Below are 133,552 nucleotides of genomic sequence, written 5' to 3'. Positions count from 1 at the left end.
TACTTGCATTTATTTACTTAAAAATTTTTTAATGTATTTTTAAATTACAGTTGACATGCAATATTACATTAGTTTTAGGTATACAACAGTGACTAGACAGTTATATACCTTGCTAAGTGACCACCCCGTTAATTCTAGTATCTGCCTGACACCATACAGTTATTACAATATTATTGACTGTATTTCCTGTACTGTATTTCATATTCCCATGACTATTTTTATAACTGGAAATTTATGTTTCTTACTCCTTTTCACCTTTTAAAACTATCCCCTTAACGCCCTTCCCATCTGGCAGCCATCAATTTGTTCTCTGTATCTATGAATTTGTTTTTTTCATTTATTTTGTTTTTTAGATTCTGCATATAAGTAAAATCATATGATATTTGGTAGACATGGACTGCTTCCATATCTTGGCTACTGTAAATAACACTGCAATGAACTGAGGGGTGCATATATTTTTTAGATTAGTGTTTTGGTTTTTTTTCATACATACCCAGAGATAGAATTGCTGGGTAATGTAGTAGTTCTATTTTTAATTTTAAAATTTTTATTGTATTTTTAAAAATTTACACCTTTATTATTGTATTTTTTACTGTTTATCCTCCTTACACCTTCTTCCACCTCCACGCACCTCCCCCCCCCCTATTTTTAATTTTTTGAAGAACCTCAGTATTTTCCATAGTGGCTGCACCAGTTACAAACCCACCAACAATATACAAGGTTTCCCTTTTCTCCACATCCTTGCCAACACTTGGTTTTTGTTGATTTATTGGTGATAGGCACTCTGACAGGTGTGAGGTGGTATCTCATTGTGGTAGTATGACATCTTTAACCTAAATTTCGTCCTGGTGGCCTAGGATCAGAGAAAAGGATGCGTCTTCAGAACTTCTCTTTGGGGGATGGGGAAATAGGAGGGGGACTCTGTACTCATAATTACACACCAATTTCTCTCTTCCTCTCGTGGTGCTCCCCACCTCCATTCCAGTGTTTCTGAGTCTCTCTCACCTCGCTGCCTTCCCAGATACCACCATATCTCAGAAATGATGCATGCAACACTGACCTAAGACAAGAGAACAGAGAGAAAAGGTTCAGGAAAGTGGCCCTGAGGAGGAGCTATGAAGGAGACAGGTCAGCTGGGGCTCCAGGTCCCATCGCACACAGGGCCTGTAAGAGGTGATGTCTGCCAGTTCTCACTGCATTGTGGCCCTTCTCCAGGCTCATGTGAAGTGCAGTTACCATAGAAGCCCAGGGCTCCAGGTCACCCTTTATTTCCCAGATTCTGATTCTCACGCAGCCTTTTCTGACCCCATTTTGCATTCTTCCCCATGTCCTTAAACCCTTTCATGGCTCTATGGAATTTAGGGTTCATCAACAGTAAACCCTCCCCCACCAACTTCAACCTTCTCATTTGCTTTAAAGAAAAACCGGTTCTCTCCAAAGGACCCTTGACCAGTAACTGAAACCCCTCCGTATTTTCAATTTTAAATATTTTGTTTCTTTTTTAGAGAGGAAGTAAGAGAGGGAGAGAAACATCGATGTGCGAGAGATACACTGATCGGCTGCCTCTCACATATCCCCAGCCAGGGACCTGGCCCACACTCCAGGCACGTGCCTGGACCGGGAGTCGAACCGGCAACCTTCCGGTCAGCAGGCTCGCACTCAATCCACTGAACTATACCAGCCAGGGCCGTATTTTCAATTTTAAACATCCCATTCTGTGACCTCATATTTTTTACCAGCTCTACTGTCCTAACCCCAACCAGAACTTGAATTTACTGATCATACCCTCCCCGTGGACCTTACTGTCCCAATGTCCTATCTTTCCTCCTTATCCTTAACTTCCATGGCCAGTCATTATAATCTCCCCCTCTCACTTTAGTGTACTCATTTGGTGAACCCACAGGTTTGGTCAAATCCAATTCTCTATCTACTTGGATCTGTACCTATACAACTAAGTAGTATTTCATCATGCCAACTGATCTCACTTTAAATTCCCGCCCTCTAACTTCCAGCGCTGATAGGCAATCACACTACACCAGACCACACTCCCTTTCCACTCTCCCAGATATCCATTCTGCCCTTTTTTTCTCTTCAAACATTTCCAACTCCCTCTCCCTGTATCCTTATTTTCAGCTGATTACCTTTCCTCCTTCTTCCCTGAGAAATAGAAGTAGCAAACAAGCTACTTGCTTTTGGACTATAGATTCCACCTCTCCTCCTGTAATTGTGGATAAACTGTTCGTGCTCCTACCCAAGGCCAACCTTTCCACTTGTGCCCTGGACTCCATCCCTTCTTGTCTGTTCAAGGACATGGCTTTCTTTCTCCTACATCGACTGTTCTCTATTTCTCCCGGTTTTCTCACACTCAAGCAAATGTGCTGCTATTTCTACCATTTTATGAAATCCCCCACTTCTTCCTCCAGCCATTGCCATATTTCCCTCCTTCCTTTTAAATTGGCAAAACTCCTTGGAAAAGAGATCTCCGATGTTCTCATCTCATTGTCTCTTTTTACAATTAGTATCATATTTAATAACAACATATAAACACCCTCTGTCCCATTCTCTTTTGAACCCACTCTGATCATACTTTTAACGCCACCACTCCACTGAAACTTCTTGTCAAGGTTGCCAATAACTCTATATTGCTAAAGCTAGTAGTTATTTCTCAATCCTTATTTGACCTATTAGCAGCAGTTGGCACAGTTGATCATTTGCTCCTGCTTGAATTCTAGGACACCTACTATGCTATTAAAATTTATTCCCAGAACTCACCCCAAACACTTTGAATCATGCTTTTGGGGGTTATGGCTTAGCACTTTGCATTTTATTCAAATGGTAGAGTGGATTCCTATTCACTCAAAGGAAATTACTTCACTAATCCCTGACTTTTCCATAGGCTGAGCATATTTATATACCCACAAATGTGGAGCACCTGCTGGATGTCAGGCACTATCACTGACCATCTAGATACTGTCCCCGAGTTCATGAGTGTACAGCTCAGGAGACATTTCCCAGGGACACATGCGGGATGATTTTTTGAAGTATCATTTTTCATGATAAAAATCATTTTGGTAATAAAAAAACAATAAACAAAAAATTTTTATTTTTCTTTTGAGAGAATCATCAATTTGTTGTTCCACTTACATATTCATTGGTTGATTCTTATATATGTCCTGTCCAGGGATCAACCCTTCAGCCTTGGCATATCAGGGACACTCCGCTTGGCCAGGCCAATAAAACATTTTTTTTAAATTGATTTATTTTTTAAAAGATTTTATTTACTTATTTTTAGAGAGAGGGGAATGGAGAAAAACATCATTGTGAGGAACATCAATTGGTTGCCTTGACTGGGAACCTAACGTGCAACCCAGGCTTGTGCCCTGACTAGGAATAAAACTCATAAACTTCCACTTTGTGGGATGACACCCAACCAACTGAAACACACCAGTAGGCCAACGCTTTAAGTTTAAAAGCTATGTCGTTTTTTTCTAAGTTCTCTTCTATTTATGGCAAGACTTACTAGTTTCCCACTTAGAATACTGATACAATTTCCTTTGCTACAAGTATATGTAAAAAGTCCATTTAAAGATTATAGTATAGATATGGCAGAAATACCAAGGAGGTAAACCTCTCCCTTCCTCTAAAACCTATTAAAATTAAAAAATCAAAACAGCTCTGAAAAGTCAAGATTTTCTGAAATCATATGGCAAAAACTGACATGAAACTCGTTAGGTAATTTATTGTCTTCATTTCTCCCACTTACTGACTCTTCTTATATTTTGCTGCAGAAATATTGTGTTTGATCCTGAGTGCTATTCTAGATCCCCTTGAGAATGTTATATATTAAATAGTACACAGGGTGGGGCAAAAGAAGGTTTACAGTTGTTCATATAGAAAATAAAATAATTAATTATAATACAAGAATAAACTGTATTGGCCCTGGCTGGATAGCTCAGTTGATTAGGGCATTGTCCCAATATGCCAAGGTTGTGCGTTTGTACCCACGTCAGGGCACGTACAAAAACCAACCAGTGAACGTATAGATGGGTAAAACAGCAAATTGTTTTTTCTCTAAAAACCAGTAAATTAAAAAATAAATTTTGTGTACTCACAACTGTAAACCTACTTTTGCCTCTCCTTGTATGCTCTGGATTACTGTGCAAGAAGCAGTTCTATATCAAATAAGTCTCAAGGACTGTACACTGAACCACTTTCCCTGGGCTCACTTGAACTTAGCCATTGCCTGCCTTGTTTTTTTTGTGTGATATGCCAGGCACACTTGTGCCATAGGGCATTTGCACTTGCTATTCCTTCTGCTGGAAAGCTTTCTCCATTTATCCAAACAGCTTGCTCCTTCACTTGCTTTAATTTTCTAATCAAATGTTCTCTATCAACCTTAGCTATAAGACCCTTATGTAACACATAAAACTGCAGTCCTTCCTCATGCCAGATCACCCCCTCACACTGCTCCCCCACTAAAATATAAAGCTGAGACTAGGGTCTTGGTCACTGTTAATGTCATCAACACTTAAGAGATGTCTGGCGCACAGTAGATACTCAGTAAATATTTCTGGAATGATTGTTTTATATCACTTAAGTCTCACCAAAGTACTATGAAATAGAAATGACGATCCTAAAGATTAAAAAATTGACAACAGAGAGGTTAGGTAATCACCCAAGGTCACACAGCTCCAAATATCAGAGGTAAGATTTATACCTAGGAGTCAACTCTCTTAGTTCTTAACCAAAAGTCTGTTTAAAGTGCAAAGCAGATGGGCAGTATTTATTGAACAAATAAAATCTAGATTCTAGCCTGTTCTCTCATCTATTGGCTATTTCCTTTAACGTTACTAGCTTAACACACGAGGTAGACACGCCTCTATACCGTATAGTACTGAATAAAGGTGTAAAGAAGCACGACATTAACTTAAGTGATTAAGTGGTGAGTAATTTTTCCCATGCATGCTGAAAGGTGGGCAAAGAAAAACAAAAATCTAGGGTTTGGGTTTGAGGGAATGGGTGGCCCAGGACCTCACTGAATCCAGGCTACCAGAGAGAACTGACTTGAAATCCAATAACCTCACTGGTGTACACTGGAGCCTCTACGGGTCTTGAATACTCTACAAGTATTCAAATGAGTCTGGAGAACACATCAGAAGTGTTCTGGAGGTGCTGAAACTGCATTCATTTCCCTCTAAATAACTGGGCAGGAGGGGGTGGGGCTCAGAAGTCTGTACTACCTTGTGACCAACTACAACTTCAGTTCACATAGCTTAAGCTGAGCAGACTAATTTTGTTGTCTAAATCTGGAGAACCTCAAGCTGACGTGGGGCATGGTATGAGGTTTTCTTTTACGGTAGGAGATAGATTAGTACATAGCAGCCAATTTTTCCATAGAAATTGGATATTCTGGTCACCCATCCAAGTTGGAGTTATAGGCGACTGGTACTGGGTTGGCAGGTAGGATGGGGCTACTTTAGAGCCTGAAGCACACCGAAAGCTCCTTTGTGAGTTATGTTTTATCTGTCACTCCAAGAACCAATTAGCTTGGAATTATCTTTAAGTAAAAAACATGCTAAACCAGTACTTAGCAGTATTAGCTCCAAAATGTAGGGTTTCTAGAGACAGGATTATACTTTGCATCCAGAATGCATAAATCAATTCTTAAAACTCAAGGGAGAGCCAATTAAGTCCTACCCTGAGTAAAGGATAGGATGTGCTTACAGGTAATTCGAAAGAAATCTTGGGGCAGTTACATGGTCCTAATTTACTACTTGAATCTAGTTTATTGAACAAGCTAGGATTTGGGACTATCGGGTTTAGCATTTTAACCCTGGACCTCTGATTTTCTTCTATCCGTCTGCCCCTGGAGTGAAGTTTACAATGTAAAGGAATGAAGGAGGGACAGGTATCTTATCCTCCCCAAAGGGCAGACATTCTTGCCTACATTTAGTGCTGACAAATTCAGGATTTACCACAGCTGTTTCAGCACATGCATTGGTATGCTGAGTAAATCATGGTCAGCGGCTTCCAGCTGGATTTTCTTTTTTTTTTTAGTTAAAGGATTCTCCAATTAACAGGACCACTCTATGCTCTGAAATACTCCACCCCTTCCTTGTTATTGCATCCTTATATATACCCTCAATTCCTAACTTTCTAATTTCTGAATTGTAGGGCAGTGAACCACTGTCACACCAATGAACTAATTTTACGTAGTTAAAAAATCCTCTTAAAAGCTATCCAAGTCATGTACTTTCTGTAGACTTTTTGACTCCCACCAGGGTATAGACACTCCAGTCTTAAGTCTCTTCCTAGTTGCTTCTCACTCAACACCTTTTCCTTATGCTCCTAGTTCCTCTCCCCCAGTTTTAAAACACCAATTAGCCATGTTAAACTGAATACTCACAGATGCTTTAACCCCTCCCCCCCACCAAGCTATGCAAACTGGGCAAGTTAAGGATACAAATACAAAAGAAACCTGAGTTCAGGTACAGAGATAAGCTCCACCCACCCCATGAAAAGCTATGTGCAGCAGCACTCACTCCACACCTGTATACTTCGTAAAAGCAATTATAGTCCCCATGACATACATAACTCCCACTTTATCTAGCAACAAAAACACTCAACATACTAATATAAAGTACAACTTCCATTTTATTTATTTTCCAGAGAACTGTTCTTCAGTCCTTAAGAACTTAGCTCCTTACATGGGCTTTGGTGGAGGACGTGGGGCAGCACCCTGAAAAACAAAGGAATGAAAGCGTAAGTTACATACCACTAACTAAAGACCCCCTCAAAGAACCTGACCACTACCCTCCCATCACTGAAAACATATTTGGGTCATAAATGCAAGGAAAACTGGTAGATGTGAAAGGAGACCACACTACCCATTCCAAAACAAAATTCTAACAATTCTCTTATAACTAACTGCCCAGACTTAGTTGATCTCACCATAGGCAAGCCTTGGGTCCTCACATATTTTCTGTCACCCCTCACATATTTTCTGTCACCCCTCTAGCGTCCACATTTTTTAAAGATACCTACCGCAGGTCTGAATCGGGGTGGAGGTGTTCGGTCCTTCCGGGCTTCACGAGAGCGATTCCTGACTACCTTGCTGTGAATGGCACAACTCACACAGTAATGCAGTTTCACATACAGCTTGGGAAGCACATAGGCTAAGATAGAAAACAAATATATAATATTAAATGTACTTAAACGTCTATCAGGCATGCCTACAAAATCTTACTCTCAAAGCAAATGTTCAGTTTCTGATGCTTAAACACATATGCAGCTTCACAAATGAGCGATACTCTTCTACTAACTCATTCTTTCACCAAGAGGGCCAAATCCACGTCCTCGATAAAATCAAACATCCCGTTCTGTCAGCAGTTGCACCAGCCCTAATGCCTACTACTGGGCCCATTCTTGTTTCCCAAGAAAACCAATCTATCTTATAAAAAGGAAATGATCAAAACATTGTATTGCTCCAAAAACACTTTTTGTCGACCAAACTAGACCTCATACTTTTACATAAACGTTCTTCCAGCCATGGTCTGCACATTTCATATCCACAACAGGTACTCAAATACCCAAGAGTTCAAAGGAATTCTATGTTACGGCAAACACAATAAAGACAAAGTTCTCTTTCACCGGCAAGAACCTCAAAGGCGCACAGAAATTGCAGGGGACGCTCCAATGCACAAAAACTGCGGGGGTCGGTATTAGGATACTTGCACAGATCAGGCCGGAGCTTACTCACCGTCGAAGACACTCGCTTCTGAAATGTCCCTCACGGCTGCGGCCTCAACTATGTTTCGAATGACAAACTTTTTAATGGCCTTATCCTTGGGCACGCATCGGGCGCAGTTGGTGCAGCGAATAGGCTGCACATGGCCGCGGCCTTTCTTGGCACGACCGTTGTTCCTTCTTTTCTTGGTCTGCGTGAGTGTAAAGATCACGTTAGGAAAGAGGCACAAATCACCCAGCCTTAGCCCCTGCCGGATACGTTTCACACCGGCAACACCCAGAAAAGCGCCAGTGAGATATTCAGTCCCTCGCAAATCTCTCCAAGCCCGGAACAAACATAGATTCCGCCCACTCCCCAAATCCCCCACAATCCCGGAATCTGCCTCTCTCGAACTCCAGCCTAACCCCAGGATCACCATCCGCCACAACTCACCATCTTGGAAGCGAGGACCCGCGAAAAGACTTGCCTTCCGCTCTGGCACTCTTATATAGCGCGAGATCCCTACGCTCACACCGGAAGAATCCTTAGTTGACGAACACCAAGAATGGCAATCCACTTCACTTAAATCTTCTTTATTATTCAGCGTTTTCGCTGAAATTCTGGTAAGAAAAGTGTTTCTCGAGTTTAGTCATCGGAGGAACAAGGTGACCAGGGGACTATTTTTCCTGATGGCGGAAGAAAACTAAAGACCTACATTTTCCAACAAGCGTCGCGAAACCCTACCCGGACGTAATTCCGGCCGTTATAATTATTCGACTTTTGCGACTGTAGGAGCGGAAGTTACGTGCTCAAGATCACAAATCACGCTCCCAATTAGAGGCCACAGGAGAAGAGATGCATGGTGGGAGTCGTAGTGCGAAGCTGACAGGCCCTTGGCCCCGAGCGCTTAGACCCGTGGTGGTGCTATGCCACCGGGGGACGTTCTCGGCTTGTTTCTCTGAGTCCTGCTACTTGGTGTAGGCTTGAGAAACGGAAGACCTGGGATAAATAAAACATTTTATTAATTCCTCTTTCCAGTTTGGAGAAAAACCCACAATGAAGGGCCAGGGACAAGTGTATTGGTGTTGGGTCTGTTTCTCTTTCGCCTTTTTATCCCAGGAGCCTATTAGCACAGTACCAGGCACTGTAGTAAATGCTTTATAAATATTAATTCATGCCATTAACCCTTCGCAAGTCTATAATATAGGTACTGTTATTATCCTCACTTTACAGATTGAAAAACTGCGGAGTACTGTAGAGAGCTTAAAACTAACGTTGCCCAAAATCGCACAGAGCTAGTAAGAGGTATTCTGGCTCCACTATACTGTGCCACCCCTCATCCAACAATCAAATGGGTGGAGGTATAACCTGGACAAGTGAAAAATAATTTTGACTCTGACTTATAGTAGAAATATATTGTACATGGTACTAAATACTTCCACAAACACAAAAACACACACACACAACTGAAACTTAATGAAACAATACTTAGCTGTATGATGAAAGGTGCGTTGGTATGTTCAATTTTCTATTTTATTTTAATAAATGCTGATCAAGCCCCGCTAAAGTGACTTCACCACTCATTGATGGCCCCCACTAAAACGCACTTTCTTATACATACACTTCATTTTCCTCTGAAGAGCCTTGAGAAACTTTTTTAGGCTTGAGCAGGAGTGGCCATCCATGGGCACCCAAACACCCAGTTGTCTCCAAAACTGAAGAAACTTGGGTGTCAAGCAGACCTCCCAACATTCAGAACCAAGATGATATCATTGAAGACCAACTGTTCATTCATGAAATATTCTGGAGTCCGAATACACCAGATTTGCTTTCCCTCTAACAACCCATCATGGCTTCTCCTAACTTCTAACCCACTTTATTAGGGTTAAAATTTATTTTCTAACTTTTCATTCGGCTTCAAACTACTATATTCACATTTTGAATTTTCAATGTGGAATGGAAAGGCCCTGACCAAGTACCTCGGTTAGAGTGTCATCCATATACACTAAGGTTGCAGGTTCAACCCTGGATCAGGGCACATACAAGAATCAATCAATGAATTTATAAGTAAGTGAAACAACAAATCAATGTTTCTCTCTCTCTATAAAATCAATCAATCAAAAATACTTTTATAATGGGGAATAGAAAATGAGACTCTAGATGGAAGTGTCTCCAATTTTCACTTGTACAGGGTGTCCTCAAAAAATGTATACACACCTTAAATAACTATGAAGTCGGTGTTTATTAAAATACATTTCATTTTCAAAATGTAATAGAATCTACAGACATTATTTAATTGTTTCGTCAACGCCTGTTTTCAAACTGACATCCATTCTGGTCCAGACATTGCTGACAACGCAAAGCAGTGGAATCGCAAACATCATGAAACAGCAAGATGGGGCATCTCCACACTACCATCATGATGTTAGATCCTTCCTTGATGAAGTCTTGCCAAACAGGTGGATTGGATGAAGGGGTTTCATAGAATACTCTGTGCATTCACCAGACCTCACACCACTAGACTTTTTTTTTATGGGGATACTTAAAAGACAAAGTCTCGGCTATGAAACCTGCAACAGTCGCTGAATTGAGAGCAGCCATTGAACGAGAATGCACACAAATACCAAACAAAATGTTTTGTGATGTTTGCGATTCCATTACTTCGCGTTGTCAGCAGTGCCTGGACCAGAACGGATGTCAGTTTGAAAACAGGCGTTGACAAAACAATTAAATAATGTCTGTAGATTCTATTACATTTTGAAAATGAAATGTATTTTAATAAACACCGACTTTATAATTATTTAAAGTGTGTATACATTTTTTGGGGACACCCTGTATATAGTCTCATGAAAAAAGGAAGGCAGACATTACCATATGAAATGACAGTGAGGTAGATAGGAGAACAGAATAAAGTTCAGAGTAAAAAGGACAGAAAATAGTTAATAGGTATTTAAGACAGAACCAAATTAATGTGGCTATCCTGGCTTTTCTTGGGATTTTTAGAGCCTTAGGGTTTCACTGGTTGCATTCCCTGGCATAAAGGTATGGGCACAAACTTTGGAGTCACACACCTTTGGGTTCAAATCCAGGTTCCGTCACTTATTGGCTGGTAAATCTTGGACTTCTATTTCTTCACTAGTAAAGATGATAATTTCTTTGTAGGTTGCTCCTACAATTAAATGAACATTTAGCATAATGCATGGCATTTATGAGTGATCGAGAAGAGGTAGACCTTGTTATTATCATCATTCAAGTTGTAACTTCAGTCCCCTGGGTATGTAATATGTTTTGCATGTAGTAGGCTCTCAACAAGAAATGTTTCAAAAATTTCTGCTTTGGATGGATAGGCGCATTAGGCTTTCTCTCCTATCTTGCAGGCATTCCTGGGAGGAAAATCTCTTCCACTTCCCATTTTAGGTTGAAAATTCTTCTGTTCTTCTGCAGCAACGGTCTTGAGTACTCTTGTTTGGTTTCCTCTCAATCTTAGACTTGTTCACCTTCAAAATGTTTAGTAGTTAGTAAAACATGCTGCAAGTAGCCCCCCCTTCCTCCCAGTAGAAAAGCAAGGCAAAGGAAATCTGCAAAAACAACCAGGGGTGTTAAATTACTCATGTTTATTTATAACAGACCTTCAGCCAGTACAGTACAAAACTTACAGTAGTATATCTCCGTTACACAAATATTTACTTACAATATATTACAGATACAAAATGTTTGCAATAAGTCTCCAAAGCTAGTTTAACTCCCCCATGAGAAAGGAGAAAACCTTAAAAATAAAAGGGGAGAGGGAATTAGAGGAAGAGAAGGAGGTGAAGGGATAAGGTCCAAGGACACACCAAGCGTAAGCTACAAATGAAACCCTGGGAGAGAAAGAGAAGAGAGGTGGTATTGCACTTGTGTCTGTAATATTTTTTTTTTGTTCTTCATAACTTCTGATTAAAAATATATATAATATATATATTATTTACACAAGGACAGAAGCCGCTAGAAGTGTTACAAAATCTCTCCTGCAGCTCGGACACTGACACAAAAAAACAAAGGTCTGGAAAAGTGTTTCTTTAGAAATTTTTTCTGTGTGGTGTTGATTTTGAGTATCAATACAAAAGGAAAACACCTCTTTTCTCCATGTGGGTTTCAATGCATTTTTTCTTTAAAAAACATTTTTTTTAATGCAAAAGGAGTTGGGAGAGAGAGCATGAGGGTGTTCGAGGTTCCAGAGCTGAAAGGCTCTAGAAAGTAGGATTTTGTACCTAAGACCCTGGTTAAAGTGCAGTGATGGTCTGGAGAGAGAGAGAGAGAGCCCTTCTCTCCCCTTCTTAGCACCTGGTCTTGCCTTCCAGTCTCTGCTCTCATGGGCTCAGAGTGCAGCCTCAGAGCATAGTCCTTCATGTTCCGGGAGGTTACAGGTGCCAAAGCTGACTGAGGGAGGGGTTGGTGGCACCCTAAGGCTCTGATACCTCAGAAAGGACTAGTCCTTATGAGGTGTCACCAAATAAATACACAGCAGACACAGAAGAGATGGTAGGGGGTAGGTCTAACAGGAAGGGATTCAATAATCAGAACAATTGAGGAGAATCCCAGATACTAAGCTCTGCTGCCAGGTCCCCAGGCTGCTGTTGAGAAAACTCTTCACTTCTCTAGAGACTGCTCTCCTCCCAGCTAACTCCCCCATCCTTTGCCCTTGGCAGCATCTGTTTATTGCTACATTGTCAAGGAGGAAAAATCAACCCATAATGTCCCGCCCTGACAATCTGGTTCTCTTAGGGAGACCACGTAATGGGGGAGAAAAGGGAGTAAGAAGAGAAGTTTTTTTAGGGTCTCCCTTTCCATCAGAGGGTAGACTCTTCTTAGAGCCCTTAAGAGCTCCAATCCCAGGGTCTGTTCCTTAGCCAACCTTTGACCATCCCCTTAAACTATCCCTGATAGGGAGTGAGAAAAGTAGGAGCCAAAAGAGCCAATAAGGAAACGACATGGGGAAAGAAAGATGGAAAGGAAGAGAAAGGGAGAGAGAGAGAAGGACCAAGTGTTACAACTTGTGAGGTGTTATGTTTGGTTTTTACTTTTTTTTTCTTTAAATATAGAAAAACAGCCTTTGGTTTGAATCTCAAGAAAGCAGAGAATGGGATGGCTGTGGCCTTGGGCAGAGAACTCTTGTAGAAAGAGACCACCATGTGCAGTGGAGCCATCTCCTCTGCCCTCTTCTCACTAACTAGGTTACCCAAATAGCCAAGGGTCTCTGCAGTAGCCAGGAGGAGAGCGCCCCCTCCTGCTCTACATCTGGGAGCTGAGTGTAGAAGGGGGGCATTAACGGATGAGCCCCCCCCCCCCCTTTCAGTTGTGCCCATCCCATTCTTGCTGGGACAAGAGTGGAACAGGGTGAGGGGCCCATGCTCCTGTTTATCCTGGGAGGGTTTTTGGTTACACTGAAAATTAGAAGAGAGAAAAGAGACACCCTTTTCTTCCTAAGAAGGTGAATCCTGCTTAGGGGGAAGAAGAAGAAGGCAGCATGACTGAGGGGGAGATACCACCTTGTTATCAGGCAGCAACCCAGTAGTTTCTCCTCGGAAGGGGACTGCAGGAGACCCTGAGCGCCTAGGAAGGTCACTAGAGTGAAGAAGTTTGAGAGGTTGGAAGAGTATGAGAAGAATTTTGACTCATCCCTTCTCATGCCCTGGTTCCCAATTAGGCACCTGTGGCTCCCAATGTGTCAGAGGACTGCAGACCTAGCCTTGGCCCCTGAGAATATAAAATTGGGGCACTCCAAGGAGAGAAAAGCTACCACTAAGTAGACTGGCAGGTTGAAGAGAGTAGAGCAGTATTGGGGGTTGTTCAAGAAGCGGAAAGAGACATATCATCACATCCTAGAGGGAGATCCTGAATATGGGCTTTGGGGAACTCATGTTACTAGGGGGATGTCAGTCCCACAGTGACTGGGGAGAATTTCTTCAGCCTCTTTTACTTCCAAGTGAGGGAATTCTTCATTTGTTCAAGAAAAGTGCAAGCTGCCTAATATGAGAGGGCACAAGAGGTATGGAGTCCCAGGTTGAAGGGTCCCAGAGAGGAGATATAATGCCACAGAGCTAAGGTAGGGCCAGGCCAGAGGAAGCTATCAGCATCAAAACTGAAGAATCATGTAATGCAAAAGGTCAGGACTTAAAGCAAGAAGCTCAAGGTCTCTTAGTATTAAGAGGAGCTTCCCACCTAGAGTGGAAAGGGACTGTGGGCTGGAGGGTGGGGGAGTGGCAAGTGACTGATACAAGTTAAAAAGAAAAAGAAAAATCAACTAATTATATTAATAAATAACTCAGTGGGTATGATAGGATAAGAGGTTAAGAGAAAGAGGAGAAACTTAAGAAAAGACCTGTTTAATCACAATGCTTAAATCAGTCAGGCTAGGTAGGAGAGGAGAATAGGAGAGAAGGATACAGGGCCAAGTGTAAAGTCAGGTAGCCAGTGGTGGGAGGTACACAGCAAAACTCCTTGGGATGTGGTGGGGACAGGGCTGGACTCCTGTGGGTGGGGCAGTGGAGTGGTGGACTGAGGTGAGGGCAGTGGGTCGCTAGCCCACCTTGTGCTCCCCCCGGACAATGTGGGAAGAGAATTCGTACCGGTCCTGGCTGTGGTAACCACAGATGTTGCACTCAAAAGGGTCTCTGAAGCCATGGCAGCCCATGTGGATAGTGAACATGACATGGTCCAGGAAGAGGATGCGGCAGTGCTCACACTTGAAGGCCTTCACGGGCTCACCGCTCTCGCCCACCACCCGAAGCACTTCCTTGGAGGGGCCTGGGGTACCCCGCAGTAACCCCTCCTGGGGCTTGGGGTCCTCTTTGGCGTAGGCAGGACTGGGCCGGCCCACCACAATGGTGGGAGGTGGCTGGGGCGGGGGGCCCTGAGGGAGGGATACCACTCCCCCAACCCGGTCTTCATGGTTGCTCTCTGTATCTGTGGAGTCTTGGCAGCCATTGCTGGGGGATGCCCCAGGGTCAGTAAGGGGGCCTCGGGCCCGGTAGAGGAGGGGACCTCCATCAGCCAGGTCCTCGGGTCCCTCACCTGCTTCTCGGGATCCTGGAAGCTCCAGTCGACCAGGGAGGGGCTGCATCTGGGTGTAGACAGAGCTGATGACGGGCGTAAGTTCTGAGATGCAGTTGGTAGGTGGAAGGCGGAGGGGACGCAGATGCTCTGCCCCTACAAAGGCCAGAGAACCTCCAAAGCCAGGCTCCAGGCCATGGTGTGCCACCAACTCCACATCCTTCTCGTAGCCACTCGAATTCACATCATAGGGGAGGTCTGAGAGGCTGAAGCGCATCTGCTTCTCACCTGCAGAGAAGAGGCTCTCAGCAGACCTGGGTCTGGAGAATGTCTAAGCTCCCCAGGATTTCTTTATTTTCTTACCCTTGAGGATGGTGGTAACATTATTTACCACTCTTCATTTACTTCCCTCAAAGTTAGGTCCTTTGTGGGGCCACTCCCCAAGTCTAGGCTGTAATCTCAGAGAGGGACTCAATCCCTGGCCACTGATCTTCACTACCTTCATGATTCTCTATAAGGCTCCAGATCCTTACAGAGCTAATGACCAGGGCCAGGTGGGATCCCCATACTTGCCTCCTTACTTGGACTCTAGGGGCCCTTATCTCAGCCCCCCGAGACTGAGATAAAACTAGGACAGCCAGAGCCCCCTGACACCCTCTTCTTAGAACCACCACATGAGCCCTCAATACTGACCCCTCTCCACCCTCTCAAGGTACTTTCTTCCTTTTCACTTTGCTCCTGTTCTGGGGACAGATTCTGAGGACCAGACCACTTTCTTTCCTTCCATCAAATCTCTAGACCCAACTGGTCTAATGGCTACCAGAGCTCAGATATAGATGAGCTGTGGCTTAAAGCTAATGTCTCCTCTACAACTGGACTCTTACCTACAAACTTCTGGGGGGTGGAACGCTTGCGTTTGGTGAGGCTGTTGGCCAGACGATCAATGAAAGTTGGCCTCTCAGAGGATGAGTGCAGCATAGAGTCTGGCACCATCTCCAGGTCACGTATCTCATCACCTGGTTGGGGGGGGGGGGTGGATAGGTGGTAGCCGCTGAGTAGGGGCAGCACTGACCCAGCAGCCTTTGCCTGGAGAAAACCAGCCAAGGGCGGTCATACCCGACGTTTGGGAAAGTAGGTTCTGCTTACTTCGCCCTGTCTAGAGCTCATCCCAGCAACACGTCAGATGATTTGGGGACAATTATGCATCTGACCCTGAATTTTACACTTCCTTGTGTTCTCTCTCTCCCACTAGACTAAGGACATAGATCAAATCCTCCCCTACCTCTGGGTCTCCCTGCAGCACCTGCCAGGGGGCTCTGCACTAATTGGGCTGCTCGGTGGATTTACTGAGTTAAGGGTCCCTTTTCCATGGAGCGCTCCCCTTTGTGCAGGGAATCCCCCTTACCCTGTACTCCCTCTGGCCGTGCCCTGGGCTCCCTCACAGCCCTGCCTACAGCCCACCTGGTTGGCCAGCCAGAGCTTGGGCTTCAGTGCTGAGACTCTGCAGGTAGTTGTGACACCGTTCCTTGTGCTCCTCCAGGGTACTCTGCTGTTTGTAGCTGCGGCCGCAGTAGTTACACTTGTAGGGCTTGCCTACCGTGGGAGAGGAGACTGTGGAGGAGAGAGGAGAGAGGAGAGAAATAGCATCGAAGTGACTTCTCCCTGTGCCCTGGCTCTACAATCATCCAGGAGCAAAGGTCCTCTGGCCTGAGGAGGAAGGGATGTTGCTCAGTTGGGTTCTTCTACTTGTCTTCCCCTCCCCAACTTCAGCTGCAAACGTGGACAGGTGACCGAACCTTGGAGAAGGGACACATTGGGTAGCTATGGGAGGAGAGAGGGAACCCAGGGCATATAGTTGGATGCTGGTAGGACTCAAACTGGCCAAATTGCTGCTGAAAGGAAAGAAGGACCCAGGGACTTCGTGGGGGGATCATCCCTGGCAGACAGGCTGGCCCCACCTCAGGATCTTACAGTCTGAGGCCCACACTGTGGTTTAACCTTTCCATGTGGCAGGCGGCGGCGTCACTGCTGTTTATCAGACAAGGGGATTTTTTTGCTTACGAACTATCTGCTTTGGTTTGGGGGAAACTGGTGGGCTGGGGTGACAGAAATGAGAGCCCTTAGATCTGCCGATGCGGGGAGGGGCACTTTTTACTGACCTTTACTTGTACTTTTTTACCTCCACTGCTAGCCCAGTTTAACTGTTTATTATTCTTTCTGTCTTTCTACACTGAGATATGAAGAGAGCCCCAGAAAAACCATCAACTGATAGAGAAATTTTGAGAAGAGAAAAAGAATAAAAGAACAGAGAGGAAAATAGTGAAGAAGAATATAAAAGGAAGAGAACCACTTCGGAGATTTTTTATTTTTAAGAACAGATTATAAAGATTTTGTTTCTAGTGAAGAGAAGAGGTTGGGAAAACTGAGATTGATACTGCCTTTAAAGACAACTTTTGAGAGATGATATTTGTGAGGAGAGAAAAAAGTGAAAAAAGGTATTGTATATTTTAATTTATATATCTTGCTACTCAGTAGAGAGACAGGAGAAGCTATCACCAGGAAGCTCTCTCTCACCCCATGCCTAAACTGGACCTTGATTCAATCAGCCTACTGCCATCTGGCTCTTGCTCAGTACTTGAGGGATGAGATTAAAGCCACGGTCCCCCTCAACCCAGGACTCTTGGGGAAATGTCTAACATCTGAGAGGAACCCCTTTTTTCTTAGAATGTAGGTTGTAATAGAAAGCATTTCACAGAGAGGGGACCCAATAGTGTATCTGTGTCTTCTTTTGGCTCTAATATCCTCCTAGAGAACACCCATCCTGCCTTGGTATTGTTGGTAAAAATTGAAGGGGCCAAGCCATCTTTATTTCAAACCAGCAGGGGAAGCTGCCCCTTTTCCTGGGAAAGGAACATGGATCTCTGGCAGTGGGCCTAGATGGGGTTTCAGTAAGGCTACAGGAAGAAAACTCCGTGACCGGCAAATCTTTTTTTTCTTTTTCCAAAGCTTCTGTGGATGGCAACATCTATCTTGGAATTGTTATGAGGATCACTTAAGGAGACACAAGTGAAATGCTTCGTAGATTATAAAGCATGAATCAACAATGATCTTTCTCCTTGTTGTTTCTCCACATACATAAAGATAAAGAGGTCCCAGCTCTAAGGTGAGAGAACCTAGAGCAAGGTAGGTGGCTGAAAAACATAGAAGGTGGGGAGGTGATTGCTCTGTCCCTTTAAATCCTGGCCCATGAGAGTTTAGGAAAATAGCAAGGAAAGTTTCTAAAGACAGACCCTACTAATTCTTTCCCCTCTGCCCTCCTTCCCCTTTTTCCAATCTTGAGCTCCCTCCTTCCTGTCAGCTCAGCCCCTGGCCTTTCCCGAAGTCCAAGCTTAAAGTTTAAAACTTAGTAAAATGCTTCAAAAGTGCTATCTGACCAGCTGATGGAGGCAGATGTTGATTTAGTCTTGGCTGGGCTAGAAAATCGGGTTAGTCCAGTTCCCTGGTGCTATCACACCTACTGAGCTCCAGGCACTTGCTCTTGCTCCTGGTAAGGTGACAACCTCTTGGAATTAAGACTAGAAATGGGATAATCCCTTCCCAGGCTTCATTTCTTGCAGTTTGCGAGGCCTATGGATATTCGCAGGAACCAGTAGAGAGCTGAGGACAGACCTCTGATGCTGGGGGCAGGGAGTGAAGATGGCGGCAGGTGTGGGGCCTGGTGCTCAGAAGTGAGGGGTTGTGAGGCACAGGGAGGGGAAGGTGACTGTTAAGAGCCAAGAGCATAGCTTGTGCTCCTTTTGCTCATGTTACAGAGTGTGGAAGATGGAAGCTACTTCATTGAAGAGTCCCCTAAGTTTTCTATGGGGCCTGCTGCCCAGAGGAGGGGTCAGAGAGGCAGGGCCCCATCTGCTCTGGGAGTGCTCTGCCCTCCTCAGTGAGGACACTGAAACCCCCCAGATACGAGAGAAGTCGCTGGGCTCTATATATTGGGTGTACTGGGGACCTACTTCCTCCTCTCCCACTGAAAAGGTCACTGACCCGAGTGTGTTCGGAGGTGACCAGTGAGTGCATCACGCCGGCGGCAGGCGTAGTTGCAGAAGGGACACTTGAAGGGCTTCTCTCCAGAGTGCAGCTTGATGTGACGCAGCAGGTTCCCCTTCTGAGTGAAGGAGGCACCACACTGGTTGCAGTGGAAGGGCCTTTCACCTGCAAGTGAAAGAAGCGATTCCAGAGGGCTGGGTATGGGGAACTTCAAGGGCCGAACCTAGTCCCCTGTCCTCTCTGCCCCACACCGCCTTCTGGAACACATCTCTGAGAGGCAGGGCTGTGCCACTCAAACAAATCCTGCTTAATCCAGGTCCCCTGGGAAGGTGTGGATTAGGGGTGTGTGGCAGGGAGGAGGGCACTAGGCCTGGAACAGTGGGCCAAAAGACCATATTCAAAAACCAAGCCCCATAGGGCTGTCTCTGCCCCAGGCACCCAAAGCCCAAGGATGCTGAGAAGAGACTTCTGTATTCCATATTTTTAATTCTCATTTTTATTCATGAGATGGTAGGGCCCAAATAATACCCAAGAGTCCTAACCCTGTTGGGTATAGGATCCTTCTTGAGGCTACATCACCTTCCCCTCCCTCACTTCTCAAGAAAAATACCAGTGTTTCTTTATTTTAACAGCTGAGGGAAGTGCCAGGGAAGTACAGGTGTTTGGGGAGTCTAAATTCCAACCCCCATTTTTTCCCCTCAGCTAGAAAACGTACCGGGAGAGACCCTCCCTTCTGAAGTTACCCCACTCCAGGCATGGCCTCCTAGCACTGCCTCCACCTCTCCAGCCCGACCAGGAGTTCCCCACTGGTCCCCTGGCTTACTCACCTGTGTGACTGCGTTTATGCACCATGAGCACATTGGGTCCAATGCAGACCATGCCACAGACATCACATTTGAGCTTGCCATTGGGCAGCCGGATGCCACCGGGGGAGTGAGGCTCTGGCCCACTTCCATCACAGTAGCCCAAGGGCTCCGACAATGAGTCTTCCACGATCACACTATCCTCCTTTTCCAGGAGCCGCTCATCTGGCCCCAGTAGTCTGCTCGACTCCTCATCGCTGTACATCTCCACCTTGATGGAGTTGGCTGGAGGGTGGGATGGTGTTTAGGGTAGAGACAGGCAGAGGGGAGAGCCTGCCCCCAGGCTGGAATGGCCCTCCTGAAGTCCAAAAGGAGTCTCCATGCCCTGAGACATTCAGGTCCCCACTCAGGTCCCCTGAGTGGTGATATCAGGGTCCTGCCGGGACCTGAAACAACCTTTTCCTCCTATCCCACCAATCAGGCAAATAGGCTTCAAGAGAAAAAAGTTGGGGTACAAAGGATGTCTTCTGTCTCTGGGGAGGAGAAGAAGCAGCTAAGGGGAGCCTATTTCTCCACTCTCTTGTCATTAAGAAAGATGTCTGACTTGGCTCTGGGCAGAAGGCCAGCAAGTAACAGTGGCAGGAAAACGGTCCTAGGAAGACCGAAGAGACAGGCTAAAGAGAGCAAACCTGGAAGACAGACAGGGCTTACATTATCCTCCCACCATATAAGACTGAGCCCCTCAACTCCCCTCCATAAAAATCTGGAGAGGGGGATGGAGGAGGGAGCCATCGAGGAGAAAGCTTTGGCTCTAGCTCTGACCTACATTCCTGGCTATTCCAACCATTTAGGGAATGTCACAGATCTAGGGCCAGCTGAGGAGAGGCAGTCATGGGGACCTTGTCTGTAGAATTGGGGGAGTCATGAGGAGACCCTTCTCATCTCTTTCTATCTAAGTCCAGCTCATGACCATTTCTATCTCCCTGCCACTCTAACTCCAGACTGTGTCTTTGGGGCCTTTACATTAATCCCACCATGCCTCCTTTAATTCCAACCTAGTATGGCAGTGACCGTTCATTCTCCTTTCAGAAGTCAGGAAAATCCTAGACACTGAGCTCCTTAGTGCTTCTAGACACTCCGAACAGGAAGCCAGAGGGAGGCAGCAATGGGGAAATGGCTGCCAATGGAAGATGAATTAAGGGCCAAACACAGACAGGGGTGCCTAGTACCAGGCGAGGGAAGGAGGGTACACTTACCACTAAGTGAGCGGCTGGGAGAAGAGTGCTGGCTGTTGGGGGTGCTCACTGAGGGCCCCACCGGGGCCCCAAGAAACTCCTTCTCCAGAGATGAGTCCCCGCTACCTTGGAGGAGAGAACAAGAGGGCAGGTGAAGCTGTAGCTGTAGCCATTAATAAATCGCCTAATCTTTTCAAAATTCAGTTAATTTATCTTGTAGCCAGGTACAAGGCAGTGTTGCATGCTGGGCACCATACCTTGTGCCCAAGCAAGCCTGGGTGCCTGGTGCTGACTTCTGTGAGCTCAGTGACTGAGCCTTGCCCACCCTACCTTTATCTAGGCCTGAGGGGAAGAGCATCACTGCCTGACGTCCACAGGAAGCAGTGCTGGGGCTGGGCGGACCAGGGTAGAGAGGAAAATGGGGCCCTCAGCAGGGAGTGGTTCAGGACAGCCATTCTTCCCTGTTGTTCCTCTCTGGAGCCCCCAACACCAGGTACGGGATCTGCAGATAGGGCAGCTGGTATTGTCCCTGAATCTAATGATAATAATAGCAATCATAATGATGGCAGCTAACGTTAATTGAGTGCTTACTATGTGCCAGGCATTGTTCAATGCATCTTGAATGAATTATTTCACTTAATCTTTAAAACAACCCTATGAAGTAGGTGCCAATATTGTCTTAATTTTGCAGATGAGGAAACTGAGGCACAACAGAGGCTATGTTACTTGTCCAAGGTCATATAGCCAGTAGTGGTGGAACCAGGATCTGATCACAAAAGTAAGTTCTCATGTCTTTAACCACCAGCTACACAGCCAACTGAGACTCATTGTTTCAGGAGGGAAGAGTTGGGCCCATTAGACTTTTTAAAATTAGCAAATTTGACCAGTCTAGCAGCACCCTATCTGATATGATTCTGATTCCAATCAGATATTTAGTAGTTGGTGTTCCCTTGACAGTGAAATAATCAGTTTATTTTCTATATATTCATTTTAACTTGTTGACAAATTGCTTTGCAAAAATGCTTTTTGAGAATCTCATGTTTTTAAAAATCAGATTACACACCTGAAGATATAAATCATGTCTTTAAAAAAAAAAAATCCCTCCTCCCCACAATCTTCTACACAAATACATAGGTGAAATAAAACACATGTAGACAAACACACACAGACACAGATCACATATGTATACACATAAAGAAAACATGCCTACTAGGATAAACATACCCATAGTCTCTATATTATCTGCTAACATGAACATGCATGGATATGTATAGACAGGCCTAAATATGGAAGAGAGAGAGAGAGAGAGAGAGAGAGAGACAAACCCTAAAATTCATCCCTAACGTCCACCTATTAGTACTTTACCCAGTTTCCCAGCTCTGCACATACTTACTTTCACAAAATAAAGATTCCATTATAAAATGGTTGGAGTCTTGGGCCTGAGGCAAGAAATCCGGAACACACCCTCCTGAGGGATCCCTCTCCAGCTTTGGTCAGTGGGAAGAAAACAACCACTCAGGACTTTGGGACCATTTCCCATTCATATCCTCTCCTAAAAGTCCCATTTCCCGCACTCTAGCCCATCAAAGTCTGAGGAAATTTCTTTACTATCTATAGAAAAAGCTGTATGGCTTAAAAGTGAGCTTCTCCAACTGGGCTCTTTAGATGAACCATGGTTATCTAGAGGAGTTGCCCCAAATCAGAACCCCACACATATCGTGAAGTGAGCATCTCAGGGTTGTGACCTGAGGCTTGTAGACCCGGACCCAGTTTTAAAATGTCCTTTCAACTACATGTGGGGTTTACTAGGGTTAGAAGGGCTGAAAGGGTATTTTCTCGTTCCTTTACAATCATTGGTGCTGACTTGCCCTAAATCACTTGATGTTAGTAATGGGAGAAGAACAGGGCTTTGGGCCCTGGTACTGAGTCCTTGACCCTAAAAGGATGAGGAGCTTGCTGGAAATCCATCGTTGGTCTCAGCCTACTAGGCTGAGGTTGCCTCTCGGGACCAGGGGCTTGAAATATGGGGGAAAATATTCTTAAAGGGATATTTAGAGACATTAAGGGGAAAACATCCTTTGTGACTTTCTCTATTAAGGCCTGGGAATAGGAGGAAGAGCAGGTGCCTCCAGAGTCATGCCAGTAGTTCAAGAGGCTCTTTGATGATGCTGCCCTCCCTAGGATAAAGACAGGCTCAAGTCTGCTTTTATGGGCTAACATCTAAAACTGAGTCTTTTCAGGGGTTGGAAAATCTTTATGGGGCCACAGGGATTGTGATTTCCAGCTAAAGGGAGAAGGGAACTAGAGTCAGATTTAGGAAGTCCAGCAGTTCCTCTCTCCGCCTCAGAAACCCCAGTGAGGGAATTTCAAACGCCTGGGACTCCCAAGAAATCCCAGACTGTCAAAGCCAAAAACTGCGGCTGCTCTCAGCTCTCAGAGAAATTTTCTTGGTCAAAGTCATCACAGATTGCTTGAACCTCTGGAGGGCAAAGCCAAATCATGAGGTTAACATGAGAGGGACTAGGAAGTGAGTCCAGGGCAGAGTAGCAGGTGGGAGAGACAGGAGCCAGGGCAACATCCCACAAGCTAAATATGCTTCAGATGCTGAAGGAGACCAGCCTGCCTACTGTCATTGCCGTCCTGGATCCCTCAAAGGGTGGCTACGTACAGGCAATAGCCAAGAGGCTGGAGAACCTCTACACTTCTCTGCGAGGACCTCATCCTAACTGCTTTCCCTTTCTTGACCAGGAGCTCAGGGTGCCAGGATGCTAGCCTGCTAGCAGGGAATAGTGGGTACAGCAGCAAAGAAAGACACGCATCCCCAGCTCCGGTGTGGGGAGGAGGCTGAGGCCCCTCAGATCTCTGTTGCAGGCTGAGGCATCTGCTGCCAAGGTTCCTCTTTACCATCCATTCCCACCCTGGCCTGCCTCGGCATTTCACCTAGGCAGTTCTAAATCTGTCCCCAAGGCCTAATCAAGATGTCACCACAAGCTCCCACTGTCCAAGTCGCAGTCTTTGCTTAGCAACACCAAACACCCTTTCCCATCCTCGGCGAGTGTGAGGAGGAACGCCCCCTCCCCCGCCACACACACGCACAGCCCCCCATCCTCTCCTCAGTCTCGGGAGTTGTGACTGAATCGGCTTCCTAGCCCCAGCACCCCCCCTTCCCCTAACCACCTTCTGCCTGAACTTACATTATCCTTCCCTTGCCGGTGAGACCCTGGGGTGCGAACGCGGCCGCCGCCTTGGAAACGGCGAGGGAGTGCGGGTGGTGTGTGCATGTCTGCGTCTGGGTGGCAGGCAGGGGTGAGCCCAGCCACTCACCTTCCAGGAAGCGTAGATTCCTGGAAGTGAGGGGAACCGCCGTCATTTCGCAGGCAGCGGCAGCGGCACGGTGAGCAGGGGCCCACGGCTGCAGCGAGCAAGAAGAGCCCAGCCCAGGGTGTATGTGTGTGAGTGTGTGTGTGTGAGAGAGAGAAAGAGAGAGAGCAAGCGAGTGTACGCTTGGATGTGCTGGAGCAGGGGGCTGCAGAGAATATAGAATGTATATGTGTGTCTGGGGCGGGGGGATGCTAGGCTACAGCATCTTTTTCCCAAGCCAGTGAAGGGGCGGAGTAGGGGGCTGTGCACAGGGAGGGGGAGGCAAAAGCTGTTGCCCTCGTGCCCAGCAGACAAAGAGGAACTGCACAACAAATGCTTGAGAGAAGCAAGTGTGTGCGTGTGTGTGCGTGTGTGTGTGAGAGAGGCAGTGGGAAGAGACGAGAGAGAGAGAGAGAGAGAGAGAGAGAGAGAGAGAGAGAGAGAGAGAGGAGAGAGAGGAGAGAGAGAGGGAGGGAGAGAGAGAGAGAGGAGAGGGAGAGAGAGAGAGAGAGAGAGAGAGAGAGAGAGAGAGAGAGAGAGAGAGAGAGAGAGAGAGAGAGATGAGAGAGATGGATGGGCTCTGGGGGTGGGAGGGAGATAGGCACCTCCAGGGAAGGCCCAGTGGTCTGCCAGCTGGGGAAGCCAAGGCCCCAGAGGTCATGGGGCCCAGGACACGCGGCAGCTTCAAGGCTCTCAGATGAGCAGAAAGCCCCTCCCCCACCGAACTCAGGCACTCAAATTCCCTCCTTTCCCTCCTCCTCCAGGAGGGAGGTCGCTCGGTAGATCTGCGGACTGACAGCCCCCTCCCTGGAAACCATGAGAGGGCTCGGCGCAGTCAGGTCTCAGGCTGGGGTGACTCCGTGGCCCTGAGCCCTTTCAGATTCCAGGCAAAATGCTGGTAGGGTCAGTCTCCCCACCACCCCTCCCCTCCAGTGCCCCTGGGGCGGACAGGCAGTCGACTGCCCCGGATGAATCCGCCCTCTATCAGGACAAGGCCTCTGCTGCCTTCCCTTCCAGAGGAGCTGCTCACTGCCGGCTGACCTACTTTGGAGACTACGTTTTCTGATTCCAAGAATTTGGGGGTGGGAGGGGCTGTGAAACTTTGCGCTGCCTATCCCTGGATCTCTTTCTACCAAGGTTCCCTTAAACATTTCATAGACCCAGAAAACCTGGTACAAGCACTGCTCAGTCAGATAATTGCATGAGCCAGTTGGAGCAACTCAGTTTCCCTTGAAAGATATGAAGTAGGGGAAGGAAGAGAATTTGTATGGAATATTAATACTCTTCCCTTCTTACCCCTCTCTCTCCCTGAGGGAATGATCTGCACTTACAGAAAAGATGGACTTTCTGAATCAGGTTCTGTGGGGTGGGAAAAATCTCTTTGAATAACAGGAGAGATACCCCCTTCATCATGTGGCCAGGTGAGGAAAGGCCACCTGGATGGGGGCAGCAGAGCTGGTTGCCCCTGAAGGAGCTGCTGGTGTGCTGTAGCCAGGGTGTGAACTGCATGCAGCCTTTCCCATCACTTCTGTGTCAGTGCAGGAGAAGACGGCCAGTGATGGGGTCCCAGGAGCCTCTCAACTGGACTATCTCAGTCATGCTCAGTGCTGCAGGAGCTACTTTTCAGGGCTAATGCAGGCCCTGTCTTGATTTTCCTTTTCCCTCTCTAAGGTAGCTGTGGACAGCTAGAATTCTAAAAACACAGATGAGGGGTTTCTGGCCTCTACTTTCATTTAAAAGCCATCAGATGCAGAGGCCCCCTCTTAAATAGGAAATGGCAACCTGCTGAAAGCAGGGAAAGTTTGGTTTCATAGCATAAGCAAACTCCCTCAGAAATTTTCCTCTAATATCCAGTATTCTCCAGAGATAGGACTGAAGATAGCTCCGTGGGCTATTTCCTCAGCCACCTTCCTGGTTTCTCATTCGCCTACCATGGAGCAGGGACTGGTTTTCTTCCATCTGAGTGGTCCCCAGCAATAAAGCAGGGACCTGTGTGTGGTTGTTGCTCTATAGTGGTTTTCTGAATAGGCTTAACTGAGCAGGAAGTAGGAGGGTTGGCTGGTTCCTCAAAAGGGCTATGATTTTTCATACCAATAAAGTATCCTTCAATTAAGTCAGTCCACTTGATCCCTGTCACTCTGTCCAGCATGTGGCAGGTATTAAATGCCTTTACCATTTCCAACTTCTTCCCTCCTTAAATGAAAAAGGGGTCAGAGTCATTTTCCCTTACATTACCCAGGAGTTGTCAATGATTCTTAAGTGTGTGCCTGATCCAACCTGCTGTCTCTCTTAGTGCATGCCCATAATTCCTCCATTGGTCTCACTTTAGGGTAGAAAAAAAAAAAAGCTATAGGTCATTTCTGCAATGGTGCTTGGATTTCTGATGGGGATACTCATCATGTCAAAACCCAGTTCTGGCTTCCTTTGCCTCTTACAATCATTTCTTGCCCTGACATTCGAATAGTCCAAAAAGTGATTCCTTCCATCTTAGACACACTCTGTCTTAGGCCTTTTCCTATACCCTCAGAGAGGGAGCCAGATAAAGTACCTCATTTCTTTTCACCTTGGTAAACTCTGAGAGGATCCTAATTACTTTCATATCTCTAAAAGCCAGTCGTACTATAAGCAATGATCTCTTCTGCCTCAGTAGGAGTATGTGGCAGGTGTGAAAAGCTTTATGTTATAATCATGGAAAAGGATTGGGGGGAATGAGAATTGGGTTCTCTATCTGTACTTCAGAGGCTGTAAGTTGTTGGCCCGCTGGCTGAATTCAGCCCATAGATAAGTTTGACTTTCCCCATGGAACTTTTTTTTTTTAATTGAGTCATTATTTTTAAATGGAGACATTTCGTATAAAATCTCGATTTCTGACTTTCCACACAGACACTGAAGGGCTGCTGCTCCTTGAGGTAAGACATGTGTTCTCCATTTCATGACAGTCCCCACCATTCTCTTCTGCTCATCCTTCTAACCCAGGTCATTTGTTCACATACCCACCTGGCCCCCACAGGCCTTTAAGGTGTGAAATCCTGCTCCACTCTCTAACTAGGTGGGACAGAACATCATGTTTGGCTGGTGACTTAAGAGAACAGAAGGAACTACATATTCCTTCAAGCTCTTTGCTTCACATCATTCCTCTCTAATAGTCTCTAATCACATTCCTCTCCTAGTCCCTTCTCCTATCACCCAAGAAGTCTGGGAAGAGAATCAGTAGGGAATATAAAATGACCAAAATAAATGAACACTATCAAGCACTGCCAAGCATGAGTGGCAGCTCTGTGACTAGGACACTCAGGTCCTGTGCCAAGCTGATGGCTCTGCTCCATAGGTGGGTGTCTGTCCCCAGCCCCTTACAAACAGAACGCACGAGAGGGCATACCGGACATGTAGGAGCGGCCATTGCAGTCTTCTATGTCCATCATAGATTCTGCGGAAAGAGAACATAGCTGCTGTTAGAAGCCAGGTCTGGGAAGGGAGGAAGTTTCTCTAACATTCTAGAGTTAGCAAGAAAACGGAAGGATCACTTAAGTGTGCTCTGACTCTATCCTAAAGAAGAGAAACCAAATACCTTGTCCTGGTGAGGAAGACAATGTACCCTAACTTACAAACCCTAGGGTCTCCTCCAACCCACAACTTCTGTTTCCCCAGGCTCTGGGGTGGAAACCCTGTCTTATTCCTGAGTGCTTCTGGTTGTGTTGTTCTGAGAGGAGACCCTTTCCCTGTAGGTGGAGCTGATGCTGTAGGAAAGGAGGCAGTTTACAGCTTAGCTCAGCTCTTGGGAAGAAAAGAAAAGAAAGAAAGGAAAGAAAGGAAGGAAGGAAGGAAGGAAGGAAGGAAGGAAGGAAGGAAGGAAGGAAGGAAGAAAGAAGTCCCATAAAGGCTCTATACCTTAAGGATGGGATAATAATAAGAAGGATTCAGTCATTCAAGGGACTCTGTTTTGGGGGTATGGCAGGAACCAGGGGGACAGGAAAGTAGAAGATGGAGGAGAGCAGATTGCTTGAGGTTCACTGAGGAGAGTCCCCTACTAAGGTAAAATAAACAAATTAAACCTTTAAATGGCTTTCCCCACTTTCTTGTCAATTACTTTGCTATGTTTATTGTTTGTAAAGGTGGAGGGAATCTGAATTAAAAATGCAGGTTAGTCTCTTTGAAGTAAGGCAGGCAGTAGTTAGCGGTAGAGTATTAAACAATGGAGAACTGAGAACAATTAAAAGCAATAATTTGTTGCAATGAATTATCTCCTCAGGAGCCTGAGGGAGGAGGAAAAAAAAAATCTATTTGGTGGAAACATACATATATCCAAAATTGCTTTCACTGTTCATCTAATGAAAAATAAATACCCCAGGGACAGATTTTGGGAGCAAGAATGGGGCATGTGAATAGCCTGAGCTGCCACCAGGATTCTTGGTCTCTGAAGGATCTCATTAAAGCAGATGGATGAAAATTTGGTTTACTTCTAATATAATATTGATAGAGCCAGGGGTGGGAGGATAGTTCTGGAGGACATACAGGAATAAAGTCTATTACCCTGTCTCTTTCCCCACCTGGGTCATTCTTATCTAGTTCTGAGAGACATCACACTCCTCTAAAAAGTCTCATGAAAAAGCCTGAAACATTCACAAACCAAATCCCTTAGATTACTACTAGTCTCACCCAGAAAGACTGGGCATGGAAGAAAATTTCTCTTAAGTGTATTTTCAACTCCTCTTTTTTTTTTTTTTTTTTGACATCCTCCTGTGATGGACTGAGCTTTGGATCCACATTGCTAGACCAAGCCACAATAATAAGTGGTTCCTTGAAGTTTCTCTTAGGGGCAGTGATTTAAAGAGCCCAAATCCACAAAAGTTAGCAAACTCATACCCTCTGGAATAAGCCAGAGAACTTGCAGTGGGTCAGAAATTCAAAGATGAGTGAGGGCCGCCTGGTATCCCTGGGGTCCCTTTCATTTCAGAATAATTAGCTCCATAATTGCCCTTTGGGATTGTTCTTCCCAAAAGGCAAAAGCTCAAGATGACTTCCCTTACATTACCACCCCCCACCCCCTACATGCAGGAGAAGCAAGAATGAACAGGATTTTCCCAATTTTCTGCTTGGATAAATTGAGGATGGGGCAGTTAAGTGACTTGTCTCAGGGCTCATGGTGAGACTGGAACAAGAAAAAGAACACAAGTCTCTCATGACTTTCCAAGATATGCTCTATTAAACAATCTTGTTTCCTTTCAAAAGCTAGGGTACTCAAGAATTTCATGCATCTCTTGCTTTTCCCTGGTTCTAACATCAAATTAAGGCATCTTTTCCTTTGGTGTGATCCCTGTGGAAGTGGGGTCTGTAACCTAAAAATGAAGAACAAGTTGAACAGATTCTACCAAGAGAAATATGCTAATACAATTGTGTGCATGTGTGAACTAGAAGCTAGACAGCACTCCTTGGGCAGAGCAGTTGAAGCATAGCATTCAGCTAGCACTGGCTCAGGAAGTGCATCTCATTCTTGGACGCCTGCCCAAATGACCCCCAAACAATTTCGAGGAGGGTGTGAAGGAGTTGTTTTCTGAGTTGGACTTTGTTCCTAGCAGTAAACTAAGCTCATCAGCTTCTTAATTGCTCTTAACAGGTGCTCCATGACACATCTTAGACAAAATAAGTCTTTAGCTGCCTCCAACTGGTCTAAATGCTAAATTGATAACCATGGAAGTCAGAGAGGATTGAGATTCTGCCCTTCCTAGTCTTGATATTTTGAGATCCAGGAGCAAATCAGTAGATGAACTGGACTATTTGCTGAATCCCTAGGTGTCACATCCCTCCCAACCTTCCCTCTCCCTGTCCCTCAAAGCACCTCCTCCCCTGCCTGGCCAGCCAGGCAGATCTTAGTGTTTACTTAGAGGAACTGGGTCAAATTAGGCAGGCCAATTGGAGACATACCGCAGGGGGAGGAGGTAAAAAGAGAGAAGTTAGTTACACAAGACTGGTCTGGCTCAAAGATCTTGGAAGGAAACTGGCTTTATACCAACATAGATGTTATTCAGTGATAGAGGTAGGCACACTATGTACTATAAATTCAGTTCAGCAAGGTGAATACAAAACAACTAGAAACAGCTAGTCTCCCAATTCAAAAGGAAGTATTTCTGTGAGGGGAGAGAAAAGGTTGGTCACTGTAATCTCTAGAGACAAAGATTTTCTTCCCTGTTCTTTGGATCCTCTTGGCACCATAACAAGAGTCCTCCATAGCCTTGGATTTCTCCCATCAACACAATGTCACATTTGAACAGGAATAGGCATCCCTTCCAGCCAGGTTTCCCATCACACTTCCTGACAAGCAGCAGGTGAGGACCAATCCAAAGTCTGGCTTCCAAGGTCAGGTCAGGCATCGGCTACCATCCCCATCGCCACAGAAACATTTCCACAGCTCTGTTGGTGACAAAAAATGTCAGAAAGTGGCTCTGAAAGCCTGAAATAAGATGGACATCACAAGGAATTAAAACTCTTCAAATCCTCCAATGAATCCTGTTTGATCCAGTGACACTCCAAAACTGAAACCTGAAACACATTCCATGTGGCCTAGTGGGTAGAAAGGTAGTGAGGGGGATATAGCTAGGAGAGAGGGTGGAGGTGGAGAGTAGCAAGAACCCATGCCATTGTTTTATGATTATTCCTGAACTATAGCCTGGAAAAGTAGAAATCATTTCTCTGGTTGTCCTTAGGATCTGGGATCTGAGGTGAAGCCCAGCAATTATTAACAAGACAGAATTCCCACCTGCCTGGGAGTGAGTAGTTCATGTACTGCAAGTAGGCCAAACCCACATCACCCTTTCCTGCCTGTGCCTTCCTGAACTGAATAAACTGAGCAAAAACATGCTGGAATCACATCCCTGCTCTGCTCTCTACCAGGGCTTTGCATAACTGGGGAGGGGGAAGAGGTGGAATTACCGATAAGCACTACCTGCAACCTGACTGCACACCCCTTCCCAGGGAACAACCCTGGACATCAAGCAATTTGCAGTTCTGAAATGATCTTTAGTGACAGCCTAGTGCCCTCTGAAGGAAACCCACCCACCCTTTCTCAGCTCATGCGTCTGTCTTTACGGCAGAAAGATCTGCCTCATTTTTTCACCAGGCTGTAGATGGTGACCTTCTGTCTACATGTAACACAGACGAAGACAGCTCAGCTTCATAATCCAAGTGCTTGGGGAGCAGTGCAGAGGGGACGAATTCCCAGGTCATCTTGGGAATGGCCAGGCTCTAAAATAAGAAGGGGTAAGAGCTGGAAACAGGACACCTGGGCAGTGGGAAAATATCACCTCATTGTCTCCTTTTAGATCTCAGATGAATGCATCTTTTCTCTTGTTCTTTCCTCTTCCCTGTCCTCCCCATGAAGACTGTGGAAGAGAGAGAAAGCTAAGGTTTATGGGTGGGAGGAGAAATAATCCTACCCCTCCCATGCCTCATTTCAGAACTTAAGGAACTAAGAAAAGAGCCAAACTAAACAGTTTCAAGCACTACGTATGATGCACATGAGGTGATACTCTCTGGGTTTTTGGGGGTACACTGTTGGGTATATAATCCCTGTGCTTATAGAAAGACCCCACACAGTCACTGCTGTTCAGCTGTATGTTTGGACAGGGTTGGGGAGGGTAGAGCAGTGGAGTTCAATTTGAGTTTTATAATCATCAGTTTTGAGGCCTATGATGTCCAAAACAGGGTTAGCTCTATCAAGTGAAATTTGAAATTACACAGAAGTCTCAATGAACCATTCTGATTTGGGTAGAGTGGCAAAAAGGTGGAAGAGATAGGAACATATTGCCTTTGGTGGCAGTCCTGGACAGAAGACTCTAAATGCATGCTGATCAAAAGAGCTCACTGTTGTTTGGGTCAGAAAGATGTTTTCAGGCTCCTCTGCTAACAAAGAACTGCGTTTGGACAATCTAATTCAGTAAGCTCTCTTCAAGTAGAGAGTAGAGATACTCTAGGACCTGGGGTATCTTGGAGCTAGAATGGAGTTGAGAGATCGCTCCATTTTTTCTTTTTTTTTTAAAGATCTTATTTATTTATTTTAGAGAGATGGGAAGGGAGAGAGGAAGAGAGGGAGAGAAACATCAATGTGTGAGAGAAACATCGATGAGTTGCCTCTTGCACGCCCTCATCTGGGCCCACAACCCAGGCATGTACCCTGACGAGGAATTGAACTGGTGAGCTTTTGGTTAACAGGCCAGCACTCAGTCCACTGGGCCACACCAGCCAGGGTTCCAATTTGTTTTTTTAACTGAAGAAGAAACTAAGCCCAGAGTCACCCATATGGTTAGTGATATAAATAAGACAAATAGAACCCAGGTTAACAGTATGGGTATCTTTCCACTGTGGCACAAAGTTAAGTCTTGCCATACCTGGAAGGTTTGGGGCCACCCTGCACGCTCAGTTTTGTGGGTGATAATATTAATAGTTTGGGGGGTCTACATCTTAGTGACTGAAATCCTTGAACTAGAAACATATGGATCAGACAAGGAATAATGATCTTCTTCCCATGTTTCTTTTCAGAGATTATAGACCTGAGGAAAAAGCCAACCTAGACACTCACTAAATATCTTTAAGATAGAAACAGGGCTTCTTGGCTCAAGGATCAGGCGAGTATATGTATTCCAGCAGAGTCTACAAGGTTGATACTATCCCGGGGGAGGGGGGAACCAGGCCATTCATATCAGCGCTATTCTTTCTTAGATGCTTTTGTCTGATAAACCTTGAACTTGTCTCTGTTTCAAATACAGAATCCACAGCTCTCTTAAGAGGATGCAAATCAAACAGCCTGAATTCAGAGCCTTCTCCAGCAGGGTCAAGAGACCAACAAAGAAAGGGAGTCCCTCTGCCTGTGGCATTGTATACACCACAGGGTCCCACATTCTAATTTGTTCCCACAAAGTAAAATGAGGCTAGAAACAGCTGCCCAACAATAATTTATCTTTATTTTACCTTGGCTATTTTGTGTGTGTGCTCAGGAAAGAGAGATAGCCAGTTTGAGAGAAAATAATTCCTTTGTGGATGTGGGAGGGGGGTAAAAGGTGGGATGTTCCTGCCATGCCGGGAAGCAGGGGCTGCAGATTTAAACTAAGAGGAAATAAAGAAGAAACTCAGTTGCATTTTCACTGGAAAAAAGTCAGGATTTATTTGGAGCCAAGTCCTGAAACACGCTCTACCCTTAACCTATCTGGAGGAATGGGATTGTCCAGAAGCTACAATTAAGTAACTGCACTCAGTGGGCAACAAAGACATTGTTTTGTGCTTGAGACATCAGAGCATCTATTGACTAGGACAAGATACAATTCTGAAACTGCCAAAGTGAAGGCAGCTCCCACCACCTTGGGGCCCACCCCAGAAACTCCAGTGAAACCTCTCCTGCTTTCCAATGATAAGGCTATTTTCTTCTTTTAAGACTTTATTTTTATCTCAGGAGCTACTTTTCTGACTATTCTCATGACCCAAGGAGCTGTCTGGATTCTCTGGTTTTAAGGCTGTTACTGGGGAAGGCTGAAGTTCCCCACATACCACAAAGCAAGGTTCATTGACCTGCTACATGAGGGGATGAGGGATTCCCGGGGAGGCATTTAACATATCCCTACCAAACAAGATGCTACACTTCCAGATTGTCTGATTTAGACTTTTATCTGGTCTTGTCTTCAGAATCTGGATTATATTAAGTAGAAATATTCTAGGTGGTCAGATGCCTGTTTTTAGTGTTTCCTAAGGATATGAACTTATGAACTTCACCCAGGCAAAGTGAACAAATAGCAGTAAGGGGAGAGAGCCAGGCCTCCATGGTCTTCAGCTTGGCCATGACAATGGAAAACCTAGAGCTGACATATGAGTCAGGAACATCAGGCTAACCACTGATGCTGTGAGGGCTCAGGCTGGGGAGATGAGGGCATAGCTGGAGCTATCAAACATGTTAAGTGGGAGTCAATAAGAGTCACACAGTAGAGTTTTGCTTATGAGACAAGGGACTGAGGTAAAAGAAGGTATGCAAAGCTTGCCTGACACATTGGTTGATAATGCAGCAAATCTTCCTGGAAGCAGGGTTAGTAAATTCTTGATCTTGGAGGGGGGGAAAACGTGTACCTTATTTCCTAAAGATCTCCTATCAAGAGGTCTGTGTTCCATTAAACATTCCATTGTCCCCTGACAGGACCAGTCACAATAAAACAAAGAAACAAACAAACATTTAAAAAGTGAGTTTACAACTCTAGCAGAAAAAAAGAGAAGAAAAAACTGGGATGGGGCCCTGTGAGGAGGTACTTGGAGGGCTGTTTTAGTTCAGACGTGCTTCCTAAGTCCTCCACTCCCCTGTACCCCGACTCCCTGGATCTGTCCCAGGGCTTCCTGTCGTACCTTTCTTTCACATGCAGTCAATCTCTTCCTTCTTAGCCTTGCTTCTCAGGATCCCTAGACTTCTCACTCTACACAGTACAGTACTCTATATCGCGGTTCACTTATTGTAGCCTCACCGTATCGTGGGATTTTTAAAAAAAATATATTTAATTATTTATTGCTGATTTTTTGCTATATCACAGCGTATGTTGTTAAAGTTACATAGGTTTAAGAGTGTAGAATATGTTTAAGAACATTAGTATTTATAGAAGTGTGGAAAAGGTTAATAAGGAAGTGGGAAAGGTTAATAAGGGGCTGGGAATGGTTTATAAGTGTGTGGAAGGGTTTATAAAGCCTTAAAATATATATAAATACAAAAATAAATGTAAGGTTCCTACTTCGCGGATTTTCACCTATTGCGGGGGGGTCTAGAAAGTAATACCCGCGATAAGTGAGAGAATACTGTACCCCAGACAGTACTTTTCACTCCACCTTGTTTCTTCTCTACCACGTTTCTCCTACTTTGCTCATTGTCTTCAAGATCTTTCCCACCTAGGCCTGTCTTTCCCTCCAACCTTCTCCACCAAAGCCTAGGATTCCTGGCTTTTCCCCCAAGGTACCCTCTGTACTTCTTTCTGCGTTGTGTCTCCCTGTCCTACCCCAGCCATATCCTACCTAAGAACCTTCCGAACGCCAGCCTTTACATGTCCTCGGTCCTCCGCGTTAATCCATCTCCCGCCTTTTTAGGACCCTTAGGTCCCTGCTACCTCCCCCTCAGTCCTGGGGCCTCATGCCAAACTCCCCAGGGACACCCTCCTTCCCTTGGGCCGCAACCCAACCAGCGACCCCCTTGCTCCCAGTCCCGCGTCCAAGTCTCCCCTCACTTCAAGCCCATGCCCCTCAGGCCCCGCCCCCGCCAACCTAGGCCCCGCCCCCACGCTTCGCTCAAGCCCCGCCCCTCACTCACCTGAGGTAGCTCCGCGCGCGCGCGCGCAGCCTGGGGGGGTTGTTGAGAAAGAGAAGGGACGGTATTGGGGGAGAGGGAGGCGGGGCGGCGGGGGTCCCCCACTATGGCCCGGGCGGCCCAGTGCAGGGGGTGTGGGGGGTCACTGAGGCGGTGGTAACCGGGCCGGAGCCGGGACCCAGGCACTCAGCAGTGGCGGCGGCTCCATCTCCATCAGCAGCTTCACCTGAAGAGGGACAGCCCCCCCATAAGCCCCCCCCATCATAGCCGTCTCCCCTCCCCCGAACAACTTCCGGTCCCACTACAAGGCGACAGGCGGCGTGGCCGAACACCGAGCGCCCCCAAGCCAAGGAAACTGCTGGGAAAGGAGAAGAGCTAGGGGAGAGTAGCTGAGCGCCGAAACATTCAAGTCCGAAAGGCGAGGTCTCTTGGAGAGGGTAACTCAATGGCTGCCCTTTCATCTACATCTAATTTGCAAACTGGGCGCACACTGGACCCTCCTGTGTCCTGGCACATCTGCCCCTAAGGCCAAATTTTGCCCAAGTCTGAAGAAAATACTGACTTTAACCTCTTAGCATTCTTTGCCTTTCCTGTCAAGTGCGTAGGAATTGTGAAGGGGGGGGGGTTAAGGTGGCAAGTATTTTTTACTCTTGGGCATATCTTGAGGTCAGTCACCTAAGTAGCAGGTGCTGACAAACCGCAGAGAAGGAAGCCCCACTTCTTGACATCCCTGTACCTGTTTTTTTCCCTTTCCTCCAGCGTTTATTTTGGATCATCTCAGTATACATCCCAGTACCACTGCACCTCCCTCCTGCAACATGCACACTCCCCAGTGTCAAGAGTTCCCAAAAGTCATAACCTTTTTTTTTTTTTTTAAATAGTGTAGTCTTATTAAACAGATGCTTTATTGACATATTTAGAAAAGTGTAACCATAAAGGGAGAGGGTTGCACTACTCACAACCCCTGGCAACCCAGACAGGCAATAGTCACATACCCATTTTTCTTACTCATATCCACATTCTCTGAAGAATCCAAGAAGAAAAGCAAAATAAGGCCTCAGTGGTGATAAGCATTAGAAGTGGAGGTGGAGTAGAAAGAGAAAATAATACTTGTTTTCCAGAAATACTTCTCCCACTTCTAGCCCCTTCTCCAACAGCTCACCTCCTGGCACAGGATCAGTGGCCAGAAATATGTAACAGTATTAAATGAGGGTTTTGCCTAGGTGGAAATGTGCAATGTATACCTGTGTGTGGCTTAGGAAGGCATAATACAAGTTTCTGATCCAAGCAGTGGAGAGATGGAGGGGAAGGTTTTTCTGTGGAAATGGGGCTAAAGGATGGGTGTGGAAAGGCATTGAGAAGGTGGTTCTGGGGAGTAGATGGTTCCACTTCACCTTCTCACGGGATGACATGGATGTGAACACGGTGCCAGGCATTACTGAGTACACCTCGCAGGTTCCAGATTGGGGCTACAGTGTCTGGCTGCACATTGTAGCTGTCATCTACAGCCTTACAAACTATGGTTAATTCCTTTTTCCCAGGTGGCACCGTAGCTTGAAGCTGCCATAGCCGCCAGGCCCAGGCCTTTCGGGGGCACTGTTTCTCTCCATCCAGCTCAGCCACCTGCCATGTTAGGCCCCCATCCAGAGACACATCCACCCTGATCACAGCCCTCCCACCACCACTCCATGCATAGCCCTTGACAGTCACCTTTCCTGACTCTACTATCTCCCCATCCTTGGGCTCTGTGATGGCTGACTGGACAGGAAGTTCCTGAATAGACAGAGCTGAGTCAAAATCTACAGAGTCCCAGTCCACAGATGGAGAGAAGCCTTTGTAATCTCGCCGCTGCCAGTGGCTATAACTTTCCTCTGGTTCCACACTCACTTTGCCCAGCCATTTGACATGGCGGGCACCCACTACACCAGGAACCACAACTCGCACAGGAAAGCCATGGTCACGAGGCAGAGGCTGCCCATTCATCTCATATGCCAACAGGACCTCAGCTTCAGGGTCCATGGCCCGAGCCAGAGGGATGGATGCTCCATAGGCCATTCCTGTGGAGTCTGAGTCCAGTCCCTCAAAGCAGACATGGGCCTCAGTTTCGCAGCGCTGGTGACCAGCCTTGGCTAACACATCACAGAGTCGTGCCCCAGCCCAGCGTGCAGTGCTAATGGCCCCTGTATTCCACTCCAGACCTCTTACTTCTTTTATCTGATTCATCTCAGCGCGCCGGTTGCCAGCACACTGTAGAGTGACTGTGATCTCATGTTTAGGGAACCTACGCAAGTCACCTAGGGATAGGGACAGTGACCGACCCCCTGGTGGTCCTACTATATGCAGGCGATAGGTGTCTGGGTCCAGGTTAGGCACAGGCAGATGGTTTCGGGTGAAGAAGATAGGGTTGGGTGTGATGTAGTTTTCTGTTAGCAGCTCAGGGGGGGGCTCTGCATTAAAGGGGCGCTGACTGTTGACCTTCAAAGCAGGATGACGTATAGGATCATCAGCATAAGGGTCAGAGGTCTTCAAGGTGGAGGGTGCCTTGTCTTCAGGGCTCAGCTCCCCAATCTTGTACTGAGCTAGTATCTCACGTACATGGGACTGGTTGTGAACAGCATAGAGGGCCCAAAAGGGCTCTAGAGGACCCCCGGCTGCCAGCATCAGCTTTGACGGTCCCCCTGGGTGTAGGTCCACAAATTCTGTGACATCAAAAACCTCAGATCCCAGAGTCACCCAGATCCTAGTCTCAGGGCTGTGGTGGGATTTTACTTCCTCCCTCGTGTATATACGTGGTGACTCCTGAGCAGCCTGCAGGTAGGGCAGGGGTGAGGCAAAAGAGAACAGAATATTAAGAAGAAATCACTGTAATTTACCCTGAGCCAATGCACAAAGTCATGGCCACTGGGAAATGGAGGTAGCAGATTTCATCCCTACAGTACTGTGCATGAAGCCAGTGGTAACAGTCTGGCTTGCCTGGGCTCACTAGGACCCCTTTGTGCTGACAATGAAGTGTTTTCCTTTTCCACTTACCCTGCAGCGGTGGTCATGATAGACCAATACTGCACCGAGGCCAAGCAGGGTCCCCATGACTCTCCATCCCCTGGTGCTGGAGTTATCTCTAGAGAAGGCAAGGCTAGGGCACTGAGGCTGAAATGAATCATTTGTAGAGGAGGCCTGAATGCAGAGCCTTGAGTGGGTACACTTGAGTCTGGAAGAGAAAGAGGCCTTTTTAGTAGCACACATACGATCAGTTAAGGCCTGGATTTACCTCTCCCTGGCTGGCCATTGGTTCATTCAGTTGGAACTTAGTTTCTCCAGGGATGGGTGAGACAAGTGGAATCTAGCTTGTCCTTTCCATCCAGGCCACCATCTCAACTATCATATCTGGCAGATAAGATATTATAAAGATACTGGGAGGGGGAGATATGGGCTAGGAGACTAGGATGGATTGGCCTACCTGCAGGCCCGTCTGAGGCCCAGGACAACAGCTCTGTGCAGCAACAGCATTGTGGCAGACCTGCAGGATGAAAATTCTGGGGTCAAGATAGGAATTGCTGGGAGGGGATGATATTAGGGCAGTTTGAGGGAATGGGTAGGGGGGAGACACATAAGAGGTCAAATAGAGATTTTCTGTGGTAATGAAGACAAAAGATAGGAATGGGCGTCTAAATGAGCCTTTAAGAGAAAAACTGGCATACTTCAGAGACAGACTATACTGATAGGATGAAAGGGAATGTGGGTGGGGAGAGGGGAGGAGTAGGAGTCTTCTAGAATTACCCAGTTCCCATCCTCCACTCTACTTTTGGGCCTAAAATGGCAGAATTTATTTCTGAAGTCAGGAGAAGACAAATGAAGGGCAGACTGACTTTTAAACAAGGTCTAAAAAGAGCCCTGGCTGGTGTGGTTCAGTGGATTGATCACTGGACTGTCAACTGAAAGGTTGCCCTTTCAATTCCCAGTCAGGGCACATGCCTGGGTTTTGGGCCAGGTCCCCAAATGGGGGTGTGCGAGAGGTAACCAATCAATGTTTCTCTTGCACATCAATGTTTCTCTCCCTCTTTCTCCCTCCCTTCTCCTCTCTCTAAAAATAAATAAAATCTTTAAAAAAAGAACAAAACAGGGTCAAAAAGGTGAAAAAGGTGGTGGCTGCCTAATGGAGTGAAGGAGTTCAGATTCTGGAGTCAAACTTCTTTGGGTTTGTGAAACTGGGGCCCTGCCATTAATGAGCCCCGTACTCTGGGCAACATAATGAAGCCTCTCTGAACTTGCTTCCTCATCTATGAAATGAGATCTACCTAGCACAGTGCTATGACCAGTAGACAAGTAATAACATTCTCTGAAGGCCTTTCAATCTCCTCCTCTCTCCACCCACCCTAAGAAAAAAATTGAACCCATCTGGGACCTGGACCCTAATCCCAGGTGCCTACCTCTACCTTGTCTATGCCATTAAAGGAGCTCAGCAAATTGAGGAGACAATGGCCAAGCTGTCAGGCAATGGGCTAGAGAAGGACGAAGGTAATTTTTCTGCTCTTTGCCCTGCAGTAGTTTCTTCCTCACAGCATAGGGCAGATCACTGACTTCAGGAGGCCCAAGTGGGGAGGGATGAGAAGAGTCCCAATTGTCCATGAGATGCTAAAGAGGGGGACATGCAGAGAAACTGCCAGAGGGAAAGCAGGAACAGAATCTGCATTTTACTCCTGGGCTATGGGCCTCTCACTCTCCCTCCCAACCTTCCCTCAACCCCAGGAACCCACCTGAACCAGACTGGAGCAGTGCAGGTAGGGCTAACCTGCAGGTTACCTCAGTTCAATTTCCCAGGTTTTGGAAAAGGTATCCTGCTGCTGCATAACAGATGCCACTCCTCAGGGGCACTTTAGATAGGAGGATATTTCCAGCAGCGGGGCACAAGCACCTGGTCTCATGCCACTACCCAGACCCGGCACAAGTTTCTTGTAGTAACACTCTGAGCCCCAGAAGAAGCACCCGGACAGCGGGAGTGGAGGCAGGTACTGACAGTTTTGTTGTCCTTGGGGTTCGAAGCATCCCTGGGTGCCAAGGACTTCGCCGTTGCCTGAGTCACCAGCCCTTCCCCCTCCTCTTCCCTCTAGCGGCCCGGTCCCAGCCCTTACCCTGTTTGACGTACGCAAGATGGACCGGTCCGGTGCTTCGGGACTGCGGGCAAAGGGGCGGGGCCAGCGCTGTGACGTTTCGGGATTAAAGGATAATTCGTGATTCGAGTTCCTCTGCTCGCCCCCAGCCATTGGTGGGTCGCGTGGACCGCCTCCTAGCCTGTGCCCGCCTCCCAAGGCTGCAGCAGGCGGGGCGCTTCCAGGGCTAGAAGCTAGAGCAGACTTTTTTTTTTTTTTAAACCCCAGCGGGACAAGCAATGGGACCCTCGCCGTTGTCCGGAACCGTGACTAATATTCCAAAGGTTGGGCTTAAAGGTGGGCGACTTTGAGATGACCCCGCCCCGCCTCTACAGCTGAGATTCAAGGTGCGTTCACTGGAGGAGGCCGGATCCAGCCAGCCTTCTCAGGGTGGAGAGGCACTTTACCGTTTTATGACAAACATCTGTTTTGCAGCTACAACAGCTGTTTCTTTTAGAGAGAACTAGGTCAAGTGATCAGTTCTCTTATATACAAGAATGAAAACAGAAGCACGCTTAAATAGTGGTTCAAAGACTGAGATTCCTTGGACTAGAATTTCTCCCCAAATCATGGGATCAACAACACTGAATAGCCATCTTTTTTATTTTGATTAGTTAAGCCAATTTTAAAATATTTATTTTATTTTATTTTTTAGAGAGGGGAAGGGAGGGAGAAAGAGGGAGAGAAACATCTTGTGCGAAGAAACATCAATTGGTTGCCTCTTGCCTGCCGCGATCTGGGACCTGGCCCACCACCCAGGCATGTGCCCTGAATGGAATCAAATGGCGACCTTTCAGTTGACAGGCCAGCACTCAATCCATTGAGACCCATCAACCACCGCTTATTAGTTATGTCAATTTTTAAAAATCGTTTAACAAGAGCAACAACATAGAACACCCCAAATTAGGAAGATTATAATCACTCATAATCTCAGAGCAAAGGACACTAATAGAAATCAATTACTGAGACAACGGTGTGGTGATTGTGAGGAGGGGTCCAGTGGAGGTGGAGAAAGGTATAAGGGGGATAAATGGTAATGGAAAAAAATACAATAAAAAAGAAAATTTAAGAGAAAAGTCTTCTCATACAATGCAAATATAAAAAATTTATTTTGCAAAATAAAATTACTATTACCCTTTTATAATTTGGTGCAGGACTAAAAATTTGTCCTTAGCTGGCTGTGAACCTGGGGCAAACGTGTCTACACTGCCCTCTATGGAACAGAACGTTGAGCTACAACCTTACTTTAAGGTTTTCATTTTTAATTTTGGAAGATGATTTTCCCGCCCTTTCTGCTCTCTTGAATGGAACTAGATTTTACCAGGAATCAGGGCGTCATGGAGGAGTAGTAAGAAATATACAGAAAGGGGAAATGACACTGAATAGGTGATTTTGGTTCTAAAGTTTTTAGAAATAGATTTAACTCACCTGTATACAATGCAATCATTGGAAAGGCCTGGTGAAAGACCTGTCTTACCAGTTTTAAAAAACAGGCTCATGCCCTGGCTGGTGTGGTTCAGTGGATTGAGTGCCGGAGTGCAAACTGAAAGGTCACTGGTTTGAATCCTGGTCAGGGCACAGGCCTGGGTTTTGGGCCAGGTCCCCAGTCAGGGGTGTGCAAGAGGAGGCAACCCATTGATGTTTCTCTTCCTCTCTTTCTCCCTCCCTTCCCCTTTTTCTAAAAATAAATAAACAAAATTTTTAACTAAAAAGAAAAACAAACAGTCTCAGCCGAAGAATACAAAGAAGTCACTTAGGGATCATTTGAAGCCACCAGGATGGATAAGACATTTCCTAAAAAGTTATCACCTCTGTGTGCCACACACATGCTGCACGTAAATGTCCTTTAAACCTTAACTTTGTTTTACAGAGAGCAGCTAAGTCATTGATCAAGGCCAGAGCTGGTAAACTGGTACACAGGATTGGAATGTTGAGTCTGTTTGGCCCCAGTCCTCTTTCCTGTCTTTCAGATTCTTTGGAATTTAAAACTCCTCCTGCAACGGTACCTAATCTTTTCTCTATCATTCTCCCCCACCCACCTCCACTTAGCTTATGATAGACTAAAGGGCTTCACATACAGTAGGAAACAAAGAAAGATCTAGAAGAAATTTTCCTGTTGGGGTAAAGCCACATGATCAATCAAAAACGCTAGTTTGGTGATTTTTAAAAAATCTTCTTTAGGTCATGGTCCCCTCTGAGATACTAATAAGGCAAAGGGCCCTCCCCCTACAGAAATGCACATAAATTTTTGCATAATACTTCAAAGGGGTAACAAATTCCACCTCTCTCCAATTTCATCAAGTGCCCAAAGGTCCACAGATGCCCTCCCCCATATATACATTGTTAAGAGGACCTAAAAAAATAAGCTATGGTCAGATTTGATGAGCTCTCTAGTGGTTTGTGAATAGGAGTGATTAAACAGCAATAAAGAGGCTATTTTCCAAATTGGGTTATCTCATTATTCAAGAAGAGATTAGAGGAAATAAGGAGGCATCAAGATAGAGGCACCTGGCTGGCACGGCTCAGTTGGTTGGAGTGCCATCCCATAAACGAAAAGGTTGCAAGTTTAAGCCCTGGTCAGAGCACATACCAAGGTTGTGGGTTTGATCCCTGGTTGGGGCACTTATGGAGGCAACTAATTGATGTTTGTTTCTCTCTTTCTCCCTTCCTCTCACTACTAAAAAAAAGAAAAAAAAGCAATGAAAAAATGTCTTTGGGTGAAAATTAAAACCATCACCACCAACAACAAACAGATGCAAAGGATGGTGTGTTTCTGATTCAACAAAACATTATTGGGTGCCCTTTCTTACAAATTTCTAGTATCAGTCTAAGTAAAAAAAAAGAAGCAACACTCAAATACACTTTTTTTTCCTTTTTTACTTACATTAAATACATCGGTAAATCAGCAGTCGCATTCTGTTACCACGATTGTTATGTTGGAAGAGGAAGGGGGGAAAAAAGGCAAATGCTTTCTTAGAAGAAAAAAGGGACCCCCCCCCCAAAAAAAAAAAAAAAAACTGATCAAAAGAAAAAAATGAAGAGCTGGAAAATAAAAATGAAGATCCCCAAGCCCAACAGAGCTCAAAGGAAAGCAGAGAGCTGGTAGGAAGTAGAAGGCAGCAGATAGGCCCAGGAGCTAGGGCCAGTCTTAAAGGGGTTGGTAGAGGGGAGAAGCAGCCTGGAGACATGGTTTCCCAGACCCAAGGCAATGAAACATCCTCACTCCTGCTCCATGGGGAAACCTGCACTGAGAGAGAACTTCATTTCTAAGAGACTTAAGAGAGACATCCTAGTTCTTCCACTGATAAGGATGCACTGGGTGCTCTTGGGGGCTTAGGGCGGTGCTGGGAAAGGAAGGCAAAAATGTGTGTTTCAGGGCCACAGGAAATAAGGCTGCCCCTGGAAAAGGAAGGGAATCGAGGCCTGAATGTAAGAACTTAAGCTAGGTCCCTCAGAATCTCAGCCTCGTGGATTTCTCAGCTGCTCTGGGACAGAAGGAAGTCTGCAAGCCAAAAGGGCAGAAAGGTTCCAATCCTAGGTCACGGAGGCCCTTACTGAGGCCTTTCCTATATTCCCCCAATTTTCCCAAAACTAGGCTGGAACAAGGAGTTTAGAATTCTCTCCTGCCTTGATGGCTTCCCAAAGACATCCTAAAATACCTGATGAGGGATGTGAAGAGAGGCTAGAGATTCAGAAAGGACCAACATCCTCTGGTGATGTGAGACGGTTGTGAGGGAACCTTCAGTGCCAGTCATTCTCTGTCCACAGGAACAGGTGTTATAAGGGGGCCACAAGTAGGCCTCTGTGGTACTAGCCCCTAGTGGTATGTGGATTAAACCACTGGTTGCATGGGGGATGAACATGGGGATAAGCACGGAGGGAGTAAACTGAAGATACTAACAAAGAAGAAAAGAAATAAGACCTGATGGGAGGTAGGGAGGAAAGAAAAGACTGTACAGTAGGAATAAAGATCATACCTATTTACAGGGAAGTAGAAAAGACATGGTAACGGGTGGATCAAACTGAATATGAACCCTGGGCAAGGACAGAAAACTCTTCCCTTTTGCCTGACTCCTCTTTACCCCCTTCCATGGCCTGTGTTATCCTGAGACCATTCTCCAGTTGCTTCATTTAATTCCCCAGGAAAGGCAAACCTATACTCAAGAGCTAGGCTGGCAAGAATATAGGTTAAGAATCAGAGTTGAAGGAAGCTAGTAGTGGAGATTGGGCTTGAGTAGCTGCCACTGGTACTTTCTCTATAGTCCCTCCCAAAACCTCATATACATCTTGGAATCAATTTAATTAAAAAAGTGAGAGGGCAGGTAAATCAATGAAAACCCCCATAAGACAAATATCCCAACTGAACTACCATCAATTAAAGTGCAAACTGCAGGGGGATATAGTGGCTGGGCCTGAGGCCATCTAAAGGCCAGAGAAAAAAATGCATATGTATAAATCAGAGGATGGATATCAGAAACTGGTCCCTCCTCCAATTAGATCACAGCAGAGCCAAAGATGCAGGCAACCAGTGAATTCTTTGGAGGACTCTGGGGTCCGGTGTCTCCCCCATTATGGGGGATAAGCTACCTAAGAGACTGAGGGGAAACTAGGCCTTGGAAGAGTCCCAGAGCCATAGATAACACTACATCTCCACCTCTGCTCTGTTAGCTAAAAAATGACTCTCACCTGATGCCCGAGAGCTTGCCTTCCCATTCTCACTCTACCTAGAAACACCTTCCACAAGGCCAACTCACGGATACTGCAGTGTTTTCAATTATGAGAAACTCCAACCAAATAAAACCAAAAAAGGAAATTTCCTTACTCCCTTCTGCTCTGAGCCTCACTCTCCCCCAGGACCCTTAATGTGAACTGGAAACTTCCTTCCTCATTTCCTGGGTTCACCACCTTCTCCATCCTGGGGAGAGGAGGAAAAGGGGATCAAGAACAGGGGTTGACCAAAAGCAGAAGGGGCAGGAGACAAAAAAAAAAGTTTTCTGAAAAAAATGGGGAGGAGGAGGAAAGATAAGTAGGCCACTGTCTTGCACCTATAATACAAAGTGAAGAAAGTTTGTTTTGGAAGGTAAGTCCTGGGAGTTCTGACCCCGAAGCCCCAGAGTAGGGGTAGGAGGTCAGTGGCAACAGCTGCCTGGTGTTGATTGCTGAAGCGTTAAAAAGTGCCATGACGGAGCTGTCAGAAGGCAGCCCTTGGGAGCCAGGGCTCAGTGTGCTGTTACCATAGGGGTTGTGTGCTGAGGGGTGGGAATGGAGGTTATTTCTTAGCTCTCGTGCTAGCTCCATACTTGTTTGCTGCTAGCTACCCCTCAGTTGCTACAACACTGGCTCTTGTTCTGCTGGGACTGCTCATGGAGATCCACACCTCGGCTTCGGCCTGCTGCACCCCCCAGATTCTGGGGTTCACTCTTTGGCAACTTCTTAGCTAGAGGCAAAAAGAGAAGGAAAAAACATATGATCGATTTTAATCCACCCCCCGCCAAAAGACTATTGGTTGGGGGAGAAGAGGAAAGTAAAATATTGAAAGAGTATTTCTGAAGAAGGGAAGCTTTTATCATTTGTAAACTACATTAAATACAAGGGTGCTTAAGCTGCAGCTAAAGAATGGCAGTCACAATGGAAAGTTAAGGTATTTCCATACCCAAAGTTTTCACAAGAGGAGACACTTCCATTTATCCTTATGCCCTGGGTTAGCCATCGTGCCCAGAGGTAAGGGAAAAAGACAGGAAGACCTACGGGTGCTCTGACCTTACCTATTGCCAGGAAGAGATCATTAACGTTCATAGCTGTCTTGGCTGAGGTTTCCATAAACAATAAGCTGTTGTCATCTGCATATGCCTGGGCCTCCTGCAAGGGGTAAGGTATAGTGTCGCTCAGAACGTAGATTAGGAACAAGTATGTCCCTTCCGCTCCCATGTAGCACCAGAGCAAGGCAATATCTAGGTTCCCTCACCTTAACTGTACCTCTGGACCCATATTTTGGTGACAACTCCCTCAAGGATAACCCATGGTCTAGATGACTTTATATAACAAAGAGATATCAGGAATCTTAATTATGGGTGATAAGGTAAGTTGGTTGGGGGCTTTTGGGTTCTGGCTCTTGAATAGTCCCTAACCTCAAATCCAATTGCTCCCTCCTTCCTGTTTTCCACTGGTACCCCCACAACTGGTACTCCCTGTCCACCCCTCTGCTCTGGAATTTTCTTCTGATTTTCCTCTAAAGTCTCCTGGTTGTCATTAGGGTCACAGTGTTGCTGTTTTAACATGGTGCAGAACTGGGGAATGAGATGATGAATGTCTTCAGATGAGGTTTCCAGAGAGGGCAAGTTTGGACAAAAGAGATCCCAAGCACAGAGGGAGTGCATTAGGAAGGGACTCTATGGGCCATCTTACTTCATACTCCACCATGCGCTTGTTGGCCAGATCAGCTTTGTTCCCCGCCAGGGCTATAACAATGCTAGGACTGGCCTGTCGCTGTAGTTCCTTTACCCATGTCTTCGCTCGGGCGAAGGTTTCCTAGGAAAACATGAGGAAGAAAATGGGTGGGCTGGAATGACTGACAATCCAGGCCAATCACCTTTAAAATTCAGTCTCAAAACTCACCTGTTCTAGGTAGCCTTCCCTCACTGAAACCACCTGTCTCTGATAATTTATTACCTGTCTTCTCAGCATTTGGAAGCATAATTTTGCTATTTTGAGAACCTGTTTTCTCTCCTCCACCTAATTTAATTCCTATACATAAAAGCAAGGATCTTCTTCTCAGCCCACTTACCTGATTAGTAATGTCATAAACCACAATTGCAGCTTGGGCACCTCTGTAGTACATGGGGGCCAAGCTATGGTATCGCTCCTGCCCTGCTGTGTCCCAGATCTCAAACTTGACTGTTGTGTCATCTAGGCAAACAGACTGGGTGAGGAAGGCCGCTATGGATGAGAGAATGGAGAAACAGTTTTGAGAGGATGAATGGGGACATCCCATGCCCCTTCAAAATATCTCCACTCTCAGTCTAAGGCCAGTCATGACCTGGGCCAGTCAGTGACAGGAAAAGGTTTAGTGTTCTCCTCTTTATGTATAAGTCCTGGAACCAGGATTAAGAGTGCTCTTGGCTAAGTCTTTCCAGCCAGAGGTTTCTCTAGCTAATGAATGGGCACACCTATACTATGAGGGACAGAAAGAACTGGCACTTATACCAGAGTCATTTCTCTTCTAACCAATAAGAAACTTCAGATGAAACTCTCATCAAGAACTATGTAAGATTTTAAAGCCTGATGGGAAGTCCCACCATTATCAATGTTACCTGTTTACTTTTTCATATAATCTTCTATTGACCCAAGAACACCGCATTTCCAAGGTGACTAGTACAAGCGGGGAAGTAGTGACATGGAAGTTCTCATAAAAGATACTTTGCTGAATTAGCACCCTATTTGAGGGTAATGGCAGGGAGAAGGTAGCAGAGGTGGGAAAGGGAGATGACCTTTATCTTTTGTATTTAGTTCCAGTCTCTGTTTCACCGGATACATGCATCAGAATGCACACACATACATGCCTACACCTCTGCCGCCTCCAATACTAATCAGTGGATCTAGGGTAGGGCCCAAGCATGCATAGGATGAAAATACTCCCCAGATGATTCTGATGTTCATCTTTGATTAAGAATCACTGATCCAAACCAACCCTGCTCGAGATGACACTCAACTAAACCTCACTGGGATTCAGAAGAAAGTAGGAGGAAGAAAGATGAAAAATTAGTGATTTTATTAAGGTGCACAAAGGTCAACCTTCCATACTTTCTCTTAGGAAACAAGAGGATGAATATATACCTGCTTTTTGGCAGTATGGCAATTTTTTTGTTTTATAAATGATTTCCATTCTAGGGAGCTAAGAGGTCTGGCTTCACAGTCAGGTCCCTAGGTCGCCCTTCAAAAGCATTACTAAGCATCAAACCTCTTCTTTACCTGAGATACTCACCTCCAATGGTGCTCTCCTGGTACTCGTGGAACTGCCCTTTGACAAAACGTAATACCAGGCTAGACTTCCCCACTGCAGATTCACCCAGCAGCACCAATTTGAACTGGCATATTTTGCTGGCCTGGGGCTGCCCATTGGGCCTGGCTGTGCTTCTGCTAGTCATAGCTAGATTTTCAGAGTGGGAGAGGGTTTAGGGAGGGGGATGCCACAAAGCGGCACAGGGGGGAGGGGGGAGGGGAGGGGACTTCCAGATTTCAACAGTCCTGCAAGAAAAAAAGGGTGTAAAATTAAACACAGGGCCATTACGGCTACAATCACCTTTTAGACAAAGACTAGAATCACCTCATTTCTTCGTTCCTATGATCTTATAATAATCATCCATTATTAAAAGGTTGCAAAAATGAGTGTAACCAGGCAGCTGGCACTCAGTGGTAAAGAGTGGGGAACAATAAGAAGCGCGCCTGAAGTAGAGTTTGCCCTACCACATAATTTCCAACAGCCAATGGAAGACTGAAAACTGTGTGTGAGAAGTCTTCACTCCTTCCATTAATTTCCCACCATGTCTTTAAAAACTTTTTGTTGGCCTGAAACCCACAAGTATCCTAGATCCTCAGTATCTCCTTGGTTTCCTAGGACCATCCTTTTTCTTCCTCCTCCTATGCTTTTTTCTAGCTTTCAAAATAAGTGATTCATTCTAGGGATGTGGGATATCACCCCTAACATTAGAGGGGTATTTTCTGGTTCTTGACATTTCTGAAAAATCTAACCAAGGTCCAGTTGTCAGAAAAATCTATCCTTTCTCATTTCTGGTCAAAGGTGAGTAGAGAAACACAATCAACAGACCACATTTGGTACCAACTCTTTCATTTTGCTCCCGCCACCTCTCCACATCTGAAACAGTCTCTCACATCTAAGAGTCAGTAAGCTTTACCTGCTCTCAACTTGCAACTGTCTTCCTGGTGCTTAGGGATTGGATTACCCTCCACACTAAAGTGGCCCAACAGCTGTAGTCCTCCAAATTGGAGGCAGAGAAAGATGTATCTTCTAAACGTGCAGGAATCTCCAGGGGTTGAGGGGATGGTGCGAGATGAGGGAAGGGGGACGGGGGGGGGGGGGGCTTGTTTGGGTTGTACTTTGCTTGTTCAAATTAATCTTTTTCCTTCTTGAAGAATGACTCCAGTGACTCCACAAACATCATACTCTATGGCATATGTAGGGAAACACTATTTTGTCATTATAGCAAGTTGTCATGGAGCCAAATCAAGGTTAAAAATCTTTGCAATCCTAGTAAAGACAGAAGAGACAGTAAAAATAGTAGACAGAAAAATCATACAGGAGGCAGTGCAGAGGAACAAGCTTGGCAGTGTCAAATTCACTGGGTTTATTTTACAGTTCTGCTTCCTAGTTGTGAAACTTTGGGCCAGTTACTAAATCTTATTACATACTCCTTTTCTCATCTGTAAAATGGATAATAGCTTTATGAAGACCTACTTCATAAGGTTGTTGTGAAGATTAAATGAGATAACATTCATATATAAAGAACTTGAAGTGTCTGACCTAAAGTGCTCAAATGGCTATTAAGCTACTAATTATTAATATGAAATCAAGAAAATTTTTCTGCCCAAGCTTTAACTTTCACTTTTATAAAATGGAGAAAATACCTACCTTGTAGAGTGGCTATGAGGATTAAGTGAAAATTTATTTAGCATACTGCTCATAAATGAGATAGATATTGCTACTGAGTGGCCCTAATTCACAGAAAAGATCAATTTAATATACTAAAGTATAATTGAGAATTAGTTATCAATATATTCCTAAATGGCAGCAATGATATAAAAGAGATAGAAAAATAAAAACAAAACCAAAAAATGTAAAGAGAAAGTTGGCAGAGAAGTGAGAGCTCAGAAAAGACCTAAAGTATACTAGAGTAAGACATGAGAATGAAACAAATTACTCTGATCCTACTGGGTATTCTATAGTACCCTATGCCAGTAAGTCCTAAGAATCCAGATCCACATGTGCCATTTTGTGATGAAGTCTTCACTGGTCTATGATGAAATGATAAAAATAAAGATGATATAGAAAGTTTTTCATAAAGCTAAATTTATGCAACTTAAAAGAGTATTCTTTATAACAAGATTCCTAATTTCTTTCTTAGATTCAATATTCTCTCAAATATATATATTGCATGGAAAAACCTCTAAGATCTATCTATTGTGAAGTAAAAAATGTTGGCCCTGGCTGGTGTGGCTCAGCAGATTGAGTGCTGGCCTGCAAACCAAGGGGTCGCTGGTTTGATTCTCAGTCAGGGCACACGCCTGGGTTGCGGGCCAGGTCCTCAGTTGGGAGCATGTGAAAGGCAACCATATGTTGATGTTTCTCTCCCTCTCTTCCTCTCTCTCTCAAAATAAATAAAATCTTTAAAAAAAAAAAAAAGGTTATAGACTAGCCCTGGCTAGTGTGGCTCTGGGGACTGAGTGCGGCCTGCACACCGAGAGGTCACTGGTTCGATTCCCAGTCAGGGCACATGCCTGGGCTGTGGGCCAGGTCTCCGGCCAGGTCCGGTTAGGAGTAGGCAACCAATTGATGTTTCTCTCACATAACAATATTACTCTCCCTCTTTCTTCCTCCCTTCCACTTTCTCTAAAAAACTAATAATTTTTTTTTTAAGTTGTAGACTAAATAACATGTTGGATCCTATTTCTGTAGAAAAGAAAATTCTACATAGAAAAAGGTATGGAAGATACACACCTATCTGCTAACAGTGGCTACCTCTGAGGAGAGTGGGACTGAGCAAAGTGGCATGTGAAGAATTCAGATTTTTTCATTCTACATAATTCTTTAACAGGAAATATATTTTAAAAAATAGTTTTCTAAACGGATGTTTGTTTTTTAAATGCTTAAAAAATAATGGTGAGAGAGAGTAGTAAACTTTTTAAATATAATTACTTGGAAAAATAAAACCCCCAAATTTAAATTTATTGTTCCATGAAATCCAAAATTCTGAGAACCACTATTGCAAAAATCAGTATTAATTAGCTTCTTAACAAATATTAAACAGTTCTTAAACAGTTCTTTAGCTGTTTTCACCCTCAAACCTTTAGAATAGTGTTTCTCAAACTGTGGCTATTAGCCAATAGTGACCCTGAAACCAGTTGGTGGATCATGATCAGATTAAAAAAAAAAAAAAGAAGTATATTACAAATACTAAGCGTAAGAATCATGTTGTGAAAATGTCACTTGTGTATGCACACACACACTGAATTATGATGTAACATGCTTAAAAAACTTTTTTTTCTTAAATGTTAGTTGTGGTAAAAAAAATTTTTAGCCCTGGCTGGTGTGACTCAGTGAATTGAGCACCGCCTGCCTGGGAGCCAAGGGGTCGCTGGTTCGATTCCCAGAAGGGGCACATGTCTGGGTTGCAGGCTGGGTATCTGGTTGGGGGCATGCAAGAGGCAAGCTATTGATGTTACTCTCCCTCTCCGTCTCCCTTCCTCTCCTTCTCTCTGACTGACATATATACATTACACTCTTAAACAACAGGAGCCCTGGCCAAATAGCCCAGTTAGTTAGAGCATCATCCTGATAAGCCAATGTTACAGGTTTGATCCTCGGTAAAGGCACATACAGGAATCAAACAATGGATGCATAAGTGGGTGCAGCAACAAATTAATGTTTCTCTCTCTCTCCAAAATCAATTAAAAAAACAAAACAGGATAAGTTATTAGATTCTTCAACTTATTTATTCCTTTACCTTTTTGTCTATTTCAAACATATGATCTAAAGGGTGGCACACTAAGCCTTACTACAGTTATTACGCTAGAAAATGAAGACACAAGAATTAGAGTAGACTGAATTCTCATGGGCAGACACATCACTCTAGGCCTGCGAAAACGGTAGGGAGTTGAGGAAGTGTGAAGATAGGTAACAGTCACAGACGCTCAGGTTGCAAAGCCCTGGTCACTAACCCACACAGACGGTAAGTCAAACCAGAGCCCAGACACACAATCAGCAAACTTTCTTGCTGCTAAACAACCTTGATTATCAGATTGGTAATTACTGGATTATAAAAGGCTACTTCCCACCCTGGCCAGGTAGTTCAGTTGGTTAGAGCATCAGTCTGATATGCCAAGGTTGTAGGTTCAATTCCTGGCAGGGCAAATACAAGACTCAACCAAGACACGCATAAATAAGTGAAATAACAAATCGATGTTTCCCTCTCTTTCTCTTACTTCCTCTCTCTCTAAAAATTAAAACAAAAAGATTACCTCCCACCCCAGTGTGTCACCCTAAGTATGTCCTACCTTCCCTGTTCACAGTAATTGATGGGTTGCCCAACACTGTGACTTGACCTTTAATCCCAACATGTTTATAATATCATGTTTTTTATGCAATAGCTAGACTTTAAAAAAATTAGGGGTACAGAAATGAAATAATATGTATAAGATTTAACTAACTTCTCCACTATTCTGGTGGTGATATCTTACTAAGAGTTGACATTTGGCAAATGATCTATTCAAAGGTAAGAATAACCACAGCTAACCAATCAAGTAGTGTGATGATTATTACCTCCAAACCTGAGGCAAAAAAAGGAAGGGGAGGATAAGGAGGTTATTCTTACTTTCAACCCCATCAGTTCAGAAGAGAAGAAACCAGATTTAACTTCCCTTAGGAGTGCAGCTCCATGCCCTGGCCGGGTAGCTCAGTTAGCTGGAGCATCCTTCCGTGCACCAAAAGGTTTGATCCCTGGTCAGGGCACATACTTAGGTTGTGGGTTCAATCACCAGTCAAGCATGTATGGGAGGCAACCAATCAATGTTTCTCTCTCTCAAATCAATAAACATATCCTCAGGTGAGGATTAAAAAAAAAAAAGTGCTGCTCCACAAGAATGACTTCTCAAATGACCATTAACTAGGGAGGACTGAGGCTTGACCATGGCATCAGCCCATTGAGGAGCGGCAAGAGGGAGGATAAAGGAGCAAGTTCTTTTTTAAAATTAATTAATTTATTTTAGCGAGGGAATGGGAGGGAGAAAGAGTGAGAGAAACTTGTGACCATTCGCCTTTGTAGGATGACACCAAACCAACTGAGCCACACCAGTCAAGGTGAAGGGGCAAGTTCTTTAAGTGGGCAGCTCTACCAGCAGGAAAGGAAGGCATGAATAGGGTTTTTCAGTCTGCTGATCCCAGCTAGAGCACAACTCTGTTCCTTTGGCCCCCTTCCACTTGGTAGCTTTGAGTTCCTATGCCTATAACATATGAAGCCTCCAGAAGTCTATCACCTGTCAATACAGACTGAGTTTCAAGTACATAGCCACTGGAGTGTTGCCCACTCCCAAATGTCAGCCCTGTAAGGTCAGTTTGCCATATTAAGAGGCAACTGAGAGATCATCTAATCCTGTCTCTGTATTTTACAGGTGAGGAAACCAAGGCACATAAAATTAATCACCTTGCTCGGTGTTACCATACAGATAGCTATCAACTGTTGCACAGGTGCTTAGTAGCGAATCTCTTTCTCTAACAAGTACTTCTAGTCAGCTACTCTTTCCTGCTACTATTATATCACTATACCTCTTAAGGAAGCAATAGATACTGAACTCTGAAGAGGGCACCAGGACAGGAACAAGAGCTTAGATTGGATAGAGTTTCTGCCTCTATTCAGTTTAGATAAGTACTTCCTTTGGGACTAAAAAGTTAGGAAGACATAGGCCTTCCCTGGGAACTGGGATCCAGTCCCACATCCTTCTGACAAAAGGACTCACTCATTATTATGCCTTTCTAGAAGGTCTTGACCAACCCCTGCCAGGACAGTTGAAAGAAGCAATTTAATGGAATGCCAATAGGGAAAGAAGTGGTAACTTTTGCAGGATTCAATGGGCCCTGGGATTAATGGGAGAGATGTACTAAGTAGGGAAGATAGGGCAGAAGCCAGTAAATACCTTCAACTCAAAAATTTTGTTTAGATCCTAAATTACGAAATCGTGAACTGAGAGTTCCACTATTTGGCTCAGCTCTTTCATTGTGTTGATCCAATGTTAACGAGTCAGTCACTGGCTTAAATGAGAGTCCTTTCACTCTCCCCCCCTTCCCCCTGCCTCTCTTATAGTTCTCTAAGAGGCAAAAAGCATACTTATACCTTATCAGCATGGTACTGCAAACTCCCTATTATTGACCTAGGAAAGATTGGTATGCCCTTCCATACCATGTCTGCTTAGCAAACTCCTGATGTATCTTTTAAGGCCAACCTCAAATGTCACCTTCCCTAAAAAGCTGCATAATTAATGACCCTCTCACCACAGCAGTATTCATCATTGCTTCCTCTGGGCCCCCGTAGTATCAAGACTGTATTACTATCACAACATTTATTGCATTGTGTGAGTTTTAAACTATGAATTTCTCAAAAAGTGTGACTACTTGTTATGTCATCTTGACTCTTCAGAGCACAGCACAATACCTGACCCCTAACAGATGTTCACTGAATGCTCCCTAAATTAAGGCCGAAGCAATCCTGCTTCCCTCCTCCATCTACTACTCCTCTTCTGTGCCACCTGGATAGCTTCTTACTCAGTTCCATTCAGGAATGTTTTTAATCAGTCTCAGAGAACCAGTTCTCTCCCTGGCCTCTCTGTGATCTCCCATGGATGGAGGGCCCCCTTGGGACCCAGCCCACAAAGTACTGTTGCAACTCATATGGGCTAACAGCTTTTCCTGTCACCCGTTACTATGCCTCAAATGGCTTAATCACACCCAATATGTGGGCCTCCCACCTGGACGCTGAAGCAACTGTGGGTAAATACAAAGTCCCCTGAATTTACAGTGTATGTTCATGTTCAATAAACTTTGGGTCATTACCTCTATTAATTCTTGAACTAGAGAAACAATAAAAAAAAAAGGCAGGGGGTGGGGGGCCTGACTGGTGTAGCTCAGTGGATAGAGCACTGGCGTGTGAATCCAAAGATTGCTGGTTTGATTCCCATTCAGGGCACATGCCTGAGTGTCCGCCAGGTCCCCAGTTGGGGGCGTGTGAGAGGCAACCAGTCAATGTTTCTCTCAGATATCAATGTTTCTTCCCCTCTCTCTAAAAAATAAAATCTTAAAAAAACAACCACCACCTACATTTAAAGAAAAAAAATCATACCACCATAGAGCTTGAAGAGCTTGAGGACACTCTGAAAAGGTACCCACAGTCCCTAAACAGAAGCTACAACCTGGCCTATAAATCTACACAGACTTGGCTCACCTGGGTGGCTCCTTACTTAATTTAGTTACTGTTCAGTCAATGACTAAATCTTTCCTAAAACATTCTTGGGAAGTGGGAGTGTATTGTGTAGAGTTGTAAGGTATCCTTTCTCCTGGAGGGCTGTTGTATTTCCTTAAGTTCATTGTCCTCCACTTTGGTTATTTTCCAATCTGAAATGGCTTAGGCATAGGAGGTATACACTTGATTCATCTACCCTCTGCCTCCTCAGAAGTCAAATTCTTATCCATGCGCAAAAGCTAACCATAGAAAAGCAATCCTTACTCCTGGGCAAAGAATTAGAAGGTATAAAGTATGACTTCAAGGGTGATGGGAAAGCCATGTTCTCCAAGTAAATTTTGTTAACTCAAGGTTTATATTTGAAATTTTATATTGATAATTCCACTCCTTAGCTCCCTCTTATGAAACAAAAGCCCTTGGAAAAATTAGTACTTCAAGTGACTAGTTATTATTTACACCTTAATATGAAGCAATTCCAGATCATTTCTTAAAGGTAGGCTTTGATTAAGGGAATGTAGAAGACACACACACACACACACACACACACATACACGTAACAAGAAAGGGACAGGATATCACCAAGATGTAAAAAATGGCAATGTTTAGAGAGGATTAAAACACACATGCATACTCTCCTACAATTTCCTATAGGACTGGCTTTTCAGGAGAGAAAATAAAAGCTCCTGGAGGGACAACTGAGATTTCTGTATAAAGGCTGGGCATATTAGAGGGCTTCTAAAGCCAGGAAGGACAAATTCAGTAAGGAGGTAGTATGAAATGCCCAGCTGTATTGAGATTTAAAGGACAACCAATTTCATATCCAGAGAAACTTCTCATAGAAAAATACAAGGGACCATTAGGAGAACCATCATCTTCTTTTGGGATAATGAATGGACAGTCATATAATCTAAACACACAGACCATGAACCAGAAGAGGTCTCAAATTTCTCATGTTAGCAGAGATGACAATAGTGCCCCCAAACAAAATGATTCACCTTAATGTTTTTTTCCTGCCCATAAAATAAAAAAGTTTGGGCCATCTATTTGAGCATTTTCTAGGATACCTGATGCACAACTGGGGCGTGTGTTAAGAAGATGAGAGATAACCCATAGTACAGCTCTGTGCTTGTCTGAATTTGATAGAAGCAAGACAAAATGAACTGTGAAAGGAACACAATAACAGAGTATCATCCCAGCAGGGAAAACTGAAAAGATTGAGAGACCAGAGTTCGGTGGGAACATGAAAACAGAATTGCTTTTGGTGGCACATTCCCCAAAGCAAAGAGCAAGATTAGTTTGACCTGCTTTCTCTTATCTCTAACCTTTCTGGATGAAATATAATGAATGAGGTATGTGTGGGATGATTTACACTTTTTAATCTTCTGTATAGCTTGAATATTTAAATATATGTATGTATTACTTTTGACATTAAGAAGAAATGCAATTATAAAACACATTGGTATAAAAGGGAAAAGGAGAAAGTATAAGGGAAAATCCAATAAGCTCCAATCTATGGCAGACTAAGGATGTCAGAAGACCATTAAAAATATATGGAAGGAGGGGACTCTGGTGCCTCAGTAATCCATCTTCCTTTTCTCTACTCACCCACCCCTTTCCTCAAGTGCCTTACTGTTTGCTGAAGTAAACAAAGAACTGCTGGTGCCAACTTTGTGGAATGGAATTTCTCTTCCCCAAATCCCTTCCTCAGTGATATCACCTCATATTTCCAGGCTTGGTTCTACCTACTCATACCTGTCTGGGAAATACCCAAGTCTAGGTCCTACAAAGTTTCACCAACTATGGTTGGAAAACCTCTTGGTGGCTGGGGAATCCCTAAGCCCCTTTCCAGGGCATATGAGATCACTGATTCGCCTCTTCTAGGTCAGAGATATGGTATCCACTACAGACCACATTATTAAGTGGGAAAACAAACACCCTCCAAATCCAACTTCTTGGCTCTTGCACAGGACTGCATCCTAAACCAGCTGAGGCTAAGAAGAAACAGACTGCACCCTCCAGATGAGGCGAAGGGAAAGTGTAGGGGTTGAGTTTTGGAACAGTCTACAGTCACGGGGAAAAAAAAAATTACGTTTGTCTTCATTTGCAACTCAGGGAGTACCAAAACCTTCAAGTTACCGCACCTCAACACTTAATGGGAACACAAGAGAGGGGCTTCCCAACCCCTGAGCCTCCAGCCCACCCCTGAGCATTCCCAGAAGCTCCCATAACTGATACCAGGCCCTACTTCCATTTCACCAATTACCTCAGCCTTCTAGATTAGGAAAGCTTTCTTCGTCTGCCTTACTGAACTTAAATCCTTCTCTCGGCTCAACTCTGGGGCACCCTCGTTATTTTTATAATAGTCACTTTCCCTGAAAAAGAACGCCTCTTACCCAGCTGAGAACTCTGCTGGGGCCCTACCAATCAGACATCTCCAGAGCACCAGCCCCGGTTATCCTCGGGGCTCGGGCGTCGGGGCCGACCTCTCCTCACCTCCCCGCAAAAGGGCTTACCTCACCCGTTGCCCCGGCCCTTTTCCCCAGCTTCTCCCTCTCAGCGCTGCTCAATGAGGCCTGCCCCTGCACTCACACAAGACCAGGGCCTCGCGCGCCGGCCGCTGCCCTGCCACGGGCACAACCCAGCCTCACCAACTTCGGGCTCCCAGACCGCCTGGCCCCCTCCTCAGCGCCCCCATTGGGCCTGCCGGGGACCGGCCCCCTTCTACCGTCTCCAGTGGAACCTCTCTAACCCCATCGCTGAGGCCCAGGCCCGCCTCTGCTCCCCGGCCTTGCTGCTCTCCTCTCCCGGTCGCCTCCGTCCCTGCCCTCTGGGCTCCATCATCTCGGTACCTGGGGCTCCGTCTCCCCCGTCGGGCCCAAGCCTGTGTCGAACAGACAAACAGCCGCAGCTCAACCAAACCCTCCTGCCCCTCCTCCTCCTCCTCGCCCTGGGGCGGAGACCCTGGCCAATAGCAAAATTACGCCTACCATCAAGGGTGGGCTCTGTGTGCCCTGCTCCACCAATCCTCTGGAGAAAGGCGGGCCTTTTTCGGCGCCATCACCAACGAGGACGCGCTAGGGACGGGATGGGCGTGTCCCCAGGCCAATATGAAGAGGGAAACCTTGAAGATAGACGTGGTGAGAAGCCATTGACGAGGGAGCTCCCCGAGACAGGGAGCGGTACACTATTGACAGGCGTAAATGCCAACCAATAAACTGTCGATACCCTCATGACCCCGCCTTTTGACTCTTAACATCTTATCAGGTGAGTGACGGAGGCGGGCCAAAATGAAATATTAACCAGTACTATGAAAATTCGGGACTTGAATGGCAGGCCAGGAGGGGTTGAAGGAGCCGTAGGAAGGCCGCTACTGACCTTCGCCCCTCCCCCCGGATTTGGCAGGGGCTGACTCTAGGCCCCCTCCCTTTATGAGCAATTCGTGGGCATAAAGGGAAATACCTCTTAGGGACCCGGGGCCTGGGACTTTTAAGTAGCTCTCCCGTCGGTTGTCTCCTTTTAGTGAGGCTACAGAGTACAGGAGATTTTGGGGTGGTCTGAGATGTTTTTTAGTGGAGTGAGACAATGGCAACTCCGAGAACCGGTAGCTTGGGGAGGCTTTAGCCCCTTCATAATAATTTTTCATACGGACAATTGACATTATGAATCCTCTTATAAAGGTGAATAAAGTATCTTTGAAGAATTTGCTGTTTGTGATATGCAACAAAAAGGAAAAATGACGAGCTTTCAGTGTCGAGGCCAATTCAATGGAGCCCACTTCCAACCACATTGCTGCTCTCAAGCCCCTCCTAACACTGAAATTCCAGAAATGCCTCAAGTGTATGTGTTGTGTGGTGTATGTGTGTGTTGGGGGTTAGATAGAGGTTTGCGGGGAAAATAGGAAATGCAAATCCTTCAGTTTCTCTAGCTATAAAAATAGGGCAATTCCCATTTTGCCCACCCTCACCACTGTCCCAATTTCATCATAGAAGTCAAAATGGGGTAGGGTGAGTGGCCCTGCATGGAGAGATTAGGAAAAGTGAGGGTGTGAAACCAATTATCATATATACACATTCATATTCTCTCACATCATTCTTTCAGTAAATAAGTACACAAGTAAAGGAAGAAAGATAAACTGTAAAACTAGTAACTTTTTTTTAATGAATTACAAACTAAATTACAAATAACCTTAATAGCAAGAACACGCAAGGACAAGAGGTGGGAGAAAAAAAGAGACAACCATAAAAAGAAAAACAATACTCTTTTTTTTAAACATTTGCATTAGAAAACCTCAAGGTGCACACAAAAATCCACCCACTCCCACTAAAAAACTACTATATCCTGAAGTATAAATATAATTGTTCATCCTTCTTTTAAAGAAATACCACCCCCATTCCCCCAATGCTCTCACTCAGTCACAGCCCTAAAAAAGTGTCAGCGTTCTCAAAATGTCTATAAACTTTACTTCCACTCCTATGGGGATGGCCTTCAGAGGAAAATGTGCCCTGGCACCTGAAGAACTAAGGATCTTAGAACAATCCAAACACCTTTCACTTGCCTCATAAGGCCACGGAGAAGCTCAATCCCTGTTCCAGAGCCTCCGAGACACCCCTTGCCTATAGGAGTGACAGACAAGGGCACTGGGGGCAAGCATTTTTACTGCAGCACCAACAGGATTGCATAGGCTGGGAGTCTTAAGACTCCCAGATTGTTAGGTGAGATCAAACACTAAAACTAGGGTATAAACTGGTTGGATCTATGTTTTAACCTAATTCTTTAAACCAGGCTCCTCCTTATGTTTTTGTTTTGCTTAGTTTTCAAAATTCCAATTTACTCTCTGTATCAGCTGGTTTAATACAGTGTTAGCAGGAAGTTTGGGGTCTCTGTAATCCCAAACACAGGAAATAATAATTGTAGGGCTTTCAGAGATTGGGATGGCAAACCCTATGTGGGGAAGGGGAAAGTCAGTTTGTTTGTTTTTTAATACCAACCCTCCTCAGCAGTGACTAAGTGGAGGGGTGGTAGAGGCTGACTTAAGTGCATTGAATACAGAAGCTTCCTTTCATTTTTTTCCCTCTACCCCCTTGAATCCCCAGAGTTGGCTGGCTAAGAAAGGAAGATGAGTGAGTGTTATGGCAGCCAGACAAGATAGAGGGCACCCATAGACCAGGGACAAGCCAGATTAGGCCCCCCACTGGAGAGGGTGAGACTGGGGGCTTGGGGAAAGACATCAGAGTCGAAGGTGAGGTACTGGCTTGGTCACATCCTGGAAGAAAGGGTGAGTCAGAGCTGCCTTTGCTGAAATCCGCTTGTTGGGATCGTAGTGCAGCATTTGCTGGAGGGAGAGATGGATACTGACTTCAGTGATGTGACAGTGGACTAAATGGGCAGCAAGTAAGTATTCCAAGAAATTGGGAAACCAGAATTCATTTTACCCATGGCAGACTTCCCATTTCCCTCCTCCCTTTATCTGTCTGTTCAGTTGGTATGCCGACAGGAAGAAAGAAGCAGGAGCAAGGGAAACACTGAGACCTCAAGTCCAGGGTATTATCCTTCCTTCATTCAGGAAAAGCCCTACCCCAGGATAGTCAGTGAGAGAAAGGGGAGCCCACGCCCAACTCTCACCGATAACAAGCTCCGTCCATCTTCATCCAGGGGAGGCACAACTTTGCTAAAATCTTGCCGGGCCCACTTGGGGAAACTTGGTTTATAATCAGGCATAGAAGTGACTCCTGGCCAAACCACCTCATCTGGGGTCCCCAGAGTACGAAAGATCCGGAAGAGTTGGTCAATCTCAGAATCTCCAGGGAACAGGGCCCGACGAGTCACCTAAAAATGGGGAAAGAAGAAAGGCCAACATCCACATTGACGTCAGTCAAAACTGCCCCCTGTACAATGGAGGTTCCCACAGGCAGTGGAAGGTCAGTAGGGCCCCATGACTCCCTCCCCAGGGCCTTTCATGGGGTCAGTCACACAGAGCCTGAGACAATGAAGTCCCTTCATCTGTCTCCTTGCCCCCTCCTTCCTTCCCCCAACCATGGCTTTGCAGATCCCCAAGGCTGGGTGGGGCTGGGAGGGGGTGAATGTCTGGGGTGCCACTGACATGTAGCAAAGGGATCCCAAGCCACTCACGGGGTGTGGGGTAGACACTGCGGTCATCCCCCCTCCTTGTGATGCAGCCACTTCTAGATAGGAGCACAGCGGGCAGAGACTGTGTCTTCCATTTCTTCTGTGTTCCCCACAGCACTTAGCATGGTGCTGGGTACACACTAGGTGCTTAACAAATATTTTTTGATGAATTGAGAGAGGAATATGGGCAATTGTAAGGTAATGCACTGGGGGATAACTGCACATTATATATATAGGCTAATGGTCTCCAAGCCCCCAATTACAACCCAAACAGAGGACCATAAAACATATTGCTGATTTGATTTAAAAACTCAGCCCACTCCATTGTGTATCAAAGGGGATCAGATTTCACATATAAGGCTGGGCCTCAGGGATCCTTCAGTCTGAAGAGCCAGAGGTTGGGCAGGGAAATGATCTAAGTCTACAGTTTAAGCAAAAGATGTGGATAAGCTGTATATAGGTGGTTTCATCGCATTCCTCATAACCTACAATAAGGTCTTCAGGCCAAATGAAGGAAGCACTGAATGGAACTCATTCTATAAAATATATGCAGACTAAAGGTAAAGCAGCTGCAGAAATGATTTAGCTCAATCTGGGATAAGAGATGTACAAGGATGCTAAAACTTGTGGTTGGCATCAGGGACAAGAATCCTGTCCTTTCCCTACCACCCCCATAGGTGCTACTGTAGAGAAAGAACCCTGTGATAATAGAAAGACCATGGGTCTGGGCCAAGAAATAGTTCTGTTGTTCTTAAATGTGGGGAGAGTGGGCTGGGTGGAACTCAGGCATGCCTCTGTACCATCTCAGCAAAGATGCAGCCCAGGCTCCAGATGTCCACAGCTGTGGAGTAGTATTTGCAGCCCAGGAGGATTTCAGGGGCTCGGTACCACAGGGTCACCACCTGGGGACAAAAGTAGGAAGGGAGAGAGGTGGTGTATGGGGCATGGAGATTCCCACATCTTAACTTCCCACCACTACTCTGCTAACTCTTTGCCTCTTAACAAGCAGTTTCTTTCCCTCCATCCTTACCTTCCCTCTGATTTCCCCTAAGTAAAATGACTACATATAACTTATTAGCCCAGAATGCGCTTAGCCCATGACTTTGGGACCACTTAAAAAAAGTTTAAAGATTTTATTTATTTATCTTTAGAGAAAGGGACCTAGCCCACAACGTGGGCATGTGCCCTGACCAGGAACTGAACTGGCAATCTCTCGGTTTGCAGGCTGGTGCTCAATCCACTGAGCAACAAAAGCCAGGATGATTCTGGGACCGTATTTTCTGAACCCCCAACTTGTGAACTTCATGGAAAACCTGAGACCGGTGGTCATAATTTTAATGGTATGCCATCCAGCTTTCCTTGCTTGGTAGCTATCAGAGCCCAGTTAGCCCTACAGTATGAACTCTGTGCATACTCTAAGACCTCTTGAGGTGTCAGAAATACTCTCCATCTACTAAGAGAGAAACTGCTGTCCACATATTTTTAGTAACTTTGTGAATATCCTTGTTAACACCTCCCAGGAAATTCAGAGAAGAAATGCAGAGAGGAACTAACCTCATGGGTGTAAGTACGAACAGGAACTCCAAAGGCTCTGGCTAGTCCAAAGTCTGCTAGCTTGATGGCCCCCTCTGCATTGATAAGCAGATTCTGAGGTTTGAGGTCTCGGTGCAGGACCCGATGAGAATGGCAGAAAGCTAGGCCCTGGAGCAGCTGGAACAGATAGCTCTGACAATGGGAAGAGACAAGACAGTGTTTATCACCTCCAAAGCTCTACTGAAGACTTTACTATGATAGATTATAATTACATGTTTACAAGCTATTTCTCTCACTGGACTGTCAGCCCAGTGAGGAGAGGGTCCAGGTCTTACTCAGTTTTGCATCTCTTTTCCAAATCCTATGCTAGCACATTGAAGGTGTTCAATAAATTTGTATTGAATAAACACTTGTTGATACATTTAAAATAGCTTGGGAGTAAACAACCCAGCCCTAAAACAGACAATAGAGATTCACTGGCTATTTCTCCCACTAGACAGGTAAAAGGGCTTTTTTGGAGGAATGTACCAAATGCCCTCAAGTCCCATTTATCTGAGTTTCATCTGACCTTCTACCCAAGCTGTTATGTTGACTCACTAGAATTTCAACTTCTTTGAGTCTCCTGTCCAGCCCTGGGGTTAGTAAGCATAATGAGTGTGTGTGTATATCTGTGTAGAGGGATGAAGGCTGGGACAGAAACCAAGGTCACAAAACACCACTCAGTCTGGTTTGCCTGCTTTCATTCCCCCCCAAGGCATGACAATGTTGGAGAAGAGTCGATAAGAAGGATTACCTTGATGAGGGGAAGAGGAATGCCAGTAAGAGCAGAGGCATCCATGAATTTCTTGAGATCTTGGTGGAGAAACTCAAAAACCAGGTAGAGTTTGTTTTCTGTGTGGATGACATCCAGCAACCTGGGGAAGGGAGGCCCAGGAATGGAGGTGAAGGAGAGTAATGGACAGACTACCCAGAGAGAAGACATTGTCTTTCACTGTAAACCACCTTCCAGATACATACTTACTTGACAATATTAGGGTGGTTAAGCTCCTTAAGAAGAGAGATCTCTCGAATGGCGGTACTGGGTACACCCTCTGTCTCACTTGGAGAGATTGGGAAAACAGAGATAGGAATGTGATGACAAATATTTCTTTTTCCCCAGCTCAGTCATCCCTCCTCCGCCCCCCTCCCCCAGCATCCCCTAGTAAAGTGAGAGAAGTTTGCTGTAGGAGTTCATGCATGGGTGGACACAGTGGCTTTTTCCCAAAGGTAGATTAGTAAAGACTCCTGGTGAACAGGAAGAGAAGGTAACAGGGGGAAAAAAAGGGAGCTGGGGGCGGGGGGGGGGGGGAGTAGCAGCACTCAGCCTCCCTAGAGAGGCCAGTGAGATTCAACTGCCATTCTTTTGAAAGGGAGAGAATTCTAAGATGAGGGTGGGGCTGGGGCAGTGAGGAGGGCTCTTGATTCAGAAAGGTGCTTTTCACCAGTTCCCACAAAACCCAACTCCACGAAGAGCACTGGACCCCATCTCAGAGGCCCCCTTCCTCTTCCTGTGTCTTCCTGTGTGCCCCATTTGGGGGCATAACCCGGCTTTTGGGAGGCAAGTTTCCCACGGATTCGACACGACCCTGTAATCTCTAGAGGGAAACCCTCTACAGTCCTCCAACCCACTTCTCCACTTCAAAAGAAGTCCCTCCCTGCTACCTTCCGGTCCCTCGACGGCTATCCGCCTGTTGGAGTGGGGGTGGGGGGGCACTCAAGGAGTTCCCAAGGTAGGAGTCCCGGTACAGAGGCCACTCACGTGTCCAGGCGGATTTTTTTAAGCGCCACCACTTCTCCGGTCAGCTTGTTTTTGGCTTTGTACACAACTCCGTACGTGCCCTCTCCGATCTTTTCCACTTTTTGGAAGTTCTCCATGAAGCGCTAGCGAGTCCGGTGAGCCCGGCCCAGGAGGGGGGCCTGGGAACCCTGCAGAAAGCGTGCCCCGGTTCTCGGGGGCGGAAGACGGGGAAACAGGGCCCAGCACCGCGGCCCCAGGTCCGGATGGAACGCAGTGTTATCCCTCGCTCTTGTCAATTTGTCCAACTTGAGACAATGTTGCCACCTCCCCCCGCAGTTCCCTACCACCACCAGAGGCCCCGCCTCTCCTTCCCGCGTTTCCCCGACTCCGCCCCCAGTCCTTTCTATTGGTCAACGTCAGAGCGAGGGGCGAACTCCCGCGCCCCTCGCAGCAGAGGACCCAGCCCCGCGCAAGTTTGTTCTGATGCGTTAAGACAAATTTCTGCCTGTGTGGGGAGGCTGAACACCTCTTTCCTAGCACGTGATTTAGGCTCGAATTTCCCCCGTATACCGAGTTTGTAGGGATTTCCTGATCTTGCCGTTTTCACATCCCTTAGGGAAAATGTATATCAATCTAAGATTAAATTCCACCTGGCCTAGGGGGCCTTATTTGAAAAGCAGGAAACTGGGAATCTCATTGTAAAGGTTTCCTGGGTCTCGGAGGAATCGTTTGCCTCAGCCTACCCCGATACTGTCTCTCTGTTTTTGGATGCAGGGTCTCTGTTTCTGTCTTTTTGAGGGGTTCCTGGTTTGATTGAAACAACAGATTGATTTACTCTTCCATGATGAATTGTGTGTGTGTGTGTGGTACGTGTTATGTAGATGCCCTTAAGTCAATTCTTTCAGTCAAGATGAGAATGACCCAGTCAGTAATCAGGTACCAGGATCCCTTGTCAATTCTGCCTTCCTCCGGTCCTCCGCTCCCTCCCAGCCCTTCCTCGGACGGAGAGGAGGAAGGGCTATGCAAATGAGCACCCCTTTCTTATATAGGGGCTTGTCCCTGCCCAACCAACGCCTTTGGTTGCTGGAAGGAAGACAGGATGGGTCTGGGGCCGAAAAAATGCTTTCTCCATGTGGCTGTGATGGGTGCTCTTCTGGCTGTAGGGACTGCAGAAGGTGAGTGTGGGGCGTGTGGATATGAATTAGTGTGCATTTGGATTTGCACACCTGCTCTGGTTCTTCCCCTCCTAATGGGAGATACCAGCAACACTTCAAGCTTCTCCCACGCACTTGATTTAGTGAGGACATGGGCACCTGAACCCCTCCCCACATGGAGATTTGGGACTGAAATTGAAAATAATCCCATCTGCTTGGAAGGGCAAGAGGATGGTGGTTCTTGCGGCCATAATTCTGAGGGCCCCTGGACAGTGAGCTGAGCAGGGGCTCCAAGGGGGTAAAATAAGTGGGAAGCTCTTTTAGGCAATGTCTCAGGCACTTGGGATAGGGTCTTTAAAGTGAGGGGTAAGAGAATGTGGTACTGAATAAAAAGGGCAAGGGTGCACCACCTCCACTCTTTGGGGTGGAGATGGGTGAACACAGCCCAGGCTTTTGTCCTGGGGCTGAAAGAGACAGGCAGAGGGGTCTCAGCTGAGCATCACATGAAAGGGCTCTGGGGGATTGGGGCCTCGTGACAAGAGCAGAGGGTGGGGGTGAGGGGTGGTGAGAGGGTCTGGAATGTCCCGTGCTGTTCCGAGGGAGGGAGGGTTGGGAGTGGAGAGAAGAATGGGGCATCTTATGATTCTCTTGCTCTAGTGATCGGATGCTCAATGAAATGATTCCAGATCCTTCCCCAGCAGAATCAACTAGGTTTCTAGTACAAATTCGAAATGGAGTGAGGATAGTTTCTGCTGTGCTAAAATACATACATTATATCCCCGTTTTCTCTTTCTTACTCTAGATCCCTGGTTTCACAGACTTTGTGAAAGCTTTTCTTGATCTGACTTTCCTCATTCATGCAGCTGTTTTAAATCTTTTTTCTTTTACTATGTTCTTTAGTGTATTCTGGAAACATCCCATTCATACTTGTCTACTGGAGGCTCTTAAAAGATTGCTTACTTTTTGGATCCTGATTTTTTTTTTTTAATGTCATAAGGAGCTGTTTTTAGATATTCATGAAATTTGTTATGGACTGAGTTTGATAATTTTGTCTAGTGTGAAATAATGCTTATTCAACAAAATATTCATTTTTTAAACAGATACATACTGAATTTGTAGGGTTAAAATAACAAGATGTGTGAGATTAGCTTTTAAAGACTTTAGCTAAAAACAAACAGGAGACTTGACTTGGGGTGGTGAACATACAATACAATATACAGATGATGTAGTACAGAATTGTACACCTGAAACCTATAAAATTTTATTAATCAATGTCACCCCATAAATTTAATAAAAATAAAAAATTTAAAAACAACAAAAAACCCAAACAATAACAAAGTATAGAGAAAGAAAATGTGGCAAACGTTGATAGTTGTTGAATCTGGTTGAGGAATATAGTGATCCACCATATCTTTTTTTCTCAGACCACTCTCAGTCAGTTGCAATAATTTTGTCTGCTCTGTCCCCAACCCCGACCTCTGCCTACCTCTGATCTATCCTCCTCACTGCTTGCCATAGTGATCCTTCTAAAACACAAATCTGATCATATTCAAAACATTCTGAGGGGTGAATTTTATGTATGTGAATTATAGCTCAATAAAACAAAATCTTCTGAGGTGGCCTTGCCTATAGGACCTATAGGGCCACACTCCTCCTGGCACTCAGAGCCCCCAAACCGTCTTTTTGGCCTCATCTATAATATCACAGTGTGCATCAACCTCATTGCTAGTAGTTCCCTATCATGCCTTGTACTTTCATGCCTCCATGTATGCATCTGCTCATGCTGGGCCTTCTGCCTGGACTGCTTTATCCCATAGGCCAACTCCTCATTGAAGTCTTTCCTAATCTGCCAGAGTGGAACTAATCTGTTTAGTCTGTCATTTTGTTGCACTTCATGCTTGCCTTCTATGGTTTATATTACACAGTGCCTTGAAATATAGTAATTTATATATATGTCTATTTCCTATATTTTATCTTGACTCTCTTCAGGGTCATGTCTTATTGGTTCTTAAGCTTTTTTGTACCTAGTATAGTGCCTCATACATGGTGGATATCCAGTAAATCAAAATGCACTTTGAATGTGAGAATGAGTGGGATGACATGGAAGAGTATTATCACCTGAGAAGAGACCAAATGAGGATCCTAGAGCTCTCATGGTACCTTCCTTTTAGGATCCATAGACCAGGATTGGCTTGGTGTCTCAAGGCAGCTGGGAACTAAAGCCTGGAACAAGCAGCTATATCCAGAGTGGTCAGAAATCCAGGGGCCTGACTGCTGGAGAGGTGAGAACCTGGCAAATTCTAGGGAGAACATGATGGGAATAGGGTGGGGAGAGGAGCAAGAACTGGGTTGAATGTAGTTTGGGAAGAGAAGAAAGGGAAAGGTATATGGGGAGGGGAAGCCAAGGAGTCCCAGCCAATGCAACTGCCCTTTCCAGGTGGCCAGGTATCTCTGAAGGTCAGTAATGATGGGCCTACACTGGTTGGAGCAAATACCTCCTTCTCTATCTCCCTGCACTTCCCCGAAAGCCAAAAGGTGCTGCCAGATGGGCAGGTCATCTGGGCCAATGACACCATCATCAATGGTGAGTAACTCTCTGTTCCAGGCCCTCATTCCTAGGGCTCAGATTCCCTTGTATCCCTAATGAGCTGAGGGAATGCCCTCTTCCCCTTCTACTTTTTTTTTAACAAACTGTATATATATAGCATATTATTGTAGAAACATTAGAAAACACAAATAAATAAAAAGGAAAAAATTATAATCCTCCAAATGAGGGACAGAAGGCCCAGTGGACCTAGAAATTGGATGGACTTAGATTTAAACTTGTTACTAATATGTGGCCCTGGGCAAATTACTTAATTATTTTGTGTTTCCATTTCCTTATCCATAGAATGAGGATGATACCTACCATGAAAGGTTGTTGTAAGGACTAAAATGTGATAATGTATAAAGAATTTAACACAAGGCCTGCCCTAGCCTATGGTAAAGGCTCAACAAATGTTAGCTGGTGCTGTTATTTTTATCCCACTAGCTAGAGCAAATCTCTAAACATTTTGATATATGGCCTTCCAATCTCTTTCCTATGTAAGTATATACATATGAATCTTTAATTGTAGTTTCCATTCTTCCTATTACCACCCCAAATGGATTTATACCAAGAGGAATATACTTTACAGCTAGGAAGTATTCCCAGAGCCCCTTGCTGAGAGCCATGTTAGTGGTTTTCATGTACAGAAAGGAATGCCAGGGTTTGAAGGTGACTGTGTGTACCTTTCAGGGAGCCAGATGTGGGGAGGACAGCCAGTGTATCCCCAGGAACCTGATGATGCCTGCATCTTCCCTGATGGGAGTGCCTTCCCATCTGGCCCTTGGTCTCGGAGGAGAAGATTTGTTTATATCTGGAAGACCTGGGGTGAGGGACTCCCTGCTCTGACCTGTCATCTCCATTTGGATTTACCTCTTCCTATCTGATCTTTCCTTTTGGTTCCATCCTTTAAACTCCGTGAGTTTCCCTAACCATTTTCCCCATGGCTCCTTCCTCTTCCATAGCACCTAGCCCTCTCCAACTCTAATATAGCTATTTCTGGGATCCCTTCCCCAATTATAGCCCCGTTCCATGGAACCACTCATTAGGACTCCTTTCCTGGCCCCCATATCACAACCTTCTAAATACCATCTAAAATTACCATCCTAAATACATCTCCTGACCCTTCTTCTCTGGTGCCACCTTTAATCAGTTTTCTTCAACAAGTAACCTCTACCCCTTCTCTGCTTTTCTTTCCAAAAACCTCAGGCCAATACTGGCAAGTTCTAGGGGGCCCAGTGTCTAGGCTGAGCATTGGAACAGACACAGCAGCACTGGGCACACACACCATGGAAGTGACTGTCTACCATCGCCGCCGGAAGTCTGAGAGCTACGTGCCCCTTGCTCACTCCCGCTCAGCCTTTACCATTACTGGTAAGGACTTAGGCAGGGGCAAGGCCAATTCTAAGGCAGGAGAAGAAGGTAAAGAGGCTTGGCTGGACTAGAAGGGGAAAGGGGAAGTGGTGTGTAATCTTAAAGGGGAAGAACCAGGAAAACCTGGGCAGAAGAATAAGGGGCTTGGAGCCAGTGATGGAATAATCAGTCAGCTTGGGGGAGGGTGTGGCTGTGAAAGGAGAAGCTGTGGCCCAGGTATGGTTCTCACCTTTCCTGCTTCCAATCCCAGACCAGGTGCCCTTCTCCGTGAGTGTATCCCAGCTGCAGGCCTTGGATGGAGGGAACAACCACTTCCTGAGAAATCAACCTCTGATCTTTGCGCTCCAGCTCCATGACCCCAGTGGCTATTTGTCTGGGGCTGACCTCTCTTACACCTGGGACTTTGGCGATAGTACTGGGACCTTGATCTCTCGGGCACTTGTGGTCACTCACACTTACCTAGAGTCTGGCCCAGTCACTGCCCGGGTGGTGCTTCAGGCTGCCATTCCTCTCAACTCCTGTGGCTCCTCTCCAGTTCCGGGCACCACAGACGGGTATGTGCCAACTGAAGAGGCCCCTGGCACCACAGCTGGGCTAGTGCCCACAGCAGAAGTTATAGGTACTACATCTGGTCAGGTGCAAACTGAAGAGCCCTCTGGAACCACAGCTCTGCAGGTGCCAACCACAGAGGTCATAGGTACTACACCTGTGCAAGTGCCAACTGCAGAGGGAATAGGGACCACACTTGCAGAGATGCCAACTGCACAGGCTATAGGTACGACCCCTGAAGTGTTAACTGCAGAGCCCCCTGAAACCACAGTTGTACAGGTAACAACTACAGAGTTGGTGGAGACCACAGCGGGAGAGGTGCCCACACTTGAGCCTGACGGTCCAGATGCCAGCCCATTAATGACTACAGAAGGTACTACAGGTAAGAGGGCCAGTGTGAATGAGATTTATTGAGGTGGGGCATTTGTTACTAAGAGCTGAAAGACTTACCCTGGACGACATGTTACCCAGTCCTTTGCTTAGCAATGGGGTCCCCTCAGAGCCCTCACTGGTTTTAAAGCCCTCAAGTCCCTCTTAATGACATGGGATAGATATGGAGTTCAGGAAGTCAGGGGCTTTGTCTAGGACTTAGGGAGAGACCTTGTTGCTCTCTATCCTTGAGGAGAGCTGTTCCCTGAGGGGTGGACCAGGGAATACAGTATTTCCTCACTTATCGCGGGTATTACGTTCTAGACCCCCCCATGACAGGTGAAAATCCGCAAAGTAGGAACCTTACATTTATTTTATTATTTATATATATTTTAAGGCTTTATAAACCCTTCCCACACACTTATAAACCGTTCCCAGTCCCTATTAACCTTTCCCACTCCCTTATTAACCTTTTCCACACTTTTATAAACACTACTTATGTTCTTAAACATATTCTACAATCTTAAACCTACGTAACTTTAACAGCATATGTATGCAGTACGCAATATCCCGCGATATAGCAAAAAATCTGCGATAAATAATTTAAAATAATATTTTTAAAAATCCTGTGATACAGTGAGGCCACAATAAGTGAACTGCAATATAGAGAGCCACTATTGTAAACTGTGGTCATTTACATATTATTTCATTTTCTGTTCAAGCTTAAATGCATAGAAATCTTTTCCAGATTCTGACACCATTTCCTACCCCTGGATTCTCTTCCCAAAGCAAGTCAGCCTGGAATTATGGTAGGAACGCTGAAAAGGGAAGAATGAACTAGTCATACTTAGATGAGTTCACACACATTGAGTGTCTAGCCCAGGACTTGACAGTGTAGGGTTTGATAAACATTTGTGATTTAAAAAAATTTTTTTTTAATTTATTTTTAAAAGATTTTCTTTATTTATTTTTAGAGAGAGCAGAAGGGAGGGAGAAAGGAGAGAAACAGCAATGTGCAAGAGATACATCGAGCAATTGCCTCTCGCATGCCCCCAACCGGGGAACCTGGCCTGCAACCCAGGCATGTGCCCTGATCACAGGCTGGCACTCAGTCCACTAAGCCACACTAGCCAGGGCAACATTTGTAATTTTTTAAAACTCCAACTCTATCCCTATCTGTGTGACTCAGGGGCAGTCACTTCTCCTTCAGGGCCTCAATTTCCTTATCTATAAAATGAGATTTTCCAGGTCTTGTGTGATTCCAAGCCTGGGTCCAGTAGCTCTGGCTCCACCTGGGAATGTGCGTGCTTGGGTTCCATTTCCAAGTAAGTCATTTGTCTATTGACTTTGCCTCTTCAATTCTCTCCTGCCAGACTCCCAAAGCCCCCTGCTGGATGACACAGCCACCTTAATCCTGGTGAAGAGACAGGTGCCCTTGGATTGTGTTCTGTATCGATACGGCTCCTTTTCCCTCACCTTGGACATTGTCCGTGAGTTTTGCCTACTGTGGGGGCTGGCAGAGGGAGGTGTGTGCTGCCTTAGGCTGCAAGTGGAAACATACTGTGGAGGGAGATACTCACCTAGGCAAGAATACCCAAATCCCAGGTTTTTCATTTGAAGACACGGGGATGGGATTGGGGAAGCAGCGTAGGGGTTTTCTGTCTATGGGAAATACAGACTTAAAATCTCATAACTTTGCAGAGGGTATCGAAAGTGCTGAGATCCTGCAGGCTGTGCCATCCAGTGAAGGGGATGCATTTGAGCTGACTGTGTCTTGTCAAGGCGGGTGAGTGTCCCACTGGTGGTCCTGAGAACTCCTGGGTTGACTGTTAACCTGCTCTCTGGTGTCTAGTGTTCCTTCTCAGACCCCCTGACATAAGATGACACCTCTCCCAGGCTGCCCGAGGAAGCTTGTATAGACATATCATTGCCGGGGTGCCAGCCACCTGCCCAGCGCCTGTGTCAGCCTGTGCTACCCAGCCCAACCTGCCAGCTGGTTCTGTACCAGGTTCTGGAGGGCGGCTCAGGGACCTATTGCCTCAATGTGTCTTTGGCTGATGCCAACAGCCTGGCAATGGTCAGCACCCAGCTTGTTATGCCTGGTAGGTACTTGGATAAGAGCAGGAATGAATAAAGGGAGTGGGTAGAGGCTATCTGGCAGGGAGCAGACACTGAAGCAGGGCCTGGGATTCTACTCACAGGTCAAGAAGCAGGCCTTGGGCATGCTCCCCTGTTCGTGGGCATCTTGCTGGTGTTGATGGCTATGGTGCTTGCATCTCTGATATACAGGTGAGGACCCCACCATCCAGCATATACTGCCCCCCCCCCCATTTCCTTATTATCACCACTCACTCTTCCTCAAGGGGAAAAAGAATTACTACTTTTGAGGAAGTATGGTGTCCAGGAAAGAGCCCAGACTTGGAAGTTAAACAAATGTGGACTGTAGTCTTGCTGGTGGGATCTTGGGGAAGTAGCTTAACCTTTCTGAGCCTGTGAAAAGTAGGAGAATTAACAGCTATCCTATCAGGATTAGGCCCTGGCTGGTTTAGCTCAGTGGATTGAGCGTCGGCCTGCGAGCTAAGTGTCGCTGGTTCGATCTTCCAGTCAGGGTACATCAGAGAAGGAAAACTCTGACTCCAAAAAACCTCCGCTGCCTTGCGGCATACCTCTTCAGGGGAAAGGCTAAGGGAGTAAACCCCGACAGAAAATCCGGAGCCGGAGTCCCTAAGGCGGTTTGACGTTGTAGTCAACACCGGCAACTCCTGCGGCGCACCTGAAGCCAAGCTGTATCGACTCCGTCTTTCCCTTGGACCCTTCAGCTGCGAAGAGAGGGGGGGTCTGCTGCATGGGCAACAGCAGACCCTCCATATTACCCTGCCCAGGCTCTGTAGCTTCAGCGTCATCGCAAGATGTCGATTCAACACGGGAGGAGACAGATACTACCATGACTCCCGAGTCAGACTGCACAGCCATTCTCGGCGGTGCAGATGGACTCTTAAGAAGCTACACCATCGTCTCTCGAGACGGACGGCTGCCAACGATCATAGAAACAAGAGAGGATGAATCCTATTGGTGAAAAGGGGAGGGTGCTAGGATCAAGGCCAAGTAAACTTGGAATATGGGTGTGTCCTTTAGAGAAGTACTGACAGGCCGCCCTTGTCCATTGCTAACCAGTTTCCCCCTTCTTCTCCCAATATCAGGCACAGACTTATGAAGCAGGGCTCTACCATCTCCCTTCCTCAGCTGCCACACAGTAGCACCCACTGGCTACGTCTTCCCCGGGTCTTCCACTCCTACTCCATTGGTGAGAGCAGCCCCCTCCTCAGCAGACAGCAGGTCTGAGCACTCCTGTGTGATACCATGATTTATCCAGGGTAGCCAGCAATGCCTGTCTTTTCTCCAGTCTCTACTTGGAGACTACCATTACCTGAAATAAACACTCAGAACCTGATGCTGTTCTTTTCTTGCTTCTTGGGAGAATCTATGTCATTTATAGAGTAAAAGTATAAGGGGAAGAGGTATACCACTTACTTAACAGATATCCCAATGGGGGGGAAAAGTCATTTTATTCAGATGAGGCACTTCCAATGTATGTGTTTTTGGTGTGTGTGTGTGTGTGTGCACTTATGCATGGGTAATAGTGGAGGGGGTGCAGGATAATAAATACTGTGAGGGTCAAGAAGTCCTCCCCTGAGCTGGTGGGAGGGCATGGCATCAGTATACAGAACCTACAGAGTAGAGTCCAGGGAGGTGGGTTCAAGGCTGGCTTGGAGGCTGAGGTGTCCCCCTCAACACAAGAAGCCAAAGAAATTGGAAGAGCGGGGGGGTGGGCCGATGAGCATGGGCATCTGGTTCCTGTGGGTGATCTTGATCTGCAAGGGAAGGGGGCATATTCAGATGCAGAACCTGGTACCTTGGGGCTGGAGCAGCAGAGATTTGGAGGAAGATCTGGGACTCAGGTTAGGTTGCTGGGGTCCTAGAGAAGCCACAGTAGAATGGCCAGGGGCTGAGAAATCAGGATATGAGAGGAATGGTATACAGGGTAACTTCAGCCATCAGGAGAAAGTAAAGGAGCTATGGAATGGAGATTTAGGATCCAGGGAGCCTGAGGGTTCAGTTTTTGGCAGGCACAGGCAATACTTACTGTACAGGGCGTCTGCATCCAGGGTTCTCCATCAATTTGCATGGGAAGGGTTTTTGTGGTGCTGTGGGAGGCCAAGGCAGATTGGTAGAGATTTCTTTACCAACTGAATACCAAAACTCTGTTTCTAAGGTTGGCTTTGAGGCCCTTTAGTACTGAGGAGGATCTCCTAGTATAGCCCCTCCCCACCATTCCCATGACCCTGGTGCTCTTGGCCCCACTCCTTCCCTCAGAACCCCTGGCCAGAGTTTTCCTTACTGAAAGGTGATCTCGGAGCACTTGGCCAGCCGATGTCCAGCATTCTTAAGCTTGGTATAGATCTGGCCCATCTCAATTGCACCCTCCAGACCTACTACTTCCAGCCGCTTGTCGCTTAGGTCTGGGGGATGGAAAATAAGTGATAAAGGTTTGCAGAAGTAGGGTGTCTCCAAAGAGTCACACCCTTAGTCCCACTCACTCAGCTTCCAAAGTTGCTCCTCTTACCTGGTACACTGGTTTTCAGGATGTCAGGGTCAGTGATGACTTTAGCTGCAGAGCCTAAGGCCTGGTTGATCCCATGGATGTCCCCGTGAGGTCTCTTGGTATCACCCCAGAGATTGGAGCCACCATGCGTGCTGGGAATGTTCAGCACTGCAATGCCTTCTAGAGACAGGGAGCTCAGATCCAGTGGTTTCCCACAGATCTGAGGGTAGGAGAAAACAGATCCTTCTCATGACATAATCAAGGATATGACATTTCCTCAACCAAATAACAAATTGGGAAGACCAGGATTTTGAGTTTTGCAAAGAATGGAGAGAAATAAGGATTGATATATCTTGAGAACTTGGGAACTCAAAATTGGAGAGCTAGGAGGTCAAAGTAGAGGTTCAAGAATATGGGAAGTTCTTGAGGGGGACCTGTGGAGGGAGAAACTAAGATATAACAAGCTGAAAAGGATTTGGGTTAGGTCTCCTCATACACACCTCAACTGTCAAAGACTCCTCCAGCTTTTTGCATGTTGAGAAGATGGATTCAGATGTGGCAAATTCAAAATACCATAGCTTGTTCTTCATTCTGTATCAGCCCCAACACAAGGCCCAGTAGGAAGAGAACAAGTTACGCATTTGGCTGGGGTAGGCTAAGTGACAGAGAAGGGCATCAACCTCCTCACTCCAGTCCCACACTCCAACCTTTGGATCACTGCCCATCTAAGTGTGCTGGTCACACTTGGCCACAACCTAGTCCTGCCACTGTGTATATGCATCCCCACCCCCACTTTCCCTCACCTGCTGTTGAACTTCTCAGGACATTTCTCTCGCATCATGTGGAATCGGTGAGCAATAGAGGCATCCTGGGGAGTTCAGGGCATGTTATATCAGAGGCCTGCCTCCTCTCAGCACAGAACTTTTTAATTCCCCCATTTGGAAACAGTATGTCTTATGTTCTTTTCTTGCAACTCACATCACTGGACCTCACCCCAAATTTCCCTGTGTCATAGCTCCCTTAACCTCTACCTTCCCAGTGTGCCCTCTTCCAGCCTGTACCTGCTTAACCCCCTTTCTCCCACACCCACTCCACTGACCACACCAATGGAGAAGTAGTTATTGATGATTTGAAAGGGGACTGGGTCACTCTTTTCTTCAGTTTGTTGGGGTATCACCTCCACAGACCATCGATCCATGTGAACCACCTTACTCGTCTCTAAATCCTTGAGGATCTTCCCCAAATTCTGTCCCTCATATCCTAGGGATTGGGGAGAAGACAGGTTAGAACTGAGCCCTAGGTCCCAGATACCTCTTCCTAGCTTTCAGCTCCAAAATTCTCAGAGATCATTTGCCCTAATTCTGCAGACCCTCCAGCCCTTGCTAATGAAACCGCAGGGTGCTTGGGCATGGTTCCCATGGACCAATCTCCCAATGGACCTTGCTGACCCTTCTCTCCACTGTCACAGAGGACAAATGTTCCCAATGTATGTACACATCTAACAATGATGCCAAAGTTCATCTGGAAGATTAGAGAAAGTAGCCAGAAAAATTAAAAAGTGAATGATAAATGGCGATAATCTTTTTAGTCTCTCTCCCTCATACTTTCTCTTCTCATTCAACCAAATCAAACACACTATAAGGCAATAATGTCTAAACAGTGTGATACTGGCACAGTGAGTAGAATAAAAAGTAAAGAACAGAGTGCCCAGAAATAGACTCATGTGTATATGAGAATTTAGTATATGATGACATTTCAAATAAGGAAAAGATTATTCAACAAATGGTTCTGGGGGCAAAAGTTACTCCTTAAACCAAAATAAATTCAAGATGCGTCAGAGAATTAAAATATAAAACAAAGGAGCAGAATTTGTACTAGAAGAAAACACAAATGAACTTCCGGCCAAGATGGAGGCATAGGTACACATGCTTCACCTCCTTCCACAACCATAAGAAGGATTACATCTACCTCAAAACAAAAAACAACCACAACTACCAGAAAATGGAACTGCATGGAAGTCCAACAAACAGATGTAAAGAAGCAATACTCATCCAGACAAGTAGGAGGGGTGGAGCCGGGGAGCTGGGGCAGAGAGGATGTGGTGCAGTGGCTGCAGTGGTGGCAAGGCAGTGGCTGCGGCAGGTGTGTGGAAAGAGAGGTCATACATTATAAAAGCTAGAAGGGACAACTGGGGAATGATTACAGTCCCGGCCAGACCACGCAGCTCATGGTTCCAGTACCAGGAAGATAAACCATCATGCTCCTGGCTGTGAAAACCAGTGGGGGTTGGAGTGGTGGAAAAAACTGCCAGTCTCTCAGGAAAGTCTGTTTAGAGGCCCCCTATGGTCCTAGAATGTCTCAAACAAACCCACTCTGGGAACCATCCCCAGGGCAACAGCTAGAGGGCTGCCAGTCGCATACGGGAAGCAGGTGAAGTGACTAGAAAAGAAATGAGTGCTGAGCAAGCGGCATTGTTCCCTCTTTGACCGCTCCACCACATACAGCAATGAAGTGTGGTGAAATGGGTCACCCAGCACTAACAAACACCTAAGGCTTCATCCCTTAAATGTAACAGGTATGACAGGTCTACCTAAGACACAGAGGCAAACAGAGGAGATTGTCAAGTTGAGGAGGCAGAGAACTATGGCCCAAAAAAGGGAGCAGATCAAGGTTTCAGAGGGAGAACCAAGTGGCGAGGAGAAAGCCAACCTAACAAATGAAGAGTTCAAAACACTGGTGATAATGATGCTCACAGAAATTACTGAGTACAGCAAACACATAAGGAAAGAAGTGAAGGATATGCTAAATGAAATGAAGAAAAATCCACATGAAACCAATGGTGAAGGGAAGGAAGCTGGGGTTCAAATCAATGACTTGGAACATAAGGAAGAAAAAAAGTCAACCAGTGCAGAATGAAGAAACAATAATGGGAAAAAAAATGAGGAGAGGCTTAGGAACCTCTGGGATAACTTTAAACATACCAACATCCAAATCATAGGGGTGTCAGAAGGAGAAGAGGAAGAGCAAGAAATTGAAAACTTATCTGAAAAAATAATGAAGGAAAACTTTCCTAATTCGGCAAAGGAAATAGATGTACAAGTCCAGGAAGCACAGAGTCCCAAATAGGCTAGACCCAAAGAGGACCACACCAAGACACATCATAATTAAAATGCCAAAGGTGAAAGATAAAGAGAGAATCTTAAAGGCAGTGAGAGAAAAGAAGAGTTATCTACAGAGGAGTTCTCATAAGACTGTCAGCTGATTTCTCAAAAAACACTTTGCAGGCAAGAAGGGACTGGCAAGAAGTATTCAAAGTGATGAAAAGCAAGGACCTACAGCCAAGATTACTTTATCCAGCAAAGCTATCATTTAGAATGGAAGGTCAGATAAAGTGCTTCCCAGACAAGGTAAAGCTAAAGGAGTTCATCATCACCAAGTCCTTATTATATGAAATGTTAAAGGGACACATTTAAGAAAGAGAAGATCAAAACTATGAACAGTAAAATGACAACAAACTCACAACTATCAACAAATGAATCTAAAAACAAAAACAAACTAAGCAAACAACTAGAACAGGAACAAAACCATAGATATGGAGATCATATGGAGGGTTGTCAGTGGGTAGGGGGGAGAGGAAGAATGGGGGAAAAGGTGCAGGGATCAAGAAACATAACTGCGGCCCTGGTTGCTGTGGCTCAGTGGATTGAGCATCAGCCTGCGAACCAAGTGTCACTGGTTCGATTCCCCGTCAGGGCACATGACCAAGTTGCATGCCAGGTCCCAAGTTGGGGGCGCACGAGAGGCAACCACACATTGATGTTTCTCTCCCTCTCTTTCTCCTTCCCCTCTCTCTAAAAAAACAATAAATAAGTAAATAAATAAAATTTAAAAAAAAAGAAAAGAAAGAAACATAACTGATAGGTACAAACTAGACAGAGGGACATTAATAGTAAAGTAAGTGGAGAAACCAAAGACCTTATATGCATGACTCATGGACCTGAACTAAGGGAGGTGAGGGGATTGCTAAAGGGGAGTTACCTGGCAGAGGGAGGAGGCTAAAGGGGAAAAAATTGGGACAACTGTAATAGCATAATCAATAAAGTGTACTTAAAAATAAAGAAAACACAAACGAATGTTTTAACAATCTTTGAATGGAAAAGACCTTTCTAAACCATAATACAAAGCTAGGAGCCAAAAGAGGGAAAGACAGATTTAACACAATTATAATAAAATTAAAAACTTCTGTGTGGTTAAGTAAATAACATTTTTAAAATATTTTATTTATTTTAAAGATTTTATTTATTTATTTTTAGAGAGAGGGGAAGAGAAGGAGAAAGAAAGGGAGGGAAACATCAGTGTGTGGTTGCCTTTTGCACATCCCCAACTGGGGACCTGGTCCACAACCCAGGCATGTGCCCTGACTGGGAATCAAACAGCAACCCTTTGTTTTTCAGGCTGGTGCTCAATCCACTGAGCCACACCAGCCAGGGTGGATTTTATTTATTTTTGGAAAGACTGGAAAGGAGGGAGAAGAGACGGAGAGAAACACTGATGTGAGAGAGAAACAATCAGTTGCCTTCCTCACACCCACAACAGGGGGACCCGCCCCACAACCCAGGCATGTGCCCTGACTGGGAATCAAACCACCAATCTTTTGGTTTGCAGGCTGGCAGTCAATCCACTGAGCTACACCAGCCAAGGCTAAATAACATTTTTATTGTTTTTTATTTTTATATTTTTTAAAGATTTGATTTATTTACTATTAGAGACAGGGGAAGGGAGGGAGAAAGAGAAGGATAGAATGATTGGCTGCTTCTCACGTGCCCCCAGCTGGGGACCTGGCCAACAACCCAGGCCTGTGCCCTGACTGGGAATAGAACCTGCAACTCTTTGGTTCACAGGCCCGTGCTCAATCCACTGAGCCACACCAGCCAGGGCCCCTAAATTACATTTTTTAAAAAGACAAAGTATAAACTGCAGCATATATAACAGATTAACTTCCTCAACATCAAAAAAAGCATACGGGGTCAAGATGGTGGTGTAGGTAAACGTGGCTCGCCTCTTCACACAACCACATCAAAATTACAAGTAAAGTATAGAACAACCATCACTCAGAATCATCAAAAATCGAGATGAATAGAGTTCTTACAACTATGGAATTAAAGAAGAAACCACATCGAGACTGGTAGGAAGAGCAGAGATGCGGAACAGGCTGGTCCCACACCCACCTGTGGTGGATAAGAATCAGAAGGGATATCTCAGGAGCGAGGGGTCCCAGCCCCACACCAGGGCCCCTGCTCAGAGTTCCAGTGCCAGTAAGACTAAGTCTCCATAACTTCTGGCTGTAAAAACCAGTGGGGATGGAAGCTGTGGAAGACAGAAACTTTTGGAGACCCAGGCAGGCAATTCCTCTTGAAGGGCCCATGCACAGACTTACTCAGACTAGTGAGTCCAGCATGGGGACAGCAGATTGAAAGGCATCAGAGACATACAGGGAGAAACTGAAATGTCCAGTATCAGGGCAAGAGCTTGGGGGCAGCATCTCCCAGACAGAAGTATTGGCAGAGGTCATTGTTCTTTTTCTGAGCCTTCCCCTGACAGAGCTGGCAGGTGGGTGCCATATCTCACACTCCATCAGCCTGGCTCACACTGTCTTCCCTACCCTGGTGATTCCCAGATGCCCTGACCCACCCAACTTTCGTGCCCACCCAAGCTGTTTCCAGTTGCTTTTCCATATGAATGGCATGTCTTGGCTTATGCCTTGGATTTTCCTAGATTCTCTCAAACAAGTGGCATTTGGCTTCAGCAAGACCCATACTTCTTCCTGTCTTATCCCAGGCCTGGTAGTAGCAGCAGCCAGCCTTGGTTAACAGTTTGGCCTCACCTGGGTACCTATGAGCCCAGCATGAGTAGCAGCCATCTGCAGATTGCTTTGTAGCTTATGCTGTGTGACCCTGGACAAAACCCAGTCAGTGGCTGACCTTGCATGTACCAACAGCAATCAAGGCTCAACTACAACAGGAGGGTGTACACAGTCCACATGGTGAGTGCACCTTGAATACCCAGCTTGAGTAACAGGGGAGGCTGTGCCTCTGGACCCTACAGGACACCTGCTACATTAGGTCACTTTACCAAGCCTGGGAGACATAGCGGCTCTACCTAATACATAGAGACAAACACAGGGAGGCTGCCAAAATGAGGAGACAAAGAAACATGGCCCAAATAAAAAGAACAGAATAAAACTCCAGAAAAAGAACTAAACAAAGTGGAGACAAGTAATCTACTACATGTGGAGTTCAAAACACTGGTTATAAGGATGCTTAATGAACTTAGTGAGAACTTCAACAGCATTTAAGAAAATCCAGTAAAAAAGAAAGGATACACTAATTGAAATAAAGAACAATTTACAGGGAATTAACAGTACAGTGGATAAAGCTTAGAATCAAATGAGCAACTTGGAATATACGGAAGTAAAAAAACAACCAATCAGAACAGCAAGAAAAAATAACCCCCCAAAATGAGGATAGTGTAGAGAGCCCCTGGGACAACTTCAAGCATACCAACATTTGCATCATAGGGGTGCCAGAAGGAGAAGAGAAAGAGCAAGACATTGGAAACCTATTTGAAAAAACAATGAGAGAAAATTTCCCTAACTCGGTGAAGGAAATAGACAAACAAGTCCAGGAAGAGCAGAGAATCCCAAAGAGGCCCACACCAAGACACATCATAATTAAAATGCCAAAGGTTAAAGACAATCTTAAAAGCAGCAAGGGAAAAGCAGATAGTTACCCACAAGGGAGCTCTCATAAAACTGTAAGCTGATTTCTCAAAAGAAACTTTTCGGGCCAGAAGGGATTGGCAAGAAATATTCAAAATGATGAAAAGATTACTCTACCCAGCAAAGCTATCATTTAAAATCAAAGGGCAGAGACAGTACTTCCCAGACAAGATAAACCTAAGGGAGTTCATCATCACCAAACCAGTATTACATAAACCATTAAAGGGTCCTCTTTAAGAAAAAGATCAAGCCCTGGCTGGTGTGGCTCAGTGGATTGAGTGCCAGCCTCTAAACCAAGGAGTGGCTGGTTTGATTCCCGGTCAGGGCATGTGCCTGGGTTGCGGGCCAGGTCCCCGGTTGGGGGTGTGAGAGGCAACGACACATTGATGTTTCTCTCCCTCTCTTTTTCCTTTCCCCTCTCTCTAAAAATAAGTAAAATTAAATAAAGAAAGAGTTCAACCTTCTGTGAAAAAAAATCAAAAATATAAACAATAAAATGGCAATAAATACATATCTATCAACAACTGAATCTAAAAAAAATAATAATAATAAGCAAGCAGAACAGAAACACAATTACAGATACAGAGAATGTTTTCATGGTTACCAGAGTGGGGCAGGTGGCAGGTTGGAGGATGGATGAAAAAGGTGAAGGGGTTAAGAAGTACAAATTGGTTAGTCAAAGAACATACATGCATGAGCCATGGGCATGGACAATGGTGTGGGGATTAACTATGGAAGTTGGGGACAGGTTGGATAGAGGGAGACAAAGGGGAAAATTGGCACAACTGTAATAGCACAACAACAAAATACTTAATAAAAAATAAAAATAAATAAATGAAGTAAAAATTGGTTGTTACAGACTAGTCATGGGGATGTAAAGTACAGCATAGGAATAGTATAGCCAAAGAACATATATGCATGACCTATGAGCATGGACAACTGTGTTGGGGGTTGCCTGAGGGAATGGTGGGGGGCTGGTGGATTGGGACAAAGGGGAAAAATTGGGACAACTGTGATAGCATAAACAATAAAATATAATTTTTTTTAAAAGCTTACATTCCTGGCCAGGTGGCTCAGCTAGTTGGAGCATCACCTTGTACACCAAAAGGTTGTGGGTTTGACCCTTGGTCAGGGCACATGCCTAGACTGAGGTTTTGATCCCTGGTTGGGGCGTGTATGGAAGGCAACCAATCAATGTTTCTCTCACATATGATGTTTCTTTCTCTCTCTCTCTCTCTCCCCCCCTTCCTTTCTTTCTAAAAATCAATAAACATCTTCAGGTGAGGATTAAAAAATAAATAAATAAAAAGTATTTTTTTTAAGCTTATAAATTGTTATATTTATAAAGTATACAGAAAAACGGGCAAATAACACAAACAAGCCAATCACAAAAGAAATACAAATGGCCAATATGCCTATTAGAGATGCTCAATATTATTATTAAAGAATTGTAAATTAAAACAATTAGTAAGTTTTTGTTGCCTATCAGATTAACAAAGTATAAAGAGATTGAGAAAACCAAGTGTTAAAGAGATTATGGCCCTGGTTGGTGTGGTTTAGTAGATTGAGCTCTAGCCTGAGAACATAAAGTCAATGGTTTGATTCTCCATCAGGGCACACGCCTATGTTGTAGACCAGGTCCCCGGCTGGAGGTGTGCAAGAAGCAACTAAGGTTGAGGGCATGCGAGAAACAACTGAACGATGTTTCTCTCCCTCTCTTTCTCCCTCCCTTCCTGTCTCTCTAAAAAAAATGAGTAACATATATATTATATACATGAAAGAGATTACAAATAAACTGGCACTCTCATTTGCTGTCAGTTGCATCATATATTGGTACTTCATTTTTGGAAGGAAGTTCGACAATTTTTATCAAAATGTTATCAAATTTTATCAAAACATATCCTTTGGTGCAGCAATTCCACTTATAGGAATTTCACCTATGGAAACTAACACACATGTGCACAAAGATGGATGGATGTACAAGGAAGTTTGCTGAGTTACTTCTAAAACAGCAAGAAAATGGACACAGTCTAAATGCTCATCAGTAGGGGAAGGTTATATAAATGATGGCAAATTCATGCCATTGAAATAATGTATAGTTACTGAATGCAGAATGAAATTGATATGTGCTAACATGGAGACATCTCCAAGACACAGTATGAAATAAAGAAAGAACCAGAAAAATGTGGGTAGTATAATCCCAACTACGTTTGTTAAAAAGTTGTGTGTGTGCATGTAAAAACAGAAAAATTAGTGCAAATAAGAAACAGTGGTTTTCTCTGGGAGGTATGGGGAATTTGGTGAGGAGGAGTAGGGAAGAAAAGACCTGTATGTGAAGACTTACATATTTTACTGAAAAAACTTTTTTACAGTGAAAATGTACTGATGTATTATTTGTGTCTTTTCTTAAAGAAAATAACTAATCAAACATAAAATTTTCATGTTCTTTGAGTTAGCATTCCACTGCTTGAAATCTCTCCTAGAAAAATTCTTACATCTGTGTGCAGAGATACACATGCAACTGTGTTCACTGTAACATGGTTTGTAATAAAAAATTGAATGCTACACTAATGTCTATCAATAGAGGACTGGCTAAATAAATTACAACAGGTGCTCTTCTTCCCAGGAGCACACCCATGCCTCTTCCCTCTCAGGCGCACATCTCTAAACTCTAAGGGACCCCATGAGACTTGCAACCAGGGGAGCAATGGGCAGTGGCTGCTCATCCCAGGCTAACTTCATGAACCTGTTTCTAAGGCCCCCTTTTCTCTGACTTTCCAGTGAGCCAAAGCAGCCCTCTCTCCTGTTGCTTCTTCTATCCTATACGCTTCCTTATTTCACTGTCCCCGGCTTTAATAAATGTAGTCTCAAAATAAAAAAATATAAATAAATAACGACACATTCATGTAATGCAATGCTATTCTGTCACAAAAGGAGGCAAACCTGAATGTACTGAAATATAATGATAACCAAGATGAATTGTTTAGTTTTAAAAAAAGAAGAAGAAAATCATCTGTAAAATGGCCTTGTTGTTAATTATAGTTTAGAATGTGTCTAGAAAGAAAACCATGAAAAAATAAGACTCCAAAACTTAAGGGAGTAGATTACAGAGAACTTTCATTTTCTTGGCATGTACATCTGATATGTTTGAATTATTTTTTACCACAAGCATGTTATTTTTGTAATCAGGAAGAAAAAGATTACAAAAATGGGTTTTTATTTCCTCACATTCCATTGATAGTTCAACCCACTGTAATTTGCCTTTCACCATATCACCCTGTTGAAACTCTTTTGGCAAAGACTGCCAATGATTCCTGCCAAAGCCAATAGTATATCTTTAGTTCTCATTTTAACTCATGAAACTACTCAGATGGCTTCTAAAGTAACACTCTCTAAGTTACAGAGGATCCTCTCTGACTGCTCCTTGTTAGTCTCTATGGTAGGAAGAATAATGGCCCCTCAAAGATGTCTACATCCTAACTTCCAGAATCTATAAATATGTTGCCTTGCACGGCAAAAGAGACTCTGCAGATGTGATTAAAATAAGAATTTTAAATGGGGAGATTATCCTGGATTATCTGGGTGGACCCAATGTAATCACAGGGTTCTTATAAGTGAAAGAAAAAGGCTCAGAGAGAAGTCATAGGACATGTGACAACAGAAGCAGAGAAGTGATAACAATGCTAGTTGCAAGGGGGGGCCATGAGCTAAGAAATGCAGACAGCCTCTAGAAACTGAAAAAGGCAAGGCAAAGGATTCTCCCCTAGAGCCTCTAGAAAAAACACAGCCCTGTCAATGCCTGCACTTTAGTGCAGTGGGACCTATTTTGGACTCTGATCCTCAGAAATTTAAGATGATACATTTGTGTTGTTTTAAGCTACTGTTTGTGGTGATTTGTTATAGCAGAAATAGAACAGTAATACAGACTCTGTTAATAATTCATCTTCTTCTGCTCAACCTTTAAATAGGGTGTTTATCAGGATCTTCCTGCCCTTGTCCACCTTCTTAACTCTTTCCCTGGTAACTTATCTACTCTCATGATGTCCATTACCTCCCAGGAGCAGATGACTCTTGAACCTGTATCTTCATCCCTGACTTTTATCCTAAATTCCTGACATTGATTTCTAACTACTTACCACACACTTCTATGTGGATGCTCCACTGGCACCTCAGTTCAGCATGTCTAAAAAATGAATCTTTCTTCCTTAAACTGGTCCACCTCCTGCATCCCATATATTAATAAATGGCATCCCAATTGCTCAGTACACAAACCAAGGGAATGTCCTAACTTGTCCTCACCTCCTCCTCCACAACACATTAGTTACCAAATATTGTGGCTTTTACTTCATGAATGCCACTGCGGTGGCCTTGGCTTTTGTGTCCAGTACAGGTAATGTCTTATCCTGTTTCCTTCCTCCAAACCATCCCCCACTGAACTCCCATATTCCTTCCATCTTCCCCTCTTCACATCTTAGGATTTTTTTCAATATCAACACAAATTTTCATTAGTGCTAAATTTATATCATTATTTTCATGATTTAGATTGCATAACAGAAATTGCTACGAGCATCTCATTTGCAGAACATATAGGGAAAACTCAAAATACATAATTTAAAACTGTCTAATACTGTCAGTGAAAAACAAAATCAGATGTTGAAGACTTAAAAACTGCCCAGCCCTGGCTGGTGGGGCTCAGTGGGTTGAGCGTCAGGCCTGTGAACCAGAAGGTTGCCTGTTTGATTTCTGGTCAGGGCACATGCCTGAATTGTAGGCCAGGTCTTCTGTTGGGGGTGTGTGAGAGGCACTTGATGGATATTTCCATTGCACATTGATGTTTCTCTTCCTTTCTCCCTCCCCTCCCCTCTCTCTAAAAGGTAAATAAAATCTTTAGACTTCCAGCCAAGATGGAGACATGCTCTGCCTCCTTCCACAACCATAAGAAGGCTTACATCTACCTCAAAACAAAAAATCAGAAGTACCACAAAATCAAACTTCATGAAAGTCCAACAAACAAAGATATAAAGAAGCAATATTTATCCAGATAGGTAGGAGGGACAGAGCCAGGGCAGAGAGAACACGGTGTGGCGGCTGTGGTGGTGGTGGCAGCAAGACAGTGGCTGTGGCCAGCCATTGGAAAGAGCAGTCACACATTATAAAAGTTGGGAGGGATACCTGGGGAGTAATTATAGTCCCAGGCCAGACTGCAAAGCCCCTGGTTACAGTGCTGGGAAAATAAAATATCATTGCTTCTGGCTGTAAAAACAAGTAGAGGCTGGGGTAACAGAGAAACTGCCCATCTCTCATGAGAGTCTGTTTAGAGGACCCCTGGTCCTAGACCATCTGCAAACCCACCCACTCTGGGAACCATCCCCAGGGCAAGAGCTAGAGGGGCACCAGTTGCATAAGGGAAGCAGATGAAGTGACAGGAAAAGAGGCAAGTGCTGAACAAGTGGCATTGTTCCCTCTCTGACACCACCACCACATGCAGTGCCACAATGTAGTAAAATGGGTCATTCCACACTGATGAATACCTAAGGCTCCACCCCTTAAAATATAACAGGTGCAACAGCTCTACCTAAGATGCAGAGGTGAACACAGGAGATTGTCAAGTTGAGGAGACAGAGAAGTATGGCCCAAAGGGGGGGAGGCGATCAAGGGCCAGTGGGAGAACTAAGAGACAAGGAGATAGCCAACCTAATAGATGAAGAGTTCAAAACACTGGTGATAACGATGCTCACTGAAATGATTGAGTACGGTAAAAACATAAGGAAAGAAGTGAAGGCTATGATAAGTGAAATGAAGAAAAATCCACATGAAACCAATGGTGAAGGAAAGGAAGCTGGGGTTCAAATCAATGACTTGGAACATAAGAAAAAAACATTCAACCAGTACAGAATGAGGAAACAAGAATGGAAAAAAATGAGGAGAGGCTTAGGAATCTCGGGGACAACTTTAAATGTACCAACATCCAAATCATAGGGGTGCCAGAGGAGAAGAGGAAGAGCAAGAAATTGAAAACTTATTTGAAAAACAATGAAGGAAAACTTCCCTAATTTGGTGAAGGAAATAGATATATAAGTCCAGGAAGCACAGAGAGTCCCAAACAGGCTAGACCCAAAGAGAACCACACCAAGACACATCACAATTAAAATGCCAAAGGGTAAAGATAAAGAAAGAATCTTAAAAGTAGCAAGAGAAAAGAAGAGTTATCTACAAATCAGCTGATTTCTCAAAAGTAACTTTGCAGACAAAAAGGGATTGGCAAGAGGTATTCAAAGTGATGAAAAGCAAGGACCTATAACCAAGATTACTCTATCCAGCAAAGCTATCATTTAGAATGGAAGATCAGATAAAGTGCTCCCCAGACAAGGTAAAGCTAAAGGAGTTCATCATCACCAAGTCCTTATTATATGAAATGTTAAAGGGACACATTTAAGAAAAAGAAGATCAAAACTATGAACAGTAAAATGACAACAAACTCACAACTATCAATAACTGAATCTAAAAAATAAAAACAAAACAAACTAAGCAAACAACTAGAGCAGGAATAGAACCACATATACAGAGATCATATGGAGGGTTATCAGCTGGGAGGGGGAAGGGGGAAGAGAGGGGAAATGGTTCAGGGATTAAGAAGCATAACTGGTAGGTACAAAATAAACAGGGGATGTTAAGAATAGCGTAGGAAATGGAGAAACCAAAGAACTTATATGCATGACCCACGGACATGAACTAAGGGGGTGGGGGGACTGCTGGAGGGAAGGGAGGTACTGGGTAGAGAGGGGCAAAGGGGAAAAAATTGGGACAATTGTAAAAGTGTAATCAATAAAATATACTTTAAAAAAAGTAAAAAAAAATTCATTAAAAATATAAAAACTGGCCAAAATAATTGGTCATATGTTTACATGCAAGATTTAAATTATAATATGTACTCAGAGATATTTCTCCTTTCTGGAATAATACTTTATATAAAGAGTAATTTTATTATATAGAGAGTATAATATTTTATATATTTTTTCATAAGGTTAAGAGTTCCCCAGGGATTGCACATTCAAATTCCTCAGTGGTTAGAAAGGTAAAGTGAATGAGTATATAGTGGTGAGCCCAGGGATTGTGGTTTGTTGAACAATGCATGACCCACTTAGAAATAACCAAAGTCAAAAAACTGAAGCACTGTAAGGCAAAGAATAAAAATCATTTCTGTGGTCTGCCAGCTTTCAAACTCTAACAGGATAAAGTCAAAAATTCCTCAGCGCATCATTCATGACCTTCTATAATCTGGACGCTACTAAAATCAGTCTTCCCTCGCCCCATTCTCCACCTTGCACCCTACGTCCCAGTCACAGTGAATGACTTACACACTTTCCCTAATGCACCACCACGTTGTTTGGTGGCTCCAATGACGTTACACAGTTTCTGCCACCTAAAATGTTTTTCACTCTCCTTAGCAGACCCCTATTCTATAATCTCCTGCTACAACTCAGAGCTGGACTCTGAATCCAACAGCTTCAACTCCAAAACACCTCAAACTCAACCTGGCCCACACTGACCTCTTTAACTACCAACACTATCCCTTGAACTCTTTCTCTTTGAAGGAAGCAAGAGACTAGAAGTGGGAATGCAGTTAGGAGACTGCTGCAATAAACTTGGGAAGAAATTATGATGAATGAACAAATGATCTGATTAATTGGTTGAATGAATGAATGAATCATGGCCAAGCTCCCTGCTAGCTCCATCACTCAGCTTCTGGCTTACCTCTTATACAACCTTTCTTATTCCCTCATTGTCCTCCCTCCATCCTCATATTCCCTGATGCTCTGAGCCCTCAGAGTTGGTTGGTAGAAATAGAAGGCTATTTTTAGGTTTATAGGAAGAGTATCATCACCCTTGACCCTTCTAAGTTCAGACTGTTGTCCTTGTTTCTTCCAAAGCTCTCTTCTTTTGGAGCAATCCACTTTGGTACCCACCCATCAGTGCCTCTTCTTCCTCAACTTTCTTTGTACACCAGATGCCTAGATGCTTTCTAGGCATGTATTTCCCTTCCAACCCAACTCCACCCATCTCCCAGGAAAACATTTCTAATAATTTACCTCCTCCCCATCTTAGGCAACGAGCTAGGTCATTTCCAGTGCCCAGGGGCAACACAGCAACAGGAGGCACAACAGGCAAGTTGGCTTTGTCTGTGGAGGCAAGTGAGGAGATGGGCGGAGGGAGTTAGCTCTGGAAGGCCGCTGCCCTAGTGCTCTGCCTGGAGCTCTCCCTGCACTAACCAATGGTCTCCAGGATCCAGCCCACTGTGCCATCTCCACCGCACACCAAAATCCGGTAATCGGGAACTTCTCTGAAGAATCTAAGCCTGAGACAAAAGGTGAGAGAGAAGATGAAGAAGGATAACAAGAGTGAGGCTACTCAACTCCTGGACAGGCAGATTATGTCTTTTCTGCACTTTCCTTATAATCTTGGTCAAAACATTTATTTCCTTCTATTAAGGGCAGAGAAACTGTACAATGGGGAAAGTTATAGCCACTTCTCAGTGGTTAGGGAGAAACTAGTATCTCCACATCCTTTGAGAGCAGAACAGTGATGAGCCAGAGCACTCGGAGGTGGGAATACTCAGTGACCTTAGTAAAAACAGCATTCTGAATTCTGGTTTCTTGGGATCCTCTGGCCCTTCCCTCCCAACATGCACTCTTTCCTGCTCTCTCTCAACACACACAGATAGGCAGACATACATAAAAACTGTGATACAGCTCCCAACCTACACTCACCCTGGCTCAGGACCATCCTTTAGGAGGTTGAACACCTGTCGAGGGTTTAGCAGATACTGGAATTTCCAAAGCACCCTGTGTGAGAGAAAAAAGAAAGCTCATGGCAGGGGATGAAATTTCTGTACCCCACCCTCTTGCTTTTCTCCTCGAGGTGTATCCCCTCCATATACACAGATTCCCAATCTCTGTTGGTCCTCTCCTTCAATCTTAGAAGATCCAGTATTATGTCTTCTCACCTCTCTCCCTGCTTCCCACCACTCTTAGGATTGACAAAGACCAGAAGTGGGTGGGTGTTAGCAACAGGGTCGATCTGCATGGGGGAAGAAAACAAGGATAAGGAATGCTGAATTTTTTTAGTTCAGATGGACCCTGGAGACAGGGGCAGACAGCTGTCTTTCCCCAAGATACCCTTCCCCTCCTCTACCAGGGTGGGGCTTCTGTAGAACAGGCACAACTCCCCAAGTTTTCCACTTCATTGTCCCCAAGAGGGCTCCAGTGAAGAAAAACCGCCCCCACCATGAAACCCAAGTCTCTCAGCCTTGTACCCGCAGAGCCTCAAACGTGCTCAAATTTAGATCATCCATGATCTTCTGGCTTGTTTTGCTACTTTTATGCTCCTGTCCAGAGGCCTAGGAAGGGAAGCAAAGGGAAGGAAAACAGGGTTGTGCGTGAATCCCTGAACAGATTAGTCTGGCTTGAATCCTACAAGTACAAGCTCTCTGTTCTACATGGCATTGTGTGTATGTGTATTTTTAAAGCGGGGAAGCACTCTTGTCCCCTCCCAGCCGCTGCCCACGGGTCTCACCAGGACGCTGGGATAGATGGAAGATGGGGGCAGGATGTGGTCCCGGAGCAGCCCACAGTCACACTCATGGCCCATGGCTTGCAGGCAGTCATCGTGGATCTGAAAGACAAGATGGGCATGGAGAGTACATGGAGGGAACCCTGTCCCCTCTCAACTTGGGGTTCTGGTACTGGAAAGAGAGCCTCTGAGAGCAGAGGCAACAGTGGCTGTAAGGGATATGCTGTCCCGGAGGCGAGAAGACTAGAGAAGACCAGCTGAGTGCAGCAGTGAGGGCAGTTTAAGCAGGGGTCCCAAAGCACAGCCTGAAGAGACAGCTCCTGAACTGACCTCTAGGTGGCACCACACACAATGCAGCCCAACTAGACCGTGGTAGATACGGATTTTTTTCTGACAGCGGTCACATCGGCCGGACACACAGCCTCCTCGCACCCACACATGTGATTGAACCTTGGGGAGAGAGGTAATCTCTGTCTGAGAGGGTCTGAGCAAGGACTGAGGAAGGGTTGAGGGTAGCAAAGGGCCAGGGGTCAGGGCCAGGCTGTGGGTGGTGATGGGGTGGGCATGGGGTCACTCACACCAATGTCCTTCCGAGACTTGGCATAGGTGCTGACTTCACAAGGCAGGGCTCTCATGGCACACTGGTCGTGAACGGTGTACTTACAGACTGGGCAAGGGGGAAGAAGGTCAGAGCCTTAGCTGCAGCCCCTCCCTCTATTTCCTCCTTACCTGGTGGTGAGGCGGGATCACTCACTGAAACAAGACATATAATCCCTTGCTGTGAGGTCATGGCAGAGTATTAAAGTTGGGGGTGGGAGCTCACCTCCAAGACCTATGCCTTTTGCTCATGTTCCCCTTAAAAGAGCAATTGCTGCTGCATTCCTACCCCTACTCCATCCATGTGCCCATAACTGAGCTGGGCGATGCAAAGAACACCCAGATATAACAATAATAATAATAATAGCTAATTTTTACTGCAGACTTAATAGCAGGTACATGCACTGGGTGAAGCACTTTTCTTGCATCAAGTTATTTAATGCTCATGATTACCTCATTTTCAGTTGAGGAAACTGAGGCTTAACTAGGTCATGTAACTAGTCAGTGGCAGAGCTTAGGATTCAAACTTAGGTCTCACTCAGTTCAGAGTGCCATGCTCCCACAGATAGCTGGGCTGCCTCTCTGCTCCCACACTCCCAGGCCCCATCACTCACGGTTACAGCGCAGCCCCTGTTTGCCAAGACCGATGCTTGACTCGCACAGGTTGCAGTAGACTGGTCGGGGGAACCTCTTGGGTCTCCACATGTGCTGCCCATTGTCCTTCAGGGTCTAGGAGAGCACAGCAGATACTAAGGAGTGTCTAGGCCCTTACAGGACTAACCTCTGGCAAGCACAACCTAAGGCAGCTGTCCTAACCATCTCACAGGTCTTTCCTACTCACCATCTCCAGACCCAGCAGCACGAGTAGTGGCACAGTAGTGGCCCCAGCCCGGAGCCACTCAGCTAGGGAAACAGAGCCACTGCCATCGTAGTCAATCTCTTTCATCATTTCCTGAAGAATCTGAGCAGAGAATGGGGGTGGGGGACTTTTGGTATGCGTGGCCCCTCAGATCTGACACCTCTCCACAGCCCCCAGGACACCCAGCCCAGCCATCCTAGCCAAGGGAACCAGGCTGCCTGTCAAAAATGGGGTAAAGGAGATGCAGGACTCACCAGGGAGAAAATACAAGAAGGGACATGAAGGAAGAGCTGCCTTACCGGTCTCAGCTCAGACACATCCCAATCCAGGTATTCAGCCACTCGCATCATCTGTATGATAATTTTGTCCACTTCCTGGAGGACAAGAGAGTAAGAGCCACAGCCATATCCCACCTCACTACCACCATTCAAACCAGTCTCTAGAAATCAGAGTTCCTGGGTTCCATCCCCAGACCCACCACTCATTCTCAGGGGTTTGTGTTGAGTAAATGAGTATCTATGTGCATTCATATATTTGCAAGGCAGCCCCCAATTCATGTCTCCAGCCTCCTCTTTTAGGGGGTCAAGACCTTGGGACCTATTCCCAAATTGAGTCCTAGAGGACTCAACTTCTCCCTGTAGCTTCCTGTTTCTTAAGATCCTGGAATGGTTGGGACAGGAGGGCACAGACAAATGGACACATCCTCCCTTGCCCAGCATACAGGTCCCCCAACTCACTGAGCTGTCCAGGATCCCATTTCTGTCCATGTCGTACAGCTTGAAGGTGACTGTGGGGTGTTTTAGGGGGGCTAGGGTCAGTTTGTGAGGGATACCCAAAGAATTCATAACAGAATACAGGGGGAAAAAAGAGAGAGGGAAAAATCTTTTGGAAGAAGAGCCCAGAGCTTGGGGCTGGGACTGAAAAAGGAGGCAAAAAGGGAGGGGAATCAGGCCTGGATTTGAAACTGATATGGGAGACAGTACACACTTTCCACATCCCAAGAATACCCCAGGCCTCCTACATGAAAATGTACAAGACATAGGAACTGGGGTGGCTATGGTGGATGATGTTAGGTTTAAGGAATCTGGGGGAACAGAGGAAATGGGCCCATTCTTTGGCCCCTCTCTTGTCTGGCCCTGTTAGCCATTAAGAATCCTGAAAAAGTGAGGGGAGGAAGGCTGGGGAACACCCTCTCTCCCTTCACTTTTCCTCCCCTCTCCCAATCCACAATGGCAACTCACATTCTAGCTTGTCTTCTGGTCGGCCACCCTCCAGAAGGGAAAAGTAGCAGGAGACATCACTGAGACATACCACATCTAGTTACAAAAAGTACAGCAGATTTGAGGTTGGGATTCCCTCCACGCTGGCTCTTCTCTTTTCCTTTGTTTATCACAACTCTTCCCTTTAACTTTGCTTCCTCCAGCTCCCAGACCAGCAGGGCCAACCTCTACCTCTTGCCCCTAACCCTGACCCCAACATGTGACTCAATTCAGCTCTCACCCCAAACCCACACTAATTTGACTCTTCTATAGGAGGCGCAGCCCATTCCTACCTATGTGACCATACCTTTTTTCACAGTCTCTTCTAAGGAGTAACTAGTCTGGAAGGATTGGAACAGTGCTAGGCTTAGGTGACTGGGAACATCATCCACTTCCAGATAGATTTTCAGGAATTGCTGGAATCCATCATAGCCAATGGCCTATGATGAGAGCAACCATTACCCTGGGGAATCTGCAGGATGGGAGTTGGGGATTGAAGATGAGGAGTAGTGGGTACACAGATAGTAAGTGCAGAGCTGAGCAGCATCCAAGGCAGGAGTATGATTTCTTGGGTTGAGTCCTAAATTAATAGAATTATCTTGCTTTGTCCTAAAGCAATAGCTGCAGTAACAATGGATGTGGAGTATCTTGAGGGAGGAGAGCAAGGGTTGGGCCCAGAATAATCCCTGGAAGTTAGGGCTCCCAATGGAGTAGCAAAAACAAAGATGGGAGGAATTGGCCCAGGAAAAGATTTCCCAGCTGCCACTCACATCTTCTTGGAGATACTCAGCCATTTCACCATCCTCAAAGAGCTTTAGGACATCACTGACTTTCTTGGTGGAGTCTAAGGTGTGAAGAGAGTGAAAGAAGAGCATTAGTCTGGTTTGGCTCTCCCTGGCCTCTGCCAGTGTCCCACCCAGGCATCCAACCTGAAAAAAAGAGTCAAGCAAGATAAAGAAAGAAGAAATTCCGAAATGCACAGAAATACAGAAGAGAAAAACATCTCAGATCCTCAAAGTGGTACCCCTCTTTACTCTCTTCTCTGAGACCTGGAGCAGACAGTCAAGGTTCAGAGAAGGTGAATGGAGAGCTAAGACCCCAGGCATCTCCCTATCTCCTTTTCCCCCTTTTCCTAGTCATAGGCTTATCTTAGGAGCTGACTGGTTCAAGGCCACATGGAAAACCCGGGCAGGGGGTGGGGCGAGATGAGAAGGAAGAGGAAGAGTTCTTTGGGGTAAGGTCTTCAGAAATAAAGGACTAAGAGAAAGACTCACATTCCATGTATTTTTGCAGCTGGGCAAAATCATTGGGGCTTATTAGGCCCCTCTCCTTGGCCATCTTTCTTTGTTTCAGAAGGATGGCCACAAAGGCAGCTTGGTAGTAGTACTTATGGTACTTGGACCTCTGCTTCCCAGGGTAGGTCTGGAAGATGACAAGAGCATGTGGCAGAAAAGCCAGCAGTCCCTTTGGTTCCGTCTACTCAGTTAATTCTCCACTTCCACTGTTATTTCCGTTCTTTCTTTTTCTCTGAGTCTCTCCTTTTTCTTGTGTTCCTTTCCATATGTCTCTCTCTCTCCCCCTGACAGAATCTGTCCTCTGTTTCTGACTCATCTCTTTCTCCTTCCCATTTCTGGATCTTTCTCCAGGTCTCTGACTTCCTCCCAATCTGTCCTAATTAATCTCTGACCACCCTCACCATCCTTCCCCTCACTCCACTCCTGTTTTCCCAGTGTATATGTCTTCGTGAGTGCCTCCCGCCACCCCCAATCCCTGCAGTCTCTCCTGCGCCTGTGCTCTCTCCCATCAGGGATCCCAAAGTCCCGGCCCTCCGGGCGGTTCTCACTGCGTTGCCAACACGCCTCCCAGGCCACGACCCCATTTTGCTCCGCCTCCAGACTCGGTCCCCACTTCGCCACCCACTCCCCGAGCCACCCACGCCCTACAACGACCTCTAGCGCTTCTGGCGCGCGACACAGAACCAACTCTGGGCGGGTCTCCAGCCTGGGTCTCGCCTCGCCTGAGTCCCACGGAGCTCAACCCGGGAAGGGCGGGGACCCAGGCGCGCGAGATTGGGAGGAGGCAAGGGAAGAAGACTGAGTAGATGTCTGGCTCCCAGTTCCAGGAGGGATGAGCTGAATACGGGAGTGTCAGATTCTGGGGTCTTTCTTCTACCCTGTTAGGTTAGCTAACAGTGTTTAGGGAGCCCCTACTTTTAGCTATGGGACCCAGAGACCAAAGAGGAGCCATCACGTGGATCATGCTGACACTGGCCTGGGGGCCAAGTAGTAGAGGGCAACTTGCTCTGAGTATTCAAAAACAGCAGTAACAGTAACATCTCAGATTAGTGTAACACAGCATAGTGCAGCACCGTTTGGGACTCAAACAGAACTAGGGTTAGTCATAACTGGGTTCCATCCTTAGCTCTGAGACTTGGGAAAATCACACCTGTAAATGAGGAGAATTATATCTATCTTTCATAGTTGTGAGGACTGTCAAATAATGTATAAAAAGTACCTACTATAACACCTAGCATATAGAAGGCTTACAAGAAATGGTAGTTATTACTGTATTAACAATTAAAATCAAATTCTACAGGATAAAAAAAAATTATTGGTATAGCCTTTCTACAGATGAAGAATCTAGAACTCCAAGAGGCTGGGACTTCCCAGGGTAGGTGATGAATGGAGGACCCAAAGCTTAAACCCAAGAACTCTGTGGTAGGGGCCCTTGCTTGTCTTTCTGTCCTTCTCTTGTTCCACTCTCCCCTTCACACACTGCCTTTTAGTCTCACTGCCCTCCTTTCTGTTCTTCAAGCATACCAAGTTCTTCCCTGCTCAGGGCCATGAACTGTACTTACTGTTCTATCTGCCTGGAACACCCTTCCTCACTCTTGGCAGAACTGACTTCTTGCTTAAGCTGAAATGTCAGCTCCTCCAAAGGACCATCCCTGATCATTGCATCCTAAAGTAGCCACCTCCTTTGCACATCACCTCCCTTCGTTTCTTTCATAGAACTTATCACAACTGGAAATTACCTTGCTAATTTATTTATTTTTAAATCATTTTTAATTTTTCAATTACAGTTGATGTACAGTATTATATTAGTTTCAGGTGTACACCCCAGTGATTAGACATTATATAACTTAGTAAGTGATCTTCCCGATAAATCTCATACCTTTTTTCTTCTCTGTTTACTGTTTGCCTTCTCCTACGAAAATATAAGTTCCACAAGGGCATGAACTTGGTCTTATTAACCACTCTGTGCCCAATCCGAAAACAGTGTCCAGCATGTTGTAGGTGCTCCATATTGGTTGTACAAATAGTTGTGTAAAGTTAGGAAGTCATATTTTGGCAATATTAATCCAAATATGGTTAAATGGGATGCCAGAGTGTCCAGGCCGTTAAGGGAATCCGTGAGACAATTTGGAGCCCATATAGTAAGTGTTAAATAAATATTTGTTAAATGAATGAATGATGATAAAAAGCACTTATTATTGTACTCAATCCAAGGCTCTGACTTTCTGCCTCCTCTCTACCCACTTATTTAAAGACTTTTGGATTAAGCTCAAGGAGGCAGTTAGGACCTATGAGAATTTCCTTTCTGATGGTGCAAGAATAGACTGTAGTTTCTGCCCTTGGGACATCTTTGCTGCCCATCTATAGAATACCATTCCTCTTTTGGGGGCTCTCTTGAGAACACTTAGAAATGTGTTCTGGGACTGATATTCTGGAGAAAGGACTCCACCCATCTGGCCCTTTTCAATGACTATAATCCAACTTCTCCTGCCAGCAGATCTAATGAATACATAATAGTTTTATGGCTAATGGGGCCTGTATGGCTTAATTAGCTGCTCTGATTACCCCTGGGGATTCTTAGATGGCTCCAAAGTTCTAGGAAATTGAATCAGAGAGAAAGAGACAGGGAGAGAGCAAACAAGGGATAATCGGATATGGTACTTCTCCCATTTGAGAATAATCCTTCCTAGCCCCCCAGGTCTTAAATGTAGATACAGTAGAGGTTAAGAGAATGAACTTTTAAATCAGATAAGCATGGACTAAAATCCTAGCTCTTGGGTGAGTTATTTCATCTTCCTGAATCTGTTTCCTCACCTGTAAAATGGGTACCTAGAGAAGTCAGTCACAATGTTGGGATTAAATAATACACGCAACATATTTAGCAAACTGCCTGACACACAAGAACTCTATAAATGTTAGCTATTATCATTACTATTATTTATTATAATACAAGGGTGGTACCGAGAGAAACACATCTAGAGATTAGAAAAAATGATATCTTTGATCCAGGAAGGCATAAATTCTAGGGACTCACAACAGCAGTGAAGCCCAGTTGCATACTTTTCCCATGTCAGGCACAGACATGTAGTATCAGGATCCTGCATTTTGCTTTTGGGAAGGTGATGAGGTAGCTAGAAACTAGACTGTCAGGACCCAAGGACACCCCTAGGCTGAGACCCTGGACATAAGGGCTCCTGGGATCTTTTCAGTTGTCCTCCTGTCACTGAAAGGCAGCAAACTGCAGGGTCCTGGGAGCTTAATGACCTGTAACAAGTCCAGTTTTTCCTTCCCACTCCATCCCAACCCTGAGTCTATAACCTGGGCTAGTCCAGGCGACTGTCAGGTCTGGGAGGGTGGGGTCTGCTGCCTGCTGCCAGCTCCCTGTGACTCACCCTTCTCTTCCCTTCCCTCCTTTGGTTTCCCTGTCTGCTTCTTTCAACTTGAGGTGAGAAAGTTAGAAGTTGACTTGGAGGCATAGAATCCTAGAATATCCTCAGTTGGGAGGAAACTGAGGCCCAGAGAGAGAACAGCCCTCTCAGAGTTAAACCCAGACTCTACACATCCTGTCCTTAGTCCATTCCATCAAATCTTAGTGCCTCTGGTTTTCTAGATCTTATTTTAAACATTAAACACTGAAGTTGCTGGTAAGCAAAAGATAAATACAATGTCCAGAGTCAGTGCTAACCTTTCAAGTTTCCCTTTTCACTTCAACACTCATCGCTCACATTTTAAGTCCCATATATTTCCCATTACTCAAGAATCAGCTGTGCCCCCAGAACATTCAGGCTGACCCAGCAAGGAACCCCAAGGACCAGAAACTCGTTCTGGAGGCCCCAGGACTGATTCCCTGGACTTCTGAATTCCTAAGAACTCCAGGACCTGTCATCCTCCTCTTTCCCAGGACTGAGAGAGAGAGGGTCTACTCTTCCCTGGCCATTCCTGCCACTAGCCAGTGGCCCCTGAGAGGGAAACATTTAGCTTGTTGGCTTGAAGCCTCAACATTCGTTAAGTCTCCACAAACCTCACAGATGGCAGTGTTGCCTGATTAAGGGGGCGTGTGTGTGTGTGTGTGTGTGTGTGTGTGTGTGTGTGTGTGTGTGTGTGTGTGTGTGTGTGTGTGTGTGTGTGTGTGTGTGTGTGGTGGGGGGAGGGTGTCATTATGTAGTACAGGAGGAAGTACTGATGCTGGCATAGTTAGGGATGATGTGGGCTCATTCGTTCTGAGGGTGAGGCAATGCCCAATAACATTTGCATTTCTTCCTTAATCACATTTCCTCCATTTAAAAGTGAAAAAACGGGATTCAGACCTAAGCAGTTTCAGAAACTTCCCGGTGGCAGGTGTGGAAAAGATAGGGGTGGGAAGTTGGGGACCAAAAGGCCAAACAAGAACCCTTCTCCAAACGTGCAGCACTGTGGAGGTTCGAAAAACGGACTTAACTCGGAGTCGGGTCCCTGGGGGCCGAGCTTCACCATCCCTTCAAGAGAGCGAGAGGGATGGAGGGGAAGCTTTGGGGGCAACGCTCCCTACCGGGTCTGGCCCAGCCCTCCCGCTGCCCCCGCGTCCTGGCGCTAGCCCTGCTAGCTACCCGCTCCAGCGGTTACGCTTCCTCCTTCTCTGCCCCGCAGCCCTACTCCAGCCCGAGGGGCATCCCCTCCCGTGGCCCCCACCCCTGTTGCTCAGATAGGTAGAGCGGGCTGGAGGCGGGGGCTCGTGGGGTCTCTACCTTGCCTGCGAAGGGCGCGAGGTCGGAGCTGAAGCGCTGCGCCGGAGCTGGAGAGCAAGCTGGGATGGAGGGGACGGGCCAGGCAGACACAGCGCCGCGGGGCCGCCCCTCTCCTGACGACACAGCTGCCCGTCCTCCACCCCAGCCGGCTCGCCCGCGCCCGGGGCCCCCAACTTCGGGATGCCAGTCTGGAGAGGTCTCGCTGTTTCCAGTTCACCAAACCTCATTTACCCTTCTCCCGAATATCTTCAGGGCTCTGGTCTGTGCCTCTTTCTCCACGTCCTGTGCTTCTCGTCTTCCCGCCCTGGGGCCAGCTCTGGTTCTATTTTTCCTTCCTTACAATGACATACAACCTTGGGAGACCAAGACGGGGAGGGGCGGCCGCTGAAAGTACAGCTTGGCAGCTGCCCACCCCACCAAAGTCTCACCCTCTCCTAATGGCTGCTATCAGGGAATTTCTCTTCCCAACGCCTTTCCACCCACTACTGACTAAATTCATACTCAGGAGATCCCACAGCAGCAAGGCCAGAGTTCCAGACGCTACATCCTGAGACCCAAACACCCCACCACCACTATAGGCTCCATACTGCTTGACACTATTTGAGAAAACCTGCCCACCTTCGCCTCCAGGTTCCTCACCTCAGTGAAACCAAGACCCTAGACATCTCAGACTTGTTTTCCCAAGTTTAAGGACACCCCCCTCTCTCAAAATTCAGATTATCCCCTTGAGTCTGGGGTGGAGGTTTAGGTACAAAGAGCACTCTGGTCTGTGTCCACATTTTCTTCATGGCCCAACCCTCCCTCTTTACCTTTTGGCCTTGACAGATGGTACAGATGCCTCTGTCAAAAGTAGGAGTGAAAAGAGATCCTTTCAGCTTCTCCTGTCGGGACGCTGTTCTGGAGTTGTTAAGACCCTGGGGCAGCACGGTAGCAAAGCTGGTAGAGCAGGGGAAAGAGACAGAGGCCTAAGGACTTACTGGTAGGAACCAGGGACCCTGGCATCCTGGTCCCTGGCCCTGCCCCGCCCAAACCCCCTCCTACCCTTGATTGAAGTAGGGCACCATAACAAAGGCTTGAGTTGCTGGAAATCTTCCCTTTTACACCTGGCGGTGGAAGAACAGGGGTGGAAAGAGCTCTGACTGGAAGGGTGTTGTGTGTATGTTCTATATACACCGTGTGTGTATACACAAACACACACACATATAATATATACATATTTTGGTGGGGGTAGAAGAGGAGGCATAAATATATGAGGACCTCTAGTGGAAACAGAGGAGTCCAAGCAGTTCTTAATTGTTTCAAGACAGGCATTTTAGAAGAGACTCCTTCATTTTTATCAGAAATGTAGCTGCTGAATAATGGGGTTTGGGAGTATTGTTGTTGCATCTGAACTGAAGATCTGAGGTAGAGCTTGGAGAGGGTCTGTCTCACTGCTTCTGTGTCTCCTCCAATCTTAAAAAGACATGGGCCCCGCCATTCCTCATCTTTTATCTCCCCTTCCTATAATATGACCTCCTTAGTCATAAGGAATCATAAATACTTTTAATGACCGATTTTGCACCAGGTCCTATACTTAGTCATAAGGAGACCTATTTTTCACCTGGTCCTATACTTACTCATAAACAGGCCTATTTTGTACCAGGTCCTATACTGAGTTCTAAAAGACAGCCAAAGACACAGCCTAGCGTAGGGACCACACCAGCGTGGCTTGGTCTGTGCATGAGTGTGTGCGCGCGTATGTATAAAGTGCCTCCCCGTCTAAGCTATCCTAAACAAATATAACAATATAAGTTAAGAACAAGTTCCCTGGCCCCTCTTCCAATCAGTTTCCTGTCCATGAACCTCTCATCTAGAAACACTGGAATGATACTAATCCTCAAAGCACTCAGCTTTCCTTGATAATAACACTCGCAGTGATACAACCTATGTATGACCTGTGTTTCTCACTCCATCATCTTCAGATATGTCCGTCCATGAAGTTAAAGTCATCTGTTAAAGACATTAGTTGATACTTCAAAGTGAGGCTTGAGGTGATCTCTCTAATAAGGAATAAGATGGAATCAGTCATATGCTAAGCTTCTCTGTGTCTTCTTTAGGATCTATGCTCCATCATACCCTAAGTCAGTTATTGGTGGGGGTGTGAGGAAGAAAGGCCAAGTAACATCTAAAGAGGAGGCGTCTAATGACTTAAAGTTCCAGGTGCTCATTTCTTTTATCAACCACATCATAAAAATCAGAAAGAAAGAAACCGCAATGAACAAAGGGAAAGGAAAAAACAACAGCCTTGTTCTCCTCAGCCTTTTCTTTCCCCTCTTCCTCCTCAGGGTGGGGGGCCACATCCGGGGCCCAGAGCTGGGTCCCAGGCAGGTCTGCTAGGCAGACAACTGAGTTTCATTTCCTGTCAACCCCAGAGCTGAGGCAGGATGTCTGGGGGCATAGTGGAGGGCCTAGGGTTGGGTAGTCAACAGGGGCCACTTTAGGATTGATTCCCTCTTGCAGAAAGGTCCATGGAGCAGCCCTCTAAAACTAGTACTTGTACTCCTCGGGTAGTACAGTCAAAACCAATGCATCCCTCTAGTTTTGGGAGGCTTCATCCCACACCCTCACCTCTAATCATTAGTAACAAGGCTAAGGACAGGATGCAAGACTTGGCAGGGGTGAAGCACAATTGGTGAAAGAGCAGAGGTTAAAAATGGCAGTGTTACAACACTGGCAATAACTGTTTTGAACGCAAATGAGTTTTCAGAGTCTTTTTGAGAGCTTCTGAGATGGGCCTCTGCTGAAAGTCAGTGGGTGGAGTACAGGGAGGCAGGTTGTTACCTTTGAAAACTTCTGAAGCTTCATTTCAAAGCCTTAGGATGTTCCGAGTCAGCCACTGCTCTCAGTTTTTCGTTTTTTAATTGGGGCACGCAACTTGGTTGTTAGAGGTGGTCACTAATATTCGCCTTCTCCCTGGTTCTAGCGCTACTGTTGGAAATTAAACTAAATTGATGGAGGGGAGTTGGAGGAAAGTACAAGGGTTGCTAAGGAAAAAGCAATTTGGGATTGGGGGAGGGCAGAAGTGACACTTGAGGAGGAACCTGCAGCTCGCCCCTCCCAGGCTGCAGGGGAAACGAGTTTAGCAGGATTTAGCCCTGAAGGAACTAGAGTTGCTGAAAAGAACGGGGGAGGGAGAACAGTTGGGTTCGTATAAAGAAAAGGAAAGTACGGGGCAGGGCAGGATTGCAAAAGGTGTGGCCGTATGGGCCCGGATTACTGGAGAGCTGCACTGCCTTCCATCCCCAGTGCCCAAAGACTTGGAAGAGGTTAATTAGAATACGAACTAGGTCCGCCCAGAAGCCTTCACCCTGCACTCTGACCCTGGGGCTCAGGCCGAGGAGGCTCCCGGGTCAAAGGCCTGAGCAAACTTAAGCCGTCCTCACTTCGCCACTTGAATCTCCGGGGCCGCCCCAGGGGCAGGGATAGGCCAGGGCTGCCGGCGGAACTCGGTCCACCGCCGCCTCTGGGCTGCTGAGACAGGTGACCGATAAGCAGGGCCCTCTGCCTTCTCTCGCGGGTCTCTACTCGGCTAGTTGAGCAGTGCGGCTGAGAGCAATTGGCACACGATTTCGACTGCCCACCTTCTAAGAGAGGACTGGGGGGTCTTCCATTCGCCCCCCAACACTAGTGCACCCCAGTGCGTTCCCGGAGTCTGCCTGACAGGCTCCATGTCCCCAAGCCGTCCTGGAGCTTGGGCGCAGGCCAGGGCCAGAATATTCTTTTGCTTAGTTATCAGATCCCCTTTCTGGGTGCAGGTGGGCTTTGCCCCCTTTTCCCTCGTAGGTCCTGGATGGACGAAGAGTGCCTGCAAGGAGTGGGCTGTGCCTCAGAATTCTCTCAGCGCCCAGAGGACTGCTTTACATGCAGCAGGTGCTCAATAATAGGATCAGTAGCAGTAAAAGAGCCCACTGCTTTTATTTTACTAAAGCCTTCAGCTTCTACTCCCTTCTTTCTTCTCCTCTACCTTCGTCCATGAAATTGCGTGCTTTCCCTTTAAGATGAAAATGGTGGCTTGCTACGATCTGGACTCCACTTCCGGTGGGGAGGGGGGCGGGACCCCAGCCCGCTCACGCCGGAAGTGGTTTGCGTTTTCAAGATGGCGACTCCCTATGTAACTGACGAGACCGGCGGTGAGTGCGGGAGGCGCGGAGCCGCTTCTCTCCGGGCTCTCGGGGCAGGGGTTCGGACTTGGAAGGGGTCTGTGCCCCGCCCATCCCGGGGCCCCTCCTTTGCCCCGCCCTCCGGACCGCCTTCCCCATTCATTTTCTCCTTTGGGGTGTCACCTGCGCCCCCTTCTGGTCTCGAGTTTAGGGGGTCTCTGCTTCCGGTCACCCAAACCCTGGGGTCCTTCAATGCTGTCTGGTTCCTACTCCAGGACCCTTACGGGCCTTTTATGTTTTCATAAAGTTGAAGCTCCAGTATCTCCTTTGGGTTCTCCAGCCTTGGGGGTTCCTACACTCTTAGTTTTCACCTATTCCTGCCCTTCCCTCTTTCCCCTCCCCCACCTTTTACTTATACCTACTTTCTGCCCTGCCCCAGCCACGTTTTAATTCTTTTTCTCCAAGCTGTATCTGTAGATGATCTCTTCATTGCTACGTAGTGCTTTTCCCACTCTCTCCCTCATCTTTATTGTTGGGTCAGTGAGGTCCAGAGGTGTAAATGGACGAGGAACTTAATATAACTTTTAGCCTGAGTTTTCTCCTTGAGGGCCCAACCCTTCTCTGCTCCTCTGTTGATAGTGATAGGAGTTGATAGCTCTAAGGTGGAAGAAAGCAAACTAGGAATGTGTCTAGTGGCTTCCCAAGCCCTCTGGCAAGTTGACAGAACCCACCATTCCTTCTTGTTAGAGAAGAATTTCCACTCTTGCTGATTGAGATGCTGAAGTGCTTGCTATGTCTGTGAGCTTTATGTGTTGAAAACTGGTTTTGTCCCCTCTTAGTTTCCTCATCTTTAGAAGAAAATACGCTTAGTGATATCTAGTCATTGACAATCAACTAAGGTAGTATATGTGAAAGTAGTTTATAAAAACCTGTGCAAGGCAAGGTGTTACTGTTTGTTTTGTAGCTTTTATTGTGTATGTGTAGTCTTCTGTAGAAGTGATATTGTGCGGGTACTGTGGTTCATACCGTCTATTTTAAAATATGCCATTTATGCTTCTTGCTCTGCTGTTTTTCATGTTCTTTACATCCCAACCACTTCTCTTACGGTAGGTATCTAATGACAACCCTGATGTCTGCTCCCTCTCCCCAACCTCACATTTCAAAGTGGTACCACCTCTCCTGCTCTCTACTCTGTAGGTCCTTATTCAACTAGCTTCTTCTAATGTGTGCTTTGAAAATATTCCTTCATTTCCAGTACAATTCTCTTTATTTTTAACTGTTTTCTTAAATTGATTTAATGAATATCCAGGTATCACATCTCATCCTCCCCTCCCATCATGGGGTATCTTCTTTTCTCTGTGACCATGTGGAAGATGGGAAGAAAACACATTGCTTTTTTGCTTTCCCTTCCTACTTCCAGATCATTGATCTACCACTGTCACACTAATACTTATGGAAGGTATTGCCATGAAATTATAGCATATTCTCTAAAACCTCAGGGCCATCATCATTTTTTTTTCTGCACTCTTATTTCTTGCTCTCATTCTCAATGTCTCCAGCACCTTTGGGATACTCTGATTTTAGTTACTCAGCAGGAGACCATTGACTCTCCTTCGTATTTTCAAACCAGCTACACATTAGAGTCACTACAACTTGGACCTCATCTATGATACATCTTCCCCTTCAGATGCTCCCCATCACTTATTTTAGCCTCCTTGCCAGTCAATTTTTCACTACCTTATATCCACAGAATCAACGTTTTTTCCTCCTTGGATTCACTGGTTCTTAACCTTTCCCATTTCATTGACTCTGTCATTCCCTTTGTGATTGTTTTTGATGCTGCCCTTGCTAGACCTCTGTAACCAGCTGCTTATTGTCATTGCTTTCTTCATTTGTTTTGATCTATACTAAGCAAGCACTTAATGTTATCTTTAGTCATACCCATCAACTGTTTTCTTGGCTTCTGCTTCTAGGCCGCAGCATATGGCTAGAGAAAAAGCACAGAAGCTAGCAGATCCAGTAAAATGTAACTTAATGTTAATTTCTGCCAGGATCACAGCTTCTCTCCAATTCTTTTTTGCTTTAAATATTTTATTTATTTATTTTTAGAGGAGGGCAAGGGAGGGAGAAAGAGAGAGAGAGAAACATTGATTGGTTGCCTCTCCTACACACCCCTGCTGAGGACCAAACCTACAACCCAGGCATGTGCCCTGACCAGGAATTGACCAGAGACCTTTCAGTTTGCAGGATGAAGCCCAACCAACTAAGCCACCACAGCAGTCAGGGCTCCAATTTTTTTTTCTTGGTTTGCTTACATTCTACCATGGCTATTTCCCCAACCTTTTCTAGCTCTCTGTAGCCCTCCCTTTAATTATCCTTCTTGTGGCATGATGACCTCACTTTCCATTGCATTGCAAAATCAAGGTCCATCATTTGTTTCTTTCCTTTCCACAGCTTGATTTTTTGACTATTAGGTCTATACATACTATTTCCATTGCCTTAAAAAAAATTTTTTTTTATTTATTTGTTTATTTATTTTTAGAGAGAGGGGAAAGGAGAAAGAGAGGGAGAGAAATATCACTGTGGTTTCCTCTCACTCGTGCCCCAACTGGGAACCTGACGTGCAACCTAGTCATGTGCCCTGACTGGGAATTGAACCAGCGACACTTGGCCTGCAGGCCAATGCTCAATCCACTGAGCCACAGCAGCCAGGGCTTATTTCCATTTCTTTACTGCTTATTTGATCCTTAACCCTTTACAATTTTTATTTCTAGCACCAGCCTCTCCTGAGTTGCTGATTCCCTTTTATAATTGGTAAATAGCTTTCATTCATGGATATATTGTCATAACACCTCAAGTACAATCTGACCAAAATCAGTATCAGTTTTTTTTTCTTATTTCTGTTAAAGGCACCATTGTTCTAGCCAACCCAAGAGCAACTGTTTTTACATTATTTCTCTCCTTCTCTCGCTTCTTAAAATTTTAAATAGACTTTATTTTTTAGATTTAAAGGAAACTTAAGAAGATGATACAGACACTTCCCATATACCTTATACTAAAATTCCCCTCTTATTAACATCTTACATTAGTATGGTTACTGTTATTGCCATTAATACACCAATATTGATGCATTATTATTAATTAAAGTCCTTACATTATTCAGATTCCCTTACTTTTTACCTAATTTTTTTCTGTTCCAGGATCTCATCCAGGATACCATATTACATTTAGTTTTCATGTCTCCTTAAGTTCCTATATTGGCTGTGACAGCTTCTCACACTTTCCTTGTTTTTGATGACCTTGACAGTTTTGAGGAGTTCTGGTCAGGTATTTTGTAGGATACCCCCTATTGGAATTTGTCTGATGTATTTTTTCATGATTAGACTGGGGTTATGTGTTTTGGGGGGGATCAACCACTGAAGCACAGTGACGTTTTCATCATATCACGTCAAGAGTAAATAGTGTTACAATGATTTTTCACTGTTGATATTGACTATGATCACCTGGTTAAGGTATCGTTTGTAAGGTTTCTCCACTGTTAAAGTTATTTTTTTCCTCTCCTTTCTGTACTGTTTTCTTTAAAAGAAAGTCACTCCCCTGGCTGGTGTAGCTCAGTGGATTGAGCACTGGCCTGCGAGCCAAAAGGTTGCCTGTTCGATTCCCAGGGTGGCGGCCAGGTTCGCAGTTGGGAGTGCCTGAGAGACAACCACACATTGATGTTTCTTTTCCTCTCTCCCCTCTCTCTAAAAAATTAAATTAAAAAAAAATTTTTTTTAAAGAAAGTCACTGTTCATAGCCCATGTGTTTTTAAATTTTATTTATTTATTTTTAGAGTGAGGGGAAGGGAGAGAGGCAGAGAGGGAGAGAAACATTGATGTGCAAGAGAAACATTGCTCAGTTGCCTCTCACATGCCCCCAACCAGGGAACTTGCCTGCAACCCAGGCATGTGCCCTGACTGGGAATTCAACCAGCAACCTTTTGGTTTGTAGGCTGGCACCCAAACCCTTGAGCCAAACGAGCCAGGGCATAGCCCATAAAAATTCTTTTTATTAAATTTATTGATTGGAGAGAGAGGAAGGGAAAGAGAGAGAAGCATCAATTGGTTGCCTCCAATATGTGCCCTGACTGGGGATCAAACTGCAACCTTCACGTATGGGGGTTATGCTGTAACCAACTGAGTTACTTGGTCAGGACTGTTTCTTTTTTCCTTTGTAAAAAAATTTTCAGTTACAGTTAAAATTTAATATTTATATTTCAGGTGTAGAGTATAGTGGTTAGACATTTATATAACTTACAAAGTGATCCAATAATTCTGGTGGGTACTATATATAGTAATTACAATATTATTGACTATATTCCCTAAGCTGTACTTTACATCCTATGACATTGTGTAACTGTCAATTTGTACTTCTTAATCCCTTCACCTTTTTCACACAGCCCACAAACCTCCTTCCCATCTGGAAACTGTTTGTTCTTCATATCTATGAATTTGTTTCTGTTTTTTTTGTTTATTTGTTTATTTTATTTCTTAGATTCCACATGTAAGTAAAATCATATGGTATTTGTCTTTCTCTGTCTGGCTGATTTCACTGACATAATACCCTCTAGGTCCATCCATGTTGTCACAAATGGTAAGATTTTCATTCTTTTTATGGCCAAGTAATATTCCGTTGTATACGTGTACTACATCTTTATCCATTCCTCTTTTGATTGGAGCATTTAAATAAATTTAAATTTAAAGTAATTATTGAACACGGGCCTGTGAACCCAAAGGTCGCCAGTTTGATTCCGAGTCAGGGCACATGCGTGGGTTGTGGGCCAGGTTTTATGGTTGGGGGCGTCTATTTTTAGACAGAGGAAGGTGGGGAGAAAGAGAGAGAGAAACATCGACGTGCAACTGGTTGCCTCTCACATGCCCCCAACTGGGGACCTGGCCCGCAACCAGGCATGTGCCCTGACTGGGAATTGAACCGGCGAACTTTGGGTTCACAGGCAGGCACTCAATTCACTGAGCCTCACCAGCCAGGGGTAAATAAATAAAATCTTTAAAGTAATTTTTTTTTTTTCCTGAGGGAAGAGGGGGAAGGGGTTGGAGGGAAGAGGAAACCCTGGGACCAACTCAAGGGCCTGTAGGAGCAAAGGAAGAGGTAAGGGGAAAGGGGAAAAGCAAAGAGGAGAGGAGGAGGGAGTGGAGACTACCAGTCACCCACAGGGCCCATAGGAATTGCCTCTAAAGTAATTATTGATAAGTACATAGTTACTGCCATTTTATTGTATTCTGATTGCTTTTGTAGATTTTTTTGTTCTCTCATATGTTGATGACTTTCTGTAGTGTTGTATTTGGATTCCTTTTTCTTTGTTTCTTGTATATCTCTTGTAGATTTTTGGTTTGTGGTTATGATGTGCTTCATATGTACTAAGCTGTATTTATAGCACTCTGTTTTAAGTTAGTCGCTTAAGTTTGAACACATTCTGAAATCACTACCATTTTTACTAACCCCCTCCATGTTTATATTTTTGTCATTATTTTTTACTTCTTTTGTGTGTGTTTGTATATCCCTTAATTTATTGCTGTAGTTACACATGGTCTTCCTACTTTTGCCTTTTAACCTTTGTGCTAGCTTTAGTGTCGAGTGATCCACTGCTTTTATTGTGTTTGCCTTTGTCAGTGAGAATTTTTTCTTTATGACTTTTTCTTATTCCTGTTTTTACTTCTGCTTCTTCCTTCCACCTCCTCCTTCCTCCCTTCTCCCTCCTCCTTCTTCTTTCTTCTTCTTGTCCATTTAACATTTCTTGTAATACTGGTTTGGTGATGGTGAACTCCTTCAGCTTCTTCTAGTCTGGGATCAATGCCCACACTTGAAGAGTGGAGAGTTTTGCTCCCTTCCTTAAAGGACAGATAATTTACATACATTATTTGGAATTCTTCTGCACCTGAGATTTGTCTGTTCTCTCCCTTGTGTTTATTCAATCATTTAATATTTACATCAGTATGGACTTCAGGTTATACTACAATACTGTTTTATTTATTTTATCGCTCAAATGTTCCCTCTTTGGACATTGGGAGCTCTTTTAGTTGGTCCTGTGTCCCTTAGGCATATCCCATCAGTGTAAGTTTGTGTTTTTGTTATTTTAACTCTTCCTTCCTTTATGACACTAGAATATACTCCAGGGTTACCTTTTTAATTTATACTTCAGTACTAGAATCAGCCACTTCTCCATGGAGCCCTTGTTCCTTTTATTGGGGAATGATATAGAAAACCAAAATCAGAATTTGCTGCCATTGGGGTATCACTGTTTTGCGTAGTTTACTCCTCTCTTGCTCCTTGTGCCACACACGTACCAGTTGTCAAAATATTCTTCTGGTCTCACTACCATTACCCTGTCCTATGTTCAATACTTGTTAGCTATATGGCCTTGGGAATTTTAAGCCTTGGGGATCTAAACCTTAGTTTTCTTATTAGTGAAATGGGAATAACTCCTAAACATAGGATTAAAAAAAATTTTTTTTCCATTACCATTTATCCCCCTTATAGGATTATTTTTTTTATTGTTTATGCAATTACAGTTTTCCTGCTTTTTCTTCCCTCCCCCACCTCCTCCCAGCCTAAACATAGGATTATTGTGGGAATTAAAATTTAAATGAAATAATGTACACATTGGCACAGAGAAAGTGCCCAACAAATGGTTTTGTAATTATTACCGTTATGTAAGGATTATTATATATGGATTAGAAGAGATTATGTATGCAGAGTGTCAAGCATAGTACTTGGATCATTCTAAGTACCTGATAAAATTCTAGTTTCCTTTATCCTGCAAATATTGCTGTGACTGCCTAAGCAGATCTCTAGTCTCTGTTGCAGTTCATTTGACACACTATTATCAGATTATTACGCCTTAAGCACAAATCAAGTTATGTCATTTTTATTCAATATAATTCATTTACCCACTGTTAAATTTGTCATATATCCTTCTGACCATTTTTTCTGTGCATTCTAAAAACACTTTTGAATCAGACGGTAGATACATTTTATATCTTGCCTTTTTATTTAACCCTATGACTAAGATTTTCCTTGCTATTAGAACCTCTTTGTAAACATCTTTTAAAATACTTGCAGTATGTTTTATTGTTTGGACATATACCCTCTCTTACCTTTCTTTTGTTATTGGACTTTTAGATTGTTTCCTGAAAAAATGTTTTTTAATTATTTATTTATTTCTTTGTTTCTTTATTTTATTTTATTTTATTAGAGGGGGAAGGAGAAAGAGACGGAGAGAAACATCACTGTGTGGTTGCCTCTCACTCGCGCCCCCAACTGGGGACCTGACGTACAACCTAGTAGTGTGCCCTGACTGGGAATCGAACCAGCGATACTTGGCTCGCAGGCCGACGCTCAATCCACTGAGCCACAGCAGCCAGGGCTTTCCTGAATTTTTATTATAAGAACTCTATGAATATTTTTGTGTATAAATTTTTGCTTGCACTTAGGGTTATTTTCTTAAGATAGATTTCTCAGAAGTAGAGTTACTGACTTGGAGGGTACAAATATTTATTTTTTTATTAATTGTAAAATTAATTCTCGTTGATTGTAGAAAGCTTGGAAAATATATTCAAAAGTAATATAAAATATAAGTCACTCACATGTTTGGTGATTCCAGAACCCAAAGATGACTATAGTTACAATTCCTTTTAGTTACTCTTTCTCTGCACACATATAGCTGATCTATATTGAACATAATTGAGATCATAGTAAATGGCTGTATTTCCTAAAATATGATTCTCAGAACACTTACTAGTCCTGTGAGATGTACTACAAAGTAAATAACTAAAATAAAAATGAGGTACCTGCGGTCAAAAACACTTGGGAAACACTGTAAAACATATTTGGTCTTGGAAATTCTCATGAATAAGAATATAATGAATTTTAGTCTTGCCAATAAAAACAAAATATTTTTTGTGTGTGCTTAATCCAGAATCTCCCAAATTAATTTAACTTTTTTTTTTTAGATAGCCCTTGTTAATGTCTTATGGAAGTAGTATTTTATATAACAAAAGCTTTGGGAAATGATGAAAAATGATAGACCCATCTTATATTCTCTTGCTATGTTAGCCAAATTGTTTTCTAAAGGGTGTTTTTTAAACCACCAACAATATATGAATATGCAGGTTTTACCACTTCATTGACTGCATTGGTATTTATTTTCACCTTTAAACATTCTTTGATGGATGAAAATACTTTGTTTTAATTTATATATTTCTTATAATTAGTGAGGTTGAACTTATTTTTTCAATTTTTTTTTCATTTATAACATGATAACACAATAGTGGTATGAAAAAGTACTTTGGAACCCAGAGCCTCAGTTTGAATTCTACTGCAGTTTATTGACTTTATAACTTTGGGCAAGTTATTACGTTTCTCATCATCTGTGAAACTGAAATAATCCTTCATGGAGTTGTGAAAATGAAATAACGTATGAGCATTATTCTTGGCATGAAGCAAGGGTAGCCGCTATTATTTTTGAGAATTGACTATACAGTTTCCATATGGATCATCCACTCTTTCACTCAAAATACTACTCACTACTGTGAGCACAAACTACTTTTCAATATATTATCATCACATACTACATTTCTGCCTATACCCTCCACTGAAACTGGGCTATCTAGTATAAGACAGACGTGATAGTAGTGTGCTGATGTGTAAACTTTGGCATCAGAACTGAGTTCAGGCCCTGACTGGTGTGGCTCAGTTGGTTGAGCGAAGTCCCACAGAGCAAAAAGGTTGCTGGTTTGATTCCCAGTCAGGGCACATGTCTGGGTTACAGGCCGGGTCCCCAGTTGGGGCATGTGTGAGAGGCAACCAATCGATGTTTCTCTCACATTGATGTTTCTCTCCCTCTCTTTCTCCCTCCCTTCTCCTCTCTAAAAATAAATAAATAAAATCTTAAAAAAAAAAAAAAATTAACTGAGTTCAGATTGCAGGTACACGCTGCCTTTGTGATCTTGGACATATTAACCTCTTGAAGACTGTACTCAGCTGTAAATGATAATATGTACCTGTTGTCTAGATTCAATAAGATAATGTAGGAACAGTTCTTGTAGCTACTTATTAAAGTAGCTGCTTATTAATATATGCTCTTCCCTAATTGTTCTTAACATACTGTGAGTTTTCCATTGAAATGGTTTTGCTTTATTTTTTTAAGATTTTATTTATTTTTAGAGAGGGGAAGTAAGGGACAAAGAGGGAGAGAAGCATCAATGTGTAGAATCGAACCCATGACCTTTTTGGTTCATGGGCTGGTGCTCAATCCATTGAGCCATACCAGCCAGGGTGATTTTGCTTGTTTTTATTCCTCTTAGAATGCCCTTTCCCTTTTCTCTGCCTGCAGAAATAACAAGCCATTGATTTGTTACTATTATTACTACTACCTAATACTTAGGATCAAGATTTTTATGGTTTTATGTCACCTTCCCCTATTAAACAGGGTGTGATCATTTATTCTCTTGAAATCTCTTACCAGTATGTATCAGTCTTAGGATACTTACGATATTTATATTTTTGTCTTATTTGTTTGCCTAATTTATCCACCCTCCTTAGTTAAACTGTAAATTTCTTGAAAGTGGGACCATTTTACTCCCTGTAGCGCTTTGTATAGTCTTTTCTTGAGGAGGCTTTCAGCAATTTATTGCATTTAATTAATTTGTAGTCTGGCTTCTGACCAGTCTACTTTTCTGAGACAATATTCTTGGAAATATCTAGATATTTCCAAATGAACAAAATCTTTTTTTCCTTAATCTCTCTATAGTACTTAATACTGTTAATCACTTGATCTTACTTAAAACTCTTGGTTTCCATAGCGTAGCGTGGTTCTTCTTCATTTTCGGTTCATTTTCTGTTGTTGCTGACACCATTCTTCCTCGAGGAAAATGATCATGACTATTTTTCCAGGTCAGTCCTCCAAACTGGATCTTTATTTTCTCTATGTTAGAAATTTCATCTGCATCTTATAATTGTTGGCCCTGTGATCATCCTCAAGCCCAGATCTATGACCCAGATCTCCCTGCTTGAAGCAGGTCCCAGGGGTTGACTCAGCATACCTGTAACAGTCCCTTCCACCTAACCCTTTGGCATTCTCCCAAGCCTTGCTGTGTTGTCTCTTCATTGTCTTCCTGCCATCCCTGAATACAGGGCCCTTTCAGTTTAAGGGAGCAGATTGAGGATTACAAAACAACAGATGTGTGGAAAAAACAAAGTCTACAAAATTGTTATAGTAATAGTCTCTAATCTGTAGTTTCTGGAAAATCCTGATAATCTGCCCTTGGATTTTATTTCTAGGGGTAAGAATCGCCAAACCTGTTTCTTCTCTTTGACTTTACCTTTGGATACCATCAAGGCCAGAGAATGGAATCAAGATGATATACAATAAATGTTCCCTTGTGATAATAGGCTATTTGTATCTCTGAGGGCTTCCAGTAATGGTGGCCATTCAAAAAGCTTCTGCCCTTTCTTTTCTCACATTTCATCTTTACTAGCCTTAAGGCTTCAACTAATCTCTGGACAATTTACTTAAATATATGTTTATTATTGCTGCCTGTTTCTCCTTAATTCCATGTATACACTGCCTGTCTAGAATAGAATCAGTTACTTTCACAAAGTTTTCTTCTCAGGACTTTTTTTGTATCAGTAGTTTTTATTCTCTAAATTTTCCACATTTAAAAGTGATACTGTAATTAGTTTATTTGTGTTATTATTACCTTTCTTTCTCACTAGAATGTATGCTACAAGGAAGCTAGACATTTGCCTGCTTTATTCATTGTATCCTTAGGTCCTGTTACAGTGTAAGTGTTCAATAAACATTTAAAATCCATGCGTGAATAAATGTTGTTATCATATGCCCTACGTACCCACAGGTATGTTGTGAAAAATAAGAATACATGTGAAAATCACCAAATTAAGTCCACTGTAGCACAGTTTCAATTATTTCCTCTCTAATTCAAATCTTGGCAGTCTTCAAATCTTGTTGACTTATTCATGATGATTTTTTCTTTCATTTTCCTTTCAACACCCATACAGAGCATCTAAATTAAGTCTTCTTGCATTGTGGCTATTGCTTTTGCTTTTTTCTTACCTTTACTTTATGTTACATATTTTCAAGTTAATCTTAAAGCATTGCTTTGAGAAGATTATACTCCCTATTGTCCTTCAGTGTTCTCACAATTGCAAGCTCAAGTCCAAAGTCAAGAGGAGACTGGACACCTTTCATCTTCTGACTAATTTACCTCTAGTTTCTTTTCCTATTACATATGCTTTTTGCCCAAAATATACTGGATTCTTCCTGTTCCCTAAAATGATACATACATTTATTGATTCATTAATTTGAATTAATCACAGTCTTCTGTGGGCCAAACCCTTTCCTTCAAAGATCAAAGACGAAGTTTCTGCTCTCAAGCAAACAAACAATTATATAAACATTAGAGCATGATAAAGGCCAAAACAGATGCTGTGGGTGCACAAAGGGCGGCTTTTAACCTGTCTTGGCCCGAGTACATCAGGGAAGACTTCACTGAGTAGTTTATACTTGAACTTGACCTTTAAATACCAATAGGAATTAACATATGATTCAAGGCAAGTCTGTTCCAGGCCAAAGCCAAACCAAAAAAAAAAAAAAAAAAGAATAGAGACACCTCCGGGTGAGATTTGTGAATACTTCAGTGGCTGAAGCAGCAAGTATGAGTAACTGGGTGCTAAAAGGCTAGAGACTGGGTCAGGAAGGCCTTTTGTGTATGGTTCCATTTTCCACATACATATTCTGAGGGCAACAGGAATCCAGGAAGAATTTAGGAGCATGACTAGTTCAGTTTGTCCCCTTGCTTATGTTGTCCTATATGCCTGAAATACTTCCCTTTCTCCTTTCCTCATAGCCAAGCCCCAAGCCTGCACCCATCTAAAACCTGCTCATCTTCCAACAATCACTACAGATGTGTCCTTGAAATCTATAGCTCACCTGGTCAAAAGTAATTTCACTCTCCTTTGTGTACCCATTCTTCAGGGCATTTAGGTTTAAAACCTGAAATAAGATATTTTTAAAACCTACAATAAACAACAACAATAATGGGAATTGTAAAGAAAAAATATAATCTAATTACTCAAATTTTCACATTGCACATTGTTTTCTAAACTTACAAATATGCCTGACATAATTAAAATCATGGTATATATATATAATTATGTTTTATATCACATTACATGATTTAAATTTTTTATCATTTTTAATGAATGTATTGTAAATCATTCCTGTATGATTGGATGTGGAGTTTGTTTTAATTTTTAGCTATTTATAGATAATGCCATTTAAAAAATATGATTCTCACCCTTATTTTTTGTTTTTGTTTTTTTTTCTGTTGGAACTATTTCCTTATGCTAAATTTTCAAGATTGGTATAACAAAAACAAGATGTTTTGCATTCTTTGACTTTAACTCCTTAACCTATATCCTTCTCCCAAGTGTTGTTGATTCCTTGATAATGTACCTGGTACCAAGCTCTTCCTTTCCATTCTCACTATTTCAGCCAATTCTGTCCCTTGTGCCAGGATTATTGCAGTCTTTTTTTCCTAACTGATTTCTCCAATCTCCAGAGTTTTCTCTCTCTCTTTTCTTTTTCATCTTCACCTGAGGCTATGTTTATTGATTTTAGATAGAGAGGAAGAGAAAGGGAGAGAAACATCGATGTGAGAGAAAAGCATCCATCAGTTGCCTCCTGTACATGCCCCGACTGGGGATTGAACCCACAGTGGCCTTTTGATATATAAGACCATGCTCCATCCAAATGAGCTACTTGGCCTGGGCTCCAATGTTTTCCCTTTCCAATTCACTTTCTCATCATGCCAAATTAATTGCCTAAAGCACTGCTTTGGATAAAAGATTCATTCGTATGTGGATACTTAGTGAATGCATACCACGCTCCAGAAACTAAAATCCCTTAATTGGCATTTTCAGGTATGAACATTCTCCCCTCATTTACTCTACTCCAGCCTTTAGACCCAGTCAAACAGGTCTATTCAATGTCTCCTGAACATGCCATCTACATTCCCATGTCTGAAATTTTGTTTTAGAATGAGCTTCTGTTTAGAATCCATTCTGTTTCCCTCTTCTCAATTTTTGATTCTTTCTTCAAAGCCCCGCTCTAGTCTCAGCCCTTCCTCCCTTAAGCCTCTGTTTTTTTTCATTCCTCAGTTTCTACTCTTACTTATAAACTGTCACAGCTAAGCAAACAATATCTTCATTCTCATACATTCACACAATGAAACTCTGAATTCCTTGACCTTGTTTTTAAGGCCTTCTAAGGTCTGGCCCCACTTTTTATTTTCAACCTGGTTTCCTGTTACTCCCTAACATGGACTGTCTGATTCCCCGGGATTCGTCTACTTTCTGATCTTAAAACACTCCACGCCCATTCCCACATCCATGCCTTTCTTTGCTCATGTTTGTCCTTTTTCCTACCCCCTCTAGCTGTCAAATTTTACCCATTTTATTTAACACATTTTTTAAAGTTTTGTTTTAATAATGATATTTGCATTTTGAACACAAAAACCAAATCATGTAACAATACAAATACATATGGGAGGCCTGTATACGCTAAAAAAAAAAAAAAAAAAAGTAGTACAAGATACCTACATATATATGGATAAAAGTAGTTTACAGTTGTTCATATGGAAAAAGACATGCAGGTTATGATTATCACTATAGCTTTATGAACTCTTTCAAGTATTCACAACTGTAAACCTGCTTTTGCTATACCCTGTATGTGTGTGTATGTGTATATATATACATTTATTGTTAATGGTTTCTGCCACCTCTTCTTCCAGGTTATTCCTCTTAAGGTAACTAGCATTAAAGTTTTGGTGTCTTGGTATATGCCCTTCCACACCTGTCTGCCCCTAACACAGACTCCGTAAACTTTTAAAAGTTGCTCCTTGACTCAACAAGAAGGGGAGCATAAACCTGGCTGAGTTGCTCAGTTGGTTTGGACGTTGTCTGGTACACCAAAAGGTTGCAGGTTTGACACCTCCTGCCCCCAGAGCACATATATGGGGTTGCGGGTTCATCCCTGATCGGGGCACATACGGTAGGCAGCCAATCAATGCTCCTCTCTCACATCAATGTCTCTCTCCCCGCCTTTCTCTCTAAAATCAATAAACATGTCCTCTGGTCAGGATTTAAAAAAAAAAAAAAAGGAATGGGAGCGTACTCTACACCAGTGTTCTCAAAATGTCCAGGACACTGTGGGGTTTCCTAAGTCCCTTTCAGGAGGTCTGCAAATGTAACTATTTTGATAATACACTAAGATGTTATTTGCCTATTTGGTGGATTGACATTTTCACTGATATGCATAAGCAGAGGTGGATAAAACAGCTGGCCCCTTATCACTAATCAAGGTGGTAGTACCAACTATACTCATTGTGTTCTTCACTGCCACATGCTCACAGTAGTCAGTTTTTCACTTAATATCCTTGATGATGCAATCGTCGTCGGCAGCCGTCTGTCTCGAGAGACGATGGTGTAGCTTCTTAAGAGTCTATCTGCACTGCCGAGAATGGCTGTGCATTCCGACTCGGGAGTGACACGGTATCTGTCTCCTCCCGTGTTGAATCGACATCTTGCGATGATGCTGGAGTGTCCTCTCCAGTGGAGCTGAAGCTACAGAGCCTGGGCAGGGTGATATGGAGGGTCTGCTGTTGCCCATGCAGCAGACCCCCCTCTCTTCGCAGCTGAAGGGTCCAAGGGAAAGACGGAGTCAATACAGCTTGGCTTCAGCCAAACCACTGAGCCAAACCAGCCAGGGAAGATGATGCAATAAAAGTTATTAATTTGATTAAATCCTGGCCCTCGAATACACACTTTTGTTTATTATTTTCCTAGTTTTATGAAATATAATTGACATATAACATTTAAGGTTAAGGTTATACAATGTGATAGTTTGATATTTGTGTGTATTGTGAAATGTTTACCACAATAAGTTTAATTAATACATCCTTCACCTCACAGGGTTGCCATTTTGTTGTTACAGTGAAAACATTAAAATTCTACTCTCACAGAAAATTTCAAGTATATAATACAGGTTTGTTAATTACAGATTAAGATCCCTGGAATTTATTTATGTTATTTGTTTTTCTTTTATTTTTTTTCATCTTATAACTGAAAGTTATACATCTTTTTAGTGTTCACTGCGGACTAAATGGGAAGTAAACATGAAACTTTCTCTGCACACTGAAGATTGTGCCTCAAGGAAAAGTGCTGGTACACTGTCCTAGTTGAAAGCTAAATAAGTTTCCTTTTCATATAGCACCGTTTTTTTAAAAAAATCCGCATCTGAGGATATGTTTATTTTAGAGAGAAAGGAAGGGAGAGAGACAAACATTGGTCAGTTACCTCTGGTACCGCTCTGACTAGGCATCACACTCACAACTAGTGGGTGTATGGGAAGGTGCTCCAACCAACTGAACAACCCAGTCAGGGCCACCATTTTTCTTTTTTTTTAAGATTTGTTTATTTTTAGAGAAGGGGGAAGGGAGGGAGAGAGAGGGAGAGAAACAATGATGGGCCTTTTCTTGCCCATGGGCCAGCAACTCAGGCATGTGTCCTGACTGGAAATCAAGCTGGCAACCCTTCACTTTGTGGCACAACACCCAGTCAACGGAGCCACACCAGTCAGGGCCACCATTTTTTACTTAAAAGAACCCCTGACAAATTGGTGATTCAGACCTAGATATCTAATAGGCATTTTCCTGAAAATAAAGGAAATGAGCCTGTTATCTGAAGGAAAATTGACAGTATTTGTTGCCAATGATAAGCTTCAAACTTTCAAGTGAACATTAGAATTTTGGAAAACTTGTATCTGCCACTGTGAGCTAGACAGCTTCCCAATAAAGACTTTTCTGGTGATACTGATAAATATGATTTCTTATTTTGCATAAATGTGTAATATAAAATAAGAGTGTAAGGGGGAATCCTGAAATAAAAAGATGTTTGAAGATCACTACTCATTTTTCTGCAACTTACTTTTTCACTTAGTGTATCACAAACACCATTCAGGTCACTGTATTTACATCTAAAGTTTAAAAAATATATATTGTATTTATTTTTAAAGAGGGAAAGAGAGGGAGAGAAAGATTGATGCGAGAAAGAAACATCAATCATTTGCTTCTCACAAGCCCCCAACTGAGGACCTGGCCTGCAACCCAGGCATGTGTCTTGACCAGGAATTGAACCAGCAATCTTTCGCTTTGTGGAACAACGCCCAACCCACTGAGCCACACCAGTCAGGACACATCTAAAATTCTTGTCCATAACAGCTTGGTGTTCCATCATGTAGCTGACTCACATCTATTCAATCATCATCTATCGATGGCCATTCAAGTTGCTTTTATCTTTTTGTTAATTTAAATAATGCAGCAACAAGCATTCTTTATATATGTCCTTCTGTATTGATGCTTTTATATCTATAGTATGGATTCCTAAAGTTGACCTGTTTTTCATGATCCATGTTAAAAAAACTTTCCCTTCTTACAATATCTCTCTGGTCATTTCTCCTTGTTTTTGCCCCTTTTTAGCCTCTTAATCATTTACTGTCTTTTGATGTCCTAATGCTATTATCTTGGGGGTTTTTTTTTGTTTGTTTTAAAAAAACTTCCTCTGTGCCTGTCTTGTCTAACCAACTAGATTATAAACATAGAAACTCCCTGAGGGCAGGGATGGTGTGTTATACAGTATATAGGCACTCAGTAAATAATAATGACCAGAGCAGGATTGAGGGTTGCTATGAGAAAAGGATACCTTAATGGTTCCATTTAGTGGTCAGATGGGTGCTGAGGGAAGCTGTGTGCATTCATATATCCTTTCATCTTGGGAACTATTTGAAAATTAGAGTAACTCTTGAACTGAATTCTCTCATTTCAGGCAAGTACATCGCTTCAACACAGCGACCCGACGGGACCTGGCGCAAGCAGCGGAGGGTGAAAGAAGGCTATGTGCCCCAGGAGGAGGTCCCAGTGTGCGTGGTTAGACATGAGGAATGGGTATTTAATGGAGTCCTTATAGAAAGAAAGAACATGTGTGCCTAAGAGTTCAGGGAAAATCTCCTGATGCCCCCAAACCCCAGGAACAGAAGGAGGGAACAACTGTCTGAGAAAGGAGAGGAGGGGTTGACTAGTCCTTTTCTTATAGCCTCTGTTCATCAGAACTTCCAAATAGCATTCAGAGATTTAGAGCTTTGAGACCTACGGCCCCTCTTACAACCTGCAAGAGAGAGGAAAACTGGGGAGGGACCAAGGGAGAGGAAGGAAGCAGAAAGGTGAAAAGCGTAAAGTGATTTGGAATGTTAAGAAAAGGGCTTGCCCTAACTGGTGTGGCTCAGTGGGTTGGGCATCCTCTCAAAAAGCAAAAGGTCCCTGGTTTGATTCCCCATCAGAGCACATGCAAGAGGCAGCCAATTGATGTTTCTCTCACACATTGATGGTTCTCTCCCTCCTTTACCCTCTCTCTAAAAATAAACAAATAAAATCTTTTAAAAAAGAAAGAAAGAAGAAAAATAAAAGGGCTAAAGGCCCTTGCCAGGTAGCTTAGTTATTTAGAACACCATCCTGATAGCTAAGGTTGTGGATTTGATCCCTGGTCAGGGCATGTACAAGAATCAACCAATGAATGCATCAATAAATGGAACAACAAATTGATGTTTCTCTCTCTCAAGTCAATAAACAGAATTTCAAAAAAAAAGAAAGAAAGACAGGGGCTCAAAAGTCAGTGAATGTTTAACTGTCGACATTTTCTGTACCCTGCAGGTATGAGAACAAGTATGTGAAATTTTTTAAGAGTAAACCTGAACTGCCCCCGGGGCTGAGCCCCGAGGCCACTGCTCCTGTCACCCCATCAAGGCCTGAAGGTGGTGAACCAGGCCTCTCCAAGACAGCCAAACGAAACCTGAAGCGGAAGGAGAAGAGGCGGCAGCAGCAAGAGAAAGGGGAGGTAGAGGCCTTGAGCCGGACTCTGGATAAGGTGTCCATGGGAGAGACAGCTCTGCTCCCTAGTGCTCCACAGGGCTCCCGGGCAGCCCCTACAGCTGCCTCTGACCAGCCTGACTCAGGTGCCACCACTGAGAAGGCCAAGAAGATAAAGAACCTAAAGAAGAAGCTTCGGCAGGTGGAAGAGTTGCAGCAACGGATCCAAGCTGGGGAAGTCAGCCAGCCCAGCAGAGAGCAGCTAGAGAAGCTCGCAAGGAGGAGGGCCTTGGAAGAGGAGCTAGAAGACTTGGAGCTAGGCCTGTGAGGCTCTTGGGGAATAGGGAATGGACTGCAGAACAAACCATGGGGCTCTCTGGGGTCCTGGGGAATATGGGCAGCAGCAGTCAGGAGGGGTACCGCCCCCCCCATACTGGCTCACCTCCATCTCTCATGCCCCAACTCTGTCCACCAGAGCCTAGCCGCTCCCTCATTTCTTCCAAACTCCTGTTTTTTGGACTCTTCCCCCTCCTATTCCCAGTGTTCAAAAATCTCAGTGTTTCTTTGCTGCTGATTTGGGTGTCTTGTTCAAAAGAAAATTGGGTGGGTGGGAATCTCAGAGAACTGAAGTTGAGGGTAAGGGGAGTACACCCAAATCTTGGAGTCTTGGTTCCTTTTCACAGTGTTTATGGGTTATTTCCCTCTCCATCCCTGACCTCTTTTTTTTTTTTTTTTTTTTTAAAGAACAGAATAAACAAGTAGACAAATTGTCTATCTTTGCCTCTTTCTTTTCAGCTTCCAGCAGGTGTTTTATCTCCTTCAGTTTGGCACAGGAAGACAAGTTTTGGAAGTAATAATTCCTTTTAATTTTTAACAGTTATATGAATGTATGACCAAATTAGCAACACTAATTTCTGTATGTTTGCTCAGAGTTAAGTGAACAGAAATTAGTGTTATAATAAAATGAAACTTAGAACAAATTTCATTTGACATGTTAAATTTGCATGTGTCATCACTGTGTTACATAGCAATGGGACCTTTGCAATGCCCTTACTATTTCTAAGATAATCAATCTACTTCACAGCTTCACTGGGGCATCTCATCTGAAATTTTCTTTATCAGATGCCACCTCAAGTAGCATCTTGGGGCAAACTATTGCTACAGGGAAAGGAATTTACTGCTAATAAGAGCTGTCACTTAATTTTTGCATATCCTCTGATTTCCACACCCTCTCCTATCACCATCTTTCTTTCTAGTCCACTGCTAGTGTAGAAACCAACAGAGGGGGAAGTCAGCTGTAATAACCTGTCTCAGGAATTCATAGTTTTTAGCCTGACTCAAAAGGTCCCACACAATTTGGTCTCATTTCTTACCATTCCTCAACTCTGGTCAAACTGCTCCAACTTGACTGAACTATTTTCAGTTCATCAAATGAGCCATATTCTCTCTGAGGCTCAGTCATTTACCCTTGCTGCCTCATTTGCTTAGATCCTCTTCCTGACATCATCTCCCTAGTCAGTCCTTTCTTATCTTTTGGATTCAGCTTTAATGTTATCCTCTTTGGGAAGACTTTCATTACCCTCAAATACTGACTTAGGTACCTCTCTTAACTGGCTTCTTTATCACTCCACACTTACCTTTGTTGTGGTGTGTATTGCATTACGTTGTCACGCTATTTACTTGTTAGCCCTCTTCCTCATTATATCATTATGTGTGTCTCAAGCCCTGGGACTGTGTTTACCATCATTGCATCCCAGTGCCCAAAAGTAAATTCTCAAACATTTGACTAAATGAATGAGGCCACTAGGCACATGGAGAAACAGAAGAGGAGGGATAATTTGGGCCTTGTACAGATGAGCAGTTAATGAGGACTTGACCGCACACCTCAGTGTGAGACCAAAAGCCTGAGCTCCCCTGTGTAGGAACTCTACACAATTTTAAGGACTTTATAAATAACATTTAATTGGCTTATATGTAGGTGTTCGATGCCTTGTAAGTTTAGACATTTTAGAGGAATCTATACTTTAAAAATCATTATTAAGGAGACATTATTTTCTTTGCAAAATGATTCACTTTAGTAAACCTTTAAATTTCCTGGGTCTTTAGTAGTTTGATTAAAGTTTATTTTGATATTTATTGGACTCTTGTCAGTCATTGTGCTAGTTGGGAGGTATGCAGTTATGAATACATTATAGAGCCTTCATTTAAGAAAGCTATTAAGCCATGCAAATCACAAATTAAGTGCTAGACAAATTAATTAAGTTCTATGGTAGAGTTATCAGCAATGTGTTGAGGGAGAGCTAAGAAATACGTTATTTTGATTTGGGGGATGGAGAGGATTAATGGTGGAGTTAGATTCTGAAGAAGACCATGACTTGCATCACAAGAAAGAAAGGCAGGGAGGGGAAAGCAAGTATGTAAAAGGCTTCACAGCATGAAAAGTACATGTGAATTTGCTTATAATTTTTCAAAACCACGTTTTCTTACATAAAATCAGTGTTAATCATATGATATAGAATGAAAATTTGTAAGGTAGTGTTTTTCTAAATGTGAGTAATGAACCCTGACTGGTGTGGCTTAGTTGGTTAGACCATAGTCCTGGAAACCAAAGCAATGCAGGTTCAATTCCCAGTCAGGGCACATGCCTGCGTTGTGGGTTCAGTCCCTGGTCAAGGGTGTGCGTGAGAAGCAACCAATTCATGTTTTTCTCTCACATTAATGTTTCTCTCCCTTATCTTTCTTCCTGCCTTACCCTTTCTCTAAAAGTAAATAAAAATAAATGTGGGTAATGAAATGATTTAGAAAGTTGCACCCACTAGAGAAAACAGCAGACATTGATGCTTAATAGGGTAAATATTTTATATATATATATATATATATATATACATATATATATATATAATATATGGTTAGAATGTAAGAAATATTCCTTACCTTGGTTTTCAGGAAAATAAATTTGAAAACCACTAATAAAATCAATATTCTCCTTCTGATCTCTTATGTTTGGGATGGTAGGTAGAAGGATAATAGTTTAATTATTTCCCCAATAACTGCTTTTAACTTATGGCAAAGTAAATTAGCCTCTGGCTTTCTTTCTACCCCTGAAGCTATATTACTATTTATTTGGAATTTATTTCCTCCTTGAAGATGATTCCCTTCTAATGTATAATTAGCAAAGATTCTAGGAATCTAAAAGTGAGTTACTTTAGGGCTGGTCATTTACAGTCATGGGCTCAGAGCCCATGTGTTAGTTTCTTATTGTCCACTAGGTGGTACTGTGAGGGGCCAATATCTGCAAATTATCTTGTTGCTCAACTCCAGCTGGTTTTGAGATTAGCAGATAGGTTTATCAGCTAGAAAATCTTTTCAGCCTCCCAGGAATTCCAGGAGAGGGTGCCTAGATCTCCCTGCCCTCCCCAACTATAACCTAGTCTTACAAATTGAGGAGGTTAGAGAATCTGGAATTCAGAGAGTACAACTTTTTGGCCAGAATAGCCTTCTCTCAAAAGACATCAGGAATGCTTGTCATTCTCCCTTGGAGATTAAGAAAATGTTGAACTGCAGTGGAAGTGATGAAGGTATACTCTAAAAATGAATAACTGAGTGAGTGGGGGTTATAGAATTGGCTGAGAGGAGGAGAGAGGAGATGTTAAAGGATCTCTTTCTTGGGAAAGCAACAAATCATGGAATCTTATTAAATTCAGCAAACACTTTTCAAAAGCCTTCTATAGGACAGGAGAAAACAAAGCTGAATAGATTTTGGTACCTCATTTCTAGAACCACCATAAAAACAAAGAGGTAAACACTCAACAATAATACAGCATGACAAATAACTCTATTAGGAGCAAACTCAGGGTGCTGTGTAAGCAGAAAAGGGATCCCAAAGTCATCTGAGGGGGCGGAGGTGGAGAGGTAGTAATCAAGGAAGGCTTTCCAGAGAAGATAATCCCTCATGCTCTGGCTGGGAATCAAACCAGCGACCCTTCAGTTCACAGGCCAATGCTCAATCCACTGAGCCACACCAGCCAGGGCTCTATGGTAATCATATAATTTTTATCTTTATTTATTATCTAGGTGAATATCTTAGTCACTTCTTGTCTGAACTATTGCAAAAGCACATCAGCTTTCTCCAACTTAAATCTCTCCCCACCACCTACTTTCAGTCTATCCTAAACACTTTGATCTTCAACAAGATTTATCTCCCTTAAGCCCAATGTTGATGGTGTCATTTCATTGAACAACAACTTTAGTGGTTCCCTTTAATCTACAATGAAGACCAAGCTCCTTAGTGCTTTTATAAAAGAGACTCTACATAGCTCCTTAGCTCCTTCCACTATGTGAGGATAAAAGACATTTGTAACCTGGAGGAGCGCCCTCACCTGGTCATGCTGGCACCCTCTCAGACTTCCAGTTTCCAGAATTGTGAGCAACAAATTTCTGTTGTTTATAAGATAACCAGTCTATTGCATTCTGTAATAGTAGCCCAAATGGACTATGACAGCAATTAATATTTTATTCCTAAATTACTCTTTCCACCTTATACTGCATTATTCCCTTAAATGCCTTTTATAGCCAAACTCGCCTAATCAATATTTCCTAAATATGAATTATGCTTTTCTACCTTAGTGCCTATGTTTACAGTATTCCCTCACTTATCGCAGATATTACATTCTAGGCCCTCCCCCCGAAGTAGGAACCTTACATTTATTCTATACTCTTAAACCTACGTAACTTTAAAAAACATATAGTACCGCAAAATCCCGTGATATAGCAAAAAATCCGCAATAAATAATTAAATATAATATTTTTAAAAATCCCGCTATATAGTAAGGCTGCAATAAGTGAACCACGATATAGAGAGGGACTACTGTACACTATTTTTCTCATCTTCCTTGTCAAAATGCTATTCATTTTAGGAAGGATAAGTTCTCCTGAATATAACATTAAAGGCAGAAAGCATATGATAAGAGTTTTATATTTTAATATATAAAGAGCTCTTGCAAATCAACAAGAAAAAAACAACCTCTCCAGGACTTCTGGCCAAGATGGAGGCATAGGCAGACATGCTGCATCTCCCTCCACAACTACAAGGAATACAACTACCTCAAAATTGGAGACAACCAGAAGTCCCAGAAAATCAAGCTGCATGGAAGTCCAACAAACAAAGGTATAAAGAAGAAATACTCATCCAGACAGGTAGGAGGAGCGGAGCCGAGGTGGAGAGGATGTGGTGTGGTGGAGGCAGCAGCAGCAGCAGTGGCAGTCCGGTGGAAAGCGCAGTCACACGTTTTAGAAAGTAGGAAGGAACCTGGGTAGCACTCCCAGCACCAAACCAGACCGCCATGATCACGGTTCCAGTGCTGGGGAAAATAAAGCCTCATTGCTTCTGACTGTGCAAACCAGTGGGGGTTGGGGCAGAGGAAGAAACTGCCAGTCTCTCAGCAGACTCCACTTGTTTAGAAGCCCCCATGGTCCTAGAACATCTGCAAACTCACCAACTTGGGGAATTACAACCAGAACAACAGCTAGAGAGGCGCCAGTCCCATACAGGAAGTAGAAGTGCCTGGAAAAGGGGTGAGTGCTGAGCAAGCAGCATTGTTCCCTTGAAGACCCCTCACACAATTAGAGCACCACAATGTGGTGAAATGGGTTGCCCTGTACTAATGAATACCTAAGGCTTCACTCCTTACAACATAACAGATACGACAGCTCTACCTAAGACACAGAGGCAAACAAACACAGGAGATTGTCAAGTTGAGGAGACAGAGAAGTATGGCCCAAAAGAGGGAATAAATTAAAGTTCCAGTGGAAGAACTAAGTGACGAGGAGACAGCCAACCTAACAAACGAGAGAGAGCCAATCTAACAGAAGCAGAGTTCAAAACACTGGTGATAAAGATGCTCACAGACTTGACAGATATGCTTGAGTACAGCAAATGTAGAAGGGAAAAAGTAAAGGCTATGCTAAATGAAGTGATGGAAAATCCACACACAACTGATGGTGGAGGGAAGGAAACCAGGGTTAAAAACAATGATTTGGAACAAAAGGAAGAAATAAACAGTCAACCAGTATGGAATGAAGAAACAAGAATTGAAAAAAAACAAGGGAAGAATTAGGAATCTCAGGGACAATTTCAATGTGCCAACATCCGAATCACAGGGGTACTAGAAGAAGAAGAGGAAGAGCAAGTAATTGAAAACTTATGTGAAAAAATAATGAAGGAAAACTTGCCTAATTTGGTGAAGGAAATAGACATACAAGACGAGGAAGCACAGAGAATCCCAAACAAGTTAGACCTAAAGAGAAGCACACCAAGACACATCATAAGTAAAATACCAAAGGTTAAAGATAAAGAGAGAATCTTAAAAGCAGCGAGAGAAAAGAAAAGAGTTACCTACAAAGGGATTCTATAAGACTATCAGCTAATTTCTAAAAAGAAACTAAAGGCAAGAATGGACTGGCAAGAAGTTTTCAAAGTGATGAATAGCAAGGACCTACAACCGAGATTACTCTATCCAGCAAAGCTATCATATAGAATGGAAGGGTAGGTCAAGTGCTTCCTAAACAAGCTAAAGCTAAAGCAGTTCATCATCACCAAGCCATTATTATATGAAATGTCAAAGGGACTTACTTAAGAAAAAGAAGGTCAAAACTATGAACATTAAAATGACAACAAACTCACAACTATCGACAACTGAATCTAAAAAATAAAAACAAAATCCGACTAAGCAAAGCAGAATAGGAACAGAATCATAGGTATGGGGATGATTCGGAAGGTTATCAGCTGGGAGGGGATAGGGGGAGAAATGGGGAAATAGTGCAGGTATTAAGAAGCATTATCAGTTGGTACAAAATAGACAGGGGGAAGTTAAGAATAATATAGGAAAGGGTGAAGCCAAAGAACTTATATGCATGACCCATGGACATGAACGAAGGGGGGTAGGATTGTTGGAGGGAAGGGGGGTACTGGGCAGAGGGGAGCAAAGGGGAAAAAAATTGGAACTACTGTAACAACATAATCAATAAAACATACTTAAAAAAAGACTAATGATAAAACTTAATCTGCAACATTGTTAGAAGAATTAAATGAAATAATGAATATGAAGGCATTTTGAAAACTGTAAGTTCTATACTAAAGTTATTATTAATGAAGTTTCGAAATAGAGAACTGATGGTGAGATCATGAAGTAACCAGGGGAGACCAAATATGAGGGGGAACCCCCCCAAAATGAAATTATCTTCTGGAGGGTGGGTCCTTGTAGTGCAGGCTTTCATCACTAGGAGAGTTTTAGAAACCCAGCTGTTTAAGTGTACCACCAGGCATTGTTGTGTGAGGCTGTGTTTGACTTCTGTGAATTTTTTTGAAGACTCTTTCAATGTGTTCACTCATTTCATGGGTGATTTATGAGTGCACCTGACCACACTGCACTGAGTGTTCAGCAGTTTTTCACCAAAAATGGCATAACCCACATGCTCCACCCTCTCTATTCACCTCATCTTGCCCCAGTGACTTTTTTTTGTTTCCCTGGATGAAAAAAGTCCTCAAAGGGAAACGTTTTGCCGATGTAAAAGAGGGGAAACAAAAATGGCAGAAGCACTAAAAGGCATCAAAATTGATGAGTTCAGAAACTGTTTTGAGCAGTGGAAAAAAATGTCTGGCTACGTGTATTGCATCAAATGGAGAGTACTTTGAAGGTGAGCAAAGTTTGAAAATGTTAAGAATAAATACATGCTTTTTTATAAATGAATTCCAGGGTTTTGAGGTCCCCCATCGTATATACCTCCCAAGAGAACTTAAAAAGGTGATATTTATTTTCCTGGTGTATGTTACTATGTCCAGGATCTAACAAATATTCCTACAGACACAGACATCTGGTTTTTTCAGTACAGACAGTACATCCTGGGGTCAGACTCATATTATTCAAGCTCACAGGCTAATATATAAACCAGAGGATATAAACTAGAATGTCAACTTACCAATTTACAAAGACTATATTTGCCATGAGGAACAGAATATTTGGGTTAACACCATCAGTACTCTAACTTTCTACAAGCATTGCTCCTAATTTGGTTCACCAAATTATATTCAGAACATTGATCGGTGTGTATGCATATTTCCCATAACTGCTGTAACAAATTACCACCAACATGGTGGCTTAAAGCAGCAGAAATTTGTTCTCTGTTTTGAAGGTCAGAATTCCAAAATCGGTATCACTGGATCAAAATCAAGGTGTCAGCAAAGCTGCATTCCTCCCAGAAGCTCTGGGTAGGAGAGACTCCATTCCTGGCTTTTTCCAGCTTTTGGTGGTTGCCAGCATGCTTTGGCTTGGGCAGCATCACTCCAATCTCTGCCTCCATCTTCACATTGTCTTCTCCTCTGTGTATGTGAAATTTCACTCTCCTTCTACTTTATAAAGATACATGTGATTGCATTTAGGGCCCACCCAGATAAACCAAAATAATCTCATCTCTAAATCCTTAATTTAATCATATCTCCAAAGAGATCTCCCCTCTCCAAACTTTTTTTTTTTTTTTTTTTTGCCATATAAGGTAATATTTTTAGGTCCAGGGGTTAGGAGGTAGATTTTTTTTTTTTTTTTTTTTTTTTTTTTTTGGAGGCACATTTCTCAGCTTACCACAGGATGGAAATTGGGACTAGCAAGTAAATTATACTACTAGAAAGATTGAAGGCATAAGGCTACATTGTGTAATGCATTTACTTTCACAGTAGGAATGGCCTTGTCAAATGGCCTGAATACTCAAGTTCATTGCCAAGATTTATTCTCTCAATACAGTGCTTGAATGGGCATTGCCAGTGTTTGTTTCTATGACTCTGCTTTTTGATTCCCCCATGCTAACAAAACTCCTTTTGATTGGCCTAGTTTTCCCTCTCGTTCTCTTTCTTTCTTTCCACTGATGGGGGGTGGGGCGTGGGGGGATCGTTTTGGGATGATTCAAGTACATTACATTCAAGTTCAACCTCCTGCTATGTGGCCCAGCTCCTAACAGGCCTGGGTCTGTACTGGTCTGCAGTCCGGAGGTTGGGGAACCCTGGGTTAGAGTGATGTCCTGATACGCCAAGGTTTCAGATTCAATCCTCTATCAGGGCACGTACAAGAATCAACCAATGAACACATAAATAAGTGGAACAACAAATTGATGTCTCTCTCTCTCTCTCTCTCTCTCTCTCTCTGTCTGTCTCTCTCTCTCTCTCCCTTCCTTTTTTTCTCTAAAATCAATAAATAAAAATTAAAAAAATAATAACATGGGTCTATGGGCTTCCTCTTACCAGAATAGTCAAGGAAAGTTGTAACAGTCCTACATTATTGCATATAACAACTATAAACTCAGGACACAATATAAAAAATAACTATCTAAAAGTTTTGGAGAGTGAATCAAAGCAGATATTTTAGAGGAGAGTCAAAACTTGGAAGAAGGAATTGGCCAAGAGTGAGTTCCTCATTTTTGCAATGCTAGTCTGAGGACAAACCACAGTAACAGTTTGGCATGGGACAGCTAAAAGTTTGACGAAACCCATCATCTATTTGGCCCGAAGAACCAGAGTTCAGGGCTCAGGGCACTTATAGCTATGGAAAAGTGAGAATGCAGTCCCAGAAATTAAAAAAGCCAGAAAATGCATCCCCTACATCTGTTTATAAACACTGTCCCAATGACTGGACAATCTTTGCTGTGGCAGACTCAAAACAGCTTGCATGAGAAGAGGCCTTAAAAAGAGAATCCTGGACTTCCGGCCAAAATGAGACCTAGACAGACACGCTGTGTCTCCCTCCACAACTAAGAAGGAATACAACTACCTCAGAATGAGAGACAACCAGAAGTTCCAGAAAATCAAGCTGCATGGAAGTTCAACAAACAAAGAAATAAAGAAGAAATACTCATCCAGACAGGTAGGAGGTGTGCAGCCGGGGCAGAGAGGACGTGGTGTGGTGGCGGCAGCAGCGGCAAGCTGGTGGAAAGTGCACTCACACATTTTAAAAAGTCAGGAGGGACACCTGGGGAGCGCTCCCAGCACCAGACCAGACTGTGCAGCTCATGGTCCCAGTGCTGAGGAAAATAGAGCCTCATGGCTTTTGACTGTGCAAACCAGTGGGGATTGGGGTAGAGGAAGAAACGGCTGGTCTCTCAGCAGAGTCCGCTTGTTTAAAGAGACTCATGGTCTTGGAACATCCGCAGAGCCATCCACTCTGGGAACGATGGCCAGGGCAACAGCTAGAGAGGCGCAAGTCCCATACAAAGTGGGAGAAGTGCCTGGAAAAGGGGCGAGTGCTGAACAAGTGGCATTGTCCCCTCTCAGACCCCTCTTCCACAAACAGTGCCACAACGTGGTGAAATGGGTCGCCCT

General features: G+C 44.3%; 8 protein-coding genes across 16 annotated transcripts; 2 read left to right on the top strand and 6 right to left on the bottom strand.

The window, feature by feature from the left end:
* Nucleotides 1–6,636: 6,636 nt before the first annotated feature.
* Nucleotides 6,637–8,259, bottom strand: RPS26 (ribosomal protein S26). Its single transcript, XM_090275608.1, has 4 exons — nucleotides 8,180–8,259; nucleotides 7,760–7,937; nucleotides 7,045–7,175; nucleotides 6,637–6,739 (listed from the first exon to the last, which is right to left on the bottom strand). The coding sequence occupies exons 1-4, from the start codon at nucleotides 8,180–8,182 to the stop codon at nucleotides 6,704–6,706; spliced, it is 348 nt and encodes a 115-aa protein (XP_090131734.1). The 5' UTR covers nucleotides 8,183–8,259; the 3' UTR covers nucleotides 6,637–6,703.
* Nucleotides 8,260–13,054: 4,795 nt separating this feature from the next.
* Nucleotides 13,055–27,977, bottom strand: IKZF4 (IKAROS family zinc finger 4). Of its 3 annotated transcripts, none has more exons than XM_090273359.1 (7): nucleotides 27,577–27,977; nucleotides 20,859–20,963; nucleotides 19,627–19,887; nucleotides 18,797–18,964; nucleotides 16,220–16,369; nucleotides 15,643–15,774; nucleotides 13,055–15,046 (listed from the first exon to the last, which is right to left on the bottom strand). In XM_090273359.1, the coding sequence occupies exons 1-7, from the start codon at nucleotides 27,617–27,619 to the stop codon at nucleotides 14,286–14,288; spliced, it is 1,620 nt and encodes a 539-aa protein (XP_090129485.1). In that variant the 5' UTR covers nucleotides 27,620–27,977; the 3' UTR covers nucleotides 13,055–14,285. The 3 variants fall into 3 exon arrangements, with proteins under 3 accessions (XP_090129485.1, XP_090129486.1, XP_090129487.1); XM_090273360.1 differs by lacking the exon at nucleotides 27,577–27,977 and adding an exon at nucleotides 21,168–21,219; XM_090273361.1 differs by lacking the exon at nucleotides 15,643–15,774.
* An 8,423-nt stretch (nucleotides 27,978–36,400) lies between these two features.
* Nucleotides 36,401–40,700, bottom strand: SUOX (sulfite oxidase). Of its 4 annotated transcripts, none has more exons than XM_090273356.1 (4): nucleotides 40,644–40,700; nucleotides 38,972–39,031; nucleotides 38,545–38,722; nucleotides 36,401–38,322 (listed from the first exon to the last, which is right to left on the bottom strand). In XM_090273356.1, the coding sequence occupies exons 2-4, from the start codon at nucleotides 39,019–39,021 to the stop codon at nucleotides 36,913–36,915; spliced, it is 1,638 nt and encodes a 545-aa protein (XP_090129482.1). In that variant the 5' UTR covers nucleotides 39,022–39,031; nucleotides 40,644–40,700; the 3' UTR covers nucleotides 36,401–36,912. The 4 variants fall into 4 exon arrangements, with proteins under 4 accessions (XP_090129482.1, XP_090129484.1, XP_090129483.1 ...); XM_090273358.1 differs by having other exon boundaries at nucleotides 40,658–40,677; XM_090273357.1 differs by lacking the exon at nucleotides 40,644–40,700 and adding an exon at nucleotides 40,269–40,637.
* Nucleotides 40,701–43,518: 2,818 nt separating this feature from the next.
* RAB5B (RAB5B, member RAS oncogene family) lies at nucleotides 43,519–58,834 on the bottom strand. The gene is made up of 6 exons (XM_090273353.1): nucleotides 58,753–58,834; nucleotides 48,643–48,905; nucleotides 47,446–47,597; nucleotides 47,067–47,189; nucleotides 46,427–46,520; nucleotides 43,519–46,098 (listed from the first exon to the last, which is right to left on the bottom strand). The coding sequence occupies exons 2-6, from the start codon at nucleotides 48,803–48,805 to the stop codon at nucleotides 45,983–45,985; spliced, it is 648 nt and encodes a 215-aa protein (XP_090129479.1). The 5' UTR covers nucleotides 48,806–48,905; nucleotides 58,753–58,834; the 3' UTR covers nucleotides 43,519–45,982.
* A 1,232-nt stretch (nucleotides 58,835–60,066) lies between these two features.
* Nucleotides 60,067–65,696, bottom strand: CDK2 (cyclin dependent kinase 2). Of its 2 annotated transcripts, XM_090273351.1 has the most exons (8): nucleotides 65,361–65,696; nucleotides 64,584–64,661; nucleotides 64,356–64,476; nucleotides 63,584–63,754; nucleotides 62,830–62,931; nucleotides 62,033–62,176; nucleotides 61,526–61,729; nucleotides 60,067–61,235 (listed from the first exon to the last, which is right to left on the bottom strand). In XM_090273351.1, exons 1-8 carry the CDS (start codon nucleotides 65,474–65,476, stop codon nucleotides 61,131–61,133), a joined length of 1,041 nt encoding a protein of 346 aa, XP_090129477.1. In that variant the 5' UTR covers nucleotides 65,477–65,696; the 3' UTR covers nucleotides 60,067–61,130. The 2 variants fall into 2 exon arrangements, with proteins under 2 accessions (XP_090129477.1, XP_090129478.1); XM_090273352.1 differs by lacking the exon at nucleotides 62,033–62,176 and having other exon boundaries at nucleotides 60,068–61,235.
* Nucleotides 65,697–66,400: 704 nt separating this feature from the next.
* Nucleotides 66,401–74,820, top strand: PMEL (premelanosome protein). The gene is made up of 11 exons (XM_090273350.1): nucleotides 66,401–66,514; nucleotides 68,665–68,775; nucleotides 68,931–69,077; nucleotides 69,771–69,905; nucleotides 70,287–70,451; nucleotides 70,702–71,382; nucleotides 72,743–72,859; nucleotides 73,071–73,155; nucleotides 73,266–73,471; nucleotides 73,571–73,658; nucleotides 74,570–74,820. The coding sequence occupies exons 1-11, from the start codon at nucleotides 66,439–66,441 to the stop codon at nucleotides 74,709–74,711; spliced, it is 1,953 nt and encodes a 650-aa protein (XP_090129476.1). The 5' UTR covers nucleotides 66,401–66,438; the 3' UTR covers nucleotides 74,712–74,820.
* A 96-nt stretch (nucleotides 74,821–74,916) lies between these two features.
* DGKA (diacylglycerol kinase alpha) lies at nucleotides 74,917–101,139 on the bottom strand. 2 transcript variants are annotated; one of them, XM_090273349.1, is made up of 24 exons: nucleotides 101,055–101,139; nucleotides 96,310–96,457; nucleotides 95,806–95,879; nucleotides 95,343–95,475; nucleotides 95,018–95,092; nucleotides 94,514–94,563; nucleotides 94,076–94,150; nucleotides 93,759–93,878; nucleotides 93,532–93,646; nucleotides 92,899–92,987; nucleotides 92,651–92,770; nucleotides 92,324–92,422; nucleotides 92,064–92,147; nucleotides 91,755–91,828; nucleotides 91,519–91,593; nucleotides 91,021–91,106; nucleotides 90,841–90,930; nucleotides 77,072–77,232; nucleotides 76,776–76,840; nucleotides 76,473–76,563; nucleotides 75,994–76,192; nucleotides 75,769–75,889; nucleotides 75,514–75,574; nucleotides 74,917–75,241 (listed from the first exon to the last, which is right to left on the bottom strand). In XM_090273349.1, exons 2-24 carry the CDS (start codon nucleotides 96,371–96,373, stop codon nucleotides 75,158–75,160), a joined length of 2,205 nt encoding a protein of 734 aa, XP_090129475.1. In that variant the 5' UTR covers nucleotides 96,374–96,457; nucleotides 101,055–101,139; the 3' UTR covers nucleotides 74,917–75,157. The 2 variants fall into 2 exon arrangements, with proteins under 2 accessions (XP_090129475.1, XP_090129474.1); XM_090273348.1 differs by lacking the exon at nucleotides 96,310–96,457 and having other exon boundaries at nucleotides 101,055–101,110.
* Nucleotides 101,140–105,142: 4,003 nt separating this feature from the next.
* PYM1 (PYM1 exon junction complex associated factor) lies at nucleotides 105,143–123,961 on the top strand. 2 transcript variants are annotated; one of them, XM_090273346.1, is made up of 3 exons: nucleotides 105,143–105,223; nucleotides 122,153–122,246; nucleotides 123,034–123,961. In XM_090273346.1, exons 1-3 carry the CDS (start codon nucleotides 105,190–105,192, stop codon nucleotides 123,515–123,517), a joined length of 612 nt encoding a protein of 203 aa, XP_090129472.1. In that variant the 5' UTR covers nucleotides 105,143–105,189; the 3' UTR covers nucleotides 123,518–123,961. The 2 variants fall into 2 exon arrangements, with proteins under 2 accessions (XP_090129472.1, XP_090129473.1); XM_090273347.1 differs by having other exon boundaries at nucleotides 122,153–122,253.
* Nucleotides 123,962–133,552: the final 9,591 nt, after the last annotated feature.

Source organism: Furipterus horrens, unplaced genomic scaffold (genome assembly GCF_987537825.1).
Source record: "Furipterus horrens unplaced genomic scaffold, mFurHor1.1.pri manual_scaffold_4, whole genome shotgun sequence".
NCBI lineage: Eukaryota > Metazoa > Chordata > Mammalia > Chiroptera > Furipteridae > Furipterus > Furipterus horrens.
This window is presented reverse-complemented; position numbering and strand designations above follow the sequence as displayed.

What these genes read in the sequence shown, in the direction of transcription:
- PYM1 (XM_090273346.1), top strand. Translation starts at nt 105,190, where the DNA reads ATGGCGACTCCCTATGTAACTGACGAGACCGGCG. An exon ending in TGTAACTGACGAGACCGGCG is followed by an intron (nt 105,224 to 122,152) that starts GTGAGTGCGGGA and finishes CTCTCATTTCAG; the next exon opens with GCAAGTACATCGCTTCAACA. An exon ending in CCCCAGGAGGAGGTCCCAGT is followed by an intron (nt 122,247 to 123,033) that starts GTGCGTGGTTAG and finishes TGTACCCTGCAG; the next exon opens with GTATGAGAACAAGTATGTGA.
- PMEL (XM_090273350.1), top strand. Translation starts at nt 66,439, where the DNA reads ATGGGTCTGGGGCCGAAAAAATGCTTTCTCCATGTGGCTGTGATGGGT. An exon ending in GGCTGTAGGGACTGCAGAAG is followed by an intron (nt 66,515 to 68,664) that starts GTGAGTGTGGGG and finishes CCTTCCTTTTAG; the next exon opens with GATCCATAGACCAGGATTGG. An exon ending in GGGGCCTGACTGCTGGAGAG is followed by an intron (nt 68,776 to 68,930) that starts GTGAGAACCTGG and finishes TGCCCTTTCCAG; the next exon opens with GTGGCCAGGTATCTCTGAAG.
- DGKA (XM_090273349.1), bottom strand. Translation starts at nt 96,373, where the DNA reads ATGGCCAAGGAGAGGGGCCTAATAAGCCCCAATGATTTTGCCCAGCTG. An exon ending in CTGAGTATCTCCAAGAAGAT is followed by an intron (nt 95,476 to 95,805) that starts GTGAGTGGCAGC and finishes CTCTCATCATAG; the next exon opens with GCCATTGGCTATGATGGATT. An exon ending in AGGAGTCTTTGACAGTTGAG is followed by an intron (nt 76,193 to 76,472) that starts GTGTGTATGAGG and finishes TCCTACCCTCAG; the next exon opens with ATCTGTGGGAAACCACTGGA.
- RPS26 (XM_090275608.1), bottom strand. An exon ending in AGAAGCGAGTGTCTTCGACG is followed by an intron (nt 7,176 to 7,759) that starts GTGAGTAAGCTC and finishes TTTCTATCTTAG; the next exon opens with CCTATGTGCTTCCCAAGCTG. An exon ending in CACCCCGATTCAGACCTGCG is followed by an intron (nt 6,740 to 7,044) that starts GTAGGTATCTTT and finishes TTTGTTTTTCAG; the next exon opens with GGTGCTGCCCCACGTCCTCC.
- IKZF4 (XM_090273359.1), bottom strand. Translation starts at nt 27,619, where the DNA reads ATGATGGACATAGAAGACTGCAATGGCCGCTCCTACATGTCCG. An exon ending in TCCCAGCCGCTCACTTAGTG is followed by an intron (nt 19,888 to 20,858) that starts GTAAGTGTACCC and finishes CCCACCCTCCAG; the next exon opens with CCAACTCCATCAAGGTGGAG. An exon ending in GCATAAACGCAGTCACACAG is followed by an intron (nt 18,965 to 19,626) that starts GTGAGTAAGCCA and finishes TTTCACTTGCAG; the next exon opens with GTGAAAGGCCCTTCCACTGC.
- RAB5B (XM_090273353.1), bottom strand. Translation starts at nt 48,805, where the DNA reads ATGACTAGCAGAAGCACAGCCAGGCCCAATGGGCAGCCCCAGGCCAGC. An exon ending in CCAGGAGAGCACCATTGGAG is followed by an intron (nt 47,598 to 48,642) that starts GTGAGTATCTCA and finishes TCTCATCCATAG; the next exon opens with CGGCCTTCCTCACCCAGTCT. An exon ending in TGATCTCTTCCTGGCAATAG is followed by an intron (nt 46,099 to 46,426) that starts GTAAGGTCAGAG and finishes TTTTGCCTCTAG; the next exon opens with CTAAGAAGTTGCCAAAGAGT.
- SUOX (XM_090273355.1), bottom strand. Translation starts at nt 40,557, where the DNA reads ATGCTTCGAACCCCAAGGACAACAAAACT. An exon ending in GGCCTCAGACGGGCCTGCAG is followed by an intron (nt 38,723 to 38,971) that starts GTAGGCCAATCC and finishes TTTCTCTTCCAG; the next exon opens with ACTCAAGTGTACCCACTCAA. An exon ending in ATCATGACCACCGCTGCAGG is followed by an intron (nt 38,323 to 38,544) that starts GTAAGTGGAAAA and finishes CCCTACCTGCAG; the next exon opens with GCTGCTCAGGAGTCACCACG.
- CDK2 (XM_090273351.1), bottom strand. Translation starts at nt 65,476, where the DNA reads ATGGAGAACTTCCAAAAAGTGGAAAAGATCGGAGAGGGCACGTACGGA. An exon ending in AACCACCCTAATATTGTCAA is followed by an intron (nt 64,477 to 64,583) that starts GTAAGTATGTAT and finishes TCCCTTCCCCAG; the next exon opens with GTTGCTGGATGTCATCCACA. An exon ending in CAGTGTCTACCCCACACCCC is followed by an intron (nt 61,730 to 62,032) that starts GTGAGTGGCTTG and finishes CCCCATTTTTAG; the next exon opens with GTGACTCGTCGGGCCCTGTT.